Raw genomic sequence first — 119,624 nt, 5'->3', positions numbered from 1 at the left:
TTTTGTAACCCTAACTGGAATTTTATATCTATGTAGACCACAATGCATGTAACCACCAAAAGGTGACTGATTTATTTTTGTCAGAAAACCAATACCAAGCCCCCCAAAAGACCATTCAAATTTCACACATTCACTCAGAACCAGATCTCTTACAAAGTGACTGACGTAATACACTTAATATACAAATCACCAAACCTTCTAAAGATTCTTACTTTATTAAGTACACCAGTTCAACTGCTTGTTAATATAATGTCAGCAAATCACATGGCAGCAACTCAATGCATGTAGGCATGTAGACATTGTGAAGACGACCTGCTGAATTTCAAACTGAGCATCAGAATGGGGAAGAAAAGTAATTTAAGTGACTTTGAACACTGCATGGTTGTTTATGCCAGGTCAGCTGGTCTTAGTATTTCAGAAACTGCTGATCTACTGGGATTCTCTCACACAACCATCTCTAGGGTTTACAGAGAATGGTCAGAAAAAGAGAAAATACCCAATGAAATACCCAGTGAGTAGCAGTTGTCACTTAAGAGGTCAGAAGAGAATGACTAGAGTTTTCTGAGCTGATAGAAGGCAACAGTAACTCAATTAAGCACTCGTTATACAGTAACTGAGGTATGCAGAAGAGAATCTCTCAATACAAAAACGTCAAACAATGAAACAGATGGGCTACAACAGCAGGAAATAACACCAGGTGCCACTCCTGTCAGCTAAGAACAGGCAACAGTGGCTACAATTTGCACAGGCTCACTAACATTGGACAATTGAAGATTTGAGGAACGATGCCTTGTCTGACGAATCTTGTTTCTGCTGCAACAGTTGGATGGTCGGGTCAGCATTTGGAGTCAACGACATGAAATCCTGGGTCCATCATACCTTGTATCGATGGTTCTGGCTGGTGGTGATGATGGTGTAATGGTAAGAAGGATATTTTCTTGGCACTCTTTGGACATCTTAGTACCAATTGAACATTGTTTAAATGTCAAAGCCTACCTTGATTACTGTTGCATACCATGTCCATCTCTTTATGACTGCAGTGTACCCATCTTCTGATGGCTACTTCCAGCAGATTAACACGCCATGTCATAAAGCCCAATAGAGCACATCTGGAATGTGGTGGAATGGGAGATTTGCATCATGGATGTGTAGCAGACAAATCTGAACCAACTGTGTGATGCAATCATGTCAATATGGATCAAAATCCTTGAGGAATGTTTACAACATCTTGATGAATCAGCATACAGCCAGCGGGGCTGTTCGCACACTGGCCTAGAGGATGCGGACACTCCTCTAAAAAATGCTGAAAGACTACCTTCACATTGCTTCCTTTCTTGCGGCTGCTTTGTCGCATGGTGATTCGCATACTTAAAAGCCCGAATAGCGCCTATTGATTTTTGATTGTTTGCTTTGCTCTCTCTGTCTCTCTCTCTCTCTCTCTGACATTCTCTGCTCCTGACGCGCACTCCTTTGAAGAGGAAGATATGTTTATATTTTTTTTAATTGTGAGATGGAACTGTCATCACTGTCTTGTCAAGGAGCACAGTTTAAACTTTTGAAAAACAGGCAAAGGTTTGTTTGCAGTGTTTTAAAGCCACCAAGTCTCTAACACCTCCTGTGCAAATCTGTGTCCCAAGCGTAACAATATAAAAATAACAATATAAACGTATAGTTTTTGCTTAGCGGATTTTCATCTTTCATGGGGGGTTCTGGAACGCAACCCCCGTGATCAAGGAGAGATCACTGTAGATATCCAACATGATTTTTTTTCCATTGAGATCTGATGTGTTTTCAAAGTGTTCGTTTAATTTTTATGAGCAGTTGTCATACACGGGCGCATGGGAGGCAGCTAAAGGGCTTGAGTATGGGCAATTCCAAATAAGACCGGGATGTGGCAGAGTGCACTGACTCTTTTTTCTCCCTTTCCTGCAGACTATTCACAGGAGTTCCCACTTGGCCCTCTTGACGTTACTTCCGGGTCTGAGCCTATCGAAGAAGTCCTTGCCACCTCCGGCCCCTGTGATGTCGCATACGGGCTCGAGCCTATGGTTGAAGACCCTTGTGAGCCGGACCCCTCTGACTTCGCTTCCTGTTTTCCCCTTTAAAAGCCTCCATCTTTTCCCTATTCCCTCAGTTCTGTTTTAGACTTAGTTTTGTGCACATCAGTGCTGTTTACATTTTTGCAACTTTGCAGCCAGGATACCAAATATACGAGTGGCTGCCTCAAACCTTGCTATGACTCAGAGTGGAGTTTGTGACACAGTACATATATATCTTTCTATTATAAAAGGAAATGTTGAGACGAGATATTCTTGGAGATAATTTCAAGTCCTGTGAGACAAGACTTTTTGCAAAGAAATTTTGAAAAGTCCTGCCCTCCTTTTAAACATTTACAACCACGCACACAGTACAATCACTTCTCATTTGTGTGAATGCTATTGTCAGACACAGTTCATGTGCTCTCAGCACATTACCCAGTCCATATCAGTATAGATATCCAGCATGATTTTTTTCCCCATTTGAGATCTGATGGGTTTTCAAAGTGTACCTGTAATTTTTTGAGCAGTTTATATATATATCACAGGGTGTTACATTGTTCTGCTACCACATCAGCGATACTAGTAATGAATCATCACTGCAACTGTGTTCAAAGCAGTGCCTACAAATGCCAATGAATTTGGCAGAAATTCAGAAATAAAAATTCAGATTCAGATTCCAAACAGTTCTATTGGCATCGCTGATATATAATATTACACAAGGAAAAATCTTTCAATATTATCTGTTCCAGTGAACACTCTGGTTAGGAGGGCATCATCATTGTGCCAGAATTTTTCACTCTTGTAATGACATTCTATGATATAAGGTCCACTCTCTAGGCACGAAGCCAGCATGCAACCATAAACCTGGAGTCTCTGTTTGAACCTGGTAGTGTAAAATGGGGTGTGAATTTGTGTCTACAAGGAATGTATAAATATTATCTCCACTAGTTGCTCATAATGGTCATCAAGTGGCTGTTCTGTTATTTCCAGTACACAATACATTAATTCAGTTTCTTTTAATCCACAAATTGCCTTCAGAGAGGTATTTTTTATATTGACTCATTTATGTCATGTTAGACATAAAGAGAAAAGAGACTAAAAGGGGTAAGGACCCATTTAAATATGTTCTGTTCACCCTTAATTTGAGTTGTAGCTGATCCATTAAATATTTTCTATTAAAACAGATAAAGTACACCCTTTTAATATTAATCTACAAGATTATCATTTACAGTCCATTCTTTTATACATTCTTGAAGGGTTAAACATGGAAAACAAAATTTAGTTATGGTAGGAGGTGGGGATTTTTAGGAAGAGAGCCTCTGCATTGCTCAAGTCATAAATTAACACAACGCCTACACTTGTACAATGAAAAAGACACATGAATTGATCATTAGAACTCCACAAGACACATTTTAGAAACAAATACAGCCTTATTTGAATCAGTATGATGGCTGCTTGAGTAGGTGGTATTGGAAGTACTAGAAGTTACTAGCTTACTTTAACTTGCAGTTACCACACTAGACATGACTTGCATAATCTGATAAAAGAGAATGTCTTTCTTGTTCATTATTTCTGATTTCAAAATGTATATGCTGTAAGTTGTGGAATGATAAAGTGGTAATCAGTGGTAATATGAGTCTGAGTTTAGTAGGAGAATAAGATGACAGCCTCACTAATAAGAAGGAAGCCAATACAGCATAGAATGCCATGTGCACTGTAAAAGAGCACTAATGTGATAACAGAAAGCTGCAACATTCGGGAAGATATCTCACCTGGCAGGGAGTGGTAAACAAATCAGCTTAGCTAATTTGTGGAGTTGCAGATTTTTCTATTTGTTGTCCTTTGGTGCTCACTCTTCTCACTGGTTTTCTTTTTCTTGTGTACTTTGGGATACAATGTAATTTTGATACTTTTGACCTTCTTTTCAAATTCTTATTCAAAGTAGGAGTTTAAGTGAATATTTAGTAGTATGCATTTATTATATGCATCTGTTTTTAAAGTTTCTTTACAAGACCACAGGGAGCTGAAGCTTGCCTAAGTAGTATTGCATGAAAGACAGGAACAGTCAATTACAGTGCACTTTAATAAACTTACCTACACTCACAAATTATAGAGTCTACAGGCAATCCAACATGCACATCTTTCAGATGTAGGTACTGTATAAACCTTTAAAAACTTGCAAGCTTCACAAAGCCAGTGTCCAGGCTAAAACAAGAACTTGAGTCACTTGAGCTGTGAAGCAGCAGATCTTACAATGCACTGCATGCAACTGTTAAGTAAATGGAGCTGAACATCCCTGAGAGTGGGGTATAAAGATCATTTAATTACACATTTATGGTAAATGTCTACACTTTATTTTTTTTACAAATAGCCATGTTCGTGTACAGAACATTATTTGATAATGGCAAAAAAGCCCTGGTAACCACAAGAAATTAAATGTAAAGAACATGACACAAATCACAAATCTCACAAATGTGGTGAGACAATACCCGCATAAGAAGCTTGAACCCGATGAGTGTGGAAATGTTTTAACATGTAATTTTGACATGTTTATTGCAGGTTTTGTTGACATTTATATGAGTTTGTTTTGGCAATACTACATATTTAATCAATGTTTGGTAATAATCTGAGGATTCTAAATCAATACTTTATGACTGTTTTGAACTAGTTATACTGTAGCAGTCAGAAGATGGTGTTCACCATGAAAGTGAAGTAGAACTTATTTTGTCTCTGTGTGAAAAACTCTCTTGATAGGAAATACAGTTCAGTTGCTCCTCAGAATAGATATATACACACATAATAGATAGATAAATACAGTGCATCTGTAACTGAATACTGAAGCCACTTCTTTGATATGTTGGCTGTGTGCTTAGGGTCGTTGTCCTGCTGAAACATGAACCGTCACCCCAGTTTGAGGTCAAGAGCGCTCTGGAGCAGGTTTTCATCCAGGATGTCTCTGTAAATTGCTGCAGTCATCTTTCCCTTTATCCGGACTAGTCCCCCAGTTCCTGCCGCTGAAAAACATCTCCACAGCATGATGCTGCCACCACCATGCTACACTGTAGCGATGGTATTGGCCTGGTGATGAGCGGTGCCTGGTTTCCTCCAAACGTGACGCCTGGCATTCACACCAAAGAGCTCAATCTTTGTCTCATCAGACCAGAGAATTTTGTTTCTCATGGTCTGAGAGTCCTTCAGGTGCCTTTTGGCAAACTCCAGGCGGGCTGCCATGTGCCTTTTACTAAGGAGTGGCTTCCATCTGGCCACTCTACCATACAGGCCTGCTTGGTGGATTGATTCAGAGATGGTTGTCCTTCTGGAAGATTCTCCAATATCCACAGAGGACCTCTGGAGCTGTGACAGAGTGACCATCGGGTTCTTGGTCACCTCCCTGACTAAGGCCCTTCTCCCCTGATCGCTCAGTTTAGATGGCCAGCCAGCTCTAGGAAGAGTCCTGGTGGTTTCAAACCTCTTCCACTTACAGATAATGGAGGCCACTGTGCTCATTGGGACCTTCAAAGCAGCAGATTTGTGCCTCAAGACAATCCTGTCTCGGAGGTCTACAGACAATTCTTTTGACTTCATGCTTGGTTTGTGCTCTGACATGAACTGTCAACTGTGGGACCTTATATAGACAGGTGTGTGCCTTTCCAAATCATGTCCAATCAACTGAATTTACCACAGGTGGACTCCAATTAAGCTGCAGAAACATCTCAAGGATGATCAGGAGATACGGGATGCACCTGAGCTCAATTTTGAGCTTCATGGCAAAGGTTGTGAATACTTATGTACATGTGCTTTCTCAATTTTTTATTTTTAATAAATTTGCAAAAATCTCAAGTAAACTTTTTTCATGTTGTCATTATGGGGTGTTGTGTGTAGAATTCTGAGGAAAAAAATTAATTTAATCCATTTTGGAATAAGGCTGTAACATAACAAAATGTGGAAAAAGTGATGCGCTGTGAATACTTTCTGGATGCACTGTAGATAGATAGATAGATAGATAGATAGATAGATAGATAGATAGATAGAAATGCATATATTTATATTTGTATATATTTAAAGTGCATACAAATCAAAAGTTCATTTAAATGTATTAGTTGATGTTGTGAGAATCATGAGGAATTAAGCACTATTTTGCAACTCAATGCCAAAAGTTCTTCATATATAGCATTTATATTTTGCTAACTATTTCTCCACTATGTACCATCTGACCTGCTTTTGCAGACCATTTTAATCTGGGAAAGTAGTACAGTATTGATTTTTGCCGTTGTCTTTAATTTCCGCTGTCATCTGAAAATAGATGGTTCTATCCAATTGCCGCTCAGAACCTTTAATCTGTCAAGGGATCAATTATGCTGATTAATGTCAATGCTTTCTCATCTCAAAGCAGAATGTTAAAAAGTGGTGTGGAACATTAATTTCACCCTTTCCCCTTCATAAGTAACATTTGATTCTGCAACCAAGCCAATGGTGATTTAATATTGAAATTGCAAACTGAATAAGTCGTCAGTTTAGACTTTTAAAGTGACTAATGATTAAAATTAAATTAAATTCTTCCAAATATTTATTATGATGCTATTCTGAGAAAAAAAACAAAAAAAAACATTTTATTTAAAAAAAATCAATAGATAAGAATGAACTATAAAGAAAACATGTTAGAAGACAGGCATTTTGCAGGTTGGAAAAAATAATTAATTAACATTTCTTAGTAGATAGTAAAAAGTTTCTTTTTTCTGGAATGAATCTGTAATTTACAAGCCTAAACTGGCATTTATTTCCACTAACACCATATAAACAGAAGTGATTAATGTGATGTGACTTGAGTTCTTAAATAACTAAATGCCCCACTATCTCTGACATAAATGTCACCAGAGAAACTGATTGACAATTTTCAATAGCAAATGAGTTGAAAATGTCACTCCAGTGTAGCATGAAGCATGCCATCAGGTGGAGGTATACCCTTTATATCACGTGTAAGCCCTGGACTAAAGGCAGGGACACCCAAGGGAAAACAAAGAAGAGACACTTGGAAGGAAATGGTAATGATTGCTGGAGCAGAGGCTAGTTAGCAGATACTAGGGATACTTGACACTTATTCTAGAGAGGGAGGTCTGGAGGACTTAGGAGATGCCACAAAATCTCTAGGCTGGTAGAAAGCAGCTTACAATCCTGGGGACTGGAGAAGTCCTTAGCCTTGCCAAGGATGCTGAAGACTCTGGAGTGCAGTGACACCAGTGGTTGGTAGAAGGAGTTCTAGTTTGGGGATCCCTGTTACAAAAATAGAGCCACCCTTATGATACAAAGTGTGATTTGCCCAGAGGTAATCACAGCATGGAACTTAAAGCTGTCGGGGGTCCAAATTCAGCTTCAGGAAGAGAATGGAAGTAAGGGCTAACTTGTTAAGAAAAAGACAGGCCAGAGCACATAGAGACCTAGAGAGAGACATGAGATGAATTTAGGAGTGCTTATGGTGCTTTGAGGTAAGCAAGTGGGTAAGTCAGGTACATAGGGTTAAATATTTGTGTAGATAAACAAAAAGCCCTAGGTTTAATTTAATGTTTATTTGTGGTATTCTTTGTAGATAAACAAAAAAAGCCCTAGATTAGTGGTATTCTTTCTCATCAGTAATTTTATTTAAGAACTAAATCATTTTTGTATCTGTAAGTGTTTCAGTTAATATTCTGAGTTACTGAGTGGCTCTCATTCATAATTCAGTCGAACCTATCAATTCTAATATTGGCATATTTTATTTCAGCAGCATCACATGCAAAGCAGAAACCAACAACAGTTCTTCGTGGCACAAACTTACATGCATGCTCACTCTAAATTACAATTAGCAAGTAGCATGGCCAATCAATTTAGCACAAACATCTTTAACATATGGGAAGAGAACTGGCATACCCATATGATTTGAACCAAATGTCAAGGAGGTTGCATTATTTACAATATGTTTTCTCTATGCAAATTTCAAGTTTCAATTTTTAGAACTAGTCTTTAGTGGCATTCCAAGACAATAAAAAACATTTATTTCAAAGTAATGCTTTAATAATATTTCTTGTTGAAAGATTTCGACTATACATTCCATTGTAAACTTGTAATATTTATTTGTCAAGCATCTGAAGAACAGTATTATGTACAGTGCCATCAAAGGTAAAATTTAATTGAGTTTCTGAGATCAACTCCTGGCATAGTGGTAAAGTTTCTATTATTCATTTTAATTGGTATGATATTCAACCAGAGGGTTAACCATAGCACTGAATGTCAAGCCTCCATTTCTGTGGTGCTAATACGTTCATTCATTTTCTTCCTAAAATGCCTAAAAAGGAATCGTGGCTTCCTTTAATGACATTATTTTTTTAAAGGACATTTTTAAAAGACCTGAGAAATAAATGTAGCGGACATCTTAAATTAAATAAAATAAAAAAAACACAGAAAATGTTACACCTATTTCCTAATAGAAGTTAAGTTACATAACCAGTCTCCTTCTTTATGTTACTATTATATATGTTTACTTTATTAAAATCTTGTTTCAGTAATTTATAAATCCATCCATTTTCCAACCCGCTGAATCCAAACACAGGGTCACGGGGGTCTGCTGGAGCCAATCCCAGCCAACACAGGGCACAAGGCAGGAACCAATCCCGGGCAGGGTGCCAACCCACCGCAGGACACACAAACACACCTACCACACACTAGGGCCAATTTAGAATCGCCAATCCACCTAACTGGCATGCCTTTGGACTGTGGGAGGAAACCGGAGCGCCCGGAGGAAACCCACGCAGACACATGGAGAACATGCAAACTCCACGCAGGGAGGACCTGGGAAGCGAACCTGGGTCTCCTAACTGCGAGGCAGCAGTGCTACCACTGCGCCACTGTGCCGCCTAATTTAGAAATGATAGTGATAATTCTTGCCATGCCTCTTATGCCACTGGAAAAGGTTCTTACTGCTTGTGATCCTCTATTGGACTAAGAAATTTAAAAAACAAAAATGAATGACTAAGTGAGTTTTGTTCACAGCAGAAGTATTTTTAAAGCTGGGAATAAAACAAATTCTGATAACACTTTAGGTACTATAAAAAATACATCTATTACTTAAATACTCTTTTGTAAGATGACCTTAACAAAGGCTTCTTTTGGCTTTAATTACACTTACAAAGCATCAATAAATAGGTTATTCATCTGTACAACGCAGCCTACTAAAATAACTTCACTTTGGAATGGTCAGATCTAGTGGGCTGGACACATTTCTCTTCATATTGCGGCCTTCATTAGAAGACATGTGAATCCTTAATATTCAGAAGTAATTTTTCAGCATATCAAATTAATATTCCACATTGCATTTACAGGAATAACCACTTTACTGATGTTTTGTATGTGTTACTAAGACCAAAAGAAGCCTTTGTTAAGGTCTTCTTACATAGCAGTATGAGGAATAGATGCATTTTGTAGTACCTAAAGTTTTTCCCAAATTCATTTAATTTTATTGTGCATATGGTATTTTTTAAATTTACACTGTAATGAAATCAAATATAGTTGCTTTCTCAAGCAGAATGCCCATGGTTAAAGGTGCTTGAAAGCTTCTAGTTATAATTGCTTAAGGTCTAAAATTAAACCAAGTACTTTCATTTTCCCTAAGGAATTTTAACAGTGACGGATCTCATGAGTGTCAGTTATGTTGATAGCACTTTCTCATTTGCAGCTCATCCTTGTTTCCACAGCTGTAAAAGCTTTGTTAAAGAACTTCATTAGTGAAAAGCAAATGGATCAAAGCCAGTCGACCAGAAGATATAGCTCTCCATACTTTATTGTAAAATAGTCAGTCATCTCAGCAGGCAATCTGAATTTGGAATTAAACCACTATACAAACATCTGACAAATAGAAATTTTGATTGTAAAACAACATTTAGAGGGAAAATACAACAAATTTTAAAACAGTAATATAATGTAGCACTTAAAAAATGAGAACCAAATGAAAAACTATGCAGGAATTGTATCATTTTTTTTTAAATAAAGACCACAGCACTCTGCCTTTCCATAATGATTGTTTTACAGTTATCTATTTACATTGAGATACATCTACATAGTGGCTACCCCCATCACGAATGATATACTAAGATATGGATAAACATATCAGGGAACATCACATTTAACGTTAAGCAAGGAAGCATTATCTGTGATGTACTTTGATGTTTTTCGGATATGACAGTGCTAATTAAATAAGATTTTGTTCATTTAAAAGCATAGTTCTCTCCCCTTTCAAAAGTAACCCAGCATTATAACTGAAAGCCACTACATCAAAATCTGACTAAATTAATGAAAAGTTCAGTTTTGATGTGGCACATTTTTCAAATCCCCTTTGGAGCTTTTGGAGTGATGACACTGTTTTGTTATATTAAATTAGCAACAAGACACGCTGACCTGTTAGATTAAAACTGGGTGACATGCGATTTTAAAAAGTATAGAAATGTCTATTAAAAGAAATGGCAATTACAGTATATTTAATTAATTTACATAATTCATTCACTTGTTTTTGACCCAGTTTATTCTATTACATAGTAGCAGGAGGCCAGAGTTTATCGTGATAGCAAAGAGTTTGAGACTAGAACCCATCCTGGATGGGGCACTAGATAAAAGGCACACACCTTCCTAAACTGAGTCAATTTAGACTCACGATTTCACCTAACATTTATGCGTTTGGGATGTAAGAGGAACAGTGTTTATGTTTTTGTGTTAGACAACAGGAGAACATGCAAACCCAGACCCCTGGAGCTGTGCAGCAGAAGTGCTAAACACCACCTCAGCACCTCCCTTGAACAAATACAATTAATTTAAATAATGCAATTAAATTTACAAACAGTTATGATTGACTATTTTTGTAGACTTGCAATAAAACAAAAACAATATCTGTAATTGACAGTGTTTAATGAACAACATATTGCCATAATTAAATTATTAATTATAAACAGGTAAACATGTAAAAGGAAAAAAAATAGATTTGACCAAATTGCAAGAAAGAAGGTAAGTAAATTTATTTTTTGAGATTACAGAAATTGCATTTTTTAACTATAAAAAATAAAAAAAACACCACCTTTTCTTGTAGGGTAGAACAATGGACAGAGGATTAGCATTGCTGCCACTCAGAACCAGGGGCCCATGGCTCAATTCCTGCACCTAATGGTATTTCCTAGGGGTTTTACGCTTTTTATCAGTAACTGTGTATCTTTTCCACCAGCTACTCTGGTTTTCCTCTCACATCCCCTAAGATAAATAGTTATTCCAAAACAGCCTTTGGTGGGTATGGATATGTATGTTAGTAGACCTTTCTCACGGTCGGTTCCAGTCTTGCATCTAGTACTTCCAGGATAGGCTCTGATCACTTTATATCTAAATTGGATTCAGCATGTTTGATATTGTCATGCTAGGTTTTATTGTAATTTCCACTGTTCACTTTCTAAGATTATTACACTGTAACACCCAATTACTGTTACCCATTCATCCAAGTTTTAAACCTGCTAGCTATTTTGTAGAGTTACATATACTGTAGAAGAAGCCTAAAGTAAGCTATAATGGGTACAAAACAGGAAACAGTTCAAGATTTAATGTCAGTCCTTCAAATACACCCACTCATATAAGATCAATAGTGTTTTCAACCAAAATAAAAACATAAATATATGATGAGAACATGCCCTTTGAGCCAGTGTAGCTCGGCAATGCCTACTCACCTAAATTCTTTCAAAATATTTCAAGACAATATCAAAGTACTGTTACCTTTGACATTATTTGGTAACTTATTTGACATATTGATTCTTCTCCTTAGAAAGAAATACTTTCTAATAATTGTGCAAAATTTACTCAGCTTTCACCTATGGCCCATGTGCTTTATTGAAGACCTAATTTTAAAGTTACAGAGTCATCCACCCTTAATTTTAAACACCGTAATATCATTCCACTTCTTAATCTTCATTTACGTAATTAGAAAAGATTTAACTCCTTGAATGTTTTATCACTGCTGGAGTCCTGAAAAAACCCTAGCAGGTATTCTGTGGACTCCACCACAGTCATTTCTGTTATGTATTATGATACGATGCTATTTCAAATAAAACCTTCATGCACAGCCTAAGCAAAACTTTCCACAATGTGTACTGAAAACAGCATGCTGTGTAAACCAGTATCCTATCTTCTTGAATCATCTCTACCCACTGATGAATCCACTGAAATTCCCAACTCATTTTCATAAGGTGGACACAGTATATAACTATATCTATTATTTTTAACATCTATGGGTAAAACTTTACAATTGTCACATTAAACTTCACCTGACACATATCTGCCCAAGTCTGAATTCTGTTCAGGTCCATCAGCAGTGAGCCTAAGTATATGAGCCTTTCAATCTTGTTTTCTGACATCTGTGCACATAACAAGATTAACTATCTTTTTACATTTATCTTTATCTTTTTTATCCCAAATGTTTAATTGAATTAAAAAAGAGCATTGGCCCTGTAACCGATCCCTGTAGAAAATTGTCCTCACATTATAACTCATTGTTTACTATGTTTTAGATAGATTTGTAACCATCAATACTTTATGTTTTTTTTTAAATTAAAAAAACAAAAACAAATATCATACATACCTCCCTGATAACATGATTTAGTTGTTTTGTCATAGAATTAATGAAGCATAATTTTTGCCTTTTAAATCCAGGTTGCCTATCTACTGATAAATCTATATTTGATATGTGTTGCACAATTTTTGCTTCCTCCAAATCATTTACAATATCACCAAACCTAATTAATAATCTCTGGGAAATGGAAGAAAAATGAGTAGAGAAACAAAATTCTCGCAAGCCCAACTGAGAATGTGTAAAATCCATGCAGGAAAAACCCAGGCCAAGGGCAGATTTGCTTATAAAGTTACAGCAAAGACATCCTGCACAAGTGGCCCTTATCCACATGTAGGGCTTAGATATAACATGCCTTATAACAAGAAAAACATGCAAACACTTCTAAGACTACCCCTTTTCTAACTGACAAAACGTTCACGTTTGTAGATTGAGCTTCCTGGAAAACAGAACTCTTCCTTTGTTTTACTATTAAACACAGACATAAGGTTTCAAATATTCTTGGGAAAATAATTTAGTTTAATATAAACTTATATTACATGACACAGAACTGAGTTGCTTGCATGTCCAACTTTATCAGAATAAACATTCCATATACTTTTCATTTACTACTTTCTTATTGGCACCTTTTAAAATGATTTTGTGCTCTTTGCTTAGAAATAATACTTGCTTTTTACTGTCCAGGTATGCTTATCTGAGAATATTCTTGCAGATGAAAAAATCTAAGGCTATTTCAAATAACTTATTCCCATTTCGTCCTTGGTCTTGGCTAACCCTTCCTGAATTTAAAAATGAAGAAGTACTTGGTTAAATAAATTTGGTTCCTTTTACATTGCAATATGTAGTATACAACCAGTATTAAACATTAATAAAAGCTTTTTTTTTCTTTCTAAAACAAATTAAAATGAAAAACTGCAGCAGACGTTTAATAGGGTCTCTGGCTTTATTTAAATTAAATTTGGACTGCATTTATTTCTACCTAATAGGAAATGTTGTTCCCTAATTCTAGCTTAGCAGGAATTTTAAACAGACCTTACATGTACTCAAATAGATAAGCATGTATTTAAAAATTGAGTCTTAGTCATGAAAGCAGGATATGTTTTCTGATGTTGTCTATCTGTGGCATTTTCAAGGCACAATCCTTACAAGAACCGTAAACTAATCGAAGCCACCACAAATAACTGGCTTTGTAGTGACGAACAAGATATATGCTTCTAAGTTTAACAAATGTTGCTTTTAGAAACTTTTATATTTCAATTTGTAAGCCAAATATATCAACAGAGTGCTGTACATTATATTTTAACTGACATTAATAGGCATTTAAACATTATGCTAATTCAAGTGCATTCAAATCTTTTATAACAAATGTTTCTGTAAAATATCATTGCACATTTACAATATGGTGTATCATGCCTATGAGTTTAATACAGAAGCATTTACAGTGCCTTCAGAAAATATTCGCCTCTCAAGATTTTTTGTCTTCCTGTTTTGCAATTAATTAAACAGAATATTGTCAATTGATATTCCTGTCATTTATGTAAACATTAGATTAGATTGAACTTTATCTGTCCCTATTACTTAATAGTATAAAAGTTTTATACATTTAATCTAACATCAAAAATGTTAATGTGTTACTACCACAGTGACTCTGTACTGCTTAAACATGTTGCGGAATAAAGTGATGGATGGAGGTTTTCAAAGGTAATTTGGATATGGCATTTCAACATAATTTATGTAAATCGTCTTCATCAGAATCTGCTTGTGATAACTTCAATTTGCTGACATGGTTTCAGAAGCAATACTCTTTTAAATGATTTAGTTCTGGATTATGCTTATCAAAGCAGAAACCCTTTCATGAGAGGCATTTAAGAAGGTATAAATCTGGAAAAGTACATTCAAAACTTCTAGTGGGAAATGTCAAAATCCATCACATCATTTTGCTTATTCTAAACAGGATTTATGAAATGCATATCTTATTGAAGAAGCCGTATTGTCTACCTTCCTTTTCCAATCAAGATCTAAATTAGAACCATACAAATCTATACAGCACTCCTCAGATGTAAAACCGGTGACACAGTCTAAAAGATGAATGCTACATCCTTAAACAGTGTGTCTGGCACATTGCTGACTCTGAAATTATGTGGCAAAAAATTGCCTGACCTAATGAATTGAAAATAACTATTTTTGTTGCAATACAAAGTGTTAGGCCAACTACAGTGTGAACATAGTTCTTCATCTGTGTAACACCATACCTTGTCTTGAAGTATTGTTATGGCACACTTCTATTATTGGCATGCTTTTTAGTGCCATTGACTGTGAGACATGTTAGAATAGAATGATCAATGAGGGGGAGAATTAAATCCTTCAGAACAGTCTGTTTCAGTGAGCTAAAATACTATTCCAAAGTGAAGATTTATATTCTAATACAGTTGTGCTTGAAAGTTTGTAAACCCTTTAGAATTTTCTATATTTCTGCATAAATATGACCTAAAACATCATCAGATTTTCACTCAAGTCCTAAAAGTAGATAAAAAGAAACCAGCTAAACAAATGAGACAAAAATATTATACTAGGTCATTTATTTATTGAGGAAAATGATCAAATATTACATATTTGTGAGTGGCAAAAGTATGTGAACCTCTAGGATTAGCAGTTAGTTTGAAGGTGAAATTAGAGTCAGGTGTTTTCATTCAATCAGGTGTGAGTGGGCACCCTGTGTTATTTAAAGAACAGAGATCTATCAAAATCTGCTCTTCACAACACGTTTGTGGAAGTGTATCATGGCATGAACAAAGGAGATTTCGGATTACCTCAGAAAAAGAGTTGTTGATGCTCATCAGGCTGGAAAAGGTTACAAAACAATTTCTAAAGAGTTTGGACTCCACCAATCCACAGTCGGACAGATTGTGTACAAATGGAGGAAATTCAAGGCCATTGTTACCCTCCCTAGGAGTGGTCGACCAACAAAGATCACTCCAAGAGCAAGGCGTGTAATAATCGCCGAGGTCACAAAAGACCCCAGGGTAACTTCTAAGCAACTGAAGGCCTCTCTCACATTGGCTAATGCTCATGTTCATGAGTCCACCATCAGGAGAACACTGAATAACAATGGTGTGCATGGCAGGGTTGCAAGGAGAAAGCCACTGCTCTCCAAAAAAAAACATTGCTGCTCATCTGCTAAAGATCATGTGGACAAACCAGAAGGCTATTGGAAGAATGTTTTGTGGATGGATGAGACCAAAATAGAACTTTTTGGTTTAACTGAAAAGTGTTATATTTGGAGAAAGGAAAACACTGCATTCCAGCAAAAGAACCTTATCCCATCTGTGAAACATGGTGGTGGTAGTATCATGGTCTGGGCCTGTTTTGCTGCATCTGGGCCAGGACGGCTTGCCTTCATTAATGGAACAATGAATTATGAATTATATCAGAGAATTCTAAAGGAAAATGTCAGGACATCTGTCCATGAACTGAATCTCAAGAGAAGGTGGGTCATGCAGCAAGACAACGACCCTAAGCACACAAGTCGTTCTACCAAAGAATGGTTAAAGAAGAATATAGTTAATGTTTTAGAATGGCCAAGTCAAAGTCCTGACCTTAATCCAATCGAAATGTTGTGGAAGGACCTGAAGCGAGCAGTTAATGTGAGGAAACCCACCAACATCCTAGAGTTGAAGCTGTTCTGTATTGAGGAATTGGGTAAAATTCCTCCAAGCCGGTGTGCAGGAATGATTAAAAGTTACTGGAAACGTTTAGTTGCAGTTATTGCTGCAAAGCGAGGTTACACCAGATACTGAAAGCAAAGGTTCACATACTTATGCCACTCACAAATATGTAATATTTGATCATTTCCCTTAATAAATAAATGACCAAGTATAATATTTTTGTCTCATTTGCTTAACTGGTTTCTCTTTATCTACTTTTAGGACTTGAATGAAAATCTGATGATGTTTTAGGTCATATTTATGCAGAAATATAGAACCTTCTAAAGGGTTTACAGGCTTTGAAGCACAACTGTATATAGTCAAAGCAGCAGTGAAGTGGCTTCAGAAAAGGGAGGTGAAAGGCTATTAGTGGTCCAGCCAAAACCTGGAATTGAATCTCACTGAAAATCTGTAAACCTACATGAATTGCCAAGTCAGATATGCAAGGTTTATACCAGTATATCCAACAGGAACTGACTAGCTTTCTAAATACATGGATAAATTCTTAAGTAAAATTATATAGTTTTTGTTGCATAATAAATGAAGGTAACAAATTCCTGCAAAAATTAAACTTGAAAGCTGAAGGCAGGTAGATATTTTCTGTAGGCACTGCATGCAGCACACACTTGGGTACTTCAATTGTCCTTGTCTTTAAATGATTAGCTGTGTCTTACAATAAGTAAATATTTGTGCAAAATGTACATATCTACATTGATTTGCATTTCCCTGTACTTGCATGAAACATTATATTGTAAGGGTAGTTAAACTATGCTAAATTAACCTCCAAAAAAGAATTTGGAAAAAGCTGTATGCTGTGTGTCCTGAGGGTTTATGGTGATTGTTTTGTTTTTTAAAAAAGTGCATATCATTGTGCTAAGGCTACAAAAATGTTTAAAAGGTAAAGCTTCCTCAGATATCTGATTTTCATTTTTAAAAGAATAACTACTATGATTTACATCAGGACAGATTTTTACCATATAATTTACAACAGTTCAATTAACATGAATATATATCTATGACATAAAATAGGTTAATATTCAAATCAATATACATTTAGTACAGCACCCATTGCAATGGAGTTTTTTAAAATAGCACACTTCTCACTGGGTGGGAATACCATTAACTATAACACATTAAAATTACAAGTAGATACACTTCATAATGAAATAGGCTAGTACCACCCTGTATCTCACCACACCTGGGGGTGATGCCAACAATGACCACAAGTATAATATAAATAGGACAGACTAAAAACACACATGAATTATACAGTAACAGAGAACACACAAAACATCAAAGAAAATAAGAAACCAGAGTTAAACTAGTTACTTTACTGGGACTTCCAGTGCAGGATGATGATGAAAGATTGATGGGATAAATTTGCCAATTTCTCAACTCCCACAGGACTACAAAAGCAGACATCCTTCTCACCTGTCATCTACTTTTTTCTCTGCCTTCCATGTGCACAGCAAACCTTTTTCTCACTTGGTCCTCCTGAGTATACACCAAAATGACAAACTACCTGGGACAAACCTTCGAATCCTATCTAAGAAATACTTTCATGCCAAGATGCAAAATCACTTCCAGGGTCAAACTGATGGTACTTAAGGCTACCAGCTTAGAATTTCCTAATTTGACCCCTAGAGTATTTGCATCTACAGTATTCAACACTGAATTTCTCTCCTGTTAGCTGTAGGCTTGGAGGACATATACTTGCCACTACCATGGTGAGGTCTCACTTTAATTAATACCTTTGAAGAAATCACTTCTAAGGCATAACTTAGTATACCAGCCCCTGATCATGCCCATTTGCCTACATTGGAATGTAAAAGTACTCTCCAACTGCCAGTGCAGTTTTCTCACTCTCTCACTTGCTTCATGTCACCCTGATGCCACTTTCATGCTCTGTCCTACCTTAACCAAATGAGCATCCCTCCACATTTTATAGCACTTCACTAGTTTCTGATTTGTTTATTAACACAGAAGCCTCCAAAAATTTTAAAATCAATGCAGAATTGAAAACATGTCCATTGTACTCACAGCATCTCCTAAACAATCTCACCCTGAGAGAACCCCACTGAACTAACTCATGTAGAAAATGGGATATTCTTCTAGACTAAAATAATACCTTGAATTGTTTTAGTTTATTTTATACAGTGTGAAGAAAAGCAACATTCCATGGTGCTCACTGTAATGGCTTCTACTATATATAAAATAAACTTTGACTGATAGATGGAGAGGAGAGACTACAGAAGTATGAGTAGAAATTCTTCCTGTCATCTGTACCAAGTACATTTTAAAAATGAATAACCAAGGCAACAATTACATTTATTTTATTCACCCATTTGACTATCCAGTTTGACCACTAATCATATCCATGGTGGAAGATGCCAGAACCCATCTTTAAGGAGTTATAATCCAAAATGGGAAAATCCCTTTATTACAAAGAACACACAGGAACAAGCACGCACCCTTGATTTGTCAGCCATCCAACAGCAAGGCTTTGGATAAAATAATATGAACACTTAGAAAACATACAAACTCTTCACAGAAAGTAACTGGGCTAGGAGTAAACTCAGCCTCAATAAGGTAATGATGCTACTTACTGCACCACTGTGCTTCACAAATTGTTTCCCGTTTGCATATTATTTAGTTTAATATACATGTGCTTTTATTATCTTAGATGAAAACTGATCTAGACTTTTATGTACCATATTATTTAATGTACAATATTTTCTAAGACATGTTATAATGCATGCACTATGTTTAGCTGACTTTACCTTGCTTACAATAAACAGCACCTATTTTCAGAATGGTAAATCTATTGCCCTTCATTACAGAATGACAGGAAATGTTTGTATAAATGGCTATCTCCTCTCCTACAGACAATTTCACTTGCTGTTGTGAAACCTACACCTAAGATGCAGGTTGTAATCACTAAACAAAATCTAGCCCCTCACTTTGAAAATCACTACTGCATATCTACATTTTACTGTATATTCATTGTGCTTGGTGTGAGTTTTTTTCAACATTTCTGATTGAGAATCTGCCACATTTGAAAAATGAAGATACATTTAAAAAGAAACAATCACTTATTTTCTGAAGGCACGCCTCCAGGAGATAACAACAAATTTAAACTGCACTTGAGATAGATCACGTAACATTCTTTGCATACAAATACTTCTGGCCAGGGCACTAACAGAAGGTTCACATTTTACAGACTGACCTCACATTAAAATCTAGGGATAATCGGCATTCTGACAGTCGATTGTAAACTACTGTACTTGGAAGAGTTACATTAAAAGTATGTCACTGTACCCTCTAGCCCTTATTTCCAGTATCCTAAGAATGTTCTGTTGTATCTGTAACTGAATTTAATTGATTTATGGCTCATTAAATGATACAAAAATTCACAGGAAAAAAGGCAGTGACTGCTAACGTTTTCACCAATAAAAAGTTTTCAAAAGTTGTTTATACCCTTGGCTCTGGAGCAATGGCTACCAACTGTTATTTAGCTTAGATGGGAATCTTCAAATAAAGATCCCTACAGTGCGTTGTGAAACATATAAAGAATACAAAAGAATAGGATATATTTCAAAAATACCACTATAATAGGTAACCAAAACAATCAACCAAAAACAAACATTTACGGTTACTGCTGTTCTCACTGTTTTACTATAACAAGTATAACTACTAATACAGCTAGGGATATTTTTCAAGGAAAATACAAGGTACAGTACATTTTCTATTTACAATACAAAGAAGTTAAATGCCTACTGGAGGGATTTGGAACTGGCAAAACATGCGAAAACTGTGCACAGACATAATTGTTATTAAGCTGCAAGGTGTTCCAAGCTAGTAAAATATTTTATTTATACAGTAGTACTGAAAGGTGTACTGTGTCTGAATCTATAAATTAAGCTGATTCACATTTATGCCATTTCATTTCAAAACAAAAATTATGCAAATCAAAACTGCATGCAAATAACCAATAATGAAACAACGAAAGCCATTCACATTGGAATAAGCCAGTGAATTGTAGAATATTTGGAAAACCAAAAGAAAGAAAATGCTGCTCATTCTGAAAATGGAATCATGTATACCCTTTGGTTTTTAACCCCTTTTCATGGGTTTATGGTAATATTTTAAATGTGTAATGCCTGAATATGCCAAAAAAAAATGTAAAAAAAAAAAGCAAAACTGAAAAAAAAACTGGCCATCTGCTGGAAACTCATACTACGTTTTCATATGTATTTCAAATGTAATAAAATCCACTGATGCTTTGCAGGATTTCTTTATAGGATGAATGTATAAGAGCCATTAAAAAGGTTGACTCTATTCTTAAGTAATTACTTAAAGCCATTGATCTCAAGTGTGCACATCCTTTATGGATGATGGATTTTTTTTACTCTATTCCTTTTTAGCTCTGTTCATAACCAGTATATCTTGGCATACTGCCACATGGTTTATTAATATTTACATTGGAAATAAACTAATAACTATATATTTTCCATTTCACCTTATTTTGTTGAAATAGCAATTCACATTTGAGCAAACATTTTGAAAGCTGGCTAAAGTGCAATTAATAATAAAGACTTTTAAGTTAAAAAATAGGGAGCAAGTATATGTTAATGGTACAAATAGACTCAGGTTTAAACTTTACCACCATGACAACGTTCGTATGCCTTTACCACTCACTGTCTCCATATATGTTTTATTGAAGATTGGGTGATATTGGAAATTAGCACCTGTAGAATGATTGATCTGTAGAAAAACTGTTCCGTAACTGCAGGAGGCCATGAGATGGATCCAAGCAAGCAGTGCCACCCAAACACCATTCCTTCAACCTAATTCTGAGTGGTCACTGCCAGCGTATTCACATACCCATGAGGACACATATCATTTTCGGAGATGCAATGCGTGAAAGGCACCGGGGTGCTAGAATACCTCCTGGCCCCTTTCAGGCTGAGGCACTGCTCCATCAGTTCCAGGCATTTGCAGCCTAAGAAGAACATGTTTTTGAACATAAAGACCGATGCCGGAAGCTGATACACATAAACCAGGAAGCACCTGACCACCAACAGTGGGACGTTAACTAAGACGCCCGAAAGAAACCTCGCCCAGATCCACCTGCACCCCATTTGCGAGGAGTTCAGTTCATACAGCCAAAGAACTGGGAGACTTAGAACCCAGAAATAGACGGCAATGACCGTGTACTTGAGGTAGAGCGTTGGGATCTCACTCATGAGCAGCATCTCGATCAGAGTGAAGCTGTCCAGAAGGTCTAGGCAAGTGCCGATATAATAATATTGCGACTGGAAACGCGTCACCCCAGTCTGATCCTCGGTTATCGAATTAATCAGGCAGTAGAGCAGCGGCACAGAGAGCATCATTATAATCCTGAAGCCAGTGATGCCCAGGGGCACCTTGAGTTCAATGAGATCCAGGATGGAAGTTTCTAAAATGAGCACCACCTTGGGGGTACAAGCAATTACATAGATGAGCCAGGCCAGGTATGCAAAGGTGAAGTCGCCGTGATGAAGCGCGCTCTTTGGAGGCTGTAGGTTGCAAGCTCGCTCCCGCTTGCTCCTCGCGTTTTTCAAGAAAAAGATCCCCCAGCCCGTCATGACCACCAGGTCAGTGGCTATCCAGGAGCACCAATAGAGATCAGTGAAGACGATCAGGTAAAAATCCAGGACGCCTCCTTGGAAGACGAGAATTGCAAAGCACAGCGCCTTGTAGAACAAGTTCCTTTTGGAGCTGCGTAGGTACAGCGGTGAACCTTGCAGGAACTCGCCCGATGTCATGATGTAGGCAGCTGCGGCACAAGCGCCAGGAACTAGAGGTCTGGTGATGCTCTCCTCCGGGTTACCAGTACCACTGGAACTCTGCGACTTTCGTCTGAACGAGGTGTTCCGAATAAAGAGAGGTTCGTTTTCCGGAGGCGAGACGGGCACCTCAGGACTGATCACTGTTTTCAGCGAGGAGAAGCACGTCTCGGGATTTTCATTTCCGAATGCTGCGATCATGATCCAAATGCTTTCTCCCTGTTACCATCCAGTTCTGCACAGAAGATGCGGTTGCTCAAGGGGGAGGAACATCGAAACTAAACACTGGAGTGGACTTCAACGGGAGCGGACTGCCTGCGTTGTTTTCAGAACAACGATTCTGGGGTGCATTTTACACACTGCAACATTTACACCGTATACATACAGACATTAGAACCCTGACAGTTAAAACGAGAAAAGACAATTTAACCTAACACAGACTGTCAATTCACGTTCACTGTACGTACCTAAAATAATATCATAAGTCCATTTACCAAATACTATAGTGCTCAGCATCACGTACATCAATTAAGTATACACGTTGTTAAAGTTATTTGAACATTACGACAAAGATCAATAAAACATCAAAGTAACAAAAACAACACACGGCTAAGAATGTTTGCATTCAGCGATGTATTTGCATTCACTTGCCATTAAGATGCTTGTCAGATCTTAATTGTTATATGCTAATAAAACGGCAGCTAATCAAACAATGCGTCGTATTGCAGCCCTTTGAAGTTCGCTGCACCGCATAACAATCATTAAGGTGCCTCTGTACCGCTAAAATAAATCACAGAGTTTGCAAAATAAGATAAATTGATTTTCTGTACCTCTGTAAATAACCAACCGTTATTTTAACGTGTTAAGTCAATCGTACATATGTCCCTGCGACTGGTCTAAAGCAGGGCTATTCAATTGCAATTTCAGTTGGGCCAGATTTTCAAACCATGAAATTAGCTGGGCAAGACATTTTCAGCAGCAGGTAATGTTAAATTATAAATCAACACGAATGTATTTAAAAACAAGTAATGTTTATTAATTGCTTCACTTTTACATTTGGTCGCATCCGACACATGCACATCAAAAATGTATAAAAACAACAAAAAGTTATAACCGAAACGAGTAGTAACAATACTTTTTTCCACTTTTGAAATAAAAATTAAATATTTTTCTCACATCTGACCCAGGCACGTCTCAAAATGCATACAATCGAAAAAGGGCAAAGTATTAGCAATAACTTTTGTTTCCATTTTGAAATATGAGATCCTCCCCCGATTTACAGGGATGGTCTTGACAGGTAAGGGATATTTTTCATAGAACTTAATCTATGTAATTCACACGGTTTTAATCACTCACATTAACAGAGGTTAAACTTGACTTCTACAACAAAGCCTTCCCTGTTGAAATTATTTGCCCGCCCCCAGAAAAAACTACCTGAGTAAATGTTTTAGCTCAAGGCACCACGCATGGCGTGAAAGTGGATTGGTACATTTATTTTAATGATTTGTCTTTAAAATCCCTATGTACAGAATTCTTGGGTGTCAAGTAATGAATTACTAATTATAATTATTACTATTATTATTTTTTCTAAATCTTTTTTCCATGTTTCTTTGTTGATGATCTCCCTTTAAAGAATTTATTGGTAGCAGAACATATAGTGTGCACAACAAAACGACTTAAGTAACAACTAATAAAGTGGCATTTTCTATACCATTTTAACAAAGTTTACTGTCTGCTATAATCACAGAACAGCCCGACGAAACGACCGCAATACGCACCTTAAATCTTAAAAAGCAGACTCCATCACATCGCTATGCGCAACGAAAGAGAGAGGGCAGGAGACTGCTCTTACATGTTTAATGTTGGATAGGAGGGTATTTTGCATGGATTATGCGTTAGATTAAAAAAGAGAAACGGTATGCAAATGAGGTTGGTGCCAATCGCACCTATGTGTACCGCGCCAAATCAGAAGGGACAATTGAATTCCACAGGGCACAGAAACATTCATAACTGAGGACCTATATGATGGGCAGATGAATTTCAAATGTCTTGATAACTGGTTGCGCTGAAATTCATTCCTCTCAGCAGTGCCGTATACTTAAAAGTATTTTCCCGCGTAAGTCTGACATCATTTTCGCAGTGACTCTCTCGCATCCAGCGCGGGGAGCCCATACCGAGATGTGTTAGCAACACATCCATTTAACAGTAAAAAAACAATGTCATTTTGCATCTGTTACAATACAATTAGTTGTACTAGGTTGTTGTACCGTGTTAACCATTATGAATGTAGAGAAAAGCCAAGCAAAATGACACCTTTTATTGGCTAACTAAAAATATTACAATATGCAAGCTTTCGAGGCAACTCAGGCCCCTTCTTCAGGCAAGATGTAATCAATTAGTTTAAAGTTTCAATTATTTCATTCGCAACTGGCGAACTAAGTAGAAATGATAATCACCAAAGCCTATTTTTGGTTGCATTTGAGACCATTTTAGTTGCAGTCTGGAGCCCTGGCAGGACCATATGATGGGCCACTCGGAGGTTGGTTCTTGGTCTGGTCTTAAGTGTTTTGAGTTGATGAAGTAAGGAAGGTAAATACATTTCTACAGTCTTCCCAAACAAAGCCGTTATGTTTTAATTGAGAGAATATACAGTTGTTGACGCATTGCCTAAATGTCCGTGCAATGGCAAGAAAACTATTAACAGTGTACGCTTGGGTAATATACTGACGGAGGAAAAACAACAACACTCTCTGAAACATCTCTACTAAGAAAACCACCGGTCTTGCAGTCTCCTTTTACTATATTTTTCTTTACATGCACATGCGCACCACCGTTCACCAAAATCATGCAAGCACTTAACAAGGGAACACATCCTGCAATTGAGAGTATGTTACATCTTTATGTTAACAACAGTACATACAATATGCGAATGTTGCTTTATCACTTATAACTCGGCTAAGAGATGAATACTCTGTAGTAAAAAGAGCAGTACATGAGACTTGCACGTTTTAATTGGCGACTTTAAATTCTCCATATTTGGAAGAGTGAGGGTGTCTGCTGTACTGAAGTCCTAGAATGGATGAGCGCTACATCGAAGAATGGTTTCTGCCTGTGATCAAAGCCGTTTGCAGTTTTGTGTTGTAGAAACTGGAAAAAAATAGACTGGTAGATAGCTGAACATCTAATTGCCAAAACTACATAATACATAAAGTAATGAGAACAGTGTTTCTTCCAATGCAGGATCATCTTACCTGTTCTCTAAATATTACATTGAATACTTACTGTTATATAGTTTTTTTGAGCTGTGAAAAGGCTTCTTTCTGCCCATATACATGAAATTATGAGAAAATTATAAAATTTGAGTTATTTAATTCTGTACAAAAAAAAGAAATGAATAGAGTATATATGTATATACCGTATGTTGTTTGAAAAAGTTCTAAAAATAATCCAGTTAATGCATGAATGAAATCGAAAATTGGGAGCTAAAGGTTTATTATAACATTTATTTATGTAGCACCTTACAATACAGAGTATAATTCAATGTGCTTTACAAATGATATAAATGAAATATTACATTTTATTTTGCACTCTGAAGAGTTAAATCTGGCATTTTCCTTTAGTGTATGATTACTGTAATTTTAAAACCAATTTGCAATTTTTTAAAATTATTATTGTTATAATTCTACTTGTGTATTATTTAAATCACAGGTATGAATAGTCTGTAAAGCCAAACACAAATATATTAGATTTGAAATGGGTTTGAAAAAATCTGACAAATAATATGCTCCAGTTTTGTTCACAATTAAATGGCATGTTGTAGCAACCCTGGAGTGTGACTAGGGCCACAGTAAAGTAATACTGTACATCTGATTTCACATGTGTACACTGCTCATACTTCATTCAAGTTGGTCTTGAAATCAGTCAATGATGAATTAAAAATGTATCCCTACATATCATCAGATTTTATATTGACATGCTCAATGTTTTAAAAATGAACAGTCACAAAATCTCTAAAGTGAAGGATAATGACGTTATAAACCATAAGGATATTTAAGGGAATTTATGTCTGTTCATTATCCACTTAACAAGAATCTAAAATTAAGTTATTAAATGTTTAGCTGCTAGAATAATGTTGGTGCCCCTATGTTACAAAAAGTTATTACAATAACTGTCCTGTATCCTTAAGATTTTCTGATTATTTCTTAAGCACATCACTTTAGTAAAGAGAAGGTCCACATTTGACTAGAAATGTTTGCTGATCATCAATTCATTAGCTGAGTGTGGAGGAGTGGTGCAAGATAGCCAGACATTTAAGCAAGAACGTCTCTGTGCTATACATGCGGTTGTAAATTTGTTCATTCCTTGTTGTATATAGTCCCCTAATGTATGGCCTGATTAAGAGTTTATTGGCTGGGATGCTATAATTTGTATACAGTGCCTTCCATAATGTTTGGGGTAAAGACACATTTTCTTCATTATTTACCTCTCTGCCAGCAATTAAAGTGCACATTGCAGACTTTAATGTTAGGGTATTTGCATACTTTTTGGCCACACCATGTAGAAATAACACTTTTTATTTTATGGCACCATAATGTTTGGACAAATGACAGGTGTTTGTGATTACTCAAGTGTGTTTCATTGCTTCATTAATGCAGGTATAAAACACCTAGGATTGCTTCTAACTACAAACTGCCTTAGGAGTCTGTACTTGCAATTGTTCAACATGAGGGCAAGAGCTGAGCCAATGAAAGTCAACAACCATTATGATGTTTAAAAATATTAATAAAACCATTACAGAATCCAAAAACCTTAGGATTACCTAAAATCAACTGCATGGAATATCATTCAGAAGAAAAAGCACACTGGTAAGCTCAGTAACTGCAAAGGAAGACAGGGTAAGGAATGCCTCTACTGCTGATATCAGAAGAATCCTCACTATGGTAAAGAAAAAGCCCCAAAAGCCTGTCCCACAGATGTGAAACAGTCTTCAGGAGCCAGATGTATATGTATGAGAGACTGCTATCCACAGACGACTTCATGAACAGAAATACAAAGGCCACTCTGCAAGATGTAAACCACTAGTTAGCCACACAAACAGGGTGGCCAGATTACAGTTTATGACAAAGTACTTAAAAGAGCCTGCAAAGGTCTGGAAATAGGTCTTGTGGACAAAGATGAACCTATATCATAGTCATAGTAAGAGCAAACAGTGAAGACAAAAACGAACTGCCCAAGATCCAAAGCTTGCCACCTCATCTGTTAAACATGGTAGTTTGGGAGAGTTATAGCTGCCTCAGGTACTGGCACACTTTTCTTCATTGATGATGTAACTACTGACGACAGTTGCACAATAAATTCTGAGGTGTATTGAAATATCTGCTCAAATTCCAGTAAATGCTTCCAAACTGACTGGATGGCATTTCATACTAAAATAAGATAATATACTGCTAAGACAACACAGGAGTTTTTCCAAGGCTAAAAAATGTAAAATTCTTGAATAGCCAAGCCAGTCACCTGATTTAAATCCAACTGAGCATGTCAACATGTTGAAGGGAAACCTTTAGGGGGGAAGCCCCCAAAACAAACAGGAGCTGAAGCTGGCTACATTAGAGACTTGGCAGATCATCACCAGAGAAGATACTCAGGACCTGGGGCCTCATGTATAAATGGTGTGTACGTACAAAAATGTTGCGTAAGCCCGTTTCTATGTTCACATCACGATGTACAAAACCTAAACTTGGCGTTAGATCCACATTCCTGACGCGGCTTTATCAAATACACTGAAATTAACTGCATATTGTTTATAAGTTTAAGGCATCAGATTGTAATTAACCTGTAACAATATAATGGTCCACAAAATGGCCAAACTATTCCACATACCATAGCTGCTTTAGCATTGTCACTCTCAGTATTTATCCCACTGTATCTAAATGTGGAATCACAGCTCTATAGCAGCTGGTTGGAAAGAGAATTATTGGTATACAGCATCAAACACACGCTGCCTCAGCCATGTGCACATTCTGTTGAACTGCTCTCATACGACAAACGCTTCAGAGCCTTTCCTGTACGGACCTCGCGGTTCAGAAACAGTTTCATCCCAAGAACTATAAACAGACTCAATCAGTCCATCAAGTGCTTCTTGTAGAACTGTTCGTACTTATAAGTACAATTACCTCACTGTAAACTTAGGATACAGTTATAATATTGAACAACCTGAGCCACTTTATAAAGTGCGTATTTACATATGATGACGATATCATTTTTAGGATGAAATGCAGCAAAATATGCTTATTACATTATACAGATAAAATGTTAACATCATTTAAATAATTTATATTGTTAATAATTAAATATATGAGGACACAGTGTCGCAGCGCTAGCTAGTTCAGGGATTGTTCCTGCCTTGCGCTGTATTCTTGCTGGGGCTGGCACGACACTGGAAGTATAGACGGATAGTATAATTAAACATGTATTATGAAGATGTTTCAATGTTCCTTAAAAGTTTTGAAGAATCGGTGTTCTCGGCTTACATATGGCGTTATGTCTATGACAGAGCTGATTGTGTGGCGATTGGGTATTTGGAGAAAGAAAAGGAAGGACAGGAATTGGAGGTTAGTATGTTTGAAAGAGACAGTACTGCTGCAATAAATTATTTCATCGAAGGTCACACACAGTGCAGCAAGCATCTTGCGTGAGGCATGAACAATTTCTGGATGAGGCACCAGCTCGTCACTATCACTGCGCCAACATGTTCCCAAGTTTAATACATGCTTTAAATGCCATCATCATGAAAATGATATCAAGTATAAATCTCAGTATTTAAATTATTCGGAGAGCTGTAATATCATGAATGTAATGGGTTCTGTGTCCTGTCGGAGGAAGAGAAAGCCCGTTTAAAAAGCATGTAGTGATTCACACACATAAAGCACATATAAGAACACATACAAAACAAAGCATTTAAAATGCTACTTTAGTTACGATGGGATTTGAGAAACTAGTAAATTAAACAATTTTAAGATGACGTTTTTGATGTTCTACTTTAATGACAAAATACACTACAGTATTGTGCCTCAGATATCTATCTATCTATCTATCTATTTTGAATGCTGATTATTGTTTTATAAACAATATGTTGCTTCCTCTATACTTTAGAAATATTAATGTGAGAAATGTACTTAATTGGAAACAAAAACTGTTTTTGCTTTGCGCCCACCCCAATAACATATTGTCTATGGTGGAGGAGCAAAAGCTTTAGATTCATCAAAAATTTTGATCTCTGGATTTCAAAGGATCTCAACATTTCTGGGTCCACCTGTTACCGAAAAACATAAATATCTCGATGATGGGTGTGTGTGTGTGTCTGGCAATGTGTCACAGTTTCTTGAGGACAGTCTAGAGCTAAAACGGATTGATAGAAAAATACCAAACTAGAACCTTAAGCCTGTTATGAGATGATGATGTGCTTTTCAGCTTTTGAGCTAAATCATGCATGAGTAAGAGGCACTCTAGATTAGAGGTGACCAATGCGTCGATCACGATCAACCGGTAGATCGCAAAGGTAGTGCAGGTAGATCGCGTTGCATTAAAAAATTTTTTTTTTAAACATTAGTCTATCATATATCCTCCCTATGGCATTTGCCACTTGATTGACATACAGGGCGGCCAGTCTGAGATCTCCTTTCTTCTAACACACTGGTCATCCCACACGCACAATCAAACGGCAAGCTACCGCAAAACTCTGGCTAAGTGATCTAGTTAGCCTTCCAATTTATATCGATTAAAGAAGGGATTTAAAAAAAAAAATTGTTTAGGGAGGGTATGGGCTGGATGTGGAATTGGAAGAGGATTTTTTATCTCACAATGTCACAATTGAAATGTGTTTGTCTGATGTGTCAATCTATCATTGATATTCCAAAGAAAGAAAATGTGGAAAGGCACTTTCGAACTGTACCTAAAAACTACAAAACTGACTTCCTTTCGAAAAGCGATCTGAGAAAGAGAAAAGAGAGAGAAGTAAAATCGCAGTTAATTGGACAGCCGTCATTTTTCACTCAGCTGAATTCAAAAGCAAAGGCATACACACCGAAGCATCGTTCCGGGTGATATTTGGGGAACATCCAAAACCTCGCGCTGGAGCTGGAGACGCAATTTTCAATCTGTAGCGTATGGATGTGCGCAACTTGACAGCATTCGCTACACAGAGCAGATTGAAAATTGCCTGTCAGACTTTGACAGACACTTTCAAGACTCAGCTTTATATGAGCCAATCGCTACATTTAAGTGCTATCCATTTAGGGAAGATGTTGAGGGTGATTCATCTGCATCAGAAATTGCAACGCTGTTTCACCTAAAACTCCTCTACAGTGGAGGATGAGATTTTGACACTACAGGATAACATTCAGCTGAAGTCTGGGGCTCTTGGACAGTTTTGGAACTTACTCACAGAGGAAAAGTACCCAAACATGAGGAAATGTGCTACCTCCTTGACTGCATTATTCGGCTCTACTTATTTATGCGAGTCAGCCTTTTCCCACAGGAAGATTATTAAATCTAAATACTGTAGTGACCATAAATGTATTGAATATATATTTTATGTATAAAGTATACTCAGTGTGTATATAATCACTTTCAGCTGTATTGGTGTTCATGGACTTAATAACAGGTGCACTAAAGTGGCAACAATTAGAAAACCCTCACAACAGGACTGGTTTTACATGTGGAGGTCATTTCAAGTTTCTCCCTCTTGATCTTTTTTGGCTGGTTTTCCACTCGTGCTAGTTTTGGCTTGAGTAATCATCTCTACTGGCAGTATGAGGCGATTCCTTAACCCTACAGAAGTTGCACAGGTTGTCCAACTTCTCCAGGATGGCACATCCACACGTGCTGCAGCAAGAAGGTTTAATGTGTCTCCCAGCACAATCTCCAGAACATGAAGGAGATTTCAGGAGACTGGCTGTTTTCTCGGAGAGCTGGACAGGGCCGTAGAAGGTCCTCAACCCATCAGCAGGACCGATACCTGCTCCTTTGTGCAAGGCGGAACAGGCTGAGCACTGCTCGTGCCCTACAGAATGACATCCAGAGGGCCACTGGTGTGAATGTCTCTACCCAAACAATCAGGAACAGACTTCATGAAGATGGCCTGAGGGCCCGACGTCCTGTAGTGGGCCCTGTGCTCACTGCCCAGCACCGTGGAGCTCGACTGGCATTTGCTCAAGAACACCAGAATTGGCAAGTCCGCCACTGGCGCCCTGTACTTTTTACAGACGAGAGCAGGTTCACCCTGAGCAGCTGTGATAGACGTGAAAGAGTCTGGAGAAGACAAGGAGAATGATATGCTGCCTGCAACGCGTGTTCAACATGACAGGTTTGGTGGTGGGTCAGTGATGGTCTGGGGAGGCATATCCATGGAGGGACGCACAGACATCTACTGCGTAGGAAATGGTGCTCTGACTGCCATAAGGTATCGAGATGAAATCCTTGAACCCATTGTCAGACCCTATGCTGGTGCAGTAGGTCTTGGTTTCCTCCTAATGCACGACAATGCCCGGCCTCATGTGGCAAGAATATGCAGGCAGTACCTGGAGGATGAAGGAATTGAAACAATTGAATGGCCTTCACGATCCCCTGACTTAAACCCAATAGAACATCTGTGGGACATTATGTTTCGGTCCATTAGGCGCCGCCAGGTTGCTCCTCAGACTGTACAACAGCTCAGGGATGCCCTCATACAGATCTGGGAGGAAATGCCACAAGACACCATCCGTCGTCTCATTAGGAGCATGCCCCGACGTTTTCAAGCATGCATACAAGCTCGTGGGGGCCACACAACATACTGAAAAGCATTTTGAGTAGCAGAAATTAAGTTTTTGAAAAATGGACTAGCCTGCCACATCTTCATTTCACTCTGATTTTAGGGTGTCTACACAATTGAGCCCTCTGTAGGCAGAAAACTTTTATTTCCATGAAAAGACTTGGCATCCTTTTGTTCCTAAGACATTGCCCTGTCGTTATTTGTATAGATATCCAACTTCATATTGAGATCTGATGTATCTAATGTGTTTCTTTAAAGTGTTCCTTTAATTTTTGTGAGCAGTATATATATATATATATATACTGTATATCTATATATATATATATATATATATATATATATATATATATTTATATATTTATATATATCTATATATATATATATATATATTACACAGGTGCCGGTCATAAAATTAGAATATCATGACAAAGTTGATTTATTTCAGTAATTCCATTCAAAAAGTGAAACTTGTATATTAGATTCATTCATTACACACAGACTGATGTATTTCAAATTTTTATTTCTTTTAATTTTGATGATTATAACTGACAATTAATGAAAGTCCCAAATTCAGTATCTCAGAAAATTAGAATATCAATTAAGACCAATGCAAAAAAAGGATTTTTAGAAATGTTGGCCAACTGAAAAGTATGAACATGAAAAGTATGAGCATGTACAGCACTCAATATTTATTTGGGGCTCCTTTGGCCTTAATTACTGCAGCAATGCGGCGTGGCATGGAGTCGATCAGTCTGTGGCACTGCTCAGGTGTTATGAGAGCCCATGTTGCTCTGATAGTGGCCTTCAGTTCTTCTGAATTGTTGGGTCTGGCGTATTTCATATTCCTCTTCACAATACCCCATAGATTTTGTATGGGGTTAAGGCCAGGCGAGTTTGCTGGCCAATCAAGAACAGGGATACCATGGTCCTTGAACCAGGTACTGGTAGTTTTGGCACTTTGTGCAGGTGCCAGGTCCTGTTGGAAAAAGAAATCTGCATCTCCATAAAGTTCGTCAGCAGCAGGAAGCATGAAGTGCTCTAAAACTTCCTGGTAGACGGCTGCGTTGACCATGGACCTCAGAAAACAAATTGGACCAACACCAGCAGATGATATAGCACCCCAAACCATCACAGACTGTGGAAACTTTACACTGGACTTCAAGCAACGTGGATTCTGTGCCTCTCCTCTCTTCCTCCAGACTCTGGGACCTTGATTTCCAAAGGAAATGCAAGATTTACTTTCATCAGAGAACATAACTTTGGACCACACAGCAGCAGTCCAGTCGAGATGCTTCTGATGCTGTCTCTTGTTCAAGAGTGGCTTGACACAAGGAATGTGACAGCTGAAACCCATGTCTTGCATACGTCTGTGCGTGGTGGTTCTTGAAGCACTGACTGCAGCTGCAGTCCACTCTTTGTGAATCTCCCCCACAGTTTTGAACGGGTTTTGTTTCACAATCCTCTCCAGGGTGTGGTTATCCTATTGCTTGTACAATTTTTTCTACCACATCTTGTCCTTCCCTTCGCCTCTCTATTAATGTGCTTGGACACAGAGCTCTGTGAACAGCCAGCCTCTTTAGCAATGACCTTTTGTGTCTTGCCTTCCTTGTGCAAGGTGTCAATGGTCGTCTTTTGGACAACTGTCAAGTCAGCAGACTTCCCCATGATTGTGTGGCCTACAGGACTAGACTGAGAGACCATTTAAAGGCTTTTGCAGGTGTTTTGAGTTAATTAGCTGATTAGAGTGTGGCACCAGGTGTCTTCAATATTGAACCTTTTCACAATATTCTAATTTTCCGAGATACTGAATTTGGGACTTTCATTAGTTGTCAGTTATAATCATCAAAATTAAAAGAAATAAACATTTGAAATACATCAGTCTGTGTTTACTGAATGAATCTAATATACAAGTTTCACTTTTTGAATGGAATTACTGAAATAAATCAACTTTGTCATGATACTCTAATTTTATGACCGGCACCTGTATATATATATACAGGGTATATATATATATATATATATATATATATATATATACAGGTATATATATATATATATATACAGGATATATATATATATAGATATATAGATATATATATATATATATATATATATATATATATATATATATATATATATATATACTAGCCAACCCGCAGCGTACCATACGCCGCATAATCAGGCCGGTTTTTTAATAATTTTTAAGCACAGGGAGAAAATTTTACATTTGCAAAATCGGTAATGTAATAAATCAGCAAGAAAAGCAACATTGTAAGAATGCACGGAACAAACTAACACACAATCGTCCGTGCGGCGTAGCGAGGTGGGAGGGGGGTGTGTGCAAAGTGCAGGAGCATCTAAGAAGACGCATGTTTGTCGCGGATGCGAATTGCTGTATGTAGCGTGTAAAACAGTTTGCTATGGTGCACGCGGTCATGAGTCGTAACGAAAACTTGTTTTTTAAAGACTGCTCACTTCATTGTGTTTTAACCTCAGTTGTAAAGGAATGTTTTAATGATCCCATGGGATACCCCTCGCAAACAGTTTTACACGCTGCCTATGGCGATTCACCTTCGCGAGAAACATGCCTCTATTAACAGTCAACGTGTGGGTGGGGGTGTGTACAAAGGGTAGGGACGAAAACAGTGAAAGCGTATGAGTCGCACTTAGTGGCAATTCCACGGTTTGCAGCCCGAATGTGGTTCATTGGCTTACCCACGCCTAGACACACGCTCAATCTCATGCATAATTATTTATTGAATGGTAAACACTTCTGGAAAGACACGGTTGTCTAAAACAGGTTAGTGTGAGAATACAACAGTAAGTGAATGAAAAGATGGAACTCTGGAGAGAGCAAAATACAACACAGTAATGAACCCGCGGCATAACAAACGCCGCATAATTATTTATTGATGGTTGAACTCTTCTGGAAAGACACAGGGACACCCCTCGAAAACTGTTCTACACGCCGCATACAGCGATTCACATCTGCGACAAACAAACCGTTTTACACACTGCATACAGCGAATCACATCCGCAACATGATTTTTCCTAGATGGTCCTGTCGCTTCCACCCTCGCACTCGAAGCATACACACTGCCTGCTCATGTGCCCGGTCGCAAGCCCCAACAGAGTCATGCTGACACACCGCCTGGTCATGTATCCGCTCGCAAGAGAAACTCACAGAGAGCCGCCCACCAGCTGCCTGTGTGTGTGCCTCTGTCTGTCTCTGGCACGGCTTTCTCTTGTGCTGCCTCTGTGTGAACTGGTCAGGCACAGAGAAGGTCAGCTGCTGACAGAGCGTCTCGACTGTTGCAGGGCCTGCATTGGTGAAGCAGGTGAGACGGTAATGAAACAGAGGCACAGGGCTTGTTGGTTTTTAAAGACTGATTCCTTCATTGTGCTTTAACCTCAGTTTTAAAGGATTGTTTTAAGTATCCCATGGGATACCCCTCGCAAACCGTTTCACACGCTGCATATGGCGATTCACCTCCGCGAGAAACATGCCTCTACGAACAGTCAACGTAGCTCGGAGGAACATGACATTAACCTGACCTGCACTGCATGTGGCCTCTACGACAGACGAACATAAATGACGCCATTTTTTCTGTGTCGTTGCGTCCGAGTTGGTGGGCGTGGCCCTGCGAGTTGTCGTCGTATCCAATGGTCTTGGAGTTGGTGGGCGTAGCTCCTTCCTGTGTGCGCCATAGGTGTCTCACTTGTCGGCGGCTTAGTGAATCCACGCCCTTTCCGGCGTGCTTTTCATGGTTGTCTTGCCTTAGTGAATTATATATATATAGATATATAAATATAATTTTTAAAGTAGGTATATCATTTCGACCTGGTCATTTTAAAAGTAGCTCGCAAGACAAAAAAGTGTGGACACCCCGCTCTAGATAAACCCTCAAATACCGCAATTCACTAATTATGAATTCTTCTCATCAACTGCTGTCATAATGACCTATTTTATGATCAGAAAGATCAGCATTAGAATGGTAAATAATTACTGAAATGTTATAGAATAGCTTGACCTCTTAACAACCAAAGAAACTGAACAACTTATTTTTAAATCAAGACATCATTACTATGAACATGAAGAGAAAGCTAATAAGCTCTTAGCTCAACAAATCCACAAGCAAGAAGTTCGCAATGCAATCTCAACAATCACCAACATGAACGGAGATTCATTGACTGTAAAAATATAATGCACACATTTAAAGACTATAAATCCTTATATTCTACTGAGTTTAAAGAAGACAACACACAATCTAATTTCTGTATGCGTTACAGATACCACAAATAGATACTTTTAGTGCAGAGGAACTGGATAAACCTCTGGTGCTATCAGAATTACTAGACGCTATAAAGTCACTTCAAAGCGGGAAAGCAGCAAGCCCTGATGGCTACCCTGTAGAATTTTATAAAAAATTCTCCACTCAGCTAGCTCCCCTCTTATTAGAAACATTTACAGAAGCCAGTGACAATCAAATTCTACCTCAGACTTTTTGCCAAGCATTAATCACTGTCTTTCCTAAGCAAAATAAGGACTTATTACAATGTGTATCTGTGGTGGGCTGGTGGCCTGCCCAGGGTTTGTTTCCTGCTTTGCGCCCTGTGTTGGCTGGGATTGGCTCCAACACACCCCCATGACCCTGTCGTTAGGATATAGCGGGTTGGATAATGGATGGATGGATACAATGTGCATCATACAGAACAATTTTACTTCTGAATAATGATGTTAAGATACTCTCAAAAACCATAGCTAGAAGGATGGAGAAAGTGCTGCCTTCGGTAATATCTCAAGATCAAACTGGATTTATTAAAGGTCGACACTTAGTTTCCAGTCTTCGACGCCTGTTTAATGTAATATATTCACCAGCAAAGTCAAACACCCCAGAGATATTATTATCGTTAGACGCAGAAAAAGCATTTGACATGATTGAATGGAACTACCTTTTCACTACATTAGAGAAATTTGGGTTTGGCCCAAACATTTGTGCATGGATCAAACTACTGTATACCAATCCAGAAGCTTCAGTTTGTATCAACAACATTTGTTCACACTACTTTAAACTAGAATGTGGTACCAGTCAAGAATGCCCCTTGTCACCACTGCTATTTACAATCACCATTGAACCACTGGCAGTTCACTGTCAAAATGCTTATGAGATAAAGGGGATTATAAGAGAAGGACTAGAACAGAAAATTTCTGTATATGCAGATGATATGGTACTATATATTTCAGACCCACAAAATACTGTGCCTGTAGTCTTAACAGCACTTACAGAATTTCAAAAGATCTCTGGTCTCAGAATTAATTTGAATAAAAGTGTGCTCTTTCCAGTGAATCCTCAAGCATAAAATATTAGATTGGACACCTTCCCTTTTATCATTGCAGATCAGTTTAAATACCTAAATATTACAAGCAAACATAAAGCTCTTTATCAACATAATTTCGCCGTCTGTATGGAAAAGCAAGACTTGCATAGATGGTCAACCCTTCATCTCACTCTAGCTGAAAGAATTAATGTTGTTAAGATGAATATCCTTTCTAAGCTTCTCTTTTTATTTCAAAACATTCCAATATACATCAATAAATCTTTTTTTAAGCAATTAGGTTCAACCATAACCTCATTTATTTGGAACCTAAAACAGCCACATATGCAAAGAGCGACTCTACAAAGACCTAAGACAGAAGGTGGGATGGCTCTACCTGATCAAACATACAAGCTATAAAAACCTGGACACAAATAGATGAACATACACAGGCTTGGTCCGCAATGGAAATAAAATCCTGCAGTACTTCTCTATATTCCCTGCTTTGTGCCTCAATAAATGCAAGTTATTGCCAATATACTAATAACTTCAGCTTCACTAACTCAGAATATGGAACCAATGTAGAAAGCATTTTAAGACGGAGAATCTTTTATCTATGGCACCTCTGCATGACAACCACCTTTTTCAACCCTCGGAAACATATGCAGTTTTTAATATCTGGAAAAGACTTGTGTGGGGCGGCACGGTGGCGCAGTGGTAGCGCTGCTGCCTCGCAGTTAGGAGACCCGGGTTCGCTTCCCGGGTCCTCCCTGCGTGGAGTTTGCATGTTCTCGCCGTGTCTGCGTGGGTTTCCTCCGGGCGCTCCGGTTTCCTCCCACAATCCAAAGACATGCAGGTTAGGTGGATTGGCGATTCTAAATTGGCCCAAGTGTGTGCTTGGTGTGTGGGTGTGTTTGTGTGTGTCCTGCGGTGGGTTGGCACCCTGCCCAGGATTGGTTCCTGCCTTGTGCCCTGTGTTGGCTGGGATTGGCTCCAGCAGACCCCCGTGACCCTGTATTCGGATTCAGCGGGTTAGAAAATGGATGGATGGATGGAAAAGATTTGTGATTAAATTACTTAGAGATCTTTATATAGACAACTTCTTTGCATCCTATGAACAATTACATTCCAAATTTATCTTTCCGGCAACATATTTCTTTCACTATCTTGAAATTAGAAACTTTGCTAAACAGTATCTGCCTGATTTTCCTCATCTTGCACCTTCCTCCATGCTGGAAAAAATATTGCTCAGTTTCGAGGACTCGGACAGCATTTCTGCAATATATAAAATTATTTTACAGTCCCTCCCTTTCAAAGATCCAAGAGTACAATGGGAAAAAGATCACTCACTCAACATATCAGAAAAGGAGTGGAAGGTAGCAATGCAGCGAATTCACTCGAGTGCCATATGTGCAACGCATACAATTATTCAACTCAAAATTATATATCGAGCACATCTGTCTCGCTTAAAACTGTCCAAAATGTTTCCAGGGCAAGATCCAACCTGCAAACACTGCAATCAAGTCCCAGCCTCACTGGGTCATATATTTTGGGTCTGCACCAAATTAACATCATTCTGGACAAAAATTTTTAAGTGCCTTTCAGACAGCCTTGGTGTCACAAACCCTCCAAACCCATTAACAGCTGTGTTTAGTGTACTTCCAGATTTCTTAAAGCGGAGAAGGACAAACAAACTGTGATTGCCTTCACTATACTATTGGCACGCAGACTTATTTTGCTAAACTGGAAGACTCCTAACTCTCCTCTTTTAAGTCAGTGGGTAACTGATGTTTTATACTATTTGAAATTGGAAAAAATCTAATTCTCAGTCAGAGGCTCTGTGCAGAACGTTTTCAAAATCTGGCAGGATCTAATCAATAATATTTTAGAATAAGCTCTTAAAGCACTGAGGAAGTAATTCTCTTCGCATTTCTTTTACTTTTCCATTTACAGTATCTTTATCCGCCTATTAAACTCATCAATTTATGTATGTTTACAAGCTTTAAGTTTTACTCTGTTGGCCATGCTCTCTTTCTCAGGGGTGGGAGTTGATTTGTTTTCAATCCTATCCTTCTATATAAAAGCGGTTGGGATTGTCCTTCTGTTCCGTGAGTGCTACGCAGGCGCGGAGTTTGACACCCGCCCCGTCCATTTGCAAAGCACGATGGGATTTGTAGTTTTGTTTTTCCAGGTAAAAGATGATTTTCTACTCCAGACTGTGCGACATCTTCTTCCTTCTTACTATATAAAAGCGGTTGGGATTGTCCTTCCGTCCCGTGAGTAGAAAGCGTAGCGGTATTCCGCTTATCACAGACTTACTAATTGCAGCTTGCGGTAAGAAGCGACATGATGTGAGTAGAGTTCTGGTGCTCCCATCATTCCCTTGCTTTTTGTGCGCGATGCGCTGGAAAAATAGACAAAATTATGTCTCTGGAAATAATTAATGTTGATGGAGTACAAATGCCTCACCGCGTAGTAAATATCAGGGGGGCTCAAAAGGGCGACCTCCATATAGAAAAATAGTTTAAATTTCATCACAAAAATAACAGAAACGACGAGTATTAAAGTAATACCGCTCAAATGCAATATAACCAAATTAATGAGTTTGTATAAAATATCAAATTGATCTACATGTTGAATTGCCTTAAGAAGTGGTCAACTTAAAAGTCGGTCGCCTTAAAAGGCGGGTCAGCCTAGTTTTTTGTAAAAATTGATCTATTTGTATGGAATGATTACAATAAAATCAATAAAATTTTAAAAAAAAGAATAGTTTGGGTAACTTCTTTTATTATATGGACATTGTTATATAGCTAGTTATGGCTCTGCTGTTATTACACCATTAATTTTCTTCCTGGATCCCAGTAAGGTCTCAGTTTTCTTATTTGGGTACTGAGATTGAAAAGTTGAAGAACCCCTGATCTACAGTATCAGGACAAACAGTGCCATCCATTATTATTGGAACCCTTTTTAAAAATTATTAAGAAGGGTTAGAAAAAAAATAACTGTTAGCTGTGGAACCGTCATCTTGCTGAAAAAATGAGAAACATTTGACTTTTAATTGAGACAAGTTCATTCAAAGAAAAACAAAGCCCTCATCAGGAAATAAATATTTTTAACAAAAACACATGTGCCACAATTGTTGGCACTCTTGGAAATTAAAGTGAAAGAATGTAACTGAAGCATGTTTCCCATTTAAACTGGACACTATTAAGTTGATTGGAGTGTATAGAAACTTTTCAGCTGAAATCAATGGCTTCCTGATTAATTCCTGATTAATGTGAGGAGACACAGAACCAAGTTTCCTTAGTTAACCATCATCATGGCAAAGAAAAGAGAACACTCAGTCCAAATGAGGGAGAGGTCTGTTTCCCTTCATTACTCAGGGAATGGTTATAAAAAATAGTTACTTGCCTGAAAATGCCCATTTTTACAGTTAGGGTAAAATAATAAAAAAAAAGTGGTCATCAACTGGAACTGTGACATACTTGCCTGGAAGACGACCCAAGTTTATTTTACCCCATGTACAGTGAGAAGGATGGTACGAGGCAGTAATATCGCCAAGGATCACTGTTGGGGAATTGCAAGTAAAAGCAATACTATCTACTTGCAGAGCCACAGCACCATACGTAACCGCAGTTGTGGACCCACAGTTACAGACATGGAAGTGATGTCACCTTCGTTTCAGGACTGACTTTGTAAAATTACTTTTGGAAGGTTTTGGCAGATCTCAGCAAAGTCGGGAAAGTAACGATGGGTCAAGTACCTGTTCAGAAATTAAGTGATAAAAATGAAAAGGGAAAAACATTACATCAAACCAAATAATATGCATCATTGTGAACTTCAGAGGGTTTCTGCCATCATGTCGTGTCATACATTAAACTAAACAATACGGATCATTTCTGTGAAATATACTATTAACATTTACATTGTGTTTGGGTCTGTGGGAACCATTTAACGGGCAGCACGGTGGCGCAGTGGTAGCGCTGCTGCCTCGCAGTTAGGAGACCCGGGTTTGCTTCCCGGGTCCTCCCTGCATGGAGTTTGCATGTTCTCCCCGTGTCTGCGTGGGTTTCCTCCGGCGCTCGGTTTCCTCCCACAATCCGAAGACATGCAGGTTAGGTGGATTGGCGATTCTAAATTGGCCCTAGTGTGTGCTTGGTGTGTGGGTGTGTTTGTGTGTGTCCTGCGGTGGGTTGGCACCCTGCCCAGGATTGGTTCCTGCCTTGTGCCCTGTGTTGGCTGGGATTGGCTCCAGCAGACCCCCGTGACCCTGTATTCGGATTCAGCGGGTTAGAAAATGGATGGATGGATGGATGGAACCATTTAACATGTCGACAAAATTAAAATCATCAAGATCCGTGTTAACTGAAAACAGTTTTTGTTTACATTCATGAAACAAAATATACAATATAATTACAATGTTTACACCACATTAGAGTTTAGTAAAATGTTAATAATAAAAGTTACTACTTTTTTTAAATGTACAGTGTACAGGGTAAACTGAAAGAAGGGGCAGAATGTCAGGTCTGTTTAATGTCTTCCTAAACAAATGAGTTTAAAAAAATGAAGTGAGTCAGCTGATCTCATTAATTTAGGGATGTCATTCCAAAGTCAGGGCGCTATACAGCCGAAGGCCCTGCTGTCACCCACAGAGTACAGTTAGTGTTGGACACAGAATGAGAGAACCTTAGTGGGCAGGTCGATAACAGAATTTGATATTCAATCCTGTAAGACACAGGGAGTCGTGAAGGTGCAGCAGGATGGCTGTGATGTGCTGGCTGTTGTTGGTTCGTGTCAGAACTCTTGCAGTTGAGTTTTGAATCAGCTGGAGCTGTGATATAAGATTAGTAATGGCACCTGCCAGTAGTGACTTATAATAATAATCAATGTGGGATGTCATAAAAGCAGGGACAAGATTTTCTCAGCATTAGAAAAGGAGAAGAATGAGCAAACATAAAAAAATGTGACACAGGTGGAAGTTTCTTAATATGGCTTAAATGGTTGGAATAAGAAAAGGAGGAATCAAAGTGACACCAAGATTCTACACAGGAAAAGAAGATCTGATGAGATCATCACCAAGAATGGTTGAAGAGAAGCTTGTTTGCTTAAGTTGCACGTCAGTGCCACTTTGCAGGAGTTCAGTTATGTTGCAATTTTATTTTAAAAAGTTTTGCTCAGTTCAGGTTTTAATTTTAATTTAATTTCACTGAGACAGCTGTGATGAAGTGTCACTTTTAACACTGAAATAGATCTAAGCATCATCTGTATAAAAATGATAACCTAGACCAAAGCTAACATGCTCAAGGGGAAGCATAGAGATACAGAAGAGCAGAGGATGTAATTTTATTAACAAAGGGAAGTCAGATGGAGGAACTCATGTGAGAAATTAAGGCATGAGGGTTTCCCTGGACCCGACATAAGCTGCATGGCCACAACACCATATGGAATAACTTTTACATTTACACAAACTGGGCCAGTAGCTCCTCAAGAGGAAGGTAACAATGCTTAGCACAATAAGAAAAAATAAGCCAGAGCTCACATCTCAACTGCTGGCCACAGAGAATAGGCCTGTGAAACCATTAAAGTTTGTCTAAACAAATGACACATTCTTGGTGCACAATGTGACCTGCACAGGGATAGGAGATTCCATGGCCAGAAATGATAATGCTACAAAAAGAGAAGTGGAAAATTTAGACAACACATTATGCCGGATGCTGGAAACAGGCAATTTTTTCAACATATTGAACATAATAATAAAAAAATACTTTCGTCATCTGGACAACCATGAACCAAGACTGGAACAAGGAGAAGGAGATAGGACCTTCTTGAGGAGCAGGGTAAACCATTGGTGACACCTCGCATTCTACTGGGACAACATGTGCCAAAGACCCTAGCATGTAAAACCATTGTATCGATTCAACAGTCCAATCCACAGGGGAACCATTGACGGCACCTGTAATATGTATGTATAGTGAGTGTGTCTGTGTGTCTCACTGTGTTATTTTAGTCTGCTGAACTATACAGTCATTACAGTATTGTGTAGAAAATGAAAATAAAAAGACATTAAACAGACCTGACATTTTGCCCCTTTTTTCAGCTTACCCCCTCTATCTGTCCAGGTACTCAGGGTTTGCATTTTTATCACAAATTATGTTATTTGTTTAAGATTTTTTTGTAGTATTATATATTGTATTTCAGTCTGGATTATTGTCTTTTATTCTATTTGAATGTTTTGTACAGTGATCCCTCGGTATATCGAGCTTCGACTTTTGCGGCTTCACTCCATCGCGGATTTTAAATCTAAGCATATTTAAATATATAGCACAGATTTTTCGCTGGTTCGCGGATTTCTGCGAACAATGGGTCTTTTAATTTATGGTACATGCTTCCTCAGTTTGTTTGCCCAGTTGATTTCATACAAGGGACGCTATTTTGCGGATGGCTTAGAAGCTACCCAATCAGAGCATGTATTACGTATTAACTAAAACTCCTCAATGATATACGATATGCTTCCCGCGTGGTGCTTCGCACACTTCAAAGCTCTAACAGCCCGTATTGATTTTTGATTGTTTGCTTTTCTCTGTCTCTCTCACTCTCTCTGACATTCTCTGCGCCTGACAGAGGCGGTGTGAGCAGAGGGGCGGTTTGCCTAGAGGATACGGATGCTCCTCTAAAATATGCCGCTTTATCGCGGTGCTTCGGCATACTTAAAAGCCCAAAAGCACATATTGATTTTTTGATTGTTTGCTTTTCTCTCATTCTCTCTCTCTCTCTCTGACATTCTCTGCTCCTGACACACATTCCTTTGAAGAGAAGATATATTTGCATTCTTTTAATTATGAGAAAGAACTGTCATCTCTGTCTTGTCATGGAGCACAGTTTAAACTTTTGACTAAAGGGTGTTATTTCATGTCTAGAGGGCTTCTATGGTTTCTACTTCGCGGATTTTCATCTATTGCGGGGGGTTCTAGAACGCAACCCCCGCGATCGAGGAGGGATTACTGTATACCATGTATTTATCTTTATTTTAGTGAAGATATTATTTGTAGCCAATGTTATATAGGTCCCGTTGTTCTTTCTGAATTTTGGGCATAGGAAGGGTGCTATATAAATAAATTGTGTTCTTATTAGTATTTTAATTTTTTTTCTTTTGATGACCCATCGTTTATAATAATAAGTGACAAAAGTTAGAGTAGTTCCATATAAGGCAATTAATATACTGTACAGGTAAAATTCCATTACAACGAATATCTTTACAACAAAAGTTTCATTATAACAAAGTATTTTTATGGTCCCGACTGCTTTCCCATATGACACGAGTCTATTGAAATCTCTTTAGTACGAAAAACATTCATTACAACGAAGTGCCTCAAAGACCTTTAAATGCCTGAATGAATTATCCACAGAGCAGATAGTTCTGTGGTCGCATCTCAGTTGTGCACAATGATCCCCAAACAGAAACAATGTAATTTTTTTGCATTCTTTGAGCTTTCCTCGTACTGTCAGTGATACCTTTTGCCTATTGCTCGTCAACATTTGAAAAACATCCATTAAAATTTAACTCATTGTCACCCTCCTATAGAAACGGCAGACACGAAAAAACGATAGCAGTTAAAATTAGAGAAAAAAAAAACTATTTTTTTGCAGCTCACGATTGTGGCAAAAAGAAAAAAAGCGTTGCCAGTGAATTTGGAATTTTGCCATCAACACTGTCAACTGTCAGCAGTTTTTATGTGGTTCAGTGATGCTCATTCAAGAAACATTCCTAAGAAAATGTGAGGTTTGTAAACTCTCTTGGGACCTCCCCCAACTAGACAGCACACCGAAGAGTGTCCTGAAGTGCAGTCTCTGCATCCGTACGGGGCAACAGCAGGCTCACAGCTATGCTGCATCTCTCCGCCAAAGTAAACAGAAAAGATCTCGATGGGTGATGCAAGGTTAGGAGCACGTACATTGTAAATGCACATAACAGGATTACTTGGTCACTGACTTGGCCACGACCCTGCCTGACTGCTGTGTCTGTGTACAGCAGAGTGGCAGATCACACTACAATAAATGACTGTGCCATTCCCGTTTCAAGCTGACTAAAGCTAGTTTTGCTAAAGTACTGAGACTAAGCCTGATGTTTTGGGGTGCAAGACAGGGGACTTATAGTGCGACCCCGATCTTTTATGATTTGCTTCTGTGGTGCTTCACTGCACCGCTGTGAGCCTGGTATTGCCCTGTCCCAGCAATGGACAAACAATCTTCCACAGACGCTGCAATCGTGCTTCGGGACACACTTCAGCGTGTTGTTCCTGTTGGGTGGGGAGTGGGGGGGGATCCCAAAAGTATTCAGAAACCTCACAATATGAAGAAGAAGTAAAGGTTTATTCATCTTCTGATTTATAACTGTGCTGCACACAACATGCTTCCACATTTAGATAATGTTCGCGTTGAATTCCTCCCATCCAATTGCACAGCAGTGCTTCAGCCATTGGATTTGGGCATCATTCGCCCCCTGAAAGTGTATTATGGCAAGGAAATGCCTTGAAAAATTCTCGTCAGCATAACAGGAGGAGGAGATTAATATTAATGCGAAAGAAGCTATTGAAATGATTGCAAATGCCTGGACTCAAGTTAAAAGAAAGCACTATAGTAACAAATACAGAATCTCATTACAACCAAATTTTCGTTACAACGAAATATTTTTTAGGTCCCTGGGAGTTCATTGTAACGGAATTTTACCTGTATAGCATAATTCCAGTATATAATATGTATTGCTTATTATATGTTTAAAAATATAAGATTGGCTTAAATGTTTATTCTAAATTGGTTTAGAACAATACTGCACACGTGCATTGTACCCGAGCACAACGTAAATGTTAATAGTGCATTTCACAGAAACGATCCGTATTGTTTAATGTATGACACGACATGATGGCAGAAACCCTCTGAACTTCACAATGATGTGTATTATTTGGTTTGATGTCCTATTTTTCCTTCACATTTTTATCGCCTAATTTCTGAACGGGTACTTGACCTGAAGTTAATTTCAGGGCTTTGCTGAGACCTTAGAAATGTAATTTTGCGAAGTCAGTCGTGAAACAAAAGTGACGTCACTTCCAGGTCTGTAACTGTGGGTCTAAAACTGCGGTGACGTATGGTGCTGTGGCTTTGCAAGTGGATGCTACTCAGAAAAAGTAAAATCCTGGGGTTATCAAGTCTCCAGAACCACCATCCATGCCAACAGATTATTTGGAAGGTGCACCAGAAAGAACCCATTTCTGTCAGTTATCCACAAACATAAGTGCCAGGAGTTTCTAAAACATTACTACAACTTTGACTGGAACCGTGTTCTATGTATGGTCTGATGAAACAAAAATGTAACTTTTTGGCAATAAGCAAAGTGGGTTTGGTGTAAAAAAAAAAAAAAGGATGGCTATAATGAAAAGAACCTTGTCCCAACTGTGTCCCAATGTTCTTGTTATCTGTTGTGGCGGATGGCCGGGGTCCATGCCCAGCCGGGATGCCCCTTCGTTATATGTTATGGGGGAGCAGCCATGGACTGTGCATTATCTCCCCCTGGACGCTAGATGGCCATCACTCTGGCAGAGGCGTAGCTAGGGTTTTCAGCTCCCGGGGACAACTGAAGATTTCGCGCCCCCTCCTGTTTGCCAAAATGCAATGGGGAAGGGAAAGAAATTTTTTTAAATGTATTTAAAATAATAGTATTTTAAGAAAAAAATTTCATATAAGTCTCCGAAAATGATAACGCCGCCTTGTGTTCTTTAAAATCTAAATCCATCATTAGTTTTTGTAAGAAAAAATTTGTTTTCCGCATTTAAAAATTATTTTAAAGAAAGTATATAGCAAATTATAAAGCAAAATAATTATATATTTATAAAAACTGCATTACTTACAATTTATTTGTACGAAAATATGATGGGGAAATGTCTAGACTTTTGCAGCCATCTACTAAAATACTTCACTACAGCCCAATCAATTTTCTATCAAACACATAAACGCAAATCACTTGGCACACAGAAATGGCATTTGCAACAACTTACACAATGATACACTAATGGCTCATGTCAGTCGTGTGACCTGTTTAATAACGTCAAAAATGTTTCTGGGTGGGAGTCAAGCATGTTAGAGAAGTGGAGGTGATAAATTATTGTTTGTTGGGTATATAGAAGTAATACGTGCTTCAAAATCAGAAAGAGACAAAAAAACATAGAAAAAAAAGATATCCTCATACTGATGGAATGATGGACTGAGTAAGCGAATGTTTTTTATGTACTTTTTAGTGCATTTAAGAATGGAAAACATTTCATTCTAAAATTTCGTAACATCAATTTGGTGCCCCCTGGATGCTGCACCTGGGTACAGATGTCCCCCCCCCCTTGCACCCTGGGTGGAGGCGGTGCGTCGGTTTCCTGCTGAGCTCCATGGGAATTGGAGTTGGGTGCAGCCCTGATGGGTCCCGCAGGTGCCGCCAGGGGGTGCTACAGCTAGGACTCCTGAGTCTGTATGGGCAGTATATCTGCCACACCTGGAAGTGCAGCCAGAACTCGGCAGTTAACCACCTGCAGCACTTCCGGGTGGTGTATAAAAGGGGACAGCAGCCACCACTCAATGGCTACAGTTGGGAGGAGGAGGTCGAAGCTTGGAGGAGGAGTGGGGGTGCCGAAGAAGAGTGTTTGTGTGTTTACTTGTGGGACTGTGTTGTGCCTGTGGAGATCACAGGGAAGATGTGCCCCACAGGTGAAGAAAATAAAAAGTGCTTTGCTTTTAAAAGTGCCTCCAGTGTGAATCTGTGTTGGGTCAGGCACCTATATCGCGCCTTTTTACACTGTATTTAAACTAGCGCTGGCGAGGCAGAGTAGTAAGAAGCAGTAGCCGATGGTGGCATCTCTGTAAGTAAATAACCAGCATTGTACCAATGAATAGTTATAAGTAACAGGAATAGTGATTCCCTAGTGGGGAAAAAAAACAATGGCTGACTTCAAAGCAGTAAAAAGAAAGGCTCCGCTGCATGTAGTCAGAAGGCCAGTGTTAAGATCCCGATCAGGAATAAACAGTTGTAGCAGCAGACAAGACAGTTGAAAATTAAATAGCAGGCAATATTCAGTAAGCAAGTTTATCTAGATTGAAGAGTTCTTAGCAGTCAGGAAAGTACAACCGTTAAGAAGATGATACTGTAAGGGTTCATTAATATGAAGGAACACAAATGGTACATGTGGAGAGCTTTTAAGTAAAAAATAAGAGGAGCACAGAGTTAGGAGAGAAGATAGAGAAAAACAACATTAACCTAATAGAATAAACAGCAGGCAGTTGAGTGGGAGAATATTACAAGAGCTTAAAGGTTTCAGAAGGTGTAAAATAACTAGCAGTTTTTTAATCTAATTTCTTTTGACTTAATTTTTGCCATATAAGTTAGAACATTAAAATTTAATACAAAATAGTTGAGCAGTTTTAGTAACGCAAACTCATTTATTAGGGGCCTGTTCGTTCAGGGTGCAGAGGTGGGAGACCTCCCTGCAAGGGTTGATTGGCTGTTGGCCAGAGTTGGAGTGGATCAAGTTGTCATTGTCCATGTTGGAAAAAATGACATACATAAGGGTAGTCTGTCGGTTCTGTGATCCAAGTTTAAAGAGTTAGGCGGAGGAGCAGAACTGACAAGGACATCTTCTCCGAAGTTCTGCCTGTGCCATGCACCAGCCAAGATAAGACTGAGGAGATCAGAAGCCTCAAAGTATTGGTCAAATCTTGGTGTTGGATGTAAGGTAGAAGAGTATAGGTTTATGGGGCACTGGGACTCCTTTTGGAACAGATGGGACCTGTTCCACCGTGACAAGTTATATTTGAACTGGAGGGGCACCGATGTGTTGGGGAGGTGTATAAGTAGGTTAATCGAGGATTGCTTAAAATAGGGTATGGGGGTGCAGGGAGTTTAGGACAGGCGAGGTTTATAACTGTACATGGAGGAACGAACAACTGTGTAAAAATAAAAATGCACACTTAATACAAATTTAACCCAACATTTAAATGCAAAAGTAAAATGAGTAACACATTAAAAATAGCTTGCTTAACGCTAGAAGTATCAAAAATAAAAGAAGTGAGTTGGAGTTGTATGTAGTGGAGCTTAATTATTATATTATAGCATTAACAGAAACTTATCTAAATAACAAAGAGGGGGATGAGTATAACATAGAGAGATACATTTACAGTGGGATGCAAAAGTTTGGGCAACCTTGTTAATAGTCATTATTTTCCTGTATAAATCGTTGGTTGTTACGATAAAAAATGTCAGTTAAATATATCATATAAGAGACACACACAGTGATATTTGAGATGCGAAATGAAGTTTATTGGATTTACAGAAAGTGTGCAATAATTGTTCAAACAAAATCAGGCAGGTGGATAAATTTGGGCACCGTTGTCATTTTATTGATTCCAAAACTTTTAGAACTAATTATTGGAACTCAAATGGGCTTGGTAAGCTCAGTGACCCCTGACCTACATACACAGGTGAATCCTATAATGAGAAAGAGTATTTAAGGGGGTCAATTGTAAGTTTCCCTCCTCCTTTAATTTTCTCTGAAGAGTAGCAACATGGGGGTCACAAAACAACTCTCAAATGACTTGAAGACAAAGATTGTTCACCATCATGGTTTAGGGGAAGGATACAGAAAGCTGTCCCAGAGATTTAAGCTGTCTGTTTCCACAGTTAGGAACATATTGAGGAAATGGAAGACCACAGGCTCAGTTCAAGTTAAGGCTCGAAATGGCAGACCAAGAAAGATTTCGGATAGACAGAAGCGACGAATGGTGAGAACAGTCAGAGTCAACCCACAGACCAGCACCAAAGACCTACAACATCATCTTGCAGCAGATGGAGTCACTGTGCATCGTTCAACCATTCGGCACTTTAGACAAGGAGATGCTGTATGCGAGAGTGATGCAGAGGAAGCCTTTTCTCCGCCCACAGCACAAATAGAGCCGCTTGAGGTATGCTCAAGCACATTTGGACAAGCCAGCTCATTTTGGAATAAGGTGCTGTGGACTGATGAAACTAAAATTGAGTTATTTGGGCATAACAAGGGGCGTTATGCATGGAGGAAAAAGAACACAGCATTCCAAGAAAAACACCTGCTACCTACAGTAAAATATGGTGGTGGTTCCATCATGCTGTGGGGCTGTGTGGTCAGTGCAGGGACTGGGAATCTTGTCAAAGTTGAGGGACGCATGGATTCCACTCAGTATCAGCAGATTCTGGAGACCAATGTCCAGGAATCGGTGACAAAGCTGAAGCTGCACCGGGGCTGGATCTTTCAACAAGACAACGACCCGAAACACTGCTCAAAATCCACTAAGGCATTCATGCAGAGGAACAAGTACAACGTTCTGGAATGGCCATCTCAGTCCCCAGACCTGAATATAATTGAAAATCTGTGGTGTGAGTTAAAGAGAGCTGTCCATGCTCGGAAGCCATCAAACCTGAATGAACTAGAGATGTTTTGTAAAGAGGAATGGTCCAAAATACCTTCAACCACAATCCAGACTCTCATTGGAACCTACAGGAAGCGTTTAGAGGCTGTAAATTCCTTCAAAAGGCAGATCTACTAAATATTGATTTCATTTCTTTTTTGTGGTGCCTAAATTTATACACCTGTCTGATTTTGCTTGAAAAATTATTGCACACTTTCTGTAAATCCAATAAACTTCATTTCACTTCTAAAATATCACTGTGTGTGTCTCCTATATGATATATTTAACTGACATTTTTTATCGTAACAACCAACGATTTATACAGGAAAATAATGACTATTAACAAGGTTGCCCAAACTTTTGCATCCCACTGTATCTGAGGTAGGATAGACAGAACAGAAAAGAAGGTGGGGTTGCTGATTATGTCAAGCAGAATTTAAATTCAGTTGGACGATGAGCCAAATCATAGTGATGACATGTGGCTTTGCCTGAAAAGCATTACAGAAAGTGGTCTTATTCTAGGAGTGTGTTATAGACCACTCAATGCAGACAATAATTTCAATGCACATCTTTTTAGTAGTTTTAGTTTTTAGAAGTAATTGGTGACTGATTTTAGCACATTATGTTAAAGCACCAATGCAAAGGGAAGCCAGTCTGGATTTAGTATTTTGTAATAATCAGGATGGAATTGAGGGTGTAGAGGTGATGAAACCACTAGGTCAAGTGACCATAATTTTGGAAGAGTGTGACTACAAAGATTAAAACTGTTAAGTTTAACTTTGGTAGGGCAAATTTTGAGCAGATGCAGCAAAATCTAAGGAGGATGGACTGGGATAAACTTTTAAGTATGGAAACAGTCGAGGAGCAGTGGAAAAGGTTTAAAAAAAAACCTTTTACATGTAATGCAGGACAGGCACATACCTAAACTTGGAATTAGTAGGAAATTAAAAAAAATTCACAATGGGTTAGTAACAAGTTAAAAAAGAAGCTGCAAACGAAAAAAAAAAAGCTGTATAAGGTGTATAAGACTAATAAGTGTGAATCATAGGGCATATGAGAACATGAGGGTAACCACTAAGAAAGTTAATAGGGAGACTAAAAGACAGTTACAGAGGAATATACTGTACCTTAGCAGATAAGGAAAAAGATGACCCAAAGAGATTCTTTCAGAATTTTAGTAGTAAAAGAACAGTCAAGAAGTAAGTGAAGTGTATCAGGAATAGTAATGGGGAATTAAAAAATACATACAATGAAATAGTGAATGCTTTAAACTTGTAATTTTCTGAGGTCTTTACATGTGAAGTAGTAGATAACCTCCAGTGGTAAAAGGGACCAATAAGGAGGTTTTGAGTGATTTAGAAATTGCAGAGGAAGAGTTGCTACTCAGGTTAAATGGCCCGAAATCAAACAAATCACCAGGACAAGATAATATTTACCCTTGAATACATACATAAACTTGTGACGCATATTTTTAGGATTTCACTGCAAACTGGGGAAATTCAGAAGAACTGGAAAATGGGAAATATTATCCTGTTATATAAAAAGGGTGATCGGGCAGATCTAAGCAACTATAGGGAAGTAACCTTAATGTGCATCACACAAAAATTAATGGAAGGAACTATTAAGGAAAACATTGAGCAACACATGGCAAGAACAGGAGTTTTACTTAACAGTCAGCATGCGTTCAGAAGAGAGAGATCATTCTTTTACCAATATGCTGGAATTTTATGAGGAAGCAACAAAAGGGTATGATTGAAGTACAGCATATATTGACTTTCAAAAAGCATTTGATAAGATGCCACATGGGAAGTTGGGAATCAAACTAAAAGAAGTGGGAGTTCAGGGTGATGTTTGTAGGTGGGTGCAAAACTGGTTCAGACATAGGAAGTAAAGGGTTATGGTGTGAGGAACCTTTATCAGAATTGGCTGATGTTAAAAGTAGTGTGCCACAGGGGTCAATGCTAGGGCCACTGCTATATATATATATATATATATATAAATAAATAAATAAATAAATAAATAAATAAACAAACAAACAAATAAATAAATAAATAAATGTTTTGGATAGGAATATAAGTAACAAACTGGTTAAGGTTGCAGAGGATACCAAGATAGGTGGTGTGATGGAAAGCCAGGACGCCCCTTCTGTATATGTTCCAGGGGAGCAAGCATGGGGTACACAGTACCTCCCCCCGGACCACTTGGTGGCAGCCCCCCTGGATGACTGTGGTGCCTCAGATACCCGCAGGTCTCCATGGGAGATGGAGTTCTCCACAGCTCTGTTGGGATCCACGGTGGCCACCAGGAGGCCCTGCAGGGGTTCCTGGGCCCGTCTGGGAAGTAGTTTAGTCACACCCGGAGATGCAATCGGAAGCAGGTGGTCAAGCATCTGAAGCACTTCTGGGTGAGCTATAAAAGGAGCCACCAGCCACCACTCTGGAAGCCAGTGTTGGGAGGAGGGAGACAGCTTCAAAGGAGGAGTGGAGTACTTGAAGAATTTATTTGTGCTTGTCTGTCTTCAGTCTAGCATTCATATCAGCCACACTAATAGACTTCAGCAATGGAAAGTGGCTCTTGGGATGTATAATGTAACTTCTCTCATGGGGGAGGAGCCAGAATTCATACAGGATGTTGAAAGATACAGACAACTTATACTGTAGTCTGACTCACAACTACATATAGCACTTGCTCTAGAACCATACTTCTCTCTCCACTATTCCATTGAAGACAGAAACTCATAAACCCTGCCTGGGTGCTGTACAGATGGAAGTTGCTCCAGAAGATAAGTGGATTCCTTAAATACTACTTCTAGGAATTGAGAGGAAACCTTTGAAAGGTGTTTTCATGTATGTAATCAACCAACTATTCAAAGTAGTTGGTTTTTTATAGAGATATTGGATTTTGTGTTCAAAAGGATTACATCTATTGGCTCTGTAGTCCTCCTGGGAGGGTTCAGTGCTCTCATGGAGGAGAAATGGAAATACCTGGTGGCTTGCGACTAGGAGGAATGGCCTGCCTGAAAGGTCAATTATTGTCTTTGTAGTTGCATCATCTGATCTGAGGCCGCATATTGTGGACATTTGGTTAAGGAGAGCTGCTGAGTTGTCCCTTGGTGGTGAATACTGCACAGAAAGATGGAACAGTCATTGGATAGATCTAGAATACCCAAAGAGATGACAAGGTTGTACAAGGAATGATTCATATGTGTTTCTATTGAAACTGAGTTCAACTCCCACCTTTTGAAGTGCTTCTTCTGCATCTTGGGAGAGGTCAGGGACACAGACTTCAACCAGCCAGTGTTCAAGATGCTAGTAGTGGAGACAGCGACAAGAAGATGTGGCCAAAAGCTTGTTGGTTCCTGTCATGGTTACAGCCTTTGAACCCCATTACACATCAGGGGTAAGGAAAGCTGTCAATCTGAAGGAAGAACTCTTCTCTGAAATGTCAGAAAGTCTCCAGATTTAAATGATAGGTACAACAAGGCCAAACATGTAGTAGCTGTTGCAGTGAATGAACTAAAACACTCTGTTTGGATGCCATTTGGTGAGGCCAAGAAACCAATCATGCAATAACCTGGGAAGAATGAGCAGGGTGTCACCCTGACTGTTTTCAGTAGGGCTGGGCAAACTTGTATCTCAACAAGATATCTCAAGATACTGATGAGAAATGGAAAAAGTACATTAAGGAATGCTCAATTTTTAAATTTCTCTTTATTAATTTTTTTGGAAAGTGAAATGTGATAATTTTATTTAAACTGAAGGACCTGACAATTTTTTTTTTTCATTTGTCATGTAACAGCATGTATTATATACATACAACTAATGTGCTTTTATAATTACCCATGAACTAATTGCATTTGGTCTTCGGGACAAAAATACAACCCGAAGACTCCCTTGTGGTTTTACTATATTTGTGAACTTGTAGAGGTGTCAGCTAAGAGGGCCAAGACGGGTTGCATCTTGTCTGAGATGGACATGTAGTTGAGTGCAGCTATGGCACAAATTGAGTGGGACAGGCTGAAAAAAAGGCCTTAAAAATTGCAACATAATTAGCCCCAATGCTAATTTTGTTCTAGCGTCAATGCAGATGTAAGGTGTAAAATATGGTGAAAATATGGCCATGCCTATGTGGGCCTCCATCTACATGAAGTTAAAATAGCTAGAAAATTTTAAAATAAAAGCAAAATATGTCATATTCTTTGTTCTATGAACAAAATAACTGCATACATTAACAATTTTCTCACAAAATCAGTAATAGGTGTTCACTGGCGTTAATGAGACAAAAAAAAAAAACACTGCAACAGTACAATAAATGTTTGTCATCATCAGACAACAAGCTTGTGTTTTAAGTTTGGTGTCTGACAACGATCACGTACCAACAGTTGGCAGCATTGACGTTGACTGTTTTGGTGTTTTAGCATTAGCATCCTTGCTGCAGCTGTCAGTGGGAACGTTGGTGTCATAAACAATGTCAGATGATTCCTGCTTTTTATGTTTTGTGACAAAAGCATCATATCAAGATTGTCGGGCCTGTTTGGCTGGATTGTTTTGGCCAATGACACATCAAGCGCACCAAATGTTGTTGTGTGATCACTCTTCATAGTCTGCAAAAAGTGCAAGTTCTCTGGAATTTTTATAATCTTTTCTGCAATGGCAGGCCACAACTGCAATGTTTTGTCTAACTGAGAGTCCATTACTTGTATTCTGTTTGTGAAAGCTGGCAACACATAACAAGCTTTTGGTATTGCTCTTAGCTTGGCATTGTCATCCAGAGGTTTTATAATTTTTTCACACACTTTTCGTTGTGTCATCATCGGAATGTTCGTTTTTCATAGAATGTCTTAACCTGCAACAACACCAGCTTAGCTGCCTCCCAATTGTTGCGATTTTCATGGGTACCATCTTGAATATGAAACATCAGACACTGTAATACTTGACGGCATGTTGGAAGACATGAACCAGTTATTTCTGAATCAGCCTGTGTAATTCCACCACCTAACTCATACAGTGCAGCATTCTGTCTAGTACTTGGGGTGTGCCCACAGCTTCTTAGCAATAATGAACATTTGTCACTTGATTCTGCCACTGAACTCATTTTATCTATAAACTAGCAAAATACCTGCGCTTCACAGCAAAGAAGTAGTGTGTTAAAGAAATTATGAAAAAGAAAAGGAAACATTTTAAAAATAACGTAACATGATTGTCGATGTAATTGTTTTGTGACTGTTATGAGTGTTGCTGTCATCAAGGATTTGATTATCATTATTTCTTTCAATCAGGTTCGTATTTGGAGGATGTGTTGTGTTCAAGTTACTGTGTTTATCAACCGTTGTAAAGATAACAGGTTTCATTCATCGAAGTGTTCACTACCCAAATCGGTACTCGTGAATCTAAGATGTTTAACAGGCATTCCCGGTATTAAGTTGTGGATTTGCCTGTGAATATTTAGCGACAGTGCGTCTATGAACTTAATTTAAACTTAAGCTTTACACCTTGCTTTCCTATTGATATGTCTACAAAGGCTTGTTCAGCTTCAGAATGTTGTTCCTTTCTTACTGCATCAATAAACAGCTCGTCTTCCTCTTTATCTGAGACATCACACACTGCATGCACGGGTTTACCTTTCCCGGTCCTGCAAACTTTAGCGAAGTGGTTCAATTTACCACATTTTTTACACTGTCTTCCTTTAGCTGGACATTGACTTTTTCCACAGTGTGCTTTGTTTCTGCAGTAGCTGCACTTATGAATATGCTTGTATGCGTCACTCGCTTCATAATCTTTTGCTGCCTTCTCAATTATGTAATGCGTTTTTTGTTCAGCGCTCTTTGGAGCTCTTGCTTGTTGTCTACATACTGCGTTCACAGTCAGTTCACGTGAACCGCTCGGAGTACATGCATCGAAGGTTCTCAGCTGTGGTTGTGCTATCTCGTGTGATCTTGCGATGTCCACGGCTTTATTTAATGTTAGCTCAGACCCGGCACTTAAAAGTTTCTGTCACACTTTTGCTGAGTTTGTGCCAAACAGTATTTTATTCCTGACCATGTCATCTTCGTTTGCATAAGCACAGCCCTTCTCCAGCAATTTTAACTCCGTCACAAAGTGATCAAAAGTCTCATTTATACCCTGCGTCTTCTCATTAAACTAGTATCTCACAAATATCATATTCGTCTTAGGCATGACAAACGCCTCAAAACGGTCATAATAAGTTTTCAGTACCTTGGCTTTCTCCTGGGTGACAGTCCATGTGTTAAAAATGTATCTTCCCTTTTCCCCAGTCCACAGGAGCAGGTAGCTGCATTTCTCACTCTCGTCTTTGCCTTTTAGCAGGCCAGAAAACATGAGCTCCACGTGCTGTCGGAACTTTTTCCATTCTCCTGGCAGGTTAAGAGAATACCAGTCAATTAGTGGCGAGGGAACTCCAACAAAATCCATGACTGTCCTCTATTCTGACACCATGTCTTGTTTTCACAAATTGTAAAAAATGAAATGATGGCGAGACTTTCTTTTAAAGTATGCAGGGGAACTTTATTTATTACAGCTCTTACATTCACGGCATCCATGCTCTAAATTAACTTCCATAATAGTAACCTTGAGGTCCCTTTTTCTGGTGCCTTCCTGACAACATAGGTGCCTAAACCATGCCTGATAATAATACATTTCAATGACATATAAATATTACAGTGATCACCCCGATAGACATCTCACCACCCAAATTGCTACTCATGAATCTAAGATGTTTAACAGGCATTCCCGGTATTAACTTTTTGATTTGCCTGCGAATATTTAGCGGCAGCATGTCTACTGGATTGCTGCTGACAGAAGGCCTTATATGGGCAGGCACACAATCACGTGGGAGGTGTGGGTATGGGGGACGCAGTATAGGCAGGCAGGCAGCCAACCACGTGGGAGGCGTGGTGATGAGGGACGCAACTCCGCCACACACGGCGACCGAGTTGCAGGCTATGGCCGTATATGTATGTAAGTAGAATTCAGTTATGACCGTTACATGTAGAATTTCAAAATGAAACCTACTTAACTTTTGTAAGCAAGCTGTAAGGAATGAGCCCGCCAAATTTCAGCCTTCTACCTACACAGGAAGTTGGAGAATTAGTGATAAGTGAGTCAGTGAGGGCTTTGCCTTTTATTAGTATAGATGAAACACAATCAAAAATGTCTGTACTTTGTACTAAAATGTCGGAATTTAATTGTATCTGGTCCCTTACCAAGATTATATAGAGGGGATGTGATTTATAGCAGATTGCATTCCTTTCACTGCTGGCTAGAAATCTGGTGTGCAAATAAAAGCATAGCATTTGTGAACAATTGGGATGATTTTTGGGAAAGGCCTGGATTTTTCAGAAGAGATGGTCTTCATCCTAACTGGAGGGGATCTTATGTATTATCCCAAAATATGGCAGCAAAACTGCCTGGTTGACTGATTAGAGCACCATCCAGGCCGCAGTCATGTGATCTTAAATCACAGGCTGTTCTTTATCCCACCTGTTATTTTCCTGAAGCTGTTACCCATAATCCCTGTTGTGGGGCATCCAGTAAATTTAGTCTTGATACAAACCATAAATTAATTGATAACCAAAAAATAAGGTGTATAATTAGACCAAGGGATAAAACCAGACACTCCACCAGGGGCATCTGTAATAGAAATTTAATTCAAATTAAAACAAAAAATATATCAGCAGTTCAGAAAGAACCATGCAGTTTTAAATGCTGTTTATTGAACATTCGCTCTCTTGGCACTAAAGCTGTTTTGGTAAATGATATAATATTAAGTACAAAATCTGATCTGTGTCTTCTTACTGAAACCTGGCTTAGTAAATGTGACACTGTTCCCCTAGCTGAGGCGTCACCAGATGGATACTCGTTCCTTCATAAGTCTAGAGATTCTGGTCGAGGAGGAGGCCTTGGAATAATTCATTGTAACAAAATGCAAATCACTCCTAAAAATTTAGGCAACTTTACATCCTTTGAGGCATTCATTTTAAATATTAAAACAGATTCCAACACAATTATAGTGCTAGTCTACAGACCACCAGGGCCATATTCATTGTTCATGACTGAATTTAGCAACCTTCTGTCTGATTTGGCTATAAATTATGATCACGTAGTTCTGATGGGTGATTTTAATGTACACATTGATGTGGAAACTGACACTTTTAGCAAATGTTTTACTTATTTGTTAAATTCAGTAGGATTTTGTCAGATTGTCAAAGGTCCAACTCATAATCATAACCATACATTAGATTTAATTATAACTTACAAAGTTGAAATTCAAAATTTAAATATTACTCCATTAAATGTAGTTATTTCCGATCACTTCTTAATTACATTTGATTTAGTTCTGCCCATGCCAGCGCACTCAGATTAAAACAAAGACAGTGCGACATCTAGATTGTAATTCTGCTTCAAAATTTATAGATACCTTGAGTAAGTCGAGTGTAATTGTGGAAAACCATTTAGATCAGTTAACATCAAATGTAAACGTGGAAAACAATTTAGATCAGCTAATATCACATTATAATGTGACCTTGAGAGATGCTCTGGACACAGTGGCTCCCCTAAAACAAAAGTGATCAAAGCACATAGAAACTCTCCCTGGTTTAATGAAAACACTCGAGCTCTTAAATTAGAGTGTCAAAACTGGAGCAGATGGAGAACAACAAAGCTACATGTCTTTCAAATTGCATGGACAGAGAGTGTAAATAAATATAAAAAAGCCCTCTTTAAAGCTCGCTCAGAATACTATTCTACATTAATAGATAGCAATAATAAAAATCCTAGGGTACTTTTAGAGCAGTGGCTAAATTAACAAATGGGAATTCAGATCAACAGTGCAAAATACCAACAGATATTAGCAGTACAGACTTTATGAACTTCTTCAATGAGAAAATTAAAAATATAAGATCCCAGATCTCAGCATCACAGTACAAACCAAATACTAGCTTAGCAGACCCTGCACATTGCATTCAGCACTTTAATAATTTTAATCCTGTAACTCACCAGGAAGTCTTAACTTTAATTACTAAAATGAAGCCCACTACTTGTTCCCTAGATCCAGTGCCAACAAAACTAGTAAAAGTGCAATGGATGTTCTTGCAGCCTATTCTAACCATTATCAATAGTTCATTACTGCATGGCACATACCTGATGCACTAAAAGTGTCAGTCATTAAACCTTTACTTAAAAAGTCAGACCTAGACCCACACATACTAAATAACTATAGGCCTATTTCAAATTTACCATTTCTCTCTAAAATACTAGAAAAGTAGTCGCCAGTCAGCTTCAGTCACACCTTACGCATTACAATTTATTTGAGAAATTCCAGTCTGGCTTTCGACTGGTCATAGTACAGAAACGGCACTAACACGGGTTGTAAATGACATTCTGATATCCTCTGATGAAGGAAATTCCACTGTAATTATGTTGTTGGACTTAAGTGCAGCATTTGACACCATTGACCATTCTATTTTACTGCACAGGCTAGAAAAGCGATGTTGGGCTTACAGGCCCGTGCTCGCTTGGTTCAGTTCTTATTTATCAAATCGATTCCAGTATGTACAGAAATGTGCTGACAGTACTCCATCATTATACACAGAAGTTCAATATGGTGTCCAGGGCTCAGTACTGGGACCTTTACTGTTTTCACTTTACATGCTTCCACTGGGATCTCTCATTAGGAAACATAATGTTAATTTTCACTGTATGCAGATGACACCCAGTTATACCTTTCATTTAAATCAAATGAAGTTTCTCCGATGTTGTCTTTAATTAGTTGTGTTAGTGAATTAAAGGAATGGATGAATGAGAACTACTTGTCTTTAAATACAGATAAAACAGAGATGTTAATTGTTGGAGGGAATGACGCTGATCACAGCAATATTTTGTCTCATTTAACTCAGTTGGAATCCCAATTAATTTTACTGAATCAGCCCGCAATCTAGGAGTTATCTTTGACTCTAGCATGTCATTTAAAGCATATTACAAAGTCGTCCAAAACATGTTTTTCCATCTTAAAAATGTTAGGAAATTAAGGCGCTTTCTAAATAAACAGGATTGTGAGAAATTAATTCATGCATTTATCTCTAGTAGGATTGACTACTGCAATGCGGTGTTCACTGGCTGTTCAAACTGTTCTCTATACAGCCTCCAGTTAATCCAAAATGCGCTGCAAGAATTATTACAAGAACAAGAAAATATGAACACATAACCCCAGTTCTTAAATCTTTACACTGGCTCCCAGTTAAGTTTAGGGCAGATTTCAAAATCCTCCTTTTAACATATAAAGCATTAAATGGCCAAGGTCCGCTTACTTGTCTGAACTTATCATGACTTACAAACCTGAGCACATTAAGATCTCAAGATGCCGGTCTGCTTAGGATTCCAAGGATTAATAAAATAACAGTGGGAGGTCGAGCTTTTAGTTACAGGGCCCCTAAACTGTGGAATGGTCTTCCTGCTTCCATAAGAGATGCCCCTTCAGTCTCAGCCTTTAAATCCCGGCTGAAGACTCACTACTTCAGTTTAGCATATCCTGACTAGAGCTGCTGATTAACTGTACATACTGCATCTCTGTTGTTAGTCATTAGCACTATAACATAAGTAACATGATAATTATATTTGAATACTAACCCTCAACTATTCTGTTTCTTTTCTCGGTACCCAAATGTGGCAATTGGTGCCACGGCCCACCTGCCAAGTTGTTTGCCTGCCTATGGTAAAGTCATCCCTGATGGAGGATCACAGGAATCATGGGAAAGAGGGGTCCTTTCATCGGAGCAACGTTTCAGCCGTGGCATGGCCAAATGGGGAGGCAGCTAGATGGATGAGGTCTCCAGGACTCTAAAAATATCCAAACCTAATTATGTCATATCATCTACTGTTAAACCGTACTTCTAAAATTTGTATTATTATGCTGTCTTAAGGAATTGTTCTGTTCTGTATATTGTATTGTATTGACCCCCTACTTTTGACACCCACTGCACGCCCAACCTACCTGGAAAGGGGTCTCTCTTTGAACTGCCTTTCCGAGGTTTCTTCCATTTTTCCCTACAAGGTTTTATTGGGAGTTTTTCCTTGTCTTCTCAGAGAGTCAAGGCTGGGGGGCTGTCAAAAGGCAGGGCCTGTTAAAGCCCATTGCGGCACTTCCTGGGTGATTTTGGGCTATACAAAAATAAACTGTATTGTATTGTATTGTACTAATAGTATCACATGAAAATAGTAGTGACTGGTGAATGTTTATGAAATAAATGAGTCATGGAAAGTCACAAAATTATCATGAAATAACTATAAGCAAATGAAGCAACTGCCGCTAATAAGTATAATCTGTTTATTATAAAACTAGCAAAATACCCGCGCTTCGCAACGGCGAAGTACTGCCTTGAAATTTTTATTAAGAAGAAAATTAAACCTTTTTAAACTGAGGGGAAATATCCCAATAATTATTTGTTAAGGATCTCTTTGTATACCACATTGTCAGTTCAGCCCTCCGGTTGTAATATGACCAAGCTGTGCGCTGAGCTTACCCTTGAGCATGCAACGTACAGTTGGCCATGTGAAAAGTAATCTTGTTTCAAATCTCACAGCTTGGACTGCTGCTGTCATAATCGGTTTGCGTTTCATGGTTTGTTTCAATTACGACAGTATTTGTAGGACTTTTGTTGAAGTCACATTCGGCATTTGTCAAGCGTTGTAAGCACACAACCGGTTTCATCGATAACTTCCCATCCAGCTTTTGAGAGTTTAAACATTCATAAACATCAAAGTGTCCACTACTGAAATCGTCACCTGTGAATCTAAGATGTTTAAGAGACATTGGCGGATGTTGAAAGGTGTAAAATATTTGGCCATTTCGGTACACTTGAAAGCGACAACCGAACAATTCAGCGGCAGCCATCAACTCACATGCAGAACCATAGGTGAAGGGCTTAAGCATTTCACTCTTATAGTGCTCCTGTGTAGTATAATTATCTCCTGTACCGTCATCAGTCCACACCTTGAACCTGTACCAGTCATTCAATACATAAGACACAATGTTCCTCTGGATATCAAGAGTGAGCCTGATATGGCCATGCAATATGTAACAAAGAGAATGGAAAAGGCAGGTGCCATCTCCAGGCATGGAAACCACTCGGTAAGTGACAGTTCTTTGATTGATGGTGATCACCTCGATAGACATGTTAATGGGGGTACGGTTGGAATGATAAAGGAAATTGGTACCTGAACAATTTAAAGTAAGTCTAAAATACCTACACAATAACTATAATCATAATAAACGAACAATACAACAGCGGAGATGCCGTGGATTAAATAAAAAGGCTGCAGTTATCAGCAGGGAGACGTGAATCCCGTGGCGAAACAAGGAAGGGAATGTAGAGACCGGAGCGACGGACGGCCTTATATAGGCAGGCAGCCAACAAAGTGGGAGGCGTTGGGATGGGGGACCCAACGCCACCTCACATGGTGACCGAGCTGCAAGCTATAGACGTATATATGTACGTAAGTAGGATTCAGTTAGCGTTGGGAACCCGCGTACCAAATTTCTTGAAGATGGGCCCATAAGTAACAAAGACCATTGGAAAGTTCAATATGGCGGCCGACAGTGGCGTCATACCACTGAAATAAGTATGTACATCGGTTTCGGTTAGCACAGGGAAGCCGCCTACCAAATTTTGTAAAGATGGGGCCATAAATAAGAAAGTTCAACATGGCGGACGTTGTCGACCGTTATGACCGTTACGCGTAGAATTTCGAAATGAAACCTGCTTAACTTTTGTAAGTAAGCTATAAGGATTGAGCCTGCCAAATTTCAACCTTCTACCTACACGGGAAGTTGGAGAATTAGTGACGTTGGAAAGTTCAATATGGCGGCCGACAGTGGCGTCATACCACTGAAATAAGTATGTACATTGGTTTTGGTTAGTGCAGGGAAGCCGCTTACCAAATTTCATGAAGATGGGGCCATAAATAAGAAAGTTCAACATGGTCAACGTTGTCGACCGTTATGACTGTTACGTGTAGAATTTCGAAATGAAATCTGCTTAACTTTTGTAAGTAAGCTGTAAGAAATAAGCCTGCCAAATTTCAGCCTTCTACCTACACGGAAAGTTGGAGAATTAGTGATGAGTGAGTCAGTGAGTGAGTGAGTGAGTGAGTCAGTCAGGGCTTTGCCTTTTATTAGTATAGATGCAACCAATCATAACCAACTACAAATGACCATTCAATAAAACAGGAACTGACAAAACTTACCAAAATTTATTAAAAGATGTGTGCTACAACAATGTCAACACTGCCTGCAGCAAAGAATATTCATTCCTATAAAAGAAACTTCACATAAATAAGTAAAGCTGCAGTAATTAGCAAGTGTTATTGAAATATTTAGACTGAAGGTGGTCCCCCTACATAAAGTAATAATTGAAAGATACTTTGCACTTTTAACAGCAGTGTAACATAGAACATTTTTAAACTAGGGACAGTTCATATTTCAAAAGTTGGGGCAAATGATGCACCCTAACATACAATGTGCATGTACCACAAAGCGAGTTTGTCTGTTTGGGTTGAATGACAAATAAGGTGAATGAAAGCACTGAAAATTTTTTAATATATATTTAAAATGTATATACTGTATATATATGAGAGAGAGAGAGAGAGGGAGAGTATACAGTCTCCTCCACAATTATTGGCATCTCTGGTAAAAATGACTAAAAAGGGTTATTAGAAAATTACATTGTGATGAATTGCCTTATTATCTCAGAGAAAAAAATAGGGGAAATTTACTCTTTAACTGAACTAAATTTATTCTGAGAAAAGAAATCATCTATCATTAAAGAATTATTTTCAAAATCTCAATCTATGCAACGATTATTGCATACCTGTATTTAATACTTTGTACAACCTTCCTTTTCAAATAAAACAGAAGTGAGACTTTTCCTATAATATCTTATAAGGTTGGAGAATATATAGAGCAGGGAATCTGTAACCATTCCTCTTTACAAAATTTCTCCAGATCATCTACAGTTCTAGGTCCTCTCTTGTGCATTCATAGGTGTGGAAACTTGGTGATCCCAAGATGCTACCTTTCTCTGTATTTCTTGAACAGTGATCGTTGAGGATTTATTTTTATCTCTGTTATCATCCTGCTCACTGTGCATGAAGGAGAAATCAGCAAGTCCTCTTCCAGGCAAGCGGGTAACGGTTTCAGTTAATTTGAACTTTTCATGTATTTCCCTAACTGTATACATATGAAAAAGTTTGGGAACCCCTCTCAGCCTGCATGATAATTTACTTTCAACAAAAAAGATAACAGTGATATGTCTTTCATTTCCTAGGAACATCTGAGTGCTGGGGTGCTTTCCAAACAAAAGATTTTTAGTGAAGCAGTGTTTAGTTGTATGAAATTAAATCAAATATGAAAAACTGGCTGTGCAAAAATTTGGGTACCCTTGTAATCTTGCTGATTTGAATGCAAGTAACTGCTCAATACTGATACTTGCAACACCAAATTGGTTGGATTAGCTTGTTAAGATTTGAACTTCATAGACAGGTGTGTCCAATCATGAGAAAAGGTATTTAAGGTGGTCAATTGCAAGTTGTGCTTCACTTTGACTCTCCTCTGAAGACTGACAGCATGGGATCCTCAAAGCAACTCTCAAAAGATCTGAAAACAAAGATTGTTCAGTATCAGTTTAGAGGAAGGCTACAAAAACCTATCTCAGTGGTTTAAGTCTCTCTGTTTAAGTCTTCAGTTAAAACTCATCTTTTTAAACTTGCCTTCTCTATGTAAACACTGTACTGTATTGTGTGTTGGGTGTTGTGTAAAGTGTACGGTGTCCTTGAGTGTTTGAAAGGCGCCTATAAATAAAATGTATTATTATTATTATTATTAAACTGTCAGTTTCAACTGTAAGGAATGTAATCAGAAAATGGAAGGTCACAGGCACACTAGCTGTTAACCCAGGTTTGGCAGGTCAAGAAAAATACAGCAGCGGCATATGCGCAGGATTGTGAGAATGGTTACAGACAACCCACAGAACCCCTCCAAAGACCTGCAAGAACATCTTGCTGCAGGTGGTGTATCTGTACATCATTCTACAATTCAACTCAATTTGCACAAAGAACAGCTATATGGCAGGGTGATGAGAAAGAAGCTCTTTCTGCACTCATGCCACAAACAGAGTCACCTGTATGCAAATGCTCATTTAGACAAGCCAGATTCATTTTGGAACAAAGTGCGTTGGGCTGATGAGACAAAAATTGAGTTATTTGGTCATAACAAAAGCGCTTTGCATGGAGGAAGAAGAACACCACATTCCAAGAAAAACACCTGCTACCTACTGTCAAATTTGGTGGAGGTTCCATCATGCTTTGACGCTGTGTGGCTAGTTCAGGGACTGGGGCCCTTGTTAAAGTCGAGTGTCAGGTGAATTCAACCCACTATCAACTAATTCTTCAGGATAACGCTCAAGCATCAGTCACAAAGTTAAAGTTACGCAGGGGTTGGAAAATCCAACAAGACAATGACCCAAAACACAGTTCGGAATCTACAAAGGCATTCATGCAGAGGGAGAAGTACAATGTTCTGGAACGGCCATCACAGTCCCCTGACTTGAATACCATCTAAAATCTATGGGGTGATTTGAAGCAGGCTGTCCATGCTCGACAGCCATCAAACTGAACTGAACTGGAGAGATTTTGTATGGAAGAATGGTCAAAAATATCTCCATCCAGAATCCAGACACTCATCAAAGGCTACAGGAGGCGTCTAGAGGCTGTTATATTTGCAAAAGGAGGCTCAACTAAGCATTGATGTAATATCTCTGTTGGGGTGCCCAAATTTATGGACCAGTCTAATTTTGTTATGATGCATATTGCATATTTTCTGTTAATCCAATAAACTTAATGTCACTGCTGAAATACTACTGTTTCCATAAGGCATGTCATATATTAAAAGGAAGTTGCTATTTTGAAAGCTCAGCCAATGATAAACAAAAATCCAAAGAATTAAGAGGGGCTCCCAAACTTTTTCATCTGACCGTATATGAGCTTTTTGATGTGAAAAGATTTTTTTTATCAATTCTCTGACATATGAAGGTCAACACACTTTTCTCTCATTTAAATTGTGTGTTTTGTTATCTTTCTCATGTTGATGAATAAATAAGGGAATTTGGCCAACTTATATTTATACAACTATGAAACAGTTTGGAAGTTTCAACACATTCTGATCAACCTAAAAAAGTCAGATGGAAAAATGTTTCTGTTAGACTTTTTTCATAAAAATTTCTAGAGATGCCAATAATCATTGCACATGTGGTTTTGTTAAAAATGATGATTTCTTGATGAGGGATTATTTTTTCAATGAATAAATTTACTTCAATTAAAGGCTGGAAATTCACCCATTTTTGTGCAGTGAAAGATTATAATAATTGACCAAAGATGATTAACTCACAGCTTTACTTCCATACGGACAACCAGAAATGGGTATGTTTAACATTTATACATATAAAAATATGGCTAAAATATTTATCTAAAATAATATTACATACAAGCTTAGTATTTTCCTTCTATCCAGTAAGCCCATCCTTAATCTGATTAAAGGTAGCTGCTGAAAGTTTTATATTATTCAGAGATATCCACTTATGTACTATACCAAAATGAATATTCACAAAAAAAAATAAATAAATAAAATAAAAAAAATAAAAATCGGTAGTGGACTTCCCTAGACTTTGTCATCTACTCAGATATGGGGATGGATATTTGAGGAGTAAACTGCAAGACAATGATTATATTTTTATATTACTTGGGGGCTCTGCTGCTCGCGTATGGGGAGGCGGATGTACAATTTAAACATATTGTTATTTTCATGGGAACTGTTACATATGCATAATAAAACTATTTTACATTACAGCGAGTAATTAACCATAGTAAAAAAACTCATCCTGAGACTGTTCTTTGGATAAAGTTACACATACTCTATTGTGCCCTTTATGAATGTACTTGTACTGTAGATGTACTTAATACTCATAACCGATGCACAATACTCAACATTAATATGACAATCAAATCGTTTGAGTAAATACAGGTTATACGGTACAATCATTGAATTATTGATCATCACAATTTTACCATCTTTCTTTCCGTGATAAGTATGATGTTTGTGACGAATGTCACTGCAGTGATAATCAGGAAAACCGGTCCGAGTCATATCTGTTAAATTATCGAAACCTTTAGGAAATTTCTTTAAATGCTTTTTTTTTTTTAAGAGTCCCAACATACTGAATCTTTTAAATGAAGTCTGTGAGAAATATGTTTAATGACTTTGTACCATAATTCAGGATAAGTTTCTCTGTTTGGAATTTCAGCACAGACAAACCGATCTACATCATCAGGAGTTAATAAATGCATGTGAGGCAAACCCCGTTTTTGAAACTGTGGGAAATGTGTAAATGTATGCTCTGATTTGACCAAACACTGAATCGAGTTCTTTCAATAAACTAAGATTTTCTGATTAAACAATCTAATTACGAAAGTTGGAATATCCAGAGCTGAAGTAGCCATTGACATTGTTCTCAAGAACTGAAGAATTTCTAGCCACTGTGGATTGCAAGTCATTGTAATAAATAAATCTGGCTGACTGATAGTTCAGGATATTGCCATTGCATATAACTATGTTGCATCGCTTCTCCGTGATCATAAATATAAACCTGACCGAACTGTGGTTTCTTTGAAATTAAACTTGTAGTAGCTTTAATTGTAGTGGGACCACAGATTCTCATAGCATATGGTCCTGAATTGTGTAAATCTACATTTTGACCATTGAAAGAAGCAAACTCAAACAGATTACTGTATATTCGGATACTTTGCCTGTAGTGTTTGTGGATTTCGCTTTCACCAAACAACAAATCTTTTAATTCTAGCTGATACACCTCTTCACTGTGAAGAAATACTACTTTTCAATGATGGCAACATGAATTAGACGATCTTCAAGTCTCCAACTTAAACTCTAAAGCTGAACAATATCTACATAGTTCTGACATATCACCTATGTCCATATATTTGATCACTTTTCGCTCTTCCGTTATTTAACCAAGTAATAATTTCCATTTGTTAGCGCTAATGCAATCTTTACTATTAGTTCTTTGAGACTTTCGAATTTTACTACTTTCATAATCTCTAACCTGCTCTGCATGTGTATCGTGCAAACATTTTTGAACCTGTTTACAACGTTATACTTTGTTTTCTACTCTGTCTTTTATTTCCGACCCCGCTTGGACTTGCTAGGTTTTCAATTCCACTTGGTCTGGGCTGATTATTACTTTCCTTATTTTTCCAAATTTGCACTTAGATTATTAATGCCATTTTTTTATTCTTTTCTCTCAAAGCTTTTGGGCCTATTTTCGAAGTACTACCCTTTCTTCTTCGCTTAGTCATTGACGTGTCATCTAGAACGTATAAAATTATTGTCAAGAAAAGGACTACAACAAAGTAAACAAATAGATTGTATGTATAAAAATACTGTTCAGAAAAGCTTCTTTAAAAGATGAAACTGAGGACTTTTCATAAATGACTTAAAATAAGGAAAAAAATAAAAATTTATACGAGCTGAGAGCGCAGGAAGTGTGTTTGACAAAAGCATTCGCACGAATGAGAGGTGTGAGGACCATGGCTGTGGGTCGTCAACTGGAAATGGTTGAGACCAACTTGAAAAAATCTCTTGGCAATAGTCTCGACTCAAGATTTTCTTTTATAATAGAGAGATGTTCATTAAAGAACCATCAACAACAAATCAAATTAATAATACATTGAACAATTATTATAAAAGTAAAGTCTAATAAATCAGACTCTGAAGCTGCATCAATAAAAGGTAAAGCACCATTTCCGGTTAGTGGAAATAGCCCAGAAGTTGATATAAATCTACCTATCTTTTGTACCTAATACTTGCATGCAAAATTTGGTTGACCTAAATGAAAGTGTTCTCAAGTTATTGTATTTACATATACAGACACACACACACACACACACAGAAAGACACACTAACATAATTCCAAAAATGGTATTTTAGGAACATGGGGAGGTCTAAAATGTCAAGATTTATCAAAATCTCAAAATTGAATTTTTAGAGGACTCCAATACGTTCCCAAAACTTCAAAGTCTGGGAAGTTTAAAACATTGAGATTTATCAAAATCTCAACATCGAATTTTTGGACGATTACAATACTTTCCCTATACTTTGTAATCGAGAAAGTAATAAATGATCAGCAGTTTCAATCTCTTTTAGACAAAATTGACAATATTATCACTATCCCATATTTAAATTTGTGAAATTTTCTACAGGAGTGTATGTCATTAATCTTTGTATGCATTAACTTTAGCAGGTATGGCAGAAGAACAAAATACATTGTTCTAACTAACTTGCTCACGTTTAGAACAATTATTGAGAATAAAATGTTCTACATCATAAACTATGAAAATAATTTTTAGTAAGAGATGCTTTTATAAAAAATAGTTTGAAATTTCCAATCAAGAAAAGGACAATCGTCCATAATTACAGACTAGGCAAGTTTACAAATATTTTCCCTAGCTAGACAGAGTACTAGATACTAACCTTAATTACAAGACAATATTACATTGAAGAAATTTTCAAATTATATTTCCTTACGAAATCCTCAAGAATAACAAGTTTCCCTTACTACCCAGCAAATGATATATTGACCAGATGTTGCTGTTCATCCGGTTTCTGAAAAAAGTGATTTCCGTTTATGACTACGACATTTATTATTACAAACTGCCGCGACCCTGTCCTGTATAGGCGGGGTAAAAACATGGGTGGATGAAAGGGCGTTATTTTCTTTTTACTGTTCATAGGGTCATTATGTGCAAAGAGTACATTTTATACAAATTTCCAGTACAGAAAGGATTTCTAATAAGATCTAGACCGTTTACTAGGTAGTACTAGTAGTAGTAGTATCAAAATCGGAGTTTCAAAGAAACCGTATACTGTACCACCAAAACGTGCACATTTTTGAGGAGAGGTTGAATCAAAATTCAGATGAATTTTAACAGATTTTAACCTGCATTTCATACGAGTGATAAATTATCACTCAGTGCAACGTAAAAAACTTCATTCTACATTTAAATGCTTTTATATTTTTTTGCTTAAAACACAGAGAAAACTCATACCGTCTCAACATGTTCTATATCTTTCACTCAACCCTCACTTATTGAACTTCCGTGAACGTCAACGATGCGTGCCGCGTCATACAGACAGGACCTGTCAGGGCCTTTTCCTGTGGGCACGTATACAGACGTAAAGTTCAACCAATGGAGACAACAGCTTGTTATAGTTAGGGCGGGATTTCAGAGCATTATCTAAGCGCGTGCGTAGTATGAAAGCGCGACAAGGGCAAAGGGATAGCAGCAAGTGAAATACCGGTTGTTAAGACATCAGTGTCAGAAGCACGTAAAACTAGCGTTTAACTCACATTTTAATAAACGACTAGCCTTTTTCATTATTTTGCCGTTATCTTCTTCGCACTTTATACAGTTTATGATTCAGAAGGAAACTGAATTAGGTTTCACTGAAGAAACTTTCTTCACATCAGGTAAATGATCGATTCGTGCCATGTAGAGTTTCATTTCATTTATATTCCTTATGTTGGTCGGATATAGTTAATAGTAATACATTTGTCCATATATATGGTATTTTATAGCCATATTGCTTTTAGACATTTGAATCCAGATTCCTGAACTTATCGAAACAGAATAGAAATCGTCCAGTATTTTCTACAGTAGTTTTGTGTTCGGCTATATTGCATGGGTTTTAATAGGTCTGACTGATCGCAACCAATTGGTTGCAATGAAAATTTTCAGAGTGGCTTTGGGAATGAATTGGTGGATTAGGTAGTATGTCCTAGGAAAGGATCCTTACTTTTTTACAGTGCAGATAAGACGTCACAAATATGAATGACACAGGATGAAGAAGATATTACACACTCAAACCATTTGTATAATAGAGTTACATACTGTATAATAAGTTTTTAATTTTAAATACGCAACAGAAAAACTAAGCGGTTTATTCAAAATAGAGTTTAATGTTTAGTGCACTGTGTCACCGGTGTAATCTCATTACTGGTCCTGTATTTTTATGGAAAAATGTCTTTACTGAGATATTTTAAAATGTTGCATTTTTATACTTAACAGTAGTTACTAATATATGAGATGTATATAAAAGATTCGTCTGAGATTTACATTAAGAGTGCTTAATATGTGCGCAGATTCAATCAAATGCAAAACAGTAAAAAACATGAAAACGCTGAGACTCATTCTCCGAAACGTAAGCATTAAGCGTTTAATATTCAGGATTATATTTGACAGGTGAATATCTGGCTGTCGTGCAGTTGCAGTGCTGTGGGTTTATTAATAGATACAGTCGTGCAAATGTCACAGTAACCGGCGCGGAGAGGATTCTGTTTTAAAGGCTCTTTGATAACATTCACTACATTCTGATAAGAAGAAGGGCAGTAAACATAGTGGAGGAAGAAAACTGCCAAGAGACAAAGTTAAAGATATAGTCTAACAAATTAATCTTTAAGATGCAATCTGTAATGGTAGTGTTCAATTAATTTTCCACACACTTTTTGAACAGACAAAATACTTACCTAAGAATTAATTTTTTTTTTTTGGTAAATTTTCTTCTAGAAAACCGGTGATAAAATTAGCGTTAATGTCTCAACTGTACTTGATTATTTATTTTAATAAAATTTCACGTAGTTTTGCTCAACAGAATTATGGAATACTCTAACAAAGGAGCAATTAATACACAATGATACACTCAGTAAATAAAATAAATTAAATAAGAAACACCCATGAGCTTCACTTGGCCAACCAAAATACACACTGTATATACCCTATGTAACAGTAGTTGCGGGCTCCCTCCATCTAATCTTTCTGTTTGATACCTTTCTACTCTCAAGTAAATGTTTGCTTTTGCCTCAGAGATCAAAATACTTTGGTGTGGAGTGGAATTTTAAACTCATGAGGTACGGAAAGTCACTTTAAAAGACCTAAGGTAACAAGATCAAAATAATATTGCAATACTAAATAGATGTCAGTCTCTATCCTTTTCAGCTTCCACTGCACTGAGTTGGGGGCATTGCCTGGCTTTTTTTGATATGCTAATTGCCTCACCAGCTGCACCATGCATCCAAGTATAAGAAATCCGTGGCATTGATTGCTCTTTTCAGGATGCTTTTTACTGTATTGGTCAAATATGGTCCTGTTATTTCCTTCATATCTATTTTGCTACTCTGGTGGTCCCTTCACTTCCACTATCTTTAGCTAATCTTGTAACCCTTGTTAAAGTTTTATACTTGCAATGATACATTTTATTCAGGTGTTGCCACAATATGAAAACGTTTTACCCCATTTTTGGCTTTTGTTGTGTTGGTGATTCTGTCAGTTGTGTGACAATGTTATTAAAATGTTTATTTTGATTTTTTGGCAGTGTGATGTACTTTGTATAAAACCATGTTGTTCTATAGCTTCTAAGATGCATCTATTTTGTCATTAGAGGTTGGTTAAATAAAGGTATTGTCATTTAAAGTAACCTTTCCATAATTACATAGATCAGTATTGGTCTGTTAGTTCAAATGAAGGAATTCAGAAATCATTAAAATGTACAGGTACTAATGCTACTGGAAAATTACTCCTTCTTTAAGTATTCAGTTCCTTATCACATATCTTTAATTTCTTTATAGGCAAGCTGCAGTGTTGTATTCTCCTAGCCACATACTTTTAGTTTCAGAAACTAGCAACCACTGATAAGCAGGGCATACCATAAGTTAGAGATATCAGTCATAGTTTTTTCCATTCAATCTAATTTTTTTTTTTAAGTGTTTGCTTTGGTGCTTATTAAAATCATCTTGCCAGCATATTTATGTTTTTAGGCTGTTGATAGTGCTTAGACTGTTCTCTCCATTACAATTTGTGAAATTGCTGATAAAGTCACCAATGAATCCAAAATGTATACTCACTTTTTTGTCAGTCGGATGTACAGATTAGTACAGTGAAACTTGGAATTGTGCTTCCAGTCATTTACGTCTTCTAAATTAGAACTAAATCTCAAATATTATTCAGGTAACAATCTTGAACACTTAATGTGATCATTGAGTTGATATAAACTTCTGCTTGCTATTTGTTGATTTACTTGGAAATGGGCAATAGTGCTTAAAATGGTACATAAGTAGGCTTGACTTGAGCATAGTGGTTTTTCTGCTTGTTACCTGCATATTAAGTCTTAAAAATATTAAGCTGTCCTTAAATTTTGATATATACAAATGTATCTTTACTTTTATTTATATTAGTAAACACGACATTCCTCAATTCAAAGTATAAATAACACTTTGTATTATTTTAAAACACAATATTTAGTAAGTTTTATAGAGTAATAAACAAAATAGAGCGAAGTTTAAATTGTCTTGTAGAAACACAGAAATGGATGTCTAATAGACTACATTCAGTATATTATTTAACAGTTTTGAACCCTTACAAGTAACTACTGCAATACAAAAGTTATTTGTTTTATCTAAATGGCTTGCTGGGGATAGGCCCCTGCTTCCCTGTGACTCTGCTCAGAATAAGCAAGATTTGAAAATGGATGGAATGGATCATTAAAAACTATCAGGATGTTTCTGGGAAATCCTAGACATGACAGATTTAGAAATAAATAATAATTTAGGTAAAATGGTGTTTAAAAAAATCTGGGACACATTGTGTCAACAGACTAAGCAGCAGAAAGTATTCTGCACTTTTTTGTACAATCTGTTACAGCAAACAATACAATCTAAATCTGTTTAAAAGTGAACCTTTCATATTTAGATTTTTATTACAATAGGTAATTTTTATTTTTTAGAAACTGTACACACAGGTTGCAGATCCAACAGTGATAGCAGATGTTGTCTATTCTTTATTATAGAGTTTTTTTTTTAATTTTGAATAAACATTTAGATTATCTTAAGGTTTAAGTTTTCTTTATTTAGTCATGTTTACACAAGAAAACATGAAATTTGCCTTCTCAGTTGCATCTAATAACAGACAGAATGAATTAAAACAGACAAATACAATCAAGAAAGGTTAAGGTAAGGCAGTTAGATAATACATATTTACACCAAAAAAAAAAAAAAAAAGGTTACAGGATATATATCAAAACCTTAATCATTATCTCCGATATTTCTTATTGAAAAGTCATTTGGCACTAGGAAAAAATGAGTTTCTGGAGCGATTTGTGTGGGTTTTCAAAGCGACTATCCTTCCTGATATACTGAACTTTAGTTCTGCATGTAATAGATGACTGTCATCAGTTGAGATGATTTCCAGTTTCTTTAACATTGCCCTCTGACACACACCAGTCAAATTATCTACATCATCCTTACTTCATACTTCGTAATCTGCTGGAGCTTTTTTGAGTTTTGGTTTGTCAGACTATTAAACCAAGCAATGAAACTGAAAGTGATCACAGACTGGATCATACTGCAATAGAAGGACAACATGAGGTCCTTGTCTACTTTAAATAGTTTGAATTCATGGAGGAGAAATAAGCGCTGGTTGCACTGTCCTTGCACCAGTTTTGTGTTATTCGTATGGCTGGTTTAACAGTAAAATGTCAAAAATTTAAACAATTCTAACCAAGTCCTGTTTTATTTTCTTTCTTTTAGGCTTTATTTACCCATAAAGGAACCGTTTGTTCTCACTGGCATTTGAGCTGTGTTTATTCTATACCAGCCCACTGTACTGGGAAATGACTGAGAAAACTTCAGATTTTCTACCTAAGGTTTTATTGTGAATCTGTGTGCCAACGCTGACAGGTTTTCCAGTGAATGGCGCTGCAGGTTGTGACCCTCCGAGGCTGGACAGGAAAGCTTGGTGGTAAAGGGGATACATTTAACAGAAGTTTTAGTAGGCAACCTCTAAACTACAACAGACGGAAAAGGGGCCATTTTAACTATAGTTGGAGACAGAAAAAGGTAGGCATTTAAGAATCCTCTTCACAGAACTTAATCTGTTTTCTTACTGTTGAAAAATAAGAGATTGGTAATGAAAGTTCTCTTCCATTTTATTTACTAATGACTGATATGACATGAGTACTGGTAATATTAAAGGTCAAGTTTATTATAACATATCCAGATTACATTGAAATTCTTACTTGCATATCTGACCAAAATGGCACATATCTCTACTTTCTGGTATCCTAGTCAGTAAATACAACTAGTCAAACATGAATCTTCCTGTGAAACCTCTGTATTCTTAACTTTTCAAAAGTGATTTTTTTCAGCAATGTTGTTTAGTGTTAAAGATGCTTTAAAATGTCCAATTGCATGTTACATGCTATTAAAAATATCAGTACATAGATATATCCTTCAGGTGTTTCATGTCCAGGGACTTTTTGTAAATTAGGCCTGAACCTGCTCCATTGGCTGTTCACGGCATGATGAATTTTTACATCCCCTATGAATCATTGTGCAAGCTAAATTTCCAGGTCTCCGCTTTGAAGAAATAAACAACAGAAAGTACACACGTTAACACTTTGTCTTGCAAATATAGCTACCTATTAGAAATATTTGAAAAAAACACTAATAGTAACCAACAGTAAACATCGCTGTATTACAACTAACTTGGGTTCAGAGATTGTAAGGTGAACACCTTACTGTTATTTTTTTTCACAATTCTTAATTAAAACTAGTTTAGTGGTTTAGAATTTCTGGCTTCTACAAACCTCAATTCCAAAAAAGTTGGGACACAATATAAAATGTAAATAAAAACATAGTGCAATGATTTGCAAATCTCATAAGCCAATGGTTTATTCATAATAGAACATAGAAAACGTATAAAATGTTTAGACTGAGAAAATATACCATTTTAAGAAAAGAATAAGGTCATTTTGAATTTGATGTCAGCAACACATCTCAAAAAAGTTGTGACAGGGCCATGTTTACCCACTGTGTAGCACCCCCTCTTCTTTTAACAACAGTCTGTAAATGTCTGGGAACTGAGGAGACCAGTTGCTGGACTATTGTGAGAGGAATGTTGTTTCACACTTATTTGATATAGGATTCTAGCTGCTCAAAAGTCCTGGGTGTTCTTTTGTCGTATTTTTTGTTTCATGTTTTCAATTGGTGGAAGGTCTGGACTGCAGCAAGGCCAGTTCAGCACCTGGAGTCTTGTACTATGAAGCCTTGCTGTTGTAATAGATGCAGTATGCAGATTAGCATTCTCTTGCTGAAATATGCAAGGCCTTCCCTGAAAAATATGATTTGTCTGACCACAGAACATTTTTCCACTTTGCCTCACTCCATTTTAAATGAGCTTTGGCCCAGAGAAGACGGTGGCGTTTCTGGATGATTTTCACATATAGCTTCTTGTTTGTATGATAGAGCTTTAACCTGCATTTGTGAATGGAGTGGCAAATGTTTCTCACAGACAGTGATTTTTGGAAGTGGTCCTAAGCCCATGCAGTGATCTCTGTGACAGTTTTTAATTTTTTTAATTGTTTTTAATGCAGTGCAGCCTGAGAGCCTGAAGATCATGGGCATCCAATATTGATATTTGGTCTTGTCCTGTGTGCACAGAGATTACTTGAATCTTTTGATGATGTTATATATTGTAGATGATGACATTTTCAAAGTGTTTGCAATTTTACATCGAGGAATATTATTCTGAAATTGTTCCACAATTTGTAGATGCAGTTTTTTGCAAATTGGTGAACATCTTCCTATCTTTACTTCTGAAAGACTCTTTAAGACATTCTTTTAATACCAAATCATATTACCAATTGACCTAATTAGTTGCAAAATGTTCCTCCAGCTGTTTCTTTCTAGTATCACTTACTTTTATAGCGTTTTGTTGCCCCCCATCTCAAATCTTTTTTGAAATTTGTTGCTGCCATTAAATTCAAAATGAAATAATCCCTCTATTGTAAAAAAAATCTTGGAAGGAGAAGAGATGTGCTTGTCTCTGAGACACTTTCACGTCCCGCGAGACAACAAGAGCTTATGCAAAGAGATTTGGAAAAGTCCTGCGTGGTTATGACACATTTCTTGTAGAGAGAAAGAAACAATATTCGCTCACAGGCAGTTATACATTGCATTGTCACAATGTAATTCCAAACTCAGAATCAAAATTCAGTGCGATCCTCTCATCCTCTTCCGCTTATCCAAGGTCGGGTCGCGGGGGCAGCAGCTTAAGCAGAGAGGCCCAGACTTCCCTCTCCCCGGCCACTTCTTCCAGCTCTTCCGGGAGAATCCCAAGGCGTTCCCAGGCCAGCCAGAAGACATAGTCCCTCCAGCGTGTCCTGGGTCTTCCCCGGGGCCTCCTCCCGGTTGGACGTGCCCGGAACACCTCACCAGGGAGGCGTCCAGGAGGCATCCTGATCAAATGCCCGAGCCACCTCATCTGACTCCTCTCGATGCGGAGGAGCAGCGGCTCTACTCTGAGCCCCTCCCGGATGACTGAGCTTCTCACCCTATCTTTAAGGGAAAGCCCACACACCCTGCGGAGGAAACTCATTTTAGCCGCTTGTATTCAAGGATCTCGCTCTTTTCGGTCACTACCCATAGCTCATGACCATAGGTGAGGGTAGGAGCGTCGATCAACTGGTAAGTTGAGAGCTTTGCCTTACGGCTCAGCTCCTTTTTCACCACGACAGACCGATGCAGAGCCCGCATCACTCCGGACGCCGCACCGATCCGCCTGTCGATCTCACGCTCCATTCTTCCCTCACTCGTGAACAAGACCCCGAGATACTTGAACTCCTCCACTTGGGGCAGGATCTCTCCCCCAACCCTGAGAGGGCACTCCACCCTTTTCCGGCTGAGGACCATGCTCTCGGATTTGGAGGTGCTGATTCACATCCTAGCCGCTTCACACTCAGCTGCGAACCGATCCAGAGAGAGCTGAAGATCACGGCCTGATGAAGCAAACAGGACAACATCATCTGCAAAAAGCAGTGACCCAATCCTGAGTCCACCAAACCGACCCTTCAACACCCTGGCTGCGCCTAGAAATTCTGTCCATAAAAGTTATGAACAGAATCGGTGACAAAGGGCAGCCCTGGCGGAGTCCAACTCTCACTGGAAACGGGCTCGACTTACTGCCGGCAATGCGGACCAAGCTCTGACACCGGTTGTACAGAGACCGAACAGCTCTTTTTAGGGGGTCCGGTACCCCATACTCCCGGAGCACCCCCCACAGGATTCCCCGAGGGACACGGTTGAATGCCTTTTCCAAGTCCACAAAACACATGTAGACCGGTCGGGCAAACTCCCATTGATGAAAAGGTAAAAGCAAAAAGAGATTGAATACATAGACATAGGTGATTTGACAGAAGTGTGTCGTGCGAAATGCAGATCACACGGCATGGCAGCAGCAAGCCAGCAGCTGTTCGAGCAAAGAGGAGGTAAAAAAAACTATGTGTTTCCCATTGTATCAGCGTTTAAGAGGGGGTGTCGGAGGAGCAATCGCGTCTCCTTGGGGTGCGTTCAGCCCCACTCTTCACAACGCGAGCGGCAGAGATGCAAAGTGGTTAGCTCGTAGTGCAGGCAGGGGGTATGAGGGGGTGGATGAGCGAAGCAAGCAGGGGGCAAAGCCCCCTAGTATTTCTTATGAAATAGTAAAATGTCTCACTTTCAATGTGTGATGTATTTTCTATGTTCTGTTGTGAATGAGTTTATAAGATTTGCAAATCATTGCATTCTGCTTTTATTTACATTTTACACAGCGTCCTAACATTTTTTGAATTGGGGTTGTACTTCCTACAGCCTAGAAGTTAACTGACATGTGGGATGTACTGTTTTCTTATAAACTCATCATAGGCCTGTGGCAATTATTACACAATGACCTGATCGTGATTATTTGATATGACCACTGTTTTTACAATTTTACATTAACCTGCTTAGCGTTACAACACTTTTTACATGTTTTCTTGAGAAAAAATGTATTTTCTGGATTGCAAAATGAAATTTTTATTAAATCTTTCTACTGTAAAATGTGCAAAATACAAAGTACAAAAGTGTAAAAAATATAATCTCTCTATTATATAAAAAAATCTTGGGATGAGACTTTTTTTTCTGCGACAAGACGTGATCTTTTGAAGAGAAACAGAGAGACACTTTGGAAGAGAGGCACTTTGGAATTGAGACACTTTCACATTCCGCGAGACAGGCATGTCACGTCATACTTACAACCTTTGTAAGTAAGTCCCGTGATACACATGCAGAGCAGGTAAGAGATAATGGAATAAGGAAAATTCGAAAATCTCAAAAAAATTAGTAAAAAGATAAAATTAGATAGATACTTTATTAATCCCAAGGGAAAATTCACATACTCCAGCAGCAGCATAATGATAAAAAACAATATTAAATTAAAGAGTGATAAAAATGCAGGTAAAACAGGCAATAACTTTGTATAATGTTAACGTTTACCAATCCCCCAAGGATGGAATTGAAGAGTCGCATAGTGAGGGGCAGGAACGATCTCCTCAGTCTGTCAGTGGAGCAGGACAGTGACAGCAGTCTGTCGCTGAATCTGCTCCTCTGTCTGGAGATGATACTGTTCAGTGGATGCAGTGGATTCTTCATGATTGACAGGAGCCTGCCACGGATGTCAAACTGTCCAGCTCCATGCCTACAATAGAGCCTGCCTTCCTCACCAGTTTGTCCAGGCGTGAGGCATCCTTCTTCTTTATGCTACCTCCCCAGCACACCACCGTGTAGAAGAGGGCACTCCACAACCTGATAGATCATCTAAAGCATCTTATTGCAGATGTTGAAGGACGCCAGTCTTCTAAGGAAGTATAGTCGGCTCTGTCCTCTTTTGCACAGAGCATCAATATTGGCAGTCCAGTCCAATTTATAATCCAGCTGCACTCCCAGGTATTTATAGGTCTGTACCCTCTGCACACAGTCACCTCTGATAATCATGGGGTCCAGGTGGGGCCTGGGTCTCCTAAAATCCACCCCCAGCACCTTGGTTTTACTGATGTTCAGGTGTAAGTGGTCGCACCATTTAACAAAGTCCTTGATTAGGTTCCTATACTCCTCCTTCTGCCCACTTCTGATGTAGCCCACGATAGCAGTGTCGTCAGCGAACTTTTGCACGTGGCAGAATTCTGAGTTGTATTGGAAGTCCGATGTATATAGGCTGAACAGGACCGGAGAAAGTACAGTCCCCTATGGCACTCCTGTGTTGCTGACCACAATGGCAGACCAGCAGTTCCCGAGACGCACATACTGAGGTCTGTCTATAAGATAGTCCATGATCCATGCCACCAGGTATGAGTCTACTCCCATCTCTGTCAGCATGTCCCTAAGGAGCAGAGGTTGGTTGGTGTTGAAGGTTCTAGAGAAGTCTAGAAACATAATTCTTACAGCACCACTGCCTCTGTCCAAATGGGAGAGGGATCGGTGTAGCATATAGATGATGGCATCCTCCGCTTCCACCTTATCCTGGTATGCTAACTGCAGAGGGTCGAGGGTGTGGCGGGCTTGTGGCCTCAGGTGGTGAAGCAGCAGCCGCTCCATGTTCTTCATCACATGTGACATCAGAGCGACAGGCTGGAAGTCATTCAGCTAACTAGGACGTGACACGTTTTGGACTGGGGTGATACAAGATGTTTTCCAAAGCCTCGGGACTCTCCCCTGTTCCAGGCTCAGGTTGAAGATGCACTGTAGAGGACTCCCCAGCTCCAGCGCACAGGCCTTCAGCAGTTGTGGCGATACTCCATCTGGACCCAATGCTTTGCTGGCACGAAGTCTCCTCAGCTCTCTGCTCACCTGAGCTGCTGTAATTGTGGGTGGGAATGTCTCTCCTATGCTGGTATCAGTAGAAGGATGGGTGGAGGGTGCAGTACTCCAGTGGGTTAGGTTGGTCAAATCTGTTAAAGAAGTTGTTCATTTGTTCTCTCCATGTCTCTCTTGATGGTGGCACCCCGCTTCGAGTTGCAGCCAGTGATGATCTTCATCCCATCCCACACTTCCTTCATGCTGTTATTCTGAAATTTCTGCTCCAGCTTTCTCCTGTACTGCTCCTTCGCCCTGAGCTGGACTCGGAGTTCCTTCTGCACGCTTGAGCTCATGCTGATCACTGCCTTTAAAAGCCCTTTTCTTCTGGTTCCAAAGGCCTTTGATGCCACTTGTAATCCATGGCTTGTTGTTAGCATAGCAGTGTACTGTTCTTACTGGAACTACAATGTCCATACAGAAGTTGATATAGTCAGTAGTGCAGTCAACAACCTCCTCAATATTCTCGCTATATGATCCCTGCAGGATAGCCCAGTCCATAGTTCCAAAGCAGTCTCTCAGAGCCTGCTCTGCCTCAGGGGACCACTTCCTGAATGAGCTTATGGTTCTAGGTAGCTCCCTAACTCTTGGTTTGTAGTGAGGCTGAAGCAGAACCAGGTTATGATCTGCTTTCCCAAGCGCAGGCAGCGGGGTGGCGCTGTATGCGTCTTTAATGCTTGCATACAGTAGGTCAATAGTCCTATTTCCCTGGGTGTTACAATCCACATACTGGGAGAAGGCAGGTAATGTTTTGTCCAGCGTCACATGGTTAACGTCTCCAGCAATTAACACAAGTGCCTCAGGGTGCTGTGTTTGTAATTTAGCAACAGCGGAATGGATGATGTCACCTGATATCTCCATGTCCGCCCAAGGAGGGATGTAAACCATAACAACAATGACGTGTCCAAACTCTCTGGGCAAGTAATAGGGACGCAAACTTATGGCCAACAGTTCGATGTCCCTGCAGCAAGTGAAGATTTTGACGTTTACATGTCCAGAATTACACCACCTTGTATTCACATAGAGAGCGAGTCCTCCTCCTTTCCGCTTCCCGCAGGTATTTGCGTCTCTGTCTGCTGTAACTGTGCTAAACCCGGGTAGCTTCATGTTAGTATCTGGGATGGTAGTTGTTAGCCACGTTTCACAAAAACAGAACAAACTGCATTTTCTGTAGGTCCTGACATTTTTCACCAGCGCAGCCAGTTCGTCGATCTTATTTGGTAGTGAGTTCACATTTCCCAGGATCACAGAAGGCACCGAAGGCTTGTAGCGCCACTTTCTCGCACAATAGCACAAACAAAAGGAAAGTAATACTCGGAGAAAAAACAGAAAAGCGAAAAGAGATTGTACAGTATAATGTTTGAGGACAAAAGGACAGGTGCTGTAACGACTTTTAAACGGTCAAAACGCCACCCAAAATGTCAATCACGCGAAATGAAAGCAGCAGAAAGCCAGTAACTGATCAAGCAAAGAGGATGTAAAAAGTTATTTGTATCCCATTGTATTACTGTTTAAGCGTGGTTTCAGAGGAGCTATTCTATAAGAATAGGAGGATTCAGGAATTAAGAAGAAAGAATGCACTGGTGATCTCAGTAATCACAAAGGTACTGGTAGGCCAAGGAACACCTCCACTGCTGATGACAGAAGAATCCTCACTATGGTAAAGAAAGAGCCCTAAATGCCTGTCCAACAGATAAGAAACAGTCAGAGTCTTCTATCAGCAGAAGAATGTGAACAGAAACAAGGGAGACTGCACTGCAACATGCAAACCACTATTTAGCCACAAAAACAGGATGGCCAGATTGCAGATTTGTAAAATAGTACTTAAAAGACTGCAGAATTGTGGAAAAAGGTCTTGTGAACAGATGAGGCAAAGATTAACCTTTCTCAGAGTGACAGCAAGAGCAAAGTGTGGCGATGAAAAGAAACTGCCCAAGATCCAAAGCATACCACCTCATCTCTTACGTATGGTGGTTTGTGGGTTTTATGACTTGGGCATGTATGGCTGTCACAGGTACTGGCACACTTATTTTCTTTGATGATGCAGCTGCTTACAGCAGTTGCAGAATGAATTCTGAGGTGTACAGAAACATCTTATCTGCTCAAGTTCCAGTAAATGTCTCCAAAATCATTGGACGGCGCTTCATGCTACAACAAAATATGGATCCCAAACGTACAGCTAAGGCAACACAAGGGTTTTTCAAAGCTAACAATGGAAAATTATTGAATGGTTAACCCAGTCACCGAATATCAGTCCAGTTGAGCATGCCTTCATCCTGAAGACAAAACTTAAGGGGAGAAGCTCCCGAAACAATCAGGAGCTGAAGATGGCTGCATTAGATGCTTGGCAGAGCATCACCAGAGAACATAACCAGCACCTGGTGATGTCTGTGAATCACAGACTTTAGTTAGCCACTGCATGCAAGAAATATGCAACAAAGTACTTAATATTACTGCTTTAATATACCCACATTTGCTATGTCCTAAACATTGTGGTGCCCTGAAATTTGTGTAGAAAAAGCTGTCATTTTGGTACCAAAATATATGCAAATATCCTTTAACTACACTCTGCAGTTTGCTATTTAATCATGTCTGAATTGTATGGTGCACAAGGGTATATCAATGAAAAATGTGTCTTTGTCCCAAACATTATGGAGGGCACGGTATATTAAACAAAGAAGATGCAGTATATGCTTGGTATATCATAGTACATATGCTGGAAAATTTCACTGCAATAGTAACTACAATATACTTAAAAAATTGAGGGGTATTTTCAACTGAAGTTTGTTTTCACAAACAATGGCACACAGTCATATTCCTTTACAATATAATGTATTTACTTTGTTGTAAACAAATTGTTGTTTATAGGCCACATAACATGGCATCAAATATTTACAAACAAAAAATATCTGCTAAATAAAGGTTCGAAATATATAGTGCATAGGTAATTAATTCTAAAGGTGTTTAGCTAGAACCACAACTCTATCAATAGCTTACAGATGACAATATTTCAGAATCTGCACTAAATACTCTGTCAGTGGAGGAACTGGTTGTGGGTGCACATCAGGGGCCTCGTGTATAAATGGTGCGTATGCACAAAAATGTTGAGCACTGCCATTTCCACTCTTACAGCCTCATAGCATTCATACGCATGTTTCTGCTTCATTTTGCGAACAGGCGGTACCCAGTGTCAAAGAAGTGCTACTGTTTCTGTGTCGTTTCCCTTTCTTTTTTAAATTCACATCTGTGATTTGGGCTTTATCAAATACACCGAAATTAGTTGCATATTGTTTACATAGTTAAGAATGAATTAACTATTCCAAATACCATAGCTACTTTAGCATTGTTACTCTCAGTCCACCAGATGTACAGTACATCTTGCTTGAAGAAGAGGCCTGGGTTGCCTTTAAAGCCTGCATATTGTAATCTTTTTAGTTAGCCAATAAAAGGAGTCATTTTGCTTGACTTCTCATTACATCCATAATGGCTAATATGGTACAATACCCTAGTACTACAGACAAAAAGTATTTATATTGGACAGTTTAGTATTGTGGGTTTTGAACACTTATATCTATATAGTACTGGGGTGTTTTCCGAACAAAGATTTTTACTGAGGCAGTTTTTAGCTGTATGAAATTCAATCAAATGTGAAAAAACTGGCTGTGCAAAAATTTGAGTATTCCTTGTAATTTTGCTGATTTGAATGCATGTAACTGCGCAATACTGATTACTTGCAGCACCAAATTGGTTAGATTATCTCTTTAAGCCTTGAACTTCATAGACAGGTGTGTCCAGTCATGATGGTGGTCAGTTGCAAGTTGTGCTTCCCTTTGACTCTCCTCTGAAGAGTGACAGCATGGGATCCTCAAAGCAACTCTCAAAAGATCTGAAAGCAAAGATTGTTCACTATCATGGTATAGGGGAAGGCTACAAAAAGCTGTCTCAGTGGTTTAAACTGTCAGTTTCAACTGTAAGGAATGTAATCAGGAAATGGAAGGCCACAAGCACAGTTGCTGTTAAACCCAGGTTTGGCAGGCCAAGAAAAATACAGGAGCGGCATATGCGCAGGATTGTGAGAATGGAGGTTATCTGTGGGTTGTCTGTAACCAAAGACCTGCAAGAACATCTTGCTGCAGATGGTATATCTGTAAATCGTTCTACAATTCAGCGCAATTTGCACAAAGAACATCTGTATGGCAGGGTGATAAGAAAGAAGCCCTTTCTGCACCCACACCACAAACAGAGTCGCTTGTTGTTTGCAAATGCTCATTTAGACAATCTAGATTCATTTTGGAACAAAGTGCTTTAGACTGATGAGACAAAAATTGAGTTACTCTATTTGGTCATAACAAAAAACGCTTTGCCTGGCGGAAGAAGAAGACCGCATTCCAAGAAAAACACCTGCTACCTACTGTCAAATTTGGTGGAGGTTCCATCATGCTATGATGCTGTGTGGCTAGTTCTGGGAATGAGGCCCTTGTTAAAGTCGTGGGTCGAATGAATTAAACCCCAATATCAACAAAAACTTAAGGATAATGTTCAAGCATCAGTAACTAAGTTGAAGTTACGCAGGGTTTGGATATTCCAACAAGATATTGACCCAAAACACAGTTCGAAATCTTCATGCAGAAGGAGAAGTACAATTTTCTGGAATGGCCGTCACAGTCCCCTGACTTGATGATTTGAATGCAGGCTGTCCATGCTCAGCAGCCATCAAATTTAACTGAACTGCAGAGATTTTGTATGGAAGAACGGTCAAGCTCGGGGTGAATGGCTATAGGAGGTGTTTTGAGGCTGTTATATTTGCAAAAGGAGGCTCAACTAGGTATTGATGTATAATATCTCTGTTGGGGTGCCCAAATTTATGCACCTGTCTAATTTGGTTATGATGCATATTGCATATTTTCTATTAATCCAATAAACTTGATGTCACTGTTGAAATACTACTGTTTCCATAAGGCATGTCATATGTTAAAAGGAAGTTGCTATTTTGAAAGCTCAGCCAATGATAAACAAAAATCCAAAGAATTGAGAGGGGCTCCCAAACTTTAAATATATAGTACTATTACTACCTCCCCTTTTTTTGATGTCTGGTTTAGGGGGACCTATTTGGACTCCTCGGGTCTCTCTGCTTGACAGGTGTCTGTTACCTCCATCCAATGGAGTCACTGTCAAGTTCTTCAAGGTAATTGTTGAATAATAGTGTTGACGCTTCTGGACATTGTGCACCTCTGCTATTGCATACTACCATGAGTTATTCTACTGCAGTAGTTCAAAAATGCATGATACTTCTCCCAAGGATACCTGTGGATGTTTCCCCAGTTCTCTATTAAACTGTAAACCTTATTCCACCTGCTAATGTTCGTCAGTACTGAAAGAGAGGTTCTAGATTTCTTGGCATCTCTTACAGAAGTACACCCTCCTAGAAGCTCACTTCCATAAAGTTAAACAGCGCATAAGAGTGACATGGTGTTGGTCTCATTTTACGATTTCATTGTATGAAATGGTTTTACCTTTTTGTTTTCCCAAATTTAGTGTTAACCACATTATTTTCATGGATATATTAAAGAACTGAGAGTCGTGCAGCTGTCATATTTGTACTTCTAGAAAAATATGTTTTTTAGTAGTATTTTACAATTTTATTAAAAATAATGACACTATATTTTTTATTTAAGGTTTTGGATGACTGCTGTGGATGTCTTCCTTTCATTCAAAACTTGAATTGGTTTCTGACTTCTTCAGTTTGCTTGCGATATCAAACCACCAGCCAACTTGGGCGCCAGAACGTCACTCAGAAATATAATAATGAAACATTGCTGACATGGATGAATTTGCCACAGGTTCAATATTGTTATCCGAGATTATTAAAGAAGGAAGAATGTATCCATTCTTTGAGTTGCATTCCAGATAAAGTCAAAAGTCGCTTTCATAAAACATTGATGGAAATGCAGTACTCAAGACTTGCCCACAATAGCGAACTTTTGCCCTTGCAGGCTAAGTACAACATAGTGGGAAAGTCCAAGCAGAATGAGTGTTTGATTTCTAAAAATTTGAATTTTACCACAATTGCCATTAACTACGAAATGGATGGTATTAGGATGGATGTAAGACTGTTTAAGAAGATGCCTTCCAAGGACACAAATAAACATTATTTGGACACTTGTACTTTATTTAACAATGAATATTTCTGTGGTTTGTACCATCCTGGATTTCTATATTCTCACTTACAAGCACATCCCCACTGGGAATCGCTAATATTTAAGAGTACCCAACCCTTAAATAGTGTTGATTCTACTAGCAAGAATGAGAAAAACATGGATGAACACCTAGCTGTCATGTTTGATAAGCTGAGGATAGAGGTAAGAAAAGTAAAAGTCATATTTTTCATATGTAAGTACTCAATAAAGTAATTCTTTTTATAACATAGTTACATCACCAAACCATTTTTGTCTGCCTAGTTTTGAGAATTGTATTATCAAATGCACATATACGTTTACAGTACCTGCTTTATATATAGAATGGTGGGTTATTTACCTGTGCCTACTTACAATATTATCTTTGTCCTTTTACATGGACAATGTAAAGATTTTTCAAGTTATACTGTATGCTCTGTCTTAAGTTTTTTATACTTAAAAAAGGCCAGTGTTAAAGATTGGAAAGGGATTTTGCAGACTCCAGAGAAAATGTCATGTAAGTGTTCTTTAAAGTACTGTTTGTATTTAGTCTAAATTTTGCAAGGACTGACAAATTATTTGATTGTTATGATAAATGTAACAGTGTTGTTAGGGCTCTACAATTATTCATATTCTTGATACATTATTTTTTTTCCTTAAAAAGGGGCAGTTAAAGACTCAGTTATTTCAGTCCCACATTTTATTCCTCAATCACTCATTCCTTCCTTCTGAACTATCATTATATCCAGTGCTTCAGAGAATTATGTTGGGTTCCACATGAATGCAGGCTTGTACTTCAGTCTATGTGAGTACAGTCAAAACTACCTAACAGAATTTCTAGTCGTTTCACACTATGCAAACCTTAGCAAAGCCAATTCACAGCCAGACAGGTGAAGAGCTAAGATATAGTACATACAGTACATAGTTTGTTAGTTAACTGGCTAGCAACAGAGCACAAGTGAAGTGCAGTTGATCTTAAAGGATAAGTTTTGTATACAGTATTTCAAGTCAAAGAGATTTCTTCAGATATATTGATCACATATACCTGGTACTGTACTGTTTTTCTCGTGGTGAGGATATTTTTTTTATTTGCTTTACAAATTTTTATTTAAATATAGAAGAAAATCAAAACGAAACTAAACATGTGGCACAAATATTGGGAGAAAACTAAACGAGGGGGATGAAAGATTATTGTGGAAGACTGCAAGTTTAGAGCTGTTACACAACGCTAGTCTTCTTTTAAAATGGCTCAATATCATAATATTAGTGTTTGTTCAAAAATGACATGTATAAACTATTTTAAAATGTGTATATAATATCAACCCATGGATGAATATTTGACAAAAGCCTTGTCTTGAAAAATTAACGTTTTTCATAAGCTTTTCCTCTGTGTTCCATAGACTACAATGTACAGTGCCAGTGCAAGCAAGATATTTTTTTAAAATTTATAGGAAGCAATTATCTTTGGAACACCATTTCACATGGCAAATGCATATATTGCGTGTCTGTAATGAAATAAGTTCAACTTGAAAAACGCCATTCTTATCCTTTAAGTTCAGTAGTAGGGACCCATCTTATTGTTCCAGCCATTTTCATAATCTGTAAGTCATTTTTATCTTTAGTTGATCTTATTGTTTAAATAGCTGTTCTTTTTTTATTTCTTCTTGCATTTTTCAATCACATTTGGAAAACAAAGGAGCTGATAATGAGGTGTGAAGGAATTTAAGGTGGCCTGGGATTACGTGTTTTTTTTGTAGGCTTCAGGGATTTTATTGTTAGCTGAGCCTGCCTTTTTAATTGGCTTGGTAGTTTGGTGCACATCTTCTGAAGTGATGTTACCTGCCCAGCACACAACACCATAAAACATTGCACTGGCCATCAAAGAGTTGTAGAATATATAAAGAATGTCACTATCCATATTGAAAGAACACAGTCTCTTAAGAAAAAGAGGCTATTCTGCCCTTTCTTATATAGATGCTCTGTGTTATGAGACCAGTCCAGTCTGTCATTGATATGAACCCCCAAGCACTTGTGCACCACCTGTACACAGCGAAAGTGCATATGGAAAAACTAGACAACAAACTTTAAATGGGTGTTGTTTGGCTTTTATTCAATACAAAATATGCCAATGGGGTAAGCAAAATTTATTTGACAAGATTTCTTAAAGTAAGCTAAATAATCATAAATACAATTTTTTTATAAGTAAATAATTCTTACAAAAGAAAACAAAATATAATGCCCTAATATAAATAATCCATTTGCTTAGATTTCATTTTTTGCAATGCACATGCACACATGACCGGACATAGAGGCCTTTTGGTGTGGTAAGAGTAAATAACCAGTTCCTTAATTTTGCTGATGTTAAGTTGAATTCTGTCTGTACCAAGAAACAAAATTCTCAACCTGACTTCTATACTCTGACTCTTTCCCTATATTTGTATACCCCATTAGTGCAGAATCAATGAGATTTTCTCCAAATGACAAGACCTGGGGCCTCATGTATAAACGGTGCGTACACACAGAAATGTTACGTAATAACGTGTCCACTTTCAAATTGCGATGTATAAAACCTAAACTTGGCATAAAGCCACACACATTTCCACGGTACCTCATACCCTGTCGTACACAAGTTCTCCGCTCATTTTGCAGACTGGCAGCACCCAGCGTCAAAGCAGTGCTACTGTTCCTGTGTGGTTATCCTTTCTTTTCCTGATGTGGCTTTATAAATACACTGAAATTAACCGCATATTGTTTATTAGTTTCATGCATCTGATTGTAATTAACCAGTAATAATATAATGGTCCACGGAATGGTCAAACTATTCTAAATACCATAGCTGCTTTAACGTTGTTACTTTCACTGCTCCTTCTTCTTCTTCTTTTTTCAGCTGCTCCTGTTAGGGTTTGCCACATCGGATAATCTTTTTCCATATTACTCTCACTGCACCACTCGGAGCAGCTGATCGGAAAGAGAATTATCGGTATACAGTATCAAGCACACGCTGCCTCAGCCATGCTTCCTATTTGAACTGCTTCTCATATGACAAATGCTTCAAACCTTTCCTGTACGGACCTTGCGGTTCAGAAACAGTTTCATCCCAAGAACTCTCAACACACTCACTCAGTCCATCAACTGCTCTTGTAGAACTGTTAGTACTTATTAGTACAGTTACCTCACTGTAAACTTGCAGTACAGTTATAATATTGCACAACCTGAGCCACTTTATAAAGAGTGTATTTACATATGATGACGATATCATTTTTAAGATGAAATGCAGCAAAATGTTATACAGATAAAACTACATTTAAATAATCTACATTGTTAATAATTAAAGGACATGGTGTCACTATGCTAGCAAGGATCTGGTGCTCTGCTCCCACTGTATGCTTCACTGGGACTGGCATGAAGGATAGAATAATTAAACATGTATTACGAAGATATTTCAATGTTCCTTAAAAGTTTTGAAGAATCGGCATTATAAGCTTACAGATGGCTTAATGTCCATTACAGAGCTGATTGTGTGGTGATCAGTTACTTGGAGAAAGAAAAGGAAGGACATGAATTGGAGGTTAGTACGTTTGAAAGAGACAGTACTGCAGGGGCGGCCTTAGGCATGTGCAAACTGTGCACCTGCACAGGGCCGCCAAATCCCAGGGGCCGCCACGGCAATATATATTGAATATAAAACAGACAGAGAAAATAACGACACAGCTAAAAATTCAGCGGCAAATTTCGGCAAAAGTTAAACGCTTGTGTCATGAGCACGAGGCGGCTATGCAGTGTCCGCAACGGACATGGCCATCCGCTGTGCATAAGATACCATATTGACATTGGCGGGCGAAGGAGCCACCGATCCTTCCTCTTCCCAGGGCTACCACAAGCCTAGAGCTGCCCCTCAAAGGTCGCGCACAATCACTGCACAACTGTGAAACCCATGTTTAATAACGTGCTTTAACTCCTATCATCATGAAAATGATATCACGTATATATCTTAGTATTTTAGTTATTCAGAGAGCTGTAATATCACGAATGTAATGGATTCTGCGTCCTGTCAGAGGTATAAAAAGCTGTTTTAAGAAGCACGTAGTGATTCACACACATCGAGCACATAGAATAACACACACAAAACAAAGCATTTAACGTACTACTTTACTTACGATGTGATTTGAGAAACTAGTTAATTAAACGATTTTAAGATGAAGTTTATAATGTTCTACTTTAATGACAAAATAAACTATGTGATTAAAGTGGACATTTCGAGATTGAAGTTGTCATTTTGTGCTTTTTTCCCCACCGTGTGCCTTTTTTTTCTCTGTGCCCTAATAAACTTTCATGTGAAACTCAGATGGTGGGCTACGACTCACCTTTTCACGGCGACTTTAATATCTGCCAACTTCTTTTTTTATTTAGGGCACTGTGCGACTTTGTGAACTTGAGCTTTCAAGTTTCTCCGACACGCTATGTCAGTCGATCAATTTCCTTTTGTTATTTATATCACTGTTTAAACCAACAAATAATAAGTTTTTCCTTGCCTCCACTTGGTATTCACTGAAATTCTTCCATTTTCCCTCTTGCTTTTCCCATTGTCTTTTCACAGAACGCTGAGGTTAAGGGCTATTTATATTAATTTGCATATTCAAAGAGGTGTAATTCTGGGAGGAGTTGGGGCGGGACAGCACGCGCATGCACGAGTGTTACTTTTCATGCTGACTGGGATTTATGTAGTGAAAGAACACGGAAGTTGGCAAATGCACAGATTCCTGCATCTGGATTTTTCTGTGCGTAAGCACATTTCGGCTTTTGTGCAAAACGTCATGTTATAGTGTGACTTCTACGCACGGCGTTATGCATGAGGCCCCTGATGTTATATTTATAGTCTGAGGTGTAAAGGGTGAAGAGAAAAGGAGACGGCTGTTCCTTCTGGTGCACCAGTGTTGCTCACATTCACATCAGAGACACAGTCCTTTGGTCTCTCAAACTGCAGTCTGCCCAACATATAGTCTATTATCCAACAGGTTTCACCAGCATATCTCCACCTTTACTCCATAAAAGGCATGGCTGAATAGTATTGAAGAGAGAGAGAGAAATCAAAAAACATAATCATCACAGTGCTGTCAACTTTGTCCCGTTGGAATAAGCCCTGTGGATCGGATAGATAATTGCATCTTCCACTCCAGTCTTTGCTTAATAGGCAAACTGCAGTGAGTTTATGTAACATTTCACAACAGAACTCATAAACTACACAACTAACCTCTCTTCGGCCTTCATGGTGTGGGATGTGAGGGCCACAGATCTGCGCTCATTGGGTAAAGAGACGCTTACCTTCTTTAGAACTGGAACAGTTCAGGATGTTTTCCACAACCATGATGCTTTCTAGAGCCCTATTGACAGACTGAACAAGTCACCAAAGATACCACAAAGTTTGTCAGCACATGCCTTAAGAACTTGAGAACTGATGGCATCTGCTCCCGTGACTTTTCCTATGTGTACCTTCAGTTGTCTACTTGCTTGGTCATCAGTTATGGACAGCCCATATTGATGGTTAGAGGTGGACTCAGCACTGGCAATACTTGTTGAAGTGGAAGGACTTGGTGATGCAGCAGGGATGGTGTGGAGGGACAGGCCATTGGAAGAAGGTGGTAGTGGAAGAAACAAACCCTATTAAAAAGTTGGTTCAGGGTATTATGTTTGTCCACCTCTCCTTCTCTGGATTGCATGAGTCCAATGCACCCAATAAAAGTAGAACCCTCGTCCTCATCTGAGTTCACCTCTGTTATAGCACGTCTTTATTTGAAAACAGCAGTGTCAGATCGGGGTGTGCATGAACACGACTGAGAGAATAAAAGTGAAAAAAAAAAAAATGATAACCTTTACAAGTACCATACATTTACACCGGCTGTTACAGTCTCAAATCAAATGTATGTTTTTATTGCATAATAGTAGCAATAAGAGCAGTTCACTACTCAAAACATTAATTTTGGGATGAGGAAGGCTCAAACCCACAACCTTTTTGAATAGGAGTCAATAGTTCTTACCGCTGTACTACCAAAGAAGTCATGACAACAAACCACACTAATCCGATTTCTTTATCTTCGGTTATAGTTTTGAGTACAAACGCACTTGTTCTGTTATATTTGTATTTTTTGTGAAAGTGCTTATTTGATATTTGGACTTCAGCCTTTACACATTGTACACTTCATATCAAAATTTTGTCGTTAGTACTAAAATATGAGAAAAAGTTTGTCTTTTAGGTATGTGTACAACATTTCTTGCATTTCTTGTCATCCTACACTTACATAGATCTTTTTAGACACGGAACATATGTGAAATGCATGTGTTCCAAATAACAATATATTTTTTAGCCTATAAAGCTCTAGGTACTACCTGACTTCCTGATAAACAAGGCTTGAGCTGGAAGAGCGATTTTTGCCTTTTATGTGGCGGTGAGAGGATGGGATAGGAGGCTGCTTGCTGCTTGGGATTACTGACAGATTTACAAGACAAAAGATAATGACGGAGAGGTGTGACCGGATTTAAGGTGGACCGGGTTTACACATTTTTTCGTAGGCCTTTGAAATTCTAGTGTTAAAAAACACACCCACACAATCCTCTGAACATAGACTTTGTGTATTAGACTGACAATACCTTTAGTGTTTGCAGCAGCTTACTTATATACATATTTTTACAGAATGCTCCAATCGTTGATTTAGGTTTATCATCACAAAACCTTTGTTTAAAGTCAGTATGTAGGTTTTCAAACAATAGCATAAACCTTGTACTTGTCAGCTCTGTAAAGTAATAGACATTTTACATTCACAGAATAACATACTGCATAAATAACTACCGTATATACTCACTTATAAGATGGGTCTTGAAACCCAAAAAATTGATCATAAAATTAGACCCAGACTTATACGCCCATTCAAAAATGCAACACTTACATTTTCTTTTTTTTTAACATCTTGCTTCCTCCAATCTCGCAGCAGTTTCTCAGATGCATTGAATATTGTTGCAGCAGCGCAGTTACCAATTTCTTTTGCTACTTCAACAATGTTTAATTTAAAACCAGCTTCATATTTTCTTCTGATTGAACGCTCCATCGTAGATAAGGGGTGCTCTTAAGATAAAGGTGTATAAGTGTGTGAGATACAAAAAATACAAATCAGTGGAAACGTTGCTTCAGAATAGTGGTGGTATTACCGTGTGATCACGTAGGCACAATAGAGAGAGAGAGGTTAGGAGAACATGATAATACAGAGCATTGCCGCACCCACATACGAAAAAAAAAAACCAGTGTGCTCTGTGGTTACTCTCTCAGGTGGGCATTAGCATATCATAATCTCTTGGACCAATAGCGTGAGTTTTCCGCATTCAAAAAAAATACCAGAATGGTATATAATCGTATACAGTCGACCCTCAACACATGTCTAACTTTATAATCGTATACAGTCGACCCCCAACGCATGTCTAACTTTCACATCTTCAAGTATTTGGCAGTTTTATTTGTAGCCTCTTTTTTTTACTTTGGTGTTGGCAACCTTGCACATTTGTAGGCTTTGCAGGTATGTGCAGTAGAGAAAAAAATGAGAAGTGCAAGTTTGTTTTTTTTGTTTTAAGAGAATGGAATTTGGAACTTGCATCGATCTGTAGGGGAGACTGTGCTCTAGTATTTCTGTGCAAGTCCTGATCATGAAACATCACATATTTTAAGGATTTATTGACTTTTTTGCTTTGCCCTTCTGGGAAGACGGAGTTGGATACAATACCTGTTTTCTTCACCCTACTGCTGTAAAGTGCTCCTCATGCATTCGTTGCATTGTTTTGCTTAAAAAAAAAATATAAAGTTTTCTTTTGCCGGTATGTCCCCAAGTTCTTTGGGTGCTAAGGCCAACTGTTGTAAGTTAGTTATCCGACTTAGTGAGAATATGAAGTTGCAAGATTAACTTCCTGCTGGAATGTTGGCAACCGCTGTCTGCCATGACTTTGTGTTAATGAATTGACCGGCTGGCTAGAGACATTGAGGCTGCTAATCTCCTATCAATCGCAGTCTCATAGTTAAGAATCAACTCGCCTGTTCTATGCTCCTATACACCTAGTGCTAAAGATGGTGAATTTGGAGTGAATAAGGCAGATGTCCGCCATCTTATATGAACAGGTGGAAGCCTGCAATGTAAATGATGATTTTATTCTTTTCCGTGTTGACTGGTTGCAGGAAAGGGCCAGTGTAATACAAACGGCAACAAGAGATGAATTTCTATTTACTTCAGCAACAGCCTTAGAAAGTACTCCATAGCTTATGTTCCAAAGAGCTGCAGCATATAATTATGTAGATCATCAACTGGGGTGTCCGTACACTGGTATTCCCCCTAAATATGGTTTGTAAACATCTGCAGATAGGAATAACCATACTGGCTATTGCCAGACCCTTTGATATATCAGGATGATCAGAAGAAGAAGAAGAATGGAACAGTATGATATAAGGCGATCCAATCAGTCATTTTCTAACCCGCTAATTCCTGAACAGGGTTGCAGGGGGTGCTGGAGCCTATCCCAGCCAGCAAACTATGCAAGATAGGAACAACCCCTGTAATCCATTACAGAATGAACAAACACACGCACACCTACACACACCAACCACACACTAGGGCCAATTTAGGATCAGCGATTCACCTAACTTGCATGTCTTTAAACTGTGGGCGGAAACCCACGCAGACATGGTGAGGACCTTGGATGTGAACACTGGTCTCCTTACTGCAAGGCAGCTGTGCTGCCACTGCACCCCCATGCTGCCCCTGTAAGGCAAACATAACACATTATTTATATAACTTGTAACCTTTTTCAGCAAAACTTAAAAATACCTGTCTTCATTTTGGTTAATCACTCCACATTGATGTAACTTATTCTTGCTGCCTGAACATTGGAATGCTTAGAAATGGAACACCTCTTTCCCCAACTGTTGATTCCCATTGCCCCACCTTTTTTACATTTAGTTTTGGCAAGATTGATGTGTGGTTTTGAATCTACATGCAGTATACATCATTAGAGGAGGCTGCTAAGTGAAACACAATACGTTTGCTTTGCTTTTAGTTATGACATGCAAGCAATGGACTTGAATTAAACCACACACTTTTGTATTTAAGAGAGAGAGAGAGAGAGGTTAGGAGCACGCGCTGATACAGCGCATTGCTGCACCCACCACACGACAAACCAACTCAGGATTCCAGATTAGGACCCAAGTGCAGCCATGCAAGGGGTGACACCTCAGCACCACACTAGTTTAGATGGAATGGAACCAGTTTGAGGTTTTTTTATGGTGGCTGGAGTGCCAATCCTGCCACCGACCCCGAAGTTTTTCCCTGCAGGTTGGAGGGCCTACATGCAGGGTTGGCTGGCGTGAAAATTGGTTTATATGTTTTTAATTATGATACGATAAAACCATGACAAAATTAAATGCATCATGTGCATAGGCACAGCATTACATTGCAATGTGTGGTGTTATGGGTCCACAGCTCGTTGAGTAAAGGCCATTTTTAAATAAATAATCAATGTGCTCGCGCTTAGTGAGGGGCGTTGGGCCATAGTGGGCCGTGGGGACGATCCGTAGGGTGTGGGCGTTTCTCACCTAGTGCACTGGTGAGGAACTGCCCACATTCATGATTGTCCCTCGGCTAATGCTGCAGCTGCTGTGGCCCTCGTCATTTTAAAAAGAAGCGCGAGTCGGTTTTAGGGGGAAGAAAAGAAACGTTCGGAAAGAGAGAGAGAATCGATCGGAAAGGAAAGGAGAGGACGGAGGTTACAGGGAGCGTGGAAGCAAGCGGTGCAGGAGAGAGACGGACACGCGGAGCGTTTGGTGAGCGATCGAGCTCGTGGGCAGCTGCGAGGAAGCTGGGTGTTGGGCCGACACCCAGGTGTTTGTGTAGATGTCGCTCCCGCTGAGTGATCTGGTAGCGGGAGTGACAAGGTGAAAGCGACGGGCGCAGAGAGGCCATGGAAAAGGCAGCGAAGTCGGAGACTTGGTGATGGAATCCCCAGCGTGGGCGACCTGGCGTTGAGGGTAATCAAGTCTCGGGACTGGGATGATGGCCAGACCGAAGCCAGGGATCGGGAGGTCTCCAGTCTCGAGCGTGTGATGTAGGAGGGCAGCTGCAGAGAGCGTCTTGCCTGCTGCTAAGCCCGTACGGGATAAGCAGGTGAGACGCATACAGAAAAGAAGCACCAAGCTTATTTGTTGTTGTTTTTAAAGACAGCTTCCTGATCATTTTAACCTCTCGTTTTTAAAGGATTGTTTTTTTTTTTCCAATGGTTTTAACCTCCACGTGTTCTTTTTATGGATTATTTATTTAATGAATATGAAGAACTGCACTATTTATTTGAACACTGTTTTTGATTTGTTGTCTGTTTTAATAAAAGCACTTTTGCACTTTCTACCTTCCCTTGCTCAGTAATTTGCCTCCATTGACTAGCTCACTCGGTTACATTATCGACGGTGTTGGGTTCAAGGGTTCCCAAACATCAATGGGAGCGTGGAGCCTGAACCCACATCGTCACATTTGGTGGCAGCGGTGGGATGAGCTAGCAGTGGAGGCCAGAAGAGGAGACAGAGCAGCAAGTGGGATTGGTAACTGACTTTGAAGGACCCACGTACCCAAGCCGGAGGAGGACATTTTTAAGAGACTGAGCTTTTTAAGGACATTTATTTATTGCTGTCGTTTTTAATTGTCTTTTAAGGTTCTTATTCTTTTAATGTCCTGTTTTTATGAAGGGGGGCTTGGGTTTGGTTTGTTTTAGTGGGGTTTCGGTTTAGTGCTTTTATTGGTTTTAGTGCAGTGTAGAGTGGCCGAGCTGTGGACCTGAGCTCCAGTTGCATTGGGTTGGCAGTGGTGTGGAGCCTTCCCATGCAACTGGAGTTTTATGGGGGGTGGAATGTGGTGTTATGGGTCCACAGCTCGTTGAGAAAAGGCCAGTCATTTTAAATAATCACCGTACCCGAGGCGGCTTCGTGAGGGGGGCGTTGTTGTAGCGAGCTGCGGGGCAGTCGTCGATGTGGGCGTTTCTCACCGTGTGCACAGGTGAGGAACTGCCCACATTCGTGATTGCTCCCGTGGCTAATGCTACAGCTGTGATGGCCCCTCACGTTTTAAAAAGAAGCGCGAGTCGGTTGTGGAGGGAGAAAAAAGAAACGTTCGCGGTAAAAAAAATGGAGAGAGGAGAAAGGAGATGAGGAAAGAGGACGGAGGTTACAGGGAGCGAGGAAGCATGCATGCGGTGCAAGAGAGACGGACAGGTGGTGTGCGTCTGGTGAGCGCGCGATCGAGCGCTCGTGGGCAGCTGTATTGAAGCTGGGTGTTAGGCCGACACCCACGTGTTTGTGTAGATGTCGCTCCCGCTGAGCGATCAGGCAGCGGGAGTGACCAGGGAAGGCGACTGGCCGCAGAGAGGCCATGGAAAGGCAGCGGAAGTCGGGAGACTTGGTGGTGGGAATCCCCAACGTGAGCGACCTGGCGTTGTGGAAAACCAAGTTCTCCGGGACTGGGATGAGTGCCATACCGAAGCCAGGGATCGGGAGGTCTCCAGTCTCGTGCGTGTGTTTCAGGAGGGCAGCTGCAGAGAGCGTCTTGCCTGCTGCTTGGCCCAAACGGGATTAGCAGGTGAGACGCTAACAGAAGAGCACCGGATTTGTTTGATGGTTTTTAAGACTGCTTCCTGATCATTTTAACCTCTGGTTTTAAAGGATTGTTTTTTCTATTTATTGGTTTTACTCCTCGTTTTCATTTAATGGATTATTTATTTATTTATTGAAGAACTTGAAGATCTGCACTATTTATGGAACACTGTTTTTGTTGTTGGTTTTTAATAAAAGCACTGTTTTCACTTTTAACCATCCCCTTGCTAAGATGCTCAATTATTGCCTTCACTGACTAGCTCTCTCGGTTTCATTATCGACGGTGTGAGGTTCGAGTGCTTCCAATAGCAATGGGAGTGTGGAGCCAGAACCCACATCGTCACATTTGGTGGCAGCGGTGGGATGAGCTAGCAGTGGAGGCCAGAAGAGGAGACAGAGCAGCAAGTGGGATTGGTAACTGACTTTGAAGGACCCACGTACCCAAGCCGGAGGAGGACATTTTTAAGAGACTGAGCTTTTTAAGGACATTTATTTATTGCTGTCGTTTTTAATTGTCTTTTAAGGTTCTTATTCTTTTAATGTCCTGTTTTTATGAAGGGGGGCTTGGGTTGGTTTGTTTTAGTGGGGTTTCGGTTTAGTGCTTTTATTGGTTTTAGTGCAGTGTAGAGTGGCCGAGCTGTGGACCTGAGCTCCAGTTGCATTGGGTTGGCAGTGGTGTGGAGCCTTCCCATGCAACTGGAGTTTTATGGGGGGTGGAATGTGGTGTTATGGGTCCACAGCTCGTTGAGTAAAGGCCATTTTTAAATAAATAATCAATGTGCTCGCGGCTTAGTGAGGGGACGTTGGGCCATAGTGGGCGTGGACGATCCGTAGGGTGTGGGCGTTTCTCACCTAGTGCACTGGTGAGGAACTGCCCACATTCATGATTGTCCCTCGGCTAATGCTGCAGCTGCTGTGGCCCTCGTCATTTTAAAAAGAAGCGCGAGTCGGTTTTAGGGGGAAGAAAAGAAACGTTCGGAAAGAGAGAGAGAATCGATCGGAAAGGAAAGGAGAGGACGGAGGTTACAGGGAGCGTGGAAGCAAGCGGTGCAGGAGAGAGACGGACACGCGGGCGTTTGGTGAGCCAGCTGATCGGCCGTGGGCAGCTGCGAGGAAGCTGGGTGTTGGGCCGACACCCAGGTGTTTGTGTAGATGTCGCTCCCGCTGAGTGATCTGGTAGCGGGAGTGACAAGGTGAAAGCGACGGGCCGCAGAGAGGCCATGGAAAAGGCAGCGGAAGTCGGGAGACTTGGTGATGGAATCCCCAACGTGGGCGACCTGGCCGTTGAGGGTAATCAAGTCTCGGGGACTGGGATGAGTGCCAGACCGAAGCCAGGGATCGGGAGGTCTCCAGTCTCGAGCGTGTGATGTAGGAGGGCAGCTGCAGAGAGCGTCTTGCCTGCTGCTAAGCCCGTACGGGATAAGCAGGTGAGACGCATACAGAAAAGAAGCACCAAGCTTATTTGTTGTTGTTTTTAAAGACAGCTTCCTGATCATTTTAACCTCTCGTTTTTAAAGGATTGTTTTTTTTTTCCAATGGTTTTAACCTCCACGTGTTCTTTTTATGGATTATTTATTTAATGAATATGAAGAACTGCACTATTTATTTGAACACTGTTTTTGATTTGTTGTCTGTTTTAATAAAAGCACTTTTGCACTTTCTACCTTCCCCTTGCTCAGTAATTTGCCTCCATTGACTAGCTCACTCGGTTACATTATCGACGGTGTTGGGTTCAAGGGTTCCCAAACATCAATGGGAGCGTGGAGCCTGAACCCACATCGTCACATTTGGTGGCAGCGGTGGGATGAGCTAGCAGTGGAGGCCAGAAGAGGAGACAGAGCAGCAAGTGGGATTGGTAACTGACTTTGAAGGACCCACGTACCCAAGCCGGAGGAGGACATTTTTAAGAGACTGAGCTTTTAAGGACATTTATTTATTGCTGTCGTTTTAATTGTCTTTAAGGTTCTTATTCTTTTAATGTCCTGTTTTTATGAAGGGGGCTTGGGTTGGTTTGTTTTAGTGGGGTTTCGGTTTAGTGCTTTTATTGGTTTTAGTGCAGTGTAGAGTGGCCGAGCTGTGGACCTGAGCTCCAGTTGCATTGGGTTGGCAGTGGTGTGGAGCCTTCCCATGCAACTGGAGTTTTATGGGGGGTGGAATGTGGTGTTATGGGTCCACAGCTCGTTGAGTAAAGGCCATTTATTTTAAATAATCACCGTACCCGAGGCGGCTTCGTGAGGGGGGCGTTGTTGTAGCGAGCCGCGGGGCAGTCGTCGATGTGGGCGTTTCTCACCGTGTGCACAGGTGAGGAACTGCCCACATTCGTGATTGCTCCCGTGGCTAATGCTACAGCTGTGATGGCCCCTCACGTTTTAAAAAGAAGCGCGAGTCGGTTGTGGAGGGAGAAAAAAGAAACGTTCGCGGTAAAAAAAATGGAGAGAGGAGAAAGGAGATGAGGAAAGAGGACGGAGGTTACAGGGAGCGAGGAAGCATGCATGCGGTGCAAGAGAGACGGACAGGTGGTGTGTGCGTCTGGTGAGCGCGCGATCGAGCGCTCGTGGGCAGCTGCGAGGAAGCTGGGTGTTGGGCCGACACCCAGGTGTTTGTGTAGATGTCGCTCCCGCTGAGTGATCTGGTAGCGGGAGTGACAAGGTGAAAGCGACGGGCCGCAGAGAGGCCATGGAAAAGGCAGCGGAAGTCGGGAGACTTGGTGATGGAATCCCCAACGTGGGCGACCTGGCCGTTGAGGGTAATCAAGTCTCGGGGACTGGGATGAGTGCCAGACCGAAGCCAGGGATCGGGAGGTCTCCAGTCTCGAGCGTGTGATGTAGGAGGGCAGCTGCAGAGAGCGTCTTGCCTGCTGCTAAGCCCGTACGGGATAAGCAGGTGAGACGCATACAGAAAAGAAGCACCAAGCTTATTTGTTGTTGTTTTTAAAGACAGCTTCCTGATCATTTTAACCTCTCGTTTTTAAAGGATTGGTTTTTTTTTCCAATGGTTTTAACCTCCACGTGTTCTTTTTATGGATTATTTATTTAATGAATATGAAGAACTGCACTATTTATTTGAACACTGTTTTTGATTTGTTGTCTGTTTTAATAAAAGCACTTTTGCACTTTCTACCTTCCCCTTGCTCAGTAATTTGCCTCCATTGACTAGCTCACTCGGTTACATTATCGACGGTGTTGGGTTCAAGGGTTCCCAAACATCAATGGGAGCGTGGAGCCTGAACCCACATCGTGTCACAATGTAGTTAACATATTAGATTGCATTTAATTTTGGCACAAATAGGATACTCTTCTATGGAAATACTATCTTGTAGACCTCTGCAATTTTAAATTGGATTAAGTGGGTTTGATATTTGATAACTATATGAATTGATACTAATTTGGATCTGTGCAAACTGTTTGTGTGTGTGATTTTCCTCCATAGTCTGGTTTATTTTGATTTGGTCTCTATGAGGTAAATGTGGTAAAAATGAACCCTGGCATGGTTTGCCTGAGATTTGAATGTTATCTGACACAGGACGGATTTAACTACAGGAAATAATGTACATTATGGAGAAATTTGCATAGAACACTTTGAACCAGGAGCATTCTGTTAGATTAATTTTGATTCAGCCTCAGGGCCTTGTTATCTGTTCATGGTCAGATAGCAGTTCACCATGCCAAATAAATAACAATTATGAACAGGTAGCTCAAACCATATACAGAATGGGTGAGAAACAAATATCCTGTTAGACCAATGATTAAACCTGAACAAGAGTGATATGCATGGGTGGACTTCTTAATATGATCTCTCTTCTCGCATGAAGTGTGAACACTGGAGGCATATTGATTTGGATTCTATGTGGCAAATGTTAGGTAAACATTCCAAAGTGAACATTAATAACGCTGTTACACTAACAAACATTATTAACACATTCTTTAAAATGTGATTTAAGATAAAATAAGTAGAGTTGATGTTCATATACAGTAGTAGGATACTGGAGAGTAAATATTCAATAATCGTATAGTGAAATTAAACTTATCTAATAATGTTTATTTTCTAAATTAAATCGAGGGAATTCACTGTATGCCTTCACCAGAGCTTGCCATCTTCTGTGCAATTGCTTAGGTGAAACATTTCCTTTCTGTTGCATGCAAAGTAGTCCATCACTATCATATACCCATCTAGTTACCAAATTATTGGTATTCTAGTCAAAGAGCTATATATTTGGTAAACAAACCATATATGCAGCGAAACTAACTGGAGATTGAAATAAGTAACTAATGTCCTGATCTGGCACAAAGGAAATGAACTGTAAGAGTGAAAACACCTTTAAAAGTAACTAGTCTATTTCATTTACTGATTTATCATACATTGTGTAATCAATATATATGGGATATCTTTCCTGCATTTACTTATTCATCTTTTTACTTCCTGTTATACAAAACATTATCAAAGCAAATAGAATCATTAATGTACGACTCCTAAAACATCATTTGTAGTCTACAAACCGGATTCCAAAAAAGTTGGGACACTATACAAATCGTGAATAAAAACTGAATGCAATGATTTGGAGGTGTCAACTTCTAATATTTTATTCAGAATAGAACATAAATCACGGAACAAAAGTTTAAACTGAGAAAATGTATCATTTTAAGGGAAAAATATGTTGATTCAGAATTTCATGGTGTCAACAAATCCCAAAAAAGTTGGGACAAGGCCATTTTCACCACTGTGTGGCATCTCCCCGTCTTCTTACAACACTTAACAGACGTCTGGGGACCGAGGTTACCAGTTTCTCAAGTTTAGAAATAGGAATGCTCTCCCATTCTTGTCTAATACAGGCCTCTAACTGTTCAATCGTCTTGGGCCTTCTTTGTCGCACCTTCCTCTTTATGATGCGCCAAATGTTCTCAATAGGTGAAAGATCTGGACTGCAGACTGGCCATTTCAGTACCCGGATCCTTCTCCTACGCAGCCATGATGTTGTGATTGATGCAGAATGTGGTCTGGCATTATCTTGCTGAAAATGCAGGGTCTTCCCTGAAAGAGATGACGTCTGGATGGGAGCATATGTTGTTCTAGAACCTGAATATATTTTTCTGCATTGATGGTGCCTTTCCAGACATGCAAGCTGCCCATGCCACACGCACTCATGCAACCCCATACCATCAGAGATGCAGGCTTCTGAACTGAGCGTTGATAACAACTTGGGTTGTCCTTGTCCTCTTTGGTCCGGATGACATGGCGCCCCAGATTTCCAAAAGAACTTGAATCGTGACTCGTCCTGACCACAGAACAGTCTTCCATTTTGCCACACTCCATTTTAAATGATCCCTGGCCCAGTGACAACGCCTGAGCTTGTGGATCTTGCTTAGAAATGGCTTCTTCTTTGCACTGTAGAGTTTCAGCTGGCAACGGCGGATGGCACGGTGGATTGTGTTCACTGACAATGGTTTCTGGAAGTATTCCTGAGCCCATTCTGTGATTTCCTTTACAGTAGCATTCCTGTTTGTGGTGCAGTGTCGCTTAAGGGCCCGGAGATCACGGGCATCCAGTATGGTTTTACGGCCTTGACCCTTACGCACAGAGATTGTTCCAGATTCTCTGAATCTTCGGATGATGTTATGCACAGTTGATGATGATAGATGCAAAGTCTTTGCAATTTTTCGCTGGGTAACACCTTTCTGATATTGCTCCACTATCTTTCTGCGCAAAATTGTGGGAATTGGTGATCCTCTACCCATCTTGGCTTCTGAGAGACACTGCCACTCCGAGAAGCTCTTTTTATACCCAATCAATTGACCTAATTAGTGTTAATTGGTCTTCCAGCTCTTCGTTATGCTCAAATTTACTTTTTCCAGCCTGTTATTGCTACTTGTCCCAACTTTTTTGGGATTTGTTGACACCGTGAAATTTTGAATCAACATATTTTTCCTTTAAAATAAAAACTCGGATTAAACGTTTGATCTGTCATCTACGTTCTATTACAAATAAAATATTGACATTTGCCATCTCCACATCATTGCATTCAGTTTTTATTCACAATTTGTTTAGTGTCCCAACTTTTTTGGAATCCGGTTTGTAGTATATGGTCTGCATTTGTAAGTACTGTGGTAGGTATGTATGTATAAAATAAATAAAACCCCCAATCTAAAGGTAACCATTATCTTTTTAATTTTGTAAAACAGCTCCCAAATTACTTCTTGAGATCACATGATTACAGCATTTATTCTCAAGATGTAGAATTCATTAATGGATTTCTACACATGAAGACAAGGTAAGATATAATCTATTAAAATTCTTTGAGATTATTTGTAGGGAAAGTAAAGTTTCAACAAATACTTATGACATTTAATTTTAAAATGTTAGTAATGTGGCTAGATTTTAAGTTAATACTGCAGCTTGCTAATTAAGTTTATATATGTATATTGTGATATCAGATATAAGGTTCAAATTTCAGCTTTCTCCATTAACACTTTTTCATTTGGTTTGAATAAGTATGTCTCTTTAATAGTATGTGAAACTTTTAATTGAAAATCATATTTGTAGTGTGCATAAACCTTTATTTAGTGCCATAATTATCATTACCATCCAAAATGTACAAGTTGATGCATTCATCTAAGTATTTAAAATACTTTTAAACACTTTATCCACAACATTATCTAATTTCTGCAGTTTACTTCTTTACCTCTGTAATGAAACAAAATCCACTTGTGTCTGTATTGATGGGACATGTAAACTGACTCGAATGATGGCAAAATAAGGTGTTCCTGATTTGTCTTTGGCCTCTCACAGTCTTGTTTTTTTTACTGCTTTCTACTTCTGTTATATGTGCACAATAACCAGATAGAATGTTTCTGCATCTATGGTGGTAATCAAGTTCTGAATTACATTTTTTTTAGACAGGAATGACTTTCCTGCCCTCACCATTATGTAACCTCAAATGTAATATTTTTTTAAACATGGTATTTCAACACAAGTTTCAGAAAGAATAATATGCTCATCTCAGATTTCTTAATTTGTCATAACATATTTAGATAATAAATATATTTATTCACATTTTGTTTTAATTGTAAAAGAAATTGTTAATAAATAATTTAATTTACATCACAATATTTGACCCATATTTTTTTCCTGCAAAATTGGAAAAGAATAAAATCAATAAATAAAATGTATTTTTCTCCCAGTGTACTGATTCCAGCAACAACAGTAGCCACAGACTCAAGGCAGACTTCATCAGTCTATCACATGTTGCAGTTCCTCACATAACTGCACAAATACAATTTTCCTAACGAATGTAAGAGAGTACTTTTTACTGTGAAAACAAAGTGAAGTTTCACTAATATACACCATGTGTAAAAGCAATTGAGTAGAATGTTCTGGCATTGACAATAATGCATCTTAAAGATTACTACAAATCACATGCAGAAAAATTGTGTAATTAACACTTCTAAAAATTCTGTCTATGCATTTCTTTAATGTAATTATATGACTAACTTAAAACACTAAAAAAAAGCTACATAGCACAACTTTTCTTAAATCTTTGATAGACTACTGAAAATCCAAGTATACTAGATTGGATTGTTTTGAAGAGTGAATGATGGCTTTATGACATCTGACAGTAAGACCCCATGGCTATTAGCTTATGCTGCAATTGTGATCCTGCATCTTTATGCTATTTGTACTGTCTTTCACTTTTATTTGAACACAGTGCAGCATTTTAAAATCTTAAATTCTTTTATCAAGATTGTGTAACTCTTAGAAATATTTCAAAGTTTTTGTGTACTTTTAAATAAACCCTCAAGTCAATCAAAAGCAATAATGGTATTTTTACATACCAAAGGTTGTCCTTTTTTCAGTAAATCATAAGTTTTCATGTTGTCTGATCTCTTTCATTATTTAACTATGTGTTTTTTTGCATGGATATACTGAGTAGAGCAGCATGCCATAGTTGAGTGAATCTGTTTTTATCAACGATCCCACTTATGTTTAGCCTCATATAGTGAAAAGCCGTATGATCATTTAAGAGCTGAGGTTCCATTTCATTGATGTATAGTTGTCTATGACAGGTCATTCATATTACATGTCACAGCTCTGTGCAAAGGCAGATTTTTTTTAAATTCTGTGTATGAGACCTAAGCAATTATGCACTGTTACGCTCTAAGCTTCTGTGAGAGTGAAGCATTGAGAACACAAGGATTGTTTGGTTCACACAAAATAAGACTAGAAGTTTGCTTTGTACTAGTTAAATCCCTTCTGAAAAGAAAACATATGGTTAAGGAATTCCTAGAAACGTCACAGAATTCTAGTGATACCAAATAAGAAGACCTTTAGTCAGATTCTGATTACAGTTTTGACTGCAGTTGTGGCAGTTAAAAGTGGCAATCCCAATACTTAAGGAGTAAGGTAGTGTTGAACTTTTTCCTTCAATAAATCAAATAATAATTTAAACAAATGGTGTATTGTGTTTACTCATGTTGTCTTTTGTATTATAATAAATTTTTATGGAAATCAAAAGCAATTAAGCGTTATGAATGAGCAAAAACAAGAAATCAGGAAGAGGGCAAATACTTTTCACAGTGCTGTGTGTATCAAAAAAAAATGTAATTGTATATATAATTGTGTCTGGGTGCAGGAATGACAGGTTACAAAAGGAAAATTTGTGGTTGCCCTGTTTTAATGTCCAGTAATTTAAAACAAAAGAAATGCTCTTTGACTTTTTTGACTTATGGGGTTCTGGCTTGGAAAAAAAAACGAGAGGCATTGATTTGCTTGTCACATATTAGGTCAGTTTGTTCAGCAGCTCCATCTGGCTGGTAGCTCTTGCCAAAAATAACGCCTCCTACCGGGAAGCTGAAATTTTTATGGAGGGTAAACTGGAACGGGCAGGGTCAGCTGCCCTCAGTTGGTGGTTCCTTGGCACAGTGAAAAAATGAGGAGAGAATATTAGTGATATATTGTTGACCACATGGGTACCCTGTTCTATGTTGACTGCATTCTGTGATAACATTAAAAAAGATTTAACACAACAGCTGTCTAATGCAGGCATATCTTCCCAGTGTTTGCAAGAGACTTGCTTAAATAAGCTACATGTTTACTACAGCAGTTTATAACTCATTCAAGAAATACAGTTTGGCCTTTTTGTAAATACCTTCCACACATCTAATTTGGATCTATTGTATGCTTAATGCTAATACATCTAGAGTACTTTAATTTCTGCCTGTAACTATGAACTTTGCACACAGTGTTTAACTTAATCTCTAATTATAATTAGTTTGTCTTTTCCTGTAACTGTTTCTTTAACCTCTTTTGAAGCACTTTGAGCTGCATCCTGTGTATGAAAATGAGCTATAGAAATAAATATTGTCATTATTGTTAATAAAATAAAATATTTACCAAGGTCATAAAATCGTGCTACTGCTTCAAAATGGCAAGGGAAGTAAAAGCCATTGTTTCCTTTTTTATATATAAATTACAATGCAAATTTAGTCTTAAAATTATTTACACTTGGTTTACAATTTGTTAATAAGGTATATTATTTAAGCATTTTCAAATATTATATAAATCATAGTAATAGTCAATAATAATGCAATTAATTTATAATATAGTTTTTATATATACTGTATATTTCAAAGAGGTCACATAAGAACTGAAATTTAAAGAAGCCAAAATAAATACAACGCATTAAGCCCTGATAACAAAAACTTAATCGCTTTAGTCACATTAAAGTCACCAAAATACCTGTGTAAATGAATATGTTAGCAGACTTGCTTTAGTTACAGTCTAAAAAGATTTATGTTTATCTGGAAACGTATGCCAGATATGGTGGTAACTAAAAAAAGATGATCATGTTTCCCCTTGGACTACAGTTTGATCCCATGTATTTGGAGATGCAGGTAGATGTTACAACTGCAACTGTCCCATTTTGGACAACAAGATGTGAACATATGATTTACTGTTGGCAAAAGGCTACTGTGTGTGGCATGGAGCTATTCTGTCAGAAGCCTCCATTATCCTCCTTGTTGGAATAGGAAGCATTTTTTTAATGGTACTGTATGGTACAAAATCATTTTGTCACAGGAACTCAGGCAGAATTGAATATTTTGGATGTGCATGCTGTTGTTTATCTATATTAAGTTGGCTTCTACTGTATCCCATATGTATGTAGTAATGCAGTGACTTGAGCAACAAAACACCTGGATTCTTGTACATATGCATGCAACATTAGTGTGCTTGTCTAAACAACTCATTCAAATTTTATATTTTATTTTGGTTATTCAGACTGAAGCCACATTATTCATTATGTATTAATGAATTAAAAGCAATTTTATCTACATTACTTCAATTATGTTAGTCAGTTTATACTAGTCAGTGTCATGTGTCTGAAATTCCATTCAGTTTAATATCCTCCATTATGGCCCCTTGATTTAACTGATCTAAAAACTAAAACATACATTTCTTTTCTATAATCAAGTCAAAAATGTAATAACCTTATAACATATTACAAAACTAAAATGTGACTAACCTTAATGCTGGCACAAAAGCCAATATCTTCTTTTAAGCAATTCTAAAAAAAAAACAAACTGGTCACATGTTTTATGGATGTCTTTTACTTATACATTACAAAAGAAATTCATTGTGTATTCATACAGATAAAATAACATTCAGGTTTTCCTGTCTCATTTTTATGTTTTGTATATTAACAGGGGGCGTGTAATATATCAGGTGTGCCTCACCCTTTGCCGTTTCTTAGCATGGAATTACTTTGCTGATCTGCATATGGAGGTTTTAAAGCTGACACAGCACCAAGAAAACTGGACTATCCAAGCACGCTGGAGGATTAGAGGATTGCCATTTCATGTTTTTCTTTTGCGCTTCTATAAGAAAGACAAGACCGAGTTGTACAGGTGAGCAGGACACCCGAAAGAGACAAAGCTGACAGAAATGTCTCAACTATGAACAATGTCAGTTACTTCTGTCACTTTACTTTGCAATCAAACAGCATATCTTCCTACCATCATTTCACAATCACTCATGGGAGGCTCAATGCTTTGTCCTTCTGCGTGATAGCTCCCAGAGAATAGGTTCATTTCCAAGCTAGATTACTGTCTCTGTGTAGTTTGCCTGTTTTACCTGTGTCTGGAATAGATTTTTTTCAAGCCTTCTGTTGTCTCCCTGTATCCCAGAAATTAATAAGGGCATTTGATGGCTCTGAATTGGCAGTGTTTGTAGTTGTGTATGTAAATACATTATGTAGTAGGCTGGTGTTTTGTCCAGGGTTAATTCATGCCTTATTAAAACACAAGATATTAATTTCCAGGATTGAAGAATTTAACATATCCCAGTATAAAAACACTTTTGAGAAATGTAATCGGTATGCAACTAGCAATAAATTCCTTTCATTGAGCATGTAAGTAATAGAGTTACTTTTTCAGTTGAAACATGGCCTATCTTAGTTTATTCCTAGCTTTGCTAAAAATAAATGTTTTTTTTTTTTTTTACGAAAAAATGGTACAATATAAAGTTAAATCTTAATTTAATGTAGTGTTTCTCCAGTTCAGTGTTGTGAACTTGCTGTGGCTGCAGGTTTTTGTTCTCTCCTGTTTCACAATCAGTAATTTGTTTCACCGTTAATTCATCTCATTTTTTATTTAGCTGTTCTTTTATTACTTACTCTTATGCTGTATTCAAAAAATTTCAGTAGTGTGAGATTTATATTTATATTAAATTTAGAAATTTTTGTATTTTTGCTATATCTTTAAAAGCTTAATTTCCTTATTTCAATTCTCTATTCCTATTTCCATTTACAAATGAGTGGTGGTGGTGGCTCTGAGGCTAAGGATCTGCGCTGGTATCGTGAAGGTTGCCGGTTTGAATCCCCGTCACTGCCAAAAGAGATCCTACTCTGCTAGGCCCTTGAGTAAGGCCCTTAACCTTCAATTGCTCCAGGGATGCGGTACAATGGCTGACCCTGTGCTCTGACCCAAAGGGGTATACGAAAACTAACAAATTCCTAATATGAGATATTATATAAGGCAAAATAAAAAACAAAAAAAATATATGTCACATTTTTCTGTACTGTGATAATTAACAACATGTAAATCAGAACACCCGGGCTAATGACAGTGAATGATCTAAGACAGTAGCTACTTCTGCATCACAGCCTTTTGTGTACTTATTAGAATATAATGCATTTAATAACCAGAACTTCTGAAAGAGCACAGGAGTCTATTAAAAGCAACTTTTTTGCACGAAATCTGCAGGCTCAGTTGGCACACAGGCCTGAACTTGAGAGCCACTGGTTAATATATGACCTTGTATATTGTATAAAATGTCTTTTTTTTCCCCCCTCAGCCTGTATATATAAGTTTGCTACCTTTTTTTTATGAAATAGTAATTTATTGGTGGTTGAGAAATTTGCTGCAGTAAAAACGTAATGTAATGTCATAATGAACAGTCAAAAACATGATTCAGATTATTACCAAATAATGAGCCAGTGCGCATTTAATGTACTGTGTTGTGCCTCTGAAGAAATAGCTTTCTTATTTCACTAGGCCATTTATTTCTTTTTCTCCAAATCTTCTTATGGCATGTACTTATGTTAGGTACATTTTCCTTTGTGTGTGTTTTACTTATTACATTCTTTAACTGCTTTAAGTTGTATTTGGTTTTATTCCCTTGTATTTATCACACTAATTCAGTTTATTAGTTTTCACTTACTTTAATATTATTCTGACTAGCGGGCTTTGCCCCCTGCTCACTTCACTTGCCAACCCCCCCGGCCTGCGCTAAGCGCCAGCCACTTCCTGTCTCTGCCACTCACAAATGTGGATTTCACTTTCACCAAACAACAAATATTTTAATTATCGCGGATACGCCTCTTCATTGGGAAGAAACACTACTTTTCCCTGATGGCAACATGAATTAGCGATTAAGTCTCCAACTTAAAGTTTAAATCCGAACAATATATTCAATCTCTTTTCGCTGTTCTGTTATTTCATCAAGTAATCATTTCCATTTGTTTGCGCTAATGTGATTTTTGCTATCATTTTTCTGAGACTTTCGAATTTTAGTGCTTTCATTAACTCTAACCTGCTCTGCATGTGTATCGTGCCAACGTTTTTGAACTTCTTTATGACGTTCTACTTTGTCATGTACTTTGTTGTCTTTTATTTCTGGCCTTGGGCGTGGTTAAATCTCTTGGCAAAAAGTCTTGTCTCGTAGGACTTGAAAGTATCTCTGAAAAAGTCACGCCTCGTCCCAGGCTAAAAAGTCTTGTCTCATCCTAGGATTTTTTTATATAATAAAGAGATAAATGCCTGTTGCAGCCTATGAAACTCACAGATCTCCTAGACAGAGTTGAACAGCTACCAGAAAAGTTGACTATTTATTGCATTATTAAATACAATGGTGGCAAGTCTGCATTAAACACATTTTAACTACTTAGCAGGTAATGAAAATGTCTTTGTTTGCTTATACTTTCATGTTTGGTTTTCCTGGATCTTTTGATTGTGAAATTTATTACTAGTGGTAAGAAAATATGTGTACATGTTCTCATTTACAATCATATGCAAAACTAAATTAATATTACTTGCTTTGCTAAACATAAAATGCACTTGAGGTGAAGTTTTTAAATATAATTTTCAGTTTCTACCTTAATAAGTAATAGCCAGATGTTCTCAGATTGCATGTACGTAATCTTAATTAACCTGAGAATTTTTTTTGTCATTTTGTCTACAGGACATATGATGCTTTTTCTACATTCTTCTTAGATTCTAATGGACAAATCTGTTGTCATAAGTTGGACAAGGTGTGTACAACTTCCAGAGTTGGAATGAATAAAAAAAATCACTAATCTCCTTTTTTAAAATGTTCCAGCAAATTTTGAAAGTTGGTGTGTTTTATTGCTTTTAATATCTTGCCATCCACAAGAAGTGGTTCCATGTTTGATTACTTTATTAATTAATTCAAATGCCTCTATTTAAAATATTTTGAAAAGAGTTTTGCTCAACTTACTTGTAAGATTCCCAACATGGTGCTTTCAAGTACACTGTAGTGAAATTTATTCTGTTTTACTTAGAGTACTCAATGTGAAAAAAATCTTAATCAGCATCCACTTTTACTTTACTGTATTGTCCAATTTAAAACATTATCAAGCATTATGTCTAACTACAGAAAGTACTCTGTAAATGGAGAAAATGTTGACCAGTTTCACTAGGCAAATTCAGTAAGTAATAAAGTGCCTGGTGAGTGGCAATTCAGTACTGTATGTTTTATTTATAATGATTTATTATTAATATACCATACCAATGCACTTCAGAACAGGTCATCCACCTGAAGCTAAGCATGTTCGGGCCTTGCTAGTACTTGGTTGGGAGACCAACCAGGAAATACCTTGAGTTGTTGCTGGAATAGGTGCTGGTGAAGCCAGCAGGTGGTGCCAAATCTGCGGTCTGAATGTGGATCCCAGTGCCTCTGTGCAGTGATGGGGACACTGTGCTGTAAAAATGGCACTGTCTTTCGGATGAGACATAAAATCAAGGCCCTGACTTCTCTGTGGTCATTAAAGATCCCTGGGCATCCTTCATAGGGTGTATCCCAGTGTCCTAGCTAAATTGTCTACCATTGCCTGGTCATACTGGCCCCCTAACCATCCCTTGTCTCTGATTGGCTAGCTATTTCTCACCCCTTCACCACCTAACAGCTAATGTGTGCTGAGCATACTGGTACAAATTGGCTGCGGTCGCATCATCCAGGTGGATGTTGCACATTAGTGGTCGTTGAAGTGGCTCCCCACTCATTGTGTGAAGTGCTTTGAGAACCTTCAAAAGATAACTGTAATGAATTATTATTCAATTTTCTTTTTAACTCTTAGTCTAGTGCTACTGTTTTGACATGATGTCAGCTTTGTGTTCTCTAGTAAGCCTAGAATCTTGCCTTGATATTGTAATATGAAGACCAAAATTAGACAATATTCAAAATATAATAGTACCAGATACATTAAGTGTATAGTTTGATGTATAATTTACAACAAGGTACATAACCCTAAATTATTTTTGTTGTGAAGTATGGCTTTTCTGGATAGGGATTAGTCTATTCTGTCTTGCAAGGTTTTATATTCACTGCATTTTCTAAGTTCATACTTTCCATTTTTTAAGCACTCATTTCCTTAAATACATCCATTTGTGATCATGGTTTTCCCTTACAGTAGGGGAAGGGCCTATTTTAGCTATATCAGGCACACAAGCTGTGCTCATGTAAAGAATTAAGACAAGGTCCTTGGAGTTGTGAGGAACTGGATCTAAGCACGGTGCCACTATGTCTTTCCTATCTGTATATTATGCAAGATTTTGAATTAACAATACCTTGTGTAAATCATGTGTTCATTTTATCAAGCATGTTAGAATATATTAAGGGTGTCATAGTGCTACAGTGGTTTAGCACTACTAATCTGTCATTGTTAGGTTGAATCTTGCTTCTTGACACAGTATTTGAACCTGCATGTTCTTCTTGTGTATGTATTGGTTTTTCTCCAGGTACTCCAGCTTTCTTCCCACAGCCCATGACATGCATGTAATTTTAATTGGCAATTATAGGGTGACCCTGTTTGGGTGTATGTGAGTAGGTTTTTAAATAGATTATCTCCCAACTTAGTTTTTGCTTGCACCTAATGCAACCAGAATAGCTATCTACATGCCTGAATTTGGGTTAAGTGGTTTAAGAATTTTATATTTTTTTAATTTTACAAATGTAGCCATATTTTCATGTGTTAAACTCAAGTATTTCTGTATTTATTTTTTGCTTTACATTAAAGTATAGTGATGCCATTTTTTTACACTTGTACTTTGGCTTGTTGTTTACCCGATAATTGCTTCATCTTTTTTAAGCAGTATTGTTTCTAGCTACTGCAGGTTGGCACTGAGAAGCCTTTCAGTGTTTAAGGCTAACTCCACACTACCATGTTTTCATTTAAAACTGGAGATTTTATTCAATTGAAGACCATTAAAATGACATATAAAAGACCCCGATTTCTGCAGCCTAATGCTATAGACTCATTTCCCAAACGATAGATATGCTTTTAAAAATAAAAGACCCCCAATAATAACGTGACAATATTACATGTAATTTTAAGGGTCGTCAATTAAATAAAAAGGCAAAATATGAGTTGTAAAATGCACATTAGACATTGACCTTCAAGAAAATAAATTTTGGAATGATGTCTGTTTTATCTTTTACGCAGTTGACTTTAGATTGGTGTAAAAAAATGTTTTAAACAATCAGTAATGTTCACAAACAATTTAAAGGCTGTCACAAAATTCACAAGTAGTATTCTAAACATTGATGTGGATTTTTTGTGTATTTTTAACCTGTTTGGGGCCGATTTCAGGCTTGTAGCACGTTTTCTGAGCTATTTTTGATTTTTACAAAAATAGGGTTATTTCTGGAAAAAAGGAACACATAAACAAATTGTGATAAAATGTGAATTTTTCCACATTTGGTTTAATTGACATTGCTATTTTCATTTTGGAGCTATGAAGCATTTAAAAAGCAAATGATGAATGCCAAGCTAATTTTACCTTGGGTACGGCTTTGTACAGCATTGTGATTTTGTGTCTCTGTTCAGTAATATTGTGAGGACGGATGCATTCTACCCCCATCCACTTCATTAAGCACTTTCTTAATTTTGCTTTGGAATGCACGCCTCTTTACTGCACATATTAAGTTTAAATAAAAAAGACTGGTAAAAGGCTGTCAACTTAGTTATTTACGATCTGTTTTTTATGTGGCTTTGAATTTTTCATTACAACTGTAACACTGCTGGCCACTGAGGCGACCGGTAAATTATTTGCCTTTTGCATATGTAAGCAGCATTCAAACAGTGCAAAACACATGCATGTACATATATAGAAAACACATAACTTGAGAAGCCCACAGTTTATTGTGGCAAATGCCATGTTTTGTGAAGAATACATTTTTAACTTGAAAAATTCCAAATGTATCCTTTAACAATGTATACTGTGTAGTAAATGTCATCTTCATTAATTCCACACTCTTCCTTATTATCATGGTAAATGAGTTAAATCTTTAAGGTCATTTAACATCAGGGCTTTTTATTGTAATTGTGTTATACAGTTTTTTTTCATGAAATTTTCAGAAGCATTCTTATTTCATGATGATTGATTGTTCATCAGTTTTAAAAGGGCATTAGCATTCTTAGATGTTTATTCTGAAAATTAAACAAGAAAATAAAAAAAATAATCAATATAATGTTAATTTTACAATACAAATTAAAAATAGGTGTAGCTTTAAAATCAAATTCTACATCACCAGCATCACTCCAGTAGGAATATTTGATATACAGTAAAAGTAAACTGTTTTCATTATGTTTAGAATTGTAGGAAATGCTGCCAGGTATGTTTTCTTTAAACCGTGAGTTGTAATAAACATGTTAAAGGCAAGATTTTAAAAGAAACATCAAAGATTTGAGTTAATGTTTGTTTGTTACAAAGAACAGTAATGCTTTTTTTACAGAGTAACATTACTTTCTTAATGTGTATATCATACTCTTGCTTTATGTTCAATTCCATGTCACATTGCTCAGATAGGTGGTTTTGTGTAACATTAAAATGTTTTGTTTCCTGCACAGATGATGCCTGTTCCACCCCAGAGTAACAAAGTTAAAGGAATGTTTGCTAGCCTGCTTGTGCTTCTGGGCATACAAGAACATCGACCAGCTCTCAACCACTAATATTCTGACTGGGACCCAAGCTGTTCCAAAGGGAGAGAAATGGAAGAAAGCCGCAATGTCACTTTAGTGAATATTCTGTTTAGCTTGTGTTACTGAATATTAATTCAAAGCAGAAATGACCAGTGTCAAATATACTGTATTTCTAATAAGAAAAAAATAACTAGCCAACCAAAATGAAAACATGACATTCAGTAAAACAAAAATCCCAATCTTTACATCATTTTCTGAAAAAATAAACATGTCGTGGTCATGTGCTTGGTCATAGCAATATCCATTCTATGAACAGCACAACATTTAATTTTTTTTTTCTAAATTAACTATTTTGTTGCAGTTTATGAGTCCTTCCAGTGTTAATTAGGTGTTTAATTTTTTTGGTAAGCAAACACATTTTGAATGTAAATTCCAATATCAAAACTATTTCCCGTTGAGCTGTTCATTAAGTTGGCATGTTCCACTGTAATCTTTTTTTTTTTAATTTAGTACAGCATGTAAGTGTAGCTATTAAGAATCTTAACACTTTCCAGAGTCTGAAGTTACAAATAAGCACATAGGTTTTGCCTTTGTAATGTACATACTCAGTTACCATTTGTCATGCAGGCTAAATAAACTGAGCAGTAAAATAAATGTTTTAAAAGCTAACAGTTATGAAACATTTACCTTTGTTTACAATAATTCTTAAGGTATGCATCTTTGAGAGAGACATATAACACAATATCTTCTGTAACATATCCCTAATATCCATTATGTTCTCTTCTGATAAACCTACATTTTCAATGATTTGCAGTCTCCTTGAATGTTTGCAGTCCCTCCAGAAAGAAATGCAATTGTATCTATGATAAAGAAGACCAGGTAAAAGCCTGAGATAAGGGAGCAGCCTGCAGATTACAAAGACCTAGCCTTAAAGTTAAATGCTTCTGGATACTTACTCTGCATAGAAATATACTGTATACTAGGTATTGAAAACCCAGCCACATTATTAGACACTGCTACTCTCCCAGAGTAATTGGTTATTGAGCCACCGATGACATATGTACAGACAATATTCTTTAAATTTTATACCAGTTGCCCTAATTGGTGTACAGTTCAGAGGTAAAATGGAGAGGTATAAAAAACTAAAAATGTGTGTGCCTTTGAATATGGCAAGTTTCTAGGCAGCAGAGCTGGTGGCATTAATTTATTAAGGACAGCAGGCTTCTTAAGGTTTTAGTGAACAACACAATCACCTGTATTAAGAATGGGCCTCCACCCAAAATGCGTCCAGCCAGTGGCGGTCTCCTGATGGGAAGCAGACACTGATGAATGGCATTAGTATAAGCTGAAGTAGCAGATGGATCAGCCGTTTAATATGTAAGCACAACATTAGTGCAGAAAAAGGCATAGGAGAGTGTTTAATTCATGCAGTCATACCTAGTCAGGGGCTGATCATGGCACCTCATGACCCCACTGTTAGGAAGAATGTAAGTGCCATTATAGTGGGCTAAAGAGCACAATTGCGGCATGCTAACTGAATCCCAGTTCCAGCTGATTCTCAATATCCTTCTAGGATGGAGGTGTGGACATATTCTGGAGGCTCAATGGTGTGGTGTGTGTTTTTTGTGGCATACACAGAGACTTCTGATCTAAAATAACCATTGTTTCCTCCATATTTGTCTTGCTGTGCATGCACATTTCATGCCAGAGAAGGCATGTAGCACTCAGTTTTGATTGGTATTGTGAATCTTGTGACCACATGAGTGGGTAATTCCATGAAGTGCTTAGAGAGTAAGCTTCACTTAAACTGTCAAGCTGATTTTTTGCTCAACCAGAGAGGATTAGGGCAACTTGAGTTTGGGAACTGAGGCATCTATACCGCGCCGTACCAGGCTGAAGGAGAAGCGTCATGTGGTGGATTGAGACTTCATGAAACTTGAGTGAAACAAAAACATCAGAGAAAGGTTCGAGGGAATTTTTCTTCTAAGCATATTTAATGGTGATGTGTTAGATAGTTTTACTATTGTTTAAATGAATCTGATATCTACCTTAATAAAAAGACAAGTGTCTGTCCGTGTGTCTATTTAGTTGCTATGTCTCTGGCATTTCACTAGATGGCGCAACACAACCATTGTAGCAATATATTTTATTGCTACATGCATTAAAAAAATACAATCCATTAGATGGTGCACTGCAAATGTTAATGCTGAGGTCTACATTCATTACTTAGATTTCAACTCATCTTAGGTGGTTCATTCAGCTGGTGTTCCATTATACAATGGTAAAACATTATAAGCTAAACAAATGTGAAAGAAAAATGAACGCTACTTAAGGTTAACAGCTGACAAAGCTGTTTTGCTATAACAGCAGGTTATTCATACAGGCGTCTGTCATAAGACAGGGTGCAGTAAGGTGAGCTAGGGAAATTTCCAGTTTGTTTAGGAACGCGTCT

The 119,624-nt window shown here is 38.4% G+C and overlaps 2 protein-coding genes across 4 annotated transcripts; one reads left to right on the top strand and one right to left on the bottom strand.

Moving 5' to 3' along the window:
- Nucleotides 1–20,019: 20,019 nt before the first annotated feature.
- Nucleotides 20,020–24,452, bottom strand: tmem121b (transmembrane protein 121B). Its single transcript, XM_039770057.1, has one exon. It carries the CDS (start codon nucleotides 22,394–22,396, stop codon nucleotides 21,215–21,217), a length of 1,182 nt encoding a protein of 393 aa, XP_039625991.1. The 5' UTR covers nucleotides 22,397–24,452; the 3' UTR covers nucleotides 20,020–21,214.
- Nucleotides 24,453–71,194: 46,742 nt separating this feature from the next.
- c11h6orf136 (chromosome 11 C6orf136 homolog) lies at nucleotides 71,195–117,854 on the top strand. Of its 3 annotated transcripts, none has more exons than XM_039770053.1 (7): nucleotides 71,195–71,403; nucleotides 75,514–75,822; nucleotides 87,306–87,989; nucleotides 105,642–105,730; nucleotides 110,160–110,360; nucleotides 113,194–113,263; nucleotides 117,101–117,854. In XM_039770053.1, exons 2-7 carry the CDS (start codon nucleotides 75,676–75,678, stop codon nucleotides 117,200–117,202), a joined length of 1,293 nt encoding a protein of 430 aa, XP_039625987.1. In that variant the 5' UTR covers nucleotides 71,195–71,403; nucleotides 75,514–75,675; the 3' UTR covers nucleotides 117,203–117,854. The 3 variants fall into 3 exon arrangements, with proteins under 3 accessions (XP_039625987.1, XP_039625990.1, XP_039625989.1); XM_039770055.1 differs by lacking the exon at nucleotides 71,195–71,403 and adding an exon at nucleotides 72,755–72,840; XM_039770056.1 differs by lacking the exon at nucleotides 110,160–110,360.
- Nucleotides 117,855–119,624: the final 1,770 nt, after the last annotated feature.

This window comes from Polypterus senegalus, chromosome 11 (assembly GCF_016835505.1).
Source record: "Polypterus senegalus isolate Bchr_013 chromosome 11, ASM1683550v1, whole genome shotgun sequence".
Taxonomy (NCBI): domain Eukaryota; kingdom Metazoa; phylum Chordata; class Cladistia; order Polypteriformes; family Polypteridae; genus Polypterus; species Polypterus senegalus.
Note: the sequence above shows the minus strand (reverse complement) of the source record. Positions and strands in the feature narration are given on the sequence as shown.

Coding starts and splice junctions, on each gene's coding strand:
- tmem121b (XM_039770057.1), bottom strand. CDS start 22,396: ATGATCGCAGCATTCGGAAATGAAAATCCCGAGACGTGCTTCTCCTCG.
- c11h6orf136 (XM_039770053.1), top strand. CDS start 75,676: ATGGCGCTGCAGGTTGTGACCCTCCGAGGCTGGACAGGAAAGCTTGGT. Junction 105,731..110,159: donor TTTCTACACATGAAGACAAG/GTAAGATATAAT, acceptor GTATATTAACAG/GGGGCGTGTAATATATCAGG. Junction 113,264..117,100: donor GTTGTCATAAGTTGGACAAG/GTGTGTACAACT, acceptor TTTCCTGCACAG/ATGATGCCTGTTCCACCCCA.